Source organism: Daldinia childiae (assembly GCF_008694065.1).
Source record: "Daldinia childiae strain JS-1345 chromosome Unknown Scaffold2, whole genome shotgun sequence".
Taxonomy (NCBI): Eukaryota; Fungi; Ascomycota; class Sordariomycetes; order Xylariales; family Hypoxylaceae; genus Daldinia; species Daldinia childiae.
In genome coordinates, this window is record NW_022984643.1 from 1,070,141 (window position 1) to 1,206,116 (window position 135,976).

At 46.2% G+C, this 135,976-nt stretch overlaps 46 protein-coding genes across 50 annotated transcripts in view; 17 read left to right on the top strand and 29 right to left on the bottom strand.

Annotated features, from left to right (window-relative positions):
* Window positions 1-241: 241 nt before the first annotated feature.
* Window positions 242-940, bottom strand: GL218_01197 (uncharacterized protein; the record flags this gene model as incomplete). The annotated part of the gene is made up of 1 exon (XM_033577653.1): window positions 242-940. One exon carries the CDS (start codon window positions 938-940, stop codon window positions 242-244), a length of 699 nt encoding a protein of 232 aa, XP_033438333.1.
* A 2,054-nt stretch (window positions 941-2,994) lies between these two features.
* GL218_01198 (uncharacterized protein) lies at window positions 2,995-3,744 on the bottom strand (the record flags this gene model as incomplete). Its single annotated transcript, XM_033577654.1, has 3 exons — window positions 2,995-3,143; window positions 3,217-3,383; window positions 3,443-3,744. The coding sequence occupies 3 exons, from the start codon at window positions 3,742-3,744 to the stop codon at window positions 2,995-2,997; spliced, it is 618 nt and encodes a 205-aa protein (XP_033438326.1).
* A 467-nt stretch (window positions 3,745-4,211) lies between these two features.
* On the top strand, window positions 4,212-5,508 carry GL218_01199 (3-beta-hydroxysteroid-Delta(8),Delta(7)-isomerase; the record flags this gene model as incomplete). 2 transcript variants are annotated; one of them, XM_033577656.1, is made up of 5 exons in its annotated part: window positions 4,212-4,620; window positions 4,695-4,721; window positions 4,852-4,988; window positions 5,073-5,307; window positions 5,375-5,508. In XM_033577656.1, the coding sequence occupies 5 exons, from the start codon at window positions 4,212-4,214 to the stop codon at window positions 5,506-5,508; spliced, it is 942 nt and encodes a 313-aa protein (XP_033438325.1). The 2 variants fall into 2 exon arrangements, with proteins under 2 accessions (XP_033438325.1, XP_033438324.1); XM_033577655.1 differs by lacking the exon at window positions 4,695-4,721.
* A 640-nt stretch (window positions 5,509-6,148) lies between these two features.
* GL218_01200 (Pre-mRNA-splicing factor cwc15) lies at window positions 6,149-7,050 on the bottom strand (the record flags this gene model as incomplete). Its single annotated transcript, XM_033577657.1, has 4 exons — window positions 6,149-6,202; window positions 6,257-6,332; window positions 6,394-6,962; window positions 7,018-7,050. The coding sequence occupies 4 exons, from the start codon at window positions 7,048-7,050 to the stop codon at window positions 6,149-6,151; spliced, it is 732 nt and encodes a 243-aa protein (XP_033438266.1).
* Window positions 7,051-7,447: 397 nt separating this feature from the next.
* Window positions 7,448-8,380, top strand: GL218_01201 (Exosome complex component rrp45; the record flags this gene model as incomplete). The annotated part of the gene is made up of 2 exons (XM_033577658.1): window positions 7,448-7,611; window positions 7,669-8,380. 2 exons carry the CDS (start codon window positions 7,448-7,450, stop codon window positions 8,378-8,380), a joined length of 876 nt encoding a protein of 291 aa, XP_033438265.1.
* A 163-nt stretch (window positions 8,381-8,543) lies between these two features.
* GL218_01202 (ADP-ribosylation factor-like protein 3) lies at window positions 8,544-9,182 on the bottom strand (the record flags this gene model as incomplete). The annotated part of the gene is made up of 1 exon (XM_033577659.1): window positions 8,544-9,182. The coding sequence occupies one exon, from the start codon at window positions 9,180-9,182 to the stop codon at window positions 8,544-8,546; it is 639 nt and encodes a 212-aa protein (XP_033438268.1).
* A 4,377-nt stretch (window positions 9,183-13,559) lies between these two features.
* GL218_01203 (uncharacterized protein) lies at window positions 13,560-14,282 on the top strand (the record flags this gene model as incomplete). The annotated part of the gene is made up of 2 exons (XM_033577660.1): window positions 13,560-13,757; window positions 13,857-14,282. The coding sequence occupies 2 exons, from the start codon at window positions 13,560-13,562 to the stop codon at window positions 14,280-14,282; spliced, it is 624 nt and encodes a 207-aa protein (XP_033438267.1).
* A 1,258-nt stretch (window positions 14,283-15,540) lies between these two features.
* On the bottom strand, window positions 15,541-17,866 carry GL218_01204 (putative O-acetyltransferase CAS1; the record flags this gene model as incomplete). The annotated part of the gene is made up of 2 exons (XM_033577661.1): window positions 15,541-17,705; window positions 17,776-17,866. The coding sequence occupies 2 exons, from the start codon at window positions 17,864-17,866 to the stop codon at window positions 15,541-15,543; spliced, it is 2,256 nt and encodes a 751-aa protein (XP_033438270.1).
* A 1,284-nt stretch (window positions 17,867-19,150) lies between these two features.
* On the bottom strand, window positions 19,151-20,820 carry GL218_01205 (Carboxypeptidase Y like protein A; the record flags this gene model as incomplete). The annotated part of the gene is made up of 2 exons (XM_033577662.1): window positions 19,151-20,304; window positions 20,364-20,820. The coding sequence occupies 2 exons, from the start codon at window positions 20,818-20,820 to the stop codon at window positions 19,151-19,153; spliced, it is 1,611 nt and encodes a 536-aa protein (XP_033438269.1).
* Window positions 20,821-21,014: 194 nt separating this feature from the next.
* GL218_01206 (Ribosome maturation protein sdo1) lies at window positions 21,015-22,976 on the top strand (the record flags this gene model as incomplete). Its single annotated transcript, XM_033577663.1, has 2 exons — window positions 21,015-21,032; window positions 22,074-22,976. The coding sequence occupies 2 exons, from the start codon at window positions 21,015-21,017 to the stop codon at window positions 22,974-22,976; spliced, it is 921 nt and encodes a 306-aa protein (XP_033438272.1).
* Window positions 22,977-23,358: 382 nt separating this feature from the next.
* GL218_01207 (40S ribosomal protein S18) lies at window positions 23,359-24,034 on the bottom strand (the record flags this gene model as incomplete). The annotated part of the gene is made up of 3 exons (XM_033577664.1): window positions 23,359-23,659; window positions 23,724-23,854; window positions 23,996-24,034. 3 exons carry the CDS (start codon window positions 24,032-24,034, stop codon window positions 23,359-23,361), a joined length of 471 nt encoding a protein of 156 aa, XP_033438271.1.
* A 960-nt stretch (window positions 24,035-24,994) lies between these two features.
* GL218_01208 (uncharacterized protein) lies at window positions 24,995-25,480 on the bottom strand (the record flags this gene model as incomplete). The annotated part of the gene is made up of 1 exon (XM_033577665.1): window positions 24,995-25,480. One exon carries the CDS (start codon window positions 25,478-25,480, stop codon window positions 24,995-24,997), a length of 486 nt encoding a protein of 161 aa, XP_033438264.1.
* Window positions 25,481-26,499: 1,019 nt separating this feature from the next.
* Window positions 26,500-27,294, bottom strand: GL218_01209 (uncharacterized protein; the record flags this gene model as incomplete). The annotated part of the gene is made up of 1 exon (XM_033577666.1): window positions 26,500-27,294. The coding sequence occupies one exon, from the start codon at window positions 27,292-27,294 to the stop codon at window positions 26,500-26,502; it is 795 nt and encodes a 264-aa protein (XP_033438263.1).
* A 565-nt stretch (window positions 27,295-27,859) lies between these two features.
* GL218_01210 (uncharacterized protein) lies at window positions 27,860-28,838 on the bottom strand (the record flags this gene model as incomplete). Its single annotated transcript, XM_033577667.1, has 3 exons — window positions 27,860-28,405; window positions 28,462-28,727; window positions 28,781-28,838. 3 exons carry the CDS (start codon window positions 28,836-28,838, stop codon window positions 27,860-27,862), a joined length of 870 nt encoding a protein of 289 aa, XP_033439269.1.
* Window positions 28,839-30,110: 1,272 nt separating this feature from the next.
* Window positions 30,111-31,893, bottom strand: GL218_01211 (uncharacterized protein; the record flags this gene model as incomplete). The annotated part of the gene is made up of 2 exons (XM_033577668.1): window positions 30,111-31,402; window positions 31,506-31,893. 2 exons carry the CDS (start codon window positions 31,891-31,893, stop codon window positions 30,111-30,113), a joined length of 1,680 nt encoding a protein of 559 aa, XP_033439270.1.
* A 743-nt stretch (window positions 31,894-32,636) lies between these two features.
* Window positions 32,637-34,109, bottom strand: GL218_01212 (DNA-directed RNA polymerase I subunit rpa49; the record flags this gene model as incomplete). The annotated part of the gene is made up of 3 exons (XM_033577669.1): window positions 32,637-33,509; window positions 33,565-33,890; window positions 33,953-34,109. 3 exons carry the CDS (start codon window positions 34,107-34,109, stop codon window positions 32,637-32,639), a joined length of 1,356 nt encoding a protein of 451 aa, XP_033439267.1.
* Window positions 34,110-36,006: 1,897 nt separating this feature from the next.
* Window positions 36,007-37,847, top strand: GL218_01213 (Meiosis-specific serine/threonine-protein kinase mek1; the record flags this gene model as incomplete). Its single annotated transcript, XM_033577670.1, has 7 exons — window positions 36,007-36,076; window positions 36,399-36,646; window positions 36,701-36,904; window positions 36,969-37,139; window positions 37,327-37,484; window positions 37,534-37,715; window positions 37,771-37,847. The coding sequence occupies 7 exons, from the start codon at window positions 36,007-36,009 to the stop codon at window positions 37,845-37,847; spliced, it is 1,110 nt and encodes a 369-aa protein (XP_033439268.1).
* Window positions 37,848-39,815: 1,968 nt separating this feature from the next.
* GL218_01214 (Acetylcholinesterase) lies at window positions 39,816-41,513 on the bottom strand (the record flags this gene model as incomplete). The annotated part of the gene is made up of 1 exon (XM_033577671.1): window positions 39,816-41,513. The coding sequence occupies one exon, from the start codon at window positions 41,511-41,513 to the stop codon at window positions 39,816-39,818; it is 1,698 nt and encodes a 565-aa protein (XP_033439274.1).
* A 504-nt stretch (window positions 41,514-42,017) lies between these two features.
* GL218_01215 (Versicolorin reductase 1) lies at window positions 42,018-42,833 on the bottom strand (the record flags this gene model as incomplete). The annotated part of the gene is made up of 1 exon (XM_033577672.1): window positions 42,018-42,833. One exon carries the CDS (start codon window positions 42,831-42,833, stop codon window positions 42,018-42,020), a length of 816 nt encoding a protein of 271 aa, XP_033439275.1.
* Window positions 42,834-45,273: 2,440 nt separating this feature from the next.
* Window positions 45,274-46,368, bottom strand: GL218_01216 (Fumarylacetoacetate hydrolase domain-containing protein 2; the record flags this gene model as incomplete). Of its 2 annotated transcripts, none has more annotated exons than XM_033577674.1 (5): window positions 45,274-45,759; window positions 45,818-45,882; window positions 45,953-45,995; window positions 46,049-46,194; window positions 46,245-46,368. In XM_033577674.1, 5 exons carry the CDS (start codon window positions 46,366-46,368, stop codon window positions 45,274-45,276), a joined length of 864 nt encoding a protein of 287 aa, XP_033439272.1. The 2 variants fall into 2 exon arrangements, with proteins under 2 accessions (XP_033439272.1, XP_033439271.1); XM_033577673.1 differs by having other exon boundaries at window positions 46,049-46,126; window positions 46,195-46,368.
* Window positions 46,369-47,214: 846 nt separating this feature from the next.
* GL218_01217 (uncharacterized protein) lies at window positions 47,215-49,233 on the bottom strand (the record flags this gene model as incomplete). Its single annotated transcript, XM_033577675.1, has 7 exons — window positions 47,215-47,352; window positions 47,418-47,917; window positions 47,972-48,382; window positions 48,438-48,543; window positions 48,602-48,790; window positions 48,851-49,113; window positions 49,173-49,233. The coding sequence occupies 7 exons, from the start codon at window positions 49,231-49,233 to the stop codon at window positions 47,215-47,217; spliced, it is 1,668 nt and encodes a 555-aa protein (XP_033439273.1).
* A 1,150-nt stretch (window positions 49,234-50,383) lies between these two features.
* GL218_01218 (uncharacterized protein) lies at window positions 50,384-52,193 on the top strand (the record flags this gene model as incomplete). Its single annotated transcript, XM_033577676.1, has 4 exons — window positions 50,384-50,453; window positions 50,536-50,590; window positions 50,669-50,882; window positions 51,096-52,193. The coding sequence occupies 4 exons, from the start codon at window positions 50,384-50,386 to the stop codon at window positions 52,191-52,193; spliced, it is 1,437 nt and encodes a 478-aa protein (XP_033439265.1).
* A 1,521-nt stretch (window positions 52,194-53,714) lies between these two features.
* GL218_01219 (Para-nitrophenol 4-monooxygenase) lies at window positions 53,715-55,172 on the bottom strand (the record flags this gene model as incomplete). The annotated part of the gene is made up of 1 exon (XM_033577677.1): window positions 53,715-55,172. One exon carries the CDS (start codon window positions 55,170-55,172, stop codon window positions 53,715-53,717), a length of 1,458 nt encoding a protein of 485 aa, XP_033439266.1.
* A 494-nt stretch (window positions 55,173-55,666) lies between these two features.
* GL218_01220 (uncharacterized protein) lies at window positions 55,667-56,599 on the top strand (the record flags this gene model as incomplete). Its single annotated transcript, XM_033577678.1, has 1 exon — window positions 55,667-56,599. One exon carries the CDS (start codon window positions 55,667-55,669, stop codon window positions 56,597-56,599), a length of 933 nt encoding a protein of 310 aa, XP_033438345.1.
* Window positions 56,600-57,073: 474 nt separating this feature from the next.
* Window positions 57,074-57,697, top strand: GL218_01221 (Biphenyl-2,3-diol 1,2-dioxygenase 2; the record flags this gene model as incomplete). The annotated part of the gene is made up of 1 exon (XM_033577679.1): window positions 57,074-57,697. One exon carries the CDS (start codon window positions 57,074-57,076, stop codon window positions 57,695-57,697), a length of 624 nt encoding a protein of 207 aa, XP_033438344.1.
* A 4,915-nt stretch (window positions 57,698-62,612) lies between these two features.
* Window positions 62,613-63,707, top strand: GL218_01222 (putative zeta toxin family protein; the record flags this gene model as incomplete). Its single annotated transcript, XM_033577680.1, has 1 exon — window positions 62,613-63,707. One exon carries the CDS (start codon window positions 62,613-62,615, stop codon window positions 63,705-63,707), a length of 1,095 nt encoding a protein of 364 aa, XP_033438343.1.
* Window positions 63,708-63,929: 222 nt separating this feature from the next.
* On the bottom strand, window positions 63,930-65,848 carry GL218_01223 (the record flags this gene model as incomplete). Of its 2 annotated transcripts, XM_033577682.1 has the most annotated exons (7): window positions 63,930-64,710; window positions 64,769-64,871; window positions 64,964-65,071; window positions 65,157-65,174; window positions 65,229-65,255; window positions 65,308-65,484; window positions 65,545-65,848. In XM_033577682.1, the coding sequence occupies 7 exons, from the start codon at window positions 65,846-65,848 to the stop codon at window positions 63,930-63,932; spliced, it is 1,518 nt and encodes a 505-aa protein (XP_033438342.1). The 2 variants fall into 2 exon arrangements, with proteins under 2 accessions (XP_033438342.1, XP_033438341.1); XM_033577681.1 differs by lacking the exons at window positions 65,157-65,174; window positions 65,229-65,255; window positions 65,308-65,484.
* A 2,971-nt stretch (window positions 65,849-68,819) lies between these two features.
* GL218_01224 (N amino acid transport system protein) lies at window positions 68,820-70,935 on the top strand (the record flags this gene model as incomplete). Its single annotated transcript, XM_033577683.1, has 9 exons — window positions 68,820-69,068; window positions 69,138-69,173; window positions 69,301-69,350; window positions 69,418-69,459; window positions 69,526-69,667; window positions 69,724-70,085; window positions 70,137-70,492; window positions 70,547-70,603; window positions 70,661-70,935. The coding sequence occupies 9 exons, from the start codon at window positions 68,820-68,822 to the stop codon at window positions 70,933-70,935; spliced, it is 1,569 nt and encodes a 522-aa protein (XP_033438340.1).
* Window positions 70,936-72,035: 1,100 nt separating this feature from the next.
* Window positions 72,036-74,135, bottom strand: GL218_01225 (putative duf1941 family protein; the record flags this gene model as incomplete). The annotated part of the gene is made up of 3 exons (XM_033577684.1): window positions 72,036-73,298; window positions 73,352-73,673; window positions 73,726-74,135. 3 exons carry the CDS (start codon window positions 74,133-74,135, stop codon window positions 72,036-72,038), a joined length of 1,995 nt encoding a protein of 664 aa, XP_033438339.1.
* A 488-nt stretch (window positions 74,136-74,623) lies between these two features.
* GL218_01226 (H(+)/Cl(-) exchange transporter 3) lies at window positions 74,624-77,469 on the top strand (the record flags this gene model as incomplete). Its single annotated transcript, XM_033577685.1, has 4 exons — window positions 74,624-75,442; window positions 75,494-75,646; window positions 75,696-75,810; window positions 75,863-77,469. 4 exons carry the CDS (start codon window positions 74,624-74,626, stop codon window positions 77,467-77,469), a joined length of 2,694 nt encoding a protein of 897 aa, XP_033438338.1.
* A 1,333-nt stretch (window positions 77,470-78,802) lies between these two features.
* Window positions 78,803-79,379, bottom strand: GL218_01227 (uncharacterized protein; the record flags this gene model as incomplete). Its single annotated transcript, XM_033577686.1, has 2 exons — window positions 78,803-78,993; window positions 79,061-79,379. 2 exons carry the CDS (start codon window positions 79,377-79,379, stop codon window positions 78,803-78,805), a joined length of 510 nt encoding a protein of 169 aa, XP_033438337.1.
* Window positions 79,380-82,593: 3,214 nt separating this feature from the next.
* Window positions 82,594-84,267, bottom strand: GL218_01228 (uncharacterized protein; the record flags this gene model as incomplete). The annotated part of the gene is made up of 2 exons (XM_033577687.1): window positions 82,594-83,882; window positions 83,946-84,267. 2 exons carry the CDS (start codon window positions 84,265-84,267, stop codon window positions 82,594-82,596), a joined length of 1,611 nt encoding a protein of 536 aa, XP_033438336.1.
* Window positions 84,268-87,074: 2,807 nt separating this feature from the next.
* GL218_01229 (DNA polymerase gamma, mitochondrial) lies at window positions 87,075-90,347 on the top strand (the record flags this gene model as incomplete). Its single annotated transcript, XM_033577688.1, has 1 exon — window positions 87,075-90,347. The coding sequence occupies one exon, from the start codon at window positions 87,075-87,077 to the stop codon at window positions 90,345-90,347; it is 3,273 nt and encodes a 1,090-aa protein (XP_033438335.1).
* A 1,772-nt stretch (window positions 90,348-92,119) lies between these two features.
* Window positions 92,120-101,516, top strand: GL218_01230 (Para-nitrobenzyl esterase; the record flags this gene model as incomplete). The annotated part of the gene is made up of 13 exons (XM_033577689.1): window positions 92,120-92,324; window positions 92,387-92,891; window positions 92,952-92,998; window positions 93,086-93,463; window positions 94,054-94,191; window positions 94,251-94,620; window positions 94,685-94,916; window positions 94,979-96,248; window positions 96,401-96,495; window positions 97,494-98,227; window positions 98,281-98,628; window positions 98,678-98,747; window positions 98,802-101,516. The coding sequence occupies 13 exons, from the start codon at window positions 92,120-92,122 to the stop codon at window positions 101,514-101,516; spliced, it is 7,107 nt and encodes a 2,368-aa protein (XP_033439334.1).
* Window positions 101,517-101,909: 393 nt separating this feature from the next.
* Window positions 101,910-102,990, bottom strand: GL218_01231 (FIT family protein scs3; the record flags this gene model as incomplete). Its single annotated transcript, XM_033577690.1, has 2 exons — window positions 101,910-102,011; window positions 102,118-102,990. 2 exons carry the CDS (start codon window positions 102,988-102,990, stop codon window positions 101,910-101,912), a joined length of 975 nt encoding a protein of 324 aa, XP_033439335.1.
* Window positions 102,991-103,874: 884 nt separating this feature from the next.
* GL218_01232 (Glucan 1,3-beta-glucosidase) lies at window positions 103,875-106,637 on the bottom strand (the record flags this gene model as incomplete). Its single annotated transcript, XM_033577691.1, has 1 exon — window positions 103,875-106,637. One exon carries the CDS (start codon window positions 106,635-106,637, stop codon window positions 103,875-103,877), a length of 2,763 nt encoding a protein of 920 aa, XP_033439336.1.
* Window positions 106,638-110,526: 3,889 nt separating this feature from the next.
* GL218_01233 (Pyrimidine monooxygenase RutA) lies at window positions 110,527-111,609 on the bottom strand (the record flags this gene model as incomplete). Its single annotated transcript, XM_033577692.1, has 1 exon — window positions 110,527-111,609. One exon carries the CDS (start codon window positions 111,607-111,609, stop codon window positions 110,527-110,529), a length of 1,083 nt encoding a protein of 360 aa, XP_033439337.1.
* A 684-nt stretch (window positions 111,610-112,293) lies between these two features.
* Window positions 112,294-113,320, top strand: GL218_01234 (5',5'''-P-1,P-4-tetraphosphate phosphorylase 2; the record flags this gene model as incomplete). Its single annotated transcript, XM_033577693.1, has 2 exons — window positions 112,294-112,431; window positions 112,505-113,320. 2 exons carry the CDS (start codon window positions 112,294-112,296, stop codon window positions 113,318-113,320), a joined length of 954 nt encoding a protein of 317 aa, XP_033439338.1.
* Window positions 113,321-113,632: 312 nt separating this feature from the next.
* GL218_01235 (uncharacterized protein) lies at window positions 113,633-115,355 on the bottom strand (the record flags this gene model as incomplete). Of its 2 annotated transcripts, none has more annotated exons than XM_033577695.1 (3): window positions 113,633-113,818; window positions 113,904-115,028; window positions 115,092-115,355. In XM_033577695.1, the coding sequence occupies 3 exons, from the start codon at window positions 115,353-115,355 to the stop codon at window positions 113,633-113,635; spliced, it is 1,575 nt and encodes a 524-aa protein (XP_033439340.1). The 2 variants fall into 2 exon arrangements, with proteins under 2 accessions (XP_033439340.1, XP_033439339.1); XM_033577694.1 differs by having other exon boundaries at window positions 115,092-115,127.
* Window positions 115,356-119,232: 3,877 nt separating this feature from the next.
* On the top strand, window positions 119,233-120,086 carry GL218_01236 (putative glutamine amidotransferase-like protein C13C5.04; the record flags this gene model as incomplete). The annotated part of the gene is made up of 2 exons (XM_033577696.1): window positions 119,233-119,619; window positions 119,676-120,086. The coding sequence occupies 2 exons, from the start codon at window positions 119,233-119,235 to the stop codon at window positions 120,084-120,086; spliced, it is 798 nt and encodes a 265-aa protein (XP_033439341.1).
* Window positions 120,087-121,717: 1,631 nt separating this feature from the next.
* GL218_01237 (F-box/WD repeat-containing protein 1A) lies at window positions 121,718-123,752 on the bottom strand (the record flags this gene model as incomplete). Its single annotated transcript, XM_033577697.1, has 2 exons — window positions 121,718-122,732; window positions 122,797-123,752. 2 exons carry the CDS (start codon window positions 123,750-123,752, stop codon window positions 121,718-121,720), a joined length of 1,971 nt encoding a protein of 656 aa, XP_033439342.1.
* Window positions 123,753-127,134: 3,382 nt separating this feature from the next.
* Window positions 127,135-128,080, bottom strand: GL218_01238 (uncharacterized protein; the record flags this gene model as incomplete). The annotated part of the gene is made up of 2 exons (XM_033577698.1): window positions 127,135-127,834; window positions 127,890-128,080. The coding sequence occupies 2 exons, from the start codon at window positions 128,078-128,080 to the stop codon at window positions 127,135-127,137; spliced, it is 891 nt and encodes a 296-aa protein (XP_033439343.1).
* A 754-nt stretch (window positions 128,081-128,834) lies between these two features.
* GL218_01239 (uncharacterized protein) lies at window positions 128,835-130,304 on the bottom strand (the record flags this gene model as incomplete). The annotated part of the gene is made up of 2 exons (XM_033577699.1): window positions 128,835-129,788; window positions 129,906-130,304. The coding sequence occupies 2 exons, from the start codon at window positions 130,302-130,304 to the stop codon at window positions 128,835-128,837; spliced, it is 1,353 nt and encodes a 450-aa protein (XP_033439344.1).
* A 1,780-nt stretch (window positions 130,305-132,084) lies between these two features.
* GL218_01240 (uncharacterized protein) lies at window positions 132,085-132,552 on the top strand (the record flags this gene model as incomplete). Its single annotated transcript, XM_033577700.1, has 1 exon — window positions 132,085-132,552. The coding sequence occupies one exon, from the start codon at window positions 132,085-132,087 to the stop codon at window positions 132,550-132,552; it is 468 nt and encodes a 155-aa protein (XP_033438377.1).
* A 654-nt stretch (window positions 132,553-133,206) lies between these two features.
* On the top strand, window positions 133,207-134,361 carry GL218_01241 (NADP-dependent alcohol dehydrogenase 6; the record flags this gene model as incomplete). Its single annotated transcript, XM_033577701.1, has 2 exons — window positions 133,207-133,640; window positions 133,710-134,361. 2 exons carry the CDS (start codon window positions 133,207-133,209, stop codon window positions 134,359-134,361), a joined length of 1,086 nt encoding a protein of 361 aa, XP_033438376.1.
* Window positions 134,362-135,883: 1,522 nt separating this feature from the next.
* Window positions 135,884-135,976, bottom strand: part of GL218_01242 (uncharacterized protein) — a gene marked incomplete at both ends in the record, with an annotated part of 954 nt that continues 861 nt past the window's right edge. Inside the window, one exon of the mRNA XM_033577702.1 lies at window positions 135,884-135,972. Within this exon, the coding sequence (XP_033438379.1) occupies window positions 135,884-135,972 (89 nt within the window). The remainder of the gene's footprint in view (window positions 135,973-135,976) is intronic.

The following is a 135,976-nucleotide window of genomic DNA, read 5'->3' on the forward strand; positions in this document are numbered from 1 at the left end:
TAATATACATGCGTGCATATATGCCAAATTCCTAATTGGCGATTCCTATTCGCCTTCATTTTAATACCCGTGTTCAATCTTCTTTTAGATCGGCATACTTAACAAGTAACCTAGATGCTCACCCTATACACTTGTATAACACCTCACGTACGCCGGTCCCAAAATACGAGCAGTTACGTCTTCTGGTCTGCTTTGTTTTTACATTATCTTCTTCATGTCGCCTATTTCTTGCTTCATGCCCTCACGTCGGTGCCGTCAGCACCGGCATCACAGGCTCAAAGCTCCAATCGAAGTCATCCATGAATGTCCAATCTATATTCTGCAGGGCATCGGCGCTTCCTGCCATAGTAGCCGGCGTTTCACAGCCGTTCGTACCACCAGTAGCACCCGGTGCTGGAGTAGTACCAGAAGTGCCAGAGGCACCAGATGGCTGGCACTTGCAGCGGAGGGCGTTATGGCGCTGATCACTTTTCCAGCGGGTCATGCAGTCGAAAGTTACGCTGGCACTGAGGCGGTGCGAGAACGCCGACACGGGCTCCTCGCTCCACTGTAGTTGTGGGTATTGTTGCGGTTGCGGTTGAGTGGCGGCGGGGTCCCCATGCGCCAGCAGCCAGTCAGACCAGGACTCGAGGAGGTTTCCTAGGCGCATAGGCAAGTCGGATTCCATAATACTAGCACGCCGGGCCGCAGTGATGATGTCGGCTGCCGACCGCTCGGCGGCTTTACGGTCGATGAATGACATATATGATGACCGTAGAACTCGGTATACGATGCATCCTGCAGCCGCGAGCGCCCGGAGATGGAAGTGTGGTATATGCCGTAAGAACTGCACTTTATTGTCTAGTTCGAGGGACTCGTGGATCACAACCTGTGCTGTATTATATGTTCGTAGTATATTGCGTTTTAATGCGTCCGGGTTGTAGCCCGGAAGCGGCATCATATAGTACGTTTGTATTTCTAGCTGTACTAGCAACGCGTTGAATCGATCGAGGTCGCCTATATACAGTTAATTTCTAGAATATAATGATATAGTTGTGTCCTACGCGCACTCTTGGGACTTTGTTGGAGATGAGATACATACCTGCGCGTTCAGAGCATATAAGTCCTCTTACGGCGTTCCACTCGTCTTCGAGCAGCTGAACCAGCTTTGCCGAAACCCCTCGTGCATCTTCTAGGCTGACCGACATAGTTTTACTAACATGATTACAGAATTTCTGGCATTCGAGGAGAATACGAAAGTTGGAAGGAACTTGAAACGGTATCCTGCCATCGATGACATTCTGAATGGTCTGATTGAATAGGCAGCCTAGAGGCGGGAGACCTAAGAATGAAGACACCCTTTGAGAGACTATATTATATCCAGCCCACGTAAACGAGGCTTCTTCGTCTGTGAAGTTGTTCTGGAAGACGCCATGGCTATATTCCGGATGAGCCCCTTTCCCACAATGAATTCCCAGTTGAGCAGTTGCACTCATGCAAATGCTCGAAAATAGTGCGCACGGATCGTTCACGAACCGTACCTCTGGGAAGATCCAGGTGCAAAGCAAGATGAGGGCATTTATTGAAGGTAAGGGGAGGGGCGGATTAGCAATGGCTGAATATGCATCCCGCTTAATAGAATCTATCATGAAGGGAAATATGGTTGAGTTTTTAGCGTAGCGGCGTGTCGCTATGTAGATGATAGTCCAAAAAAGCAACGGACTAGTATCGTAGCATTTATTTGGGTCCTTGTGCCGTACGACTGGCATGTAGGGATGGTAATGTTCAAAATATCTAGGTATCATGTATTAGAGATACACACTTTTTTTTTTACGATCCGTGGTGGCAATGTACTCACTTTTGAAAATAATATTCAACATCTTCACCAGAAAATGGCTGTGATCCAAGAGCTCTAGGAAGTATGGGCTCAGCGGCCGGGCCCTGTATGAGCGGTATACTGGTGGGAGTATGTATTACTGAGGAGGGAGCAATTGTGGTGCTAATTGTTGTAGCTACTATAGCAGGGGCTCTGCCTTCTACGTCTGCAGAGACGCTTATTGGTGATGGAACTCCTAAGCGTGGTGGAACCGACTCTTTAAGAGGTGTGAGGACCTCATTCTGCGGAGAGAATCCTGTCGTTTGGCTTGGCAGCGAAGTTGATTGTCCACTAACACTCTGCTTGATAGATTGTATTTCCTGGACTAGCTCGTCTAACTTACTATTGTTCTATTTAGTAAGCCGATATGGAATAAGGAGAATATGGTTACCTTTTTCGGCTCACTCTCTTATGAGTCTTATCTACGACACACGTCAAGTGAAGCTTGGCACAGCGCTGGCACGGTTGAGCTGGGTTATGGCTGGGGTTGCAGCGGACCTATGAGAAAGATTAACATACCTAAAAAGTTCAAGTCAAGCAAGGGCTAGGACATACCTTCGCATCTCGGCAGCTGGTGCAAGCCGTATTTCGCTTTATTCGACTAGACATCGCATGAAGCGGCTGTGTTTCTTCATTGGTTTCCGGCATTGGCGCGGATGTTTTTACGGCTCCGGTAACACTATGTCACATCTACCGGGCCCGAAAAATTATTAAAATGGCGTCGCTGTCGGACGAGAAAGATCAATGAGGCCACAAGATAGATAGCCGACCGGCTACAGGTTTATACATAAAGAATCCGAAAGACGGATATAAGAGGGCTTAAGATTTAACGCCAATCCACGCTTCGGCAACAATTCGGTGCCGATCCTTGCCATTATTTATAGATGTATCCACCTAATCATCCGTTCTTTCTACACATAACTAGTACGAGAGTACCTACCTCTTATATTATACCTACATGTACCTACCTACATTAGGTATCTAGGCACCTTCCAGTCTTTCTTCTTACATCTTGTCAGCTACATACATCATATTGGAAAGTACCTACTTGAATCTCATATCTTAAGATGACCCATATAAATGAGCTTTAAGTTCATCATAAGGTAATCAATTAAACTGAAAGAGGGAAAATGTCTCCTCTACTCCCATTTTCTTTCCGCGATTCCTACCCACATTCCCCATCCTAGAATCTTCCCTACGATAGCCTTGCCGATCTGCTCTCTCGTCGTTGTCGCAGTTAACAAGCTAGGATCTAGCGGTTCTTTTAATGCTATGATCTCGAAGAAATCTACGAGAAGTTAGTCTTGAAGTTACGTCTAAGAGGTATTTAGATGAGCGGAATGAGAACCCCGGAACCTTACATCTATGTGGTCCGTGATTTAATAGTGGCCGAGGCGCGATGTAAACGCTGCCGTTTCTCGACCGTCCATAATGGAACCCGCCTTTGAGAAGCGCATTGCTAGGATCTTCTACTTCGAAGTCGGCGGGTTCAACACTTGTCTTCGTAGGTGGGATGCCTCCGTAGATGCTGTTATAATTCAGTCTTAGTTTCCTGCTAAGACCATATAGATTTACTTAAACACTCACCCGTGGCAGATAGGCGTTGGCAAAGGCGCATCTGGATCCTCCGAAACTAGTAACCACTCTTTCACTTGGTCTGCAATATGCGAAGGCGCCTCCCACCGCAAAGCAGGGAACTTGCCTATTCCGTCGTGCGTATACTCGACACCGAGCACCGAGTTAGTGGGGCCGCATTCCGGCGCTGTAACGGTGATCTCCTGCTTCTCCTGAAAGTCGGAGAAGGCAGGTCCCTTGAAGAAGCTTTTCGCATCGTGGCCCTTTGCGTTCTTAAAAAGCCATGACAATGAGACTTCAATGAGGGCTGTCATTTCACCTAATTTGTACTTTGTGCTTGTGTAACTGCACGGTGTTATATCTTGGCACGGACCGAATTTAGGCGATGGTATTATTCGTCCTAAAACCTATGGGGATCAACCTTGTTTGTTTTTTTTGTTTTTTTTTTTAGAAAATAAAAAATAAATAAATACTGATTACAAGGTTAGTGAGATATATACCTGCATTCTAGTAGTTAGAGGCTGACAAAATGCGCCAGACATTAGTAGGTAGAAGAAGCTTCATTTTATACATAGAAGACTGAGGATTGAACCCCCCGACTAGCTGGATTTCGGAGCCGATGACGCTTATGGTATGTCATTCCAACGCCAAGCAATATTATCAACAAACATCACCCCTGAAAAAAACAAGGCTTCCATACATAAGCATCTCTAAATTGGTGGTTCCTGCATTCGATCAACCGGATAATTACCTTATATCAATACAGCCAACACTTCCGACCATGGCAGGGGTGCTTTTAAACATCGACTGGCGGTCGTTATTAGGCAGAGATGCCTCCCCCGCGACCGAACCTGAGCTTGAGCCCGTGTTCGAGCCCGTGTTTGAGCCTGTGGAAGAACCCGCGTTGGAACCTGTGTTAGAGGAGCCCGTGTCCGTGCCTACGCCCGAAATCGCCACACCCGAGATTATCGCGCCTGAGGTTGAGGTAAACTTCGAGCCTTTACATCCGTACCATCCCTTGGGTGTGACTATCCCGGGTTACGCGTCTAATGAAGCATCTGTTCCTGTGCTGTTAGCGTCACTGAGTGGCATGGTAGTATTTGCACTCTTAGGGGCTTCCGCGATAGCATTAAGGGTAAACCCAAAATTGACAAAAACCAATTTGATTCGGTTTTGCTGGTTTATTCTGAGTAAGTTGCTTACTGAACCCACGCTCTTGTGTTTAACCGGGTCTCTTGTTTACTGACTTGACTGGAATTTATAGATGGTTGTTTGCACTGCTTTTTTGAAGGTGAGTTTATTACTTTACGTCACTGCACAACGATCTGGTCTCAGTCTATATGCAAACGATAGAAAGAATCCGCGTGCACAACACGATTTTTATATTTTAAGGATCATTTAACTAAGTCTATCTTTACAAGGATATTTCGTCTTCAATCACGCTACCGTTGCGTCGTCACAAAATGTATTCGCCCAGCTATGGAAGGAGTACGCGCTGTCGGACTCACGTTACCTAACGTCCGATTTCTTCATTCTGAGTATTGAGAGTCTTACGATGGTGAGTAGCAACCCAAGCTAGCCTGACCGGGCTTCGGCGTACAAACGTTATGGTATGAAAATGAATGCTCATTATAGGTGACAGTTTATCCTGGGACCTCTCTGCTTCGCCAACGCCGTTGCTATCGTCCGAGGGAGCCCCACTCGACATGCGCTTCGCATTGTCGCGTGTATAGCACACTTATACGGCGTAGCTTTATATTACGTTACAAGCCTCTCCGAGATTTACTTCACGGGCCGTTCCCACAGCCGGCCCGAGGCCTTATACTTTTGGGTTTACTTCGTTGGGTTTAACTTACCATGGGCCATCATCCCGGCAGGTCAGTTCTCAAACCAAAGGCTTCTTTATGAGTCAAATTAAACGTCATGGCTAACCCTATTCGTCAGTTCTCTTATATGATAGCGTTAGAACTATAACTGCGGCGATAGGAGCCTTGGAAAAGGTAGATGTCACTCTAAATGCTTATCATCGTAGACAGGGCGGGGTAAACGGCGTTTCCGAGCCTAAAAAGACGAGGTGAATTGGGTAGTAATTGGGTTAAAAGTGACCAACGAATCGTTTTATAAAGTACCGAGCCTCAGCGTGTAAATTGCTACGTTCTTATAAGGTTTTTTTTTGGGCGGATTTTATGTAGTTTAATGTACTTCTCGTCCAACAAATTAGCATAAAATTAAACCAAATAGATGTGATTGAGTTTTGTTTATGAATATTGATATAGTATGTTGGCGTTTAACTGCGCTAGCCTACTCCAGTTCTAAGGTGCTTCATTGTAGTGAGCTGGGACGTCATGAATACTGTTACTGGATCCCCGTAGTCAATGCTGTGGGTGGATAGAAAATGAGGCAGAAGAAAGAGTACCAAAGTATCACTTCTTATACCCTAGGTAGGTATTCCGATCATCAATAGCTAGATGAGCAACATGCAGAAATCCCCAACGTTGCGTCGCACACTAAACTATTACTATATGCACTAGGAAGGTAGGGCTCCAAGATTATAAATCGCTGAAAGCCGGGGTGCGTAATTTTCTCTCACGATTCTCTTCTTTTATTCATAAAAAAAAAAAAGAAGAAATCTCTTTCAGAATGAATCTCTATTAGTAGTAATAATTTCTTTCGCCATAGTATAAGTTCGTGGGTTGGTATCATCGCGTAATATACATCTCATCTCACGTATTTGTTCATAAACCGCTTGTGGAAATCGGACCGCAGGAGATCCTATATACAATGTCAGTTATCAGCAACGAAATGAAACAAGTTTTTAAGACCTACGTTGATGAACTCCTTTCTCTTGCCTTTGTCCTCCGTTCCTCTCGCTTGGTTCTTGAAGACGACATCATCGTCCCACCTGTAATAGGTCAATTAGCACAATGCTACAATAAATAGGTTCTCGTGGACATTTAATATACCTCCGCTTCATGTTGAAGTTCTTGGGATTTAGCAACGGGTTGCCCAGCGCAATATCCCGCTCTCGTTCGGCTTCTTCAGCTGCAGCCTTTTCGCGTTCCTCCTTCTCGCGTTTCTCAGCTCGCTCGCGTCTAATCTTCTCGAGCTCGCGCTGTAGCTCCGCTTCTTCATCCTCATCGTCGTCGCTGTCCTCTTCGCTATCATCTTCATCTTGTTCTGAATCCGAATCCGCATCTACATCTCGGGACTCTTCTAATATGCGCCGCCGTTTCGCCTCTGGGTCTTCCTCGCCTTCACCATCCCCATTTGATCCCGAATTCAACGCTAACGGTCGCTTCGAAGCATTGTTGGTTGCGGGTGCCGCCTCGTTGGTTTCCCCGGCGACATCGGGAAGCGCGCCGCCGTTTTGCTTCGCGAAGTGGGCGGCTTCGGCGGCGAGAAGCTCGGTTCGTAGGTCGCGGGGCTGGTCGGCATCTCCTCCTTGTCCGGGTTGTCTGAATTTGAGCTGGGTATGAGCAGGTAGGAGCCGTTGGTGGTAGGCCGGTCCTCGAAGAGCCTCCTTTCCACGTGCCTAATATATACAATTAGCAATTATTTAATTATAGCTAAGAAAAAGTTAAATATACCGGGTCGAAAGTAGGTCTATGTGCTGTAGTCATCTTCGATTATATTATGATATCAACCCCGTTACTATTAATGAGAAGTTGTAGATGAAAAAGTACGTGAAGCTTTTAAGTGTTGTTTGTTACAGGTACTTGGAGGTTGAGGCTCCAGTTCCAATGCGCGGTCCCACTAATAAAAGGATTAGCTGCAGAGTCGGCATTTAACTGTCCCAAGACCCGATCTTGCATGGGCTAAGTACATATTTTGTATGATCACCGCCCGGCAGAATTTCTATTGGAATTTTGAAGCTCTCAATCATGAATATGCACAAGAACCAAACACCCCACTATCTCTCTGAAGTTGCTGCTACATTAAGTAGGTATTTAAATCGGTACAAATAATGAGGTGAAACAAGATCAATTATACATTTTACTTATAATCTTCCCTTTCACTATGCCTCGAGAGGCTGAACCTTCACTCAATGAGCGCACTTTCGTCGTGCAGGCGTTACAAGAAGGCCTGCGCATCGACGGCCGCGCCTTCGACCAATATCGAAAGCTCGAGCTTAAGTTTGGTGACCAATACGGAGTTGCAGATGTAACTCTTGGAAAGACAAGGTAGTTTATATACTTTATATACACCTAAATTCTCTATAATAACGCCAACGTAACTAGGATACTTGTCAAGGTCTCGGCCGAAGTCACAACACCTTACACGGACCGACCCTTCGACGGCATCTTCACTATCACGACAGAACTTAGCCCCATGGCATCGCCCGCTTTCGAAGTTAATCGACCGACAGAAACAGAAGTTCTATTATCGAGACTGCTTGAAAAGACCGTCCGCCGATCGAATGCTCTCGATACCGAGTCGTTGTGCCTCGTCGCCGGGCAAAAATGTTGGTCTATAAGAGTTGACCTACATGTGCTCTCACACGATGGTAATCTAATCGACGCCTCATGTTTCGCGGTAGTAGCAGCATTGCGCCACTTCAGGAAACCAGATACAAGCATGGAAGGAGGGAATTTAACTGTATATACTCCCGCCGAACGAGAACCTGTGCCATTGAGCTGGCTGCATTCGCCGTTTTGCGTTACATTTAGCTTTTATGAAGGAGAGATCACATTATTGGACGCAAATCTCCTGGAGGAACAATTGAGGGTGTCTAGCTGCACGATCAGTCTCAACAGACACGGGGAAATATGCCAAATCGCAAAGCTGGGTGGCACCCCTGTAGAGGCGGCCACGCTGCTCCAGTGCACAGCCGTCGCTCTCAACAAGGTCAAGGAGTTCTCGACGTTATTAGATCAGAAGCTAGCCGAGGACTCGAAGCGGAGGAACAAAGGCGGACTCCTGGCAGAATTGTCCGCGGAGAACGAGAGATAGCAGACGGGGGCTACTCCCACAGATGACCCAAAAATAAAGATACCCATGATGAACTCAATGATAACTCCCATCCTAGTACGCCTGTTCCATGACGCTGAATACAAACCAACCAAAGGCCACTTTACCTGAATATCACAACGTTACGTAGAGCCTTTCCCTTCCCTCACCGCATCACTGGCGGTCTTGACTCTTTATTCCATTTAACCCTCGACCTAACCCAATCAATCGCTTCCCTCACACCTGTGCCCGTCAGAGCGCTCACCGGCAGCACCCGGGAATCGCGTATACTCGACGCCTTCTCGCCCTCGAACACCTTCTTCACCAAGCCCTCCTTTATGCGCACGACCTCGACGCAATCCTCGCGATCCTGCTTATTCGCCAATATCAAAAGCGGCACGCCCTCCGTCTCGGAATTCTGCAGCACATCCTCGAGCACGAGGCGACACTCATCAAGGCGGCCGGAACCGTCGTGCTCGAGTGATCCGTCCCCGATATCGGTGCTGTCGATGATGAAGACGATGGCGTGGCAGCTGGCGTAGTAGCTCTGCCACAGCTTGCGAAGGGTCATCTGGCCGCCCACGTCCCAAATCTTGAGGTACATGTCGGGCAGGGTGAGAGTGGACACGTTCTGGCCTACGGTCGGCACGGTCTTGAGCTTGGGGTCTGGGTGCTCGGCTAGGAAGAGCGATTTGGCCTGCTCGTGGAATGTCGTCTTGCCCGCATTGTCCAGCCCCAGGAGGATCACAGAGTATTCCTCCTGCCGCCGCGCGAGCAGATACAGCGACTTGGCGAGATGGTACATGGCGCGGGTGGTTTATTTGAGTCGAGTCGGAATGGGTTAGATTAGATTAAGTGGGAAAGCAAACGTTAGCCCGCGGGGAGAGCTTTGAGGTAATGTTTCAGAAGGGCTGGCCAATGATGCGTCGTGTGATTCGGGTTGGAATGATTGCCTGTAATGTCGAAATTACGAGTACGGAATACCTGAGTACATTAGGTACTGTGATATGACATTTAGGCTAATCCTATATGGGTTAGATAGCTAGGTATAGTCTGAATGAACTAAGCGCGCGGCTGCGGGGTATCATTGGCTGGATAAGTATAGGTAGGTACGCTGTACCTGCAGAATAGAGGCTTGTGATGCATACATTCGGTAGGTTAGGTACCTACATGACATAACATATAGTTACACGGAAAGGTAATATTATAAGTCTTAAAAAATATCAATACTAAATTATTTCAAGATATTCGTTTGCAAAATTAAGTATTATGATAGTTCAAGTAGTTAGAAAATATGCATTCAATGACATGGAATGATATATCTTAGGTATGTGATGAGTTATAAGAGATGAGCTGGTGTTGAGAGAGTATATCAAGCTAAACTATTATTGAAAGTGACACATCAGCACCCAACGAAGGAACAACAACAGCCATCGTCATTAGGCATATACACTTCACAAAAAATTTTCATACAGCAAAGCAGCGCATAAAGATTATAAAAACCTTCATAAACCGACCCATTCTCGCTACGGTTGGTGAAACTATAACGGAATATAACATCTCATAAAATTACTAACCTATAGTTAGTTACCCTGACTTATACCTTTTTCAGTCTTGTTCATTCCATTGATACGGTTTATTCATATACGCTATATTATTCAGCTATACGAACAAAATACTTACGCGGGGTATGTAATGTTGCTTTTCGACTTCCTGCGCAGGATTGTTTCTTGTTGAAACCTCTCGATTTTCTCATCCAATAGCAATAAAAAACATGGCGTCATATTAACTCAATTAATTTCTGCGCGGTTGTTTCCCCGAGCTTCTCTAGCTCCCAGCCACGAAGCGACAACCTATAGAGATGCACAGAGATGCCACTTCAACCCTTGTAAGCTCTCTTACAAGTCCTTCGGCTACGGTTACGGTTACGGTTGCGGTTGCGGTTGCGGTTACGTGTAATTACTTAGCTTCACTCTTCAAGTATTGGCTTCATTATGTCTCCTGTGCCGTTCCAGCATCCGGTGAGGTATGTATAGGTTGTTAAGCCCTGTTTATTTATGAGCCGACTAGTTAATGATGTTGATTTCAGGTATACTCCGCTGGCGGTGGTTGGTACCTATATTACGGCGATAGTTTACTTGACGTATGCAATCGTTGTTGGGCTCTATGCATCGTATAAGTCCTTAGGTCCAGCTCAAGACACACGATCACGTTACGCGCAGCGCAGGAAACTAGTTCCTATCTTTTTAGGACTTGCTGCCGTGGCTTTTTCTTTGGCCACTTATAACTCTGTGGCGTCTGCTGTCTTGTCGTATAAGACATGGGCGCATGAGCATGGTGTCAACCAACGAGAACGGTATTTACTTATTACTCTAATTCTATACGTTATCTCAGTGTCTAATGTACATATAGCTATATCCTCGCTGAGAAACTTGTCCTTACACCTCGGGACTTGAGAAGATCGAACTCCCTTTATATCACCCAGTGGTTGAGTGACACTCCCATCTTCTACGATGCGCTGGAGATTGTCGCCGAGAAAGCCCGTCGCTTTTGGTGGGGGCAACAGATTGATCTCGCAACAGTAGCGTTTAGCATGTTATTATCGATCGAGGGGCGACGACGAAATATCCCCCTGACAGCTTCGTTTCTGATCTTAGCTCACCTTGTCAGCCTGTCGTTTGCGCAGAATCTATTCTACGTTGCTCTTCTCTTAACCCCTTCGCCATTACCTCCAGGAAGCGAGAATTTTGAGATACCAGTCGTACCTGTCCTTTCGACGTTAATTTGGATCCGCGACAAAGTCATTGCTCCAAAACCAAAGAATTGGCATTTGCGCCCTCGCATACTCTTCACAGTATTAGCCTTGAATTATCTTTCAATATTTCTACTTCCTTATGCTGCGGACACACATTCGTTTGTAAATGTGGTCCATCTCGGTCGAGCGTCGACTTTCTTACCCCTTATATTGCCGGCAATTGCGCCGGTAAGCTGGGGTACCGTCTACTTACACCCTCACGACGCTTATGACTCGTTCAAGACAATATTTCGGACCATTTCCGTTGTGTCTTTTGCATTACACGCAAAGTCTAGCATTGAAGGGCTCTGCTACAATATTCCCGACTCCCATCATCATCGCCATAGTATCTTCCTCCCCTGGAATATCGAAGAGCGCACCAATTGGGAACGCAGTACTACGGCATTTGGCAAAGTTTTAGGTTCCCTCTACGACCACCCTGCCGTAAACGCTGTTGGATGCGATGTTCTAGTCTGCACGATTAGCCTTGGTCTGTGGGCTGCTGTACGTGCTATAAGCGTACAAGACATTATCGCATCAGCTGTTCCGACTTTCAAATTCCGTCTCAGAGCTAGGCGCGTCGTCGAGGATAAGATCTTCCGTATGCCTCGTATGCCTTATAGTCCTTATACACCCACTAGAGGGAGTTACGACTATCCCGAATATCGCACATCGGAACATTCGATGACTCTTAGAAGTCAGAGTAGACCGGGCCTACCGGGACTAAGGAGTTCGTCAAGGTTAAGAAATGCGTCAAGACTAAGGAGCGAATCCAATGTAAGAAGTTCATCAAGAATAAGAAATTTGTCGAGGGTGAGAAATGATTCGAGAGTAAGAAATACGTCAAGAGTAAGAGACACTTCAAGAGTAGGAAGCGTGTCTAGAATAGGAAGTGTTGCGAGCTCGTGCACACCTAGTGAGGATGGAACTGTGACTCCCGGGCGAAGACGAGGACGGGCAAGGGTGTCTAAGAAACACGAAGACGAAAAAGCATATCGACCTACCATGTTCTCGCCTAGATCCTCTGTGGAGTCGGACCTCTTACCGGCTACCGAGTCAGATTGGGACTCTGGGGCTGTAGCTTGGGGCATGGTTGCATTTGCTGGGCTCGGTTCGGCGTCCGCGGGTGTGCTTGGAGGGGAATGCATTGCGAGATGAGAGACGAATGAATAGGATAGGTTGGGGGTATTATGAGGAGTTTGGAATGATGATGAGAGTAATGAGGCAAAACAGGGTTTGGGGGGTATATTGGAGGTATTGGGGCGGGTAATGATTGGAAGCGGTTTATGAATTACGAATAACACTCAGCGTAGCGGTCATGGCTGAGTGTTTATATACCTAGGAGGTAGATATTAAAGTTAACAATTCTCATCTATGGTATTGATGCCGTGTACGTATATACTTAAGTACCTAGTTTAGGTACACTGGTACACTTATAACAGTACCAGCCGCCATCTACTAACCATCACGCACCTTGTTGCCGCTGCACCTGACCTCTCAGGTGGCAGAAACCCAGGCAACGAGATACATCTGCCAAAGTACCTACCCATGAAATAAAGGTTATATATCCTAACTGCAAACCAACTTTCAACCGACGCCCCTCGCCTGGGCGACTTGAGGTTAGAGAAAACCCCACTGTGGTGTCTTATGCTGGACCATTCTTCCCAAAAAAAAGAATGTGACTTGACAGCAGATGCCAAACGAAGCCGGTTTTTCGTAGGTCTCTGATTCGAATCCCCTGCCCCTATCCGAGGGGGTTCGAATCTGGGACTGAGCTTTTTTGTAAATTCTTTTTTTTTAATAGAATTCTTTTAGAATTTCCTTTTTCTTTTTAATCAACCCTCCTTCCTTTCCACCTTTGCCCTTGCCTATCTACTTACTATTCTCCAAGTCGTACTATTATTGCATGCATGCACTATTTCTGCCTGACGAAAGAGCCATCCATCATGTCCGCAACTACCTTCTCTATGCTTGATAAGTTCAAGCTTCAAGTACGCCCCGGCATCTCTCGCATTACCTATTGCTTCCTCGAAGCACCCAACTTAACAGAGCTGAAAAGTTACCCAGAACTTCGTCGATATTGTCTATACCAAGAACCTCAACCGCAGAGCCAGACGCTGAGCTATATATAACCAACCCAGTTTGATCTAATCATCGCCACCATGGACATGGACATAGACCTATCACGATTCGTGGAATGTAAGTGGTACTTACAACTACTCCTATTGCTTTCACTCAATACAATACTAATACCGAGAAGCGGCCGAAACCCCAGAGCCCAGGGAATGTAAATTCCAAAGCCTTCATCGAGATATTCGCTGCCGCATCTACTGGTATTACCTATACCAGGAAGGCTCTCGCATTCTTACAGTCCCCCCTCCCGCAAACATGGTCCCCCCTCCCCCAGACATGGACCCCCATTCCGCCGACCTTGGCCGCCGAGGATACTATTATCGTGGCTGTAGCTGCAATGCATTATCCTATGCACAAAGGCTCAGAACTCGGGATACGATTATCGACATTAATCTAGCCTACACTTCCAAGTTCTTCAGCCACGAGGTCCTCACTTGCATGTATAGCAAAATGGTATGCCACAGCTAGCTAGCTTTCTTCCCCCTTCCTCCTTTCTCCTCCCCAAACCGCAAGCCGCAAGCTAGACGCTAACCTCGCACCACACACACACAGACCTTCGTCTTCCAGTGCACCTGCAGCATCCTCTACCACATATCGACCAACAACATACTCTCCGACTCTCTAGAGCGCATCAAATTCTTCTGGGCCGGGCACATGTCTGACGAGGCCTTCGTCGCGCTAAGCCAACTGCCGCTACGGCGTCTAACGGCCGTGATCGGGGACTTCACAACGCGATTCCTCACCAGCCAGGAGACCATATTCCGACGGTATTTCCTGCGGCCGACAATCCACATAACGCAGGCTCTCGGGCTACCCGAGCTGCTCCAGCTGCGCGACCTCGAATCCGTCCGCGTCGTGTGCTACGGCTCCGCGTATATCCTAATGTCCGAGGACGACCGCCTAGGCCTGGAGCATCTCTTACGCGAGTTCCTTACTAGAAGACGAGTGAAAACCGAGGACGAATATGCGAGCGATTGATAGGTAAAGTTGTCTAGAAAGGCTACGAGTGAGCGCCAATGGGTGTTAGAATTAGAAGTCTCGCCTACCTGGATATAAACACCAAGTATGTTGATGGTGCAGCATGGTTGCAATTGGTATCCAGCGCATACAAAAGGTAACGGAGTCACAAAAGCAAGGCAAAATAGGTTATGTTTCCTGTACGGTGGTTCGAGGACGTTTATAGCATGGCATTACGAACAAGGAATGGGGTCTTTTATTTTCGCCCTTTAAGAGCAGAGGTTTAATGTGTCGTTGCGCACGAATCACTCTGCATTGGCTAGGTATTCTAGTAATAAAATTATAACTGGTGTAGTAGCATCCTCCTCTTTTACCCCTTTTATCCCATGTGTACTACTATAAGGTCAGATAATCGCCCAAGAAAAAAAGGGGCTAAAATTATTCAGGTAGGACAGAAAGTATAATAACACCTAAATCACATTAAACATGAATAGAAAAAAAAAAAAAGAAAAAAAAACCATATGAAAAGAACAAAAAAGAAAAAATAATGGCCCAGGCAGGATTCGAACCTACGTCACTCCAGAGTCCATCATCGGCTCTATTTCTAATCCAAGGAACCTGTAAACACCACCCAACCCATTCTATGGTGCCTCAGGAAACCAGAGTGTGTTACCACTACACCACCGGGCCTTGTTTCTTAGTGATAGTTTGGTCGGCAATTACGACCTTTAACGTGCCCGCCGATTAGGACGATTAGTGGGTACGTAGGTACGTGAGTCGCGGTGCGCGTTGTTCTTGCTACGATGCGCGCGAGGAAGGTACCTAACAGGTGCTGCTGGCCCGTCAAAGACATACGGGCATAAAATGTGATTTGTAAGTAAAAAAACCGATAGATAACGGTCAGATAATTAACAATAGAGCACCAAAATTTAATAGGGGAACAACACGAGTATATATATAATACCAAGTACTAAGCCCCTTTATCCATATAGTATCTCCATCTCCTTATAATAATACTTCACCAATCCTTCTAATATGCGCCCATGTTCATCAGACCCAATACCACCAATGCCACCAATGCCACGTATCCGCAACATAACATTCAAGCCCGCGATGTTACTGCTCCGCTGTATAATATGTTTGCAGCCCATAGCCAGGAAAGTATTCCCACAGCCTTCCGTGCATCCAACCCGCGAGCACATATTCTAGTACTTTCCCTTGTAGCTGCCGCAATTAGGATGAATGTAATAGTGAGTACCACCGTTTCGACAAACCGCCCCTAGCGGCCTTCCCAATATCCTATGAAAAGCTTTGCTGTAGCATCCCCGCCAAGCCAAATGTGATACTGTAAGATGTATGTTTCTAGCGAGATACGGCCGAGGAGGTTGGGTAAGTAAAGACACCTATCTCTTAACATGCGATGAGAGTTTCTGAGCACTATAAAAGATAGTATCGGGATCCAGGATATGAACGGGTGAATTTGATTGTATGCCTGCTTCTCTTGCAGATAAGTTTGGGTGACGTAGAAGAATGTTATAGTGCTCCCTACACAGACGATAGCTAGCCATAGTGTGAATCTTAGAGTGAAGATCGCTCCAACCCAGCCGAATTGAAGGAAATTTCGCTCTCTGCGAATAGAGGCGCGATGGGTAAGAGCCGCTACAATAATCCCGATGAATGTAATGTAGCGGTCTAGACGCAGCCTAAAACGCATTTCTTCCACATCTATGGATATGTAGAAGACATCATGTATGAATCCGGTAACAGTTTCAAGAATGCCAGGGGAAAGTATAAAGATATTGGTCAGTCTAATTGTTATCGCTATTTTCAAAAGTAACCAACGCAGATCGCGATTGTAGCTTTTGAAAAAACGAAGCATCGCGTATAAAACAAGATACCAGAACGTGACAACGGGGGCAAAATAATACGACGTATATGTTGTCCTCATTACGTACGATAGGAAGACACTCAGAAAGTTCAAACGGCATAGAATCTCCATGACGCGATTCAAAGAAAAGTCGTTCGTTTCGAGAAGATATAGCGTGTGAGCGTAGCCGGATATGTAGAGGTATCCGGAGATAAATAGTCGGATGATCTTATACACCCAAAGAGCCTGAGATGCATAGTGATAGTGATAGAGCAAGATAATCCCTTGCATTAAGCCTTTGATCTCGTTAGACTGATTCCGCGATAGATATCCTGGACCACGATAGTATCGAGCATCGCGTTTGGACGATGAAAGACCATCTGTCTGCTGGGGGGCTTTCCTTGATGACAATACACTGACCACTAGCCATATAAGACAAGCCGCGACGAAAGCGTTTTGCTCATAATGGCGTTCAGCTCTTATTAAGTAGTAAGTCCCATCGGCGTACCAACACCATAGGAGGGTAGCAAGAACGTTTTTAAGGATTTCGGTGAATTGAACGACTCCTGAGCTACCTGCGGTCTCCAAGTGACGGCGCGCACCAGCGACGAACCCCGCTGAAGTTCCAAATAAAACGAAGACTATCAAAGCAGCATAGTTCGGCGGAGTAACGGCGCAGCATGTGCCTTTGAAAGAGCGTGAGCGGGCGCTTGCTGCTGGGTTGCAAAGTGCGTTAAAAGCAATGTTTAGTTTAAGTGCTGCCATACTGTCTGACGCATGCAAGCCGTCTATATCGAAATCCCTTTTAGACAAGGTGGGAATTCGGTTGTATACCCAAGGAATATACGACAGATTATTCGGGAAGACTTGTGAGAGATAGTTATTCATGGTCTCAATCCGCTCCGGCGTAATGCTCTTAGACCGATTCGGAGCTAGGTTGCTGTAATCTGGGATCCCTACTGGTGTTAGAAAAATCCGGTTTGGAATATCGTCGGGGCCACGAGTCGTTTCCATTGCTAGTGATATGTTGTTATCAAGGCTAGGTGATAAGTACGGCACGACGCCGGTGACCGCGCGCTTAAACAGGTTCAGATAGTCATCTCCGCCGTATCGAGCAGCCCAGAGTCCAGGAGCACCCAAGATAACGAGCATAGGTGACAATTCATCCATCCCCACAATGGCTTCCACATCTAGGGATGTAGATAAAGCGTGAAAGCTCTTGAGTACATCGTGCAGGACGGTAGAGTTTAGCCAGGGATCCCAGATAAATTCCAGTTGGACATTATCAGCCCGAAACGAGATATCGTGATGCTTGCCGTTCGATTGAAGTAGGCGTTTTATCCTGGTTTCGGACTTGCGGTGAGCAACTTGCTTAGTAGCAGCCCAGAAAAGCTGGCGGATTGTAGAATCGCCGATGAAGACAACTTTTCGATCATTGAGGCATCCGTGAAGAAAATCTGCAGTATGCTCAACCATACGACAATCTTTTGGTTCCCATCGTCTCGAGCCGTCCGGAGCCAAAGGCGACCACGTTCCATTATTCAGGAGAGTTAGGCAACGATGGGGATCATTTTTACCTATGAAACTATTAGAATGAATTCCATAAAAGGCCAGAAGCTGTCGACTATCTGAGTACTATGCTCGTACCATATGTAGCGTGGATATTCTGCGTGGTAAAAGTAAGAAATGCGATAAAAAGCAAAGCATAGTTAGCTAGTTTTGACGAAGTGTCCGGCATTATGACCCAAGAAAGCAGCCAAAAAAAGGTAGACTCGTTTTTATTTTTGGTTTGATGAAGTTTTATTTAATAGAGAGGATGAGTTTTGGACAAGGCATAGATCTATGTTATTAACCTAAACCCGAGTGTTCCTTCCAGTCTCTCAACGGAGTTTCTCAATTTGGTAGCTCTTTCTCTAAGTGTAATAACCAAGTAAATGATATTAATAATATCTAAGTAAAGACCTACATTCTCGAGCTTAATCGAAGCTTGATGTAAGACGGGACCTGGTGTAAGTTGAACATCTAATGTACCTAAGGTAGTTACTAAATTACCTATAAAGTAATTAATTATCCTCCCTTTTTCTCCTTTTTCTCTCATATTATGAGCCACAGAGACATATAAAATGGAAACAGTCATCATAAAATAGTGTTGCAATTATTCGATTAGTACCTAACGAAGTACATATCCATCTCCTTGGTGAAGTCGGGAAGCATTCCGCAGGGAATCACTTAGGGGGTGGCTAGTAAGTAGTATGGCTTAGGTACCTGACTTGTGGCTGTGTCTCACCCCCACAAAATTGCTGAGAAATTTCTCTACCGACAAATTCTGTATTTTACCTAAACTTCCTTCAATATAATCATACGGCACACCTTCCGAGTGTCGATAGTCATCATTCTCCAAAGCCTGTTTCCTTTGAGCAAAATGAATAAATAGTGCGAACTCTAATAAATTATAGAAGCAAGGCGCAATCTCAAATAGGTAAGAAGAAGGCACTATTACAGTCTGTTCTATGTAGGTTATCGCATCCTAAAAGGCAGCCATCACGATTATAATCATCTTCGAAAGAGTTATCCAAGAATCATGAAATATAAAATCGTCTTTTGCCAATGCTCGGTCAGGCTTGATTCCACGCCTGATCTCGAGCCGGATACCTCGCTTGAGTGTATGAGACAAGAGTAAAATACAACGATCTTTGAGTACGGAACCTCCCGGCGAAAAGCGTCGAGGCTTTCGTAATTTATCTGTTGCAACATCAAATACATGTTCATCAATATCGTTAACTTGATATTAGGCCTATTACTACCTTATATAGACATTATCATCAATGAGCTTCACATTTCAATTTGAACCATATTACCATCTCAATCCCAAGAAACTTATCGAACCATTATCATGTTACAGTTTGAGGATCTCTAATCAATATTCTGAAAGATATTTGAGACTACCCGTCTGCAATAATCTAGTGACTGCGTTACATAGTACGAACAACAATAATCACACAAGAGCCAATACACTCATTGTTCAAGCATACCACTCTCCTCCGATCCACCTGTTGAATAGGTCTAGGGAGCCCTCAGGCTGGTTGAATGGAACCATGTGGCCAGCCTGGTAGACACGGGCAAATGTGAAGTTGCCACTGCTCTTCACTACACCGTAGTTGTCAGAGCCCTTAGTGAGATCCTCCAACTTAGCAGCGTTGAATCCCTTCTTGCCGTGCCACTCAAGTGCCTCTGACCAGGCCTTGTTGCCGAGCCAGTTGCAGATGTAGTCGGCGTCACCAGCATAGATAAGAACTGGGATCTGCTTGATGATATCGGGAACGAGGCGGTGGAATGGCTTTGACCAATCGCCTTGGAACAAGAAGTTTCTGTTAATATCCGTATTGCAGCTCTCGTAGTCTTGCACTTCGGCACCGACTGCCTTGAGAACCTTGTCCTGGTTCAGGTACTTGCTGATCCAAGCAGTCTCGGTGTAGCAAAGGTTCTCTTGGTCCTTGCACTTCTCACGGATGTCGTAAACATTGTATCCGGTGCGCTGGAAGGGGCCAATCATAGCATTGTTACAGTAGATGGCGCTGGGAACACAGGACCATACGCTCTCGGAATCGTAGCAGCTCGAGATGAGAGACTGGCATCGCGGGAGAGCATTGTCCATCGACTGACATTCGCTCTCGTCGAGAACTGCGTCATAACCACCTTCACCACAGGCCATTGGGCGGTATTGGGCATATTGTGTTAAGGGGTCAGTTAAACCATTACCGATGGCAATGCTTTGCAAGTTAATGTTGCGGTTCTTGTGCGACAGAATCTCAGATGCGAAGACGGGGATGTAATGACCAGCGTAGGATTCTCCAGCAATGTGGAATGGCTGCTCGCTATACTCAGGGAAGTTGTGGAAGAAGAGAGTAAGTAAAGCATAGATGTCCTTGCTTGCGGCGACGGTGTTGTAGACGGGGTTGCTACTGTAGGAGTAGCCGGTGTTTACGGGTTGGTCGATGAAAATGACGGAGGCATTGCTGTTCCACGAGTACTCGTTGTACTTGAGCGAGCCGTCCTTGTTGATACTGGAGGGGCCCAACTCCATGAAGAGTCCCATCATGGAGGAACAGCCGGGGCCGCCGTTCAACCATAGTACTACAGGGTCGGTCTTAGGGTTATTTCGAGATTCAAAGAACCCTGGATATAACGATTAGCGACTATATGAGTCAGGGTACGATGATATGTATACTACTTACAATAGAATAGATGCTTGTCGTTGGCTTCGTCATCAAGGTACCCACTGTACTGTTTGACCTTATCTACGCCGAGTTCGGACGGGTCGACGTTCTTAGCTCGTAGGTTGTAGGCCTCGAGAGAACCGTCAACTTTTCGGTGTTTGACACCGTCTGTCTCGACCCACATGCTTTGTACATCAGCGCCCTTGATAACATGGTCCCATTCGCTATCTGGGCGGCGTCGATGAGCTTTAGGGTAAGAGATAAGGTTGGCGGCCTTTTCGTAGAATCCAGGAACTAGGAGGCTCATTTCATCCCATAGGCCTTTAGCAACATCTGGCATCTCACCAAAAGCTTCGCTAAGGTGATCCAGAGGTTTCCTGACGGCATCGCTGATGCCACCAAGAACCTTCTGTTGGTCTTGTGCGAAGGCAGCCGTGCTGGCGCCCAGCAAAAGGGCCGAGCTAGCTACTCTCATGATGGGTAGCAAGAGAGGATGAATAACGTTACTACCAGAGTTTGATGATGATGATTATGATGGTTGATGATAGTAATGATGAATGGATTAGAGAAGAAAAGGAATAGATAAAAGAGTTAATAATGGATGGAAGATGGGAACGATGATACAAATACTAGAGTCAGAGTTGAGACCGGGGGAGCTCTAAGATATGGATGGACGATGAAACGGGGGTGAGAACGGGAACCCGACTGGTCAGTGATCAGCTACGCTAGGTTATATTTATGTGGTGACCAGCCAACCATTAACCTTCCTGTACCTTAATTAAGTTTCCCCTTATTGCTTACATACCGCTTTTCTCACTTATTGAATGCGGGAAGTTGCCCCACAAATGATAGTAGGTAACATGCTCGCCCTGTCTTAATGCCGGATTCGATTACGACAACTGAGCGGGCTGGCAGGCTGGTTATCAAACTGCGTGTCGCGTGATAGATGGAGGGACCTTTACCGATAAGCGTCATCGGTCATTCTTCTCCTGTGTACCGAGTCCCTATCGATATTGGTTCTCCGCTAAACCGTATGGAGTAGGTATATGTATATTTTCCTTATCATTATGATTCAACATGACCTCTATAAAATTAAATTGAATATTGGGAGTGTAACTGTCGCGTCTGGGAACAGAATCTACCTAATCACCTATTCGATTCGTCAAACCCAATAAATAAATCAATATACCATCTAAGTATGATGCATGTACTTGTATTCACCCAGTCAACTAAGCTGTTCCTGCGTCGCTCCCTTGCCTACATAAGGGACCCGCTATGCGCTGGCCTAAAAACCATGTCTCCTTCAAGTCGGTAAAGCACGAACGCACGGGTAATTGCACGTGCTTCTCCACGCAAAATCTCGATTTAACGAATACTACGCTTATACAAATCTTTCAACTACTCGACATCTGAATATCATTTGCGACGTCAGACTTTGTTCATCTAGCAAAATAACATCAGCATTTTCTGATAACGAAGAGACAACATGTCGCGCATAAACCAACCTGGTATGTAGAGTAATAGTATATTTAAATTTCCTATTATTCACCCTCCAAAGCTATCTCTTTTTAGTTGTTATAATATCTTAGACAAATACTAACATATCACAGTATGTAATTAGACCCCTCTTCCCCTCCATGTCGTCCCCACGTTCTCGGAGGCGCTCGAAATATATTTATACCTTAAGTTAGGTAGGCAAAGAAATACTAATAGACCCGGACGGAACAGTCAAATCAAATAAAGCTTACGAACGTATCGCTCGTCCGCCTAAAAAAGGGAAAGAAGCGCTTCGAAATCGCCTGCTACAAGAACAAAGTATTAGAATGGCGATCCGGCATCGAGACCGACCTCGACGAGGTCCTACAAATCCCCAACGTCTTCCTTAACGTATCGAAGGGACAAACAGCCCCAGCCGCAGATCTTACCAAAGCCTTCGGAAAGGACAAACCTCTAAACGATATCATACTCGAGATTTTAAATAAAGGCGAGCAGCAAGTAGGAGAGAAAGAGCGCTCGGCGCAGCTGGACAGAGTGCATAATGAAGTCATTAGTATAGTCGCAAGCAAACTAGTCGACCCGCGCACGAAGAGAGTCTATACAACCGGTATGATCGAGAAGGCGCTCGATATGTTAAGCTCTCAGGCGCATCAGCAAGGCGACAAGAAAACTCCGGAAGTAGGTAGCGGCGCGGGAACACCGGCCACAGGCGACGATGGGGAAGCGAAGCCAAGGACGAAAGAGCATAACTGGACGGGTGTGGTAACGACGAAGAGCGCAAAGAGCCAGGCCCTTGAGGCCATGAAGGCTCTAATCGCGCACCAGCCAATCCCAGTTACAAGAGCACGGATGCGGCTCAGAATCACTTGCTCGACGAACGTTTTGAAGCAGGCAGTGAAAGCACCCAAGACTGCTGATGCGGAAGGAGAGCAAAAGGCCCCCGGGACTGTGAAGGACAAGATCTTGAGTTACGTTGAACAAGTCGAGACACAAGACGTCATGGGATCGGAGTGGGAGGTTGTCGGGTTTGTGGAGCCGGGCGCTTTCAAGGGTCTATCCGATTTCGTGGGGAATGAAACCAAGGGCCAAGGGCGAGTGGAGGTCTTAGATATGGCAGTCACTCATGAGGATTAGAGTCTTTAGTTCTAGCGCTCATGAATAATGAAGTTGACGAACTTGCGAGATGTCTTGATAGCATGGCATAGGAATAGGCTTGGTAATGGTATAGAAAAAAAATACGATACTCAGGAGGCTTTGATACCATGACAACTTATTCTCGGACATATTACACGTAATAGTTTCACACATTGAAGAATTATAGAGTGTTGGTCACAATGATGTCTCCTTATTCTCTAGAGTACACCTATGACTTGCCGAAACCGATGAGCAAAGTCCCCAATTCGCAAAGTAATTCATAGAAACGTTTTGATGCAGTAATTTCAGTCCAGCCTTCACGCCTGTCCATCCGCAATGAATGACCTGAACCAATGAAACCATGCTGCCACCGCTAAGACCCTTAACCACCCTTCTTCTTGGAGACACCGACAGTCCGGCCGCGACGACCGGTAGTCTTGGTGTGCTGACCGCGGACACGGAGGCCCCAGTAGTGTCGGAGACCACGGTGAGCGCGGATCTTCTTTAGGCGCTCGAGATCTTCACGGAGCTTAGAGTCGACACCGTTCGCCAGGATCTGCGAGCTCTTGCCATCGGTGATATCGCGCTGTCGGTTAAGGAACCAGGCGGGGATCTTGTACTGGGTAGGGTTTTGGAGGATGGTGACAATTCGCTCAAGCTCTTCGGAGGTGAGTTCACCGGCACTGTAATGGGATTCCATTAGTCTCCGATTCGTATTATAGTATCTGGCTCATTCGTTATTCATACCGCTTGTTCAGGTCGACATCGGCCTTCTTGCAGACTAAGTTGGAGTATCGTCGACCAACACCCTTGATTCGGGTCATGGCGTACATAACCTTCTCCTTGCCATCGACGTTCGTGTTGAGGAGACGCAAGATCTATTGAGGTTAAAGTTAGCTAAGACAGGGTCTTGTCATCGCGAAGTTGTGCAAAGGTTGAATTGAGCATTCGCGTAGTTGTCAATCCCAAGTAGAATGACGGGCAGGGCGAGGCGCGTAAATTAAATAGGATTCACTTACGAACTGGAAGTTCGTCTTCTCGCCTGAGACGAGCGACATGATGGGCAAGTGTGTTGTTGGGTTGTTGCCTTGATGTCGTTCAGATGTGTATCTTGAGTTTGATAGAAGAAGGAATCGAAGGTTTGGTTTTTCTGGTAGGCTCGCTTAATTAGGGTACAGGCGAAAAAAAGGATGGGCGGGGCTAGGTGAATTCGATTTGTGGTATTTGGTACCCACCTTTATCGGATTTTTCCAGGGCCGAGTCCTAATATACACAGACCACGTCGATAGAAAGGAATCCACTATGGGCCTTAGCCTTCAAACCATAAAAAAGATTTTACCACGAGACTTTTCTTTCTTGAAATCATTCTACAGAATCGTGACATTCTTCTGATACTCAACTATTTCTGCAATGCGTGTTGATGCTATGCTCTAGGTTGCCGTATATATACGAAACTCGAGATCACTGCTATAGAGCAGACATATATTTACATATTCTTCATTTAGGGTAGGAGACCCGAGGTTCACGACATGTATTCGCACAATCTCGACACCATTTAAGTATCAACTCTAACTTGGACATATACCGTTATGCTCGCACTAAGCAGTGTCGATATTTCCAAACCACCAGAAATAGCTACTTCGAGATTTCTTTAAGACAAGTCAAGATTTGACTTGATATCGAGTTTTTCCCCCTTTTTTTTTAACTGTATAACTATGGCCAATGATGAACAATCTTACACAGTCTATGAGGATATCTCCAATGAGTTATATTTTACACTGAAAATTCTGAGGCCTTATAACTTTTACCACCGAGTATACATATTACCGCATTTGTGTATCATGTACAGAACAATCAAAGATATCCCTCTTTAGCAAATATGCTGATCGATGCCTCCGACCTTTCTTCCTATTGTCTGTTTATCCCTCAACGCCAACCAGTGAACAAATCCCTCTAGGTATCATTACATTCGTCTTATCGTAGCCCATTAAACTGTTTCGCCTATTACCATTAGATGCCTAGTTCCTCTCTGTTGGATATGTCTGTTGCTCCTCTCGCGGGTCCTCCCGAGGCGACTCCTGGATTAAGACACTGTTGAATCGAGGACGTGTCTCTATTGGATCAGAGTCTGGAGGTACGTGGCTGTGGTCGACACTGGTGTTCCGCGAAGCACTTGGACTGATACCGCTCGTACTACTTCGACCACCATGGCTCGACCTTCTCTTCCCAAAGTTCCATTCGAAGGTGTTCAGTATCTTCTGGTGTTCTAAATTCTGCTGAGTGAATGGCTTATTCAGATGAGCAAACTCGTCGCGCTCTTCCGACTTCTTAGGCTTGTGGGATCTGAAGCCTCCGGTCAGGGTTCGTAGTATGCGAGATTGTGATTTTGAGAGATCTTGAGTTTCGTTGTCGGTTGGTGTTGTTGTGCCGTTTGAGCGATTGCCGCCAGAACTAGCAGAAGAAGGCTTCCTACTGTTGGGAAAAGTCCATCTTCCTAGTGCCATAATGATATAAAGACGACGTTGGTTGTTGAGGACTTGATATATGTATATCTGAGGTTTGTGGCGCGTCCGTATTATGACTACCTACTTGAGATTTGATAGCACGGTAGTTTTGAGACGTCTATCGCCTCAAAGGGCAAAAAAAAAAAACAAAAATCAAAAGACAAGTTCATCGACGGAAAGCGAGAGATCTAATAATCAACGAAACTGAGCGGTTTAATATTTCTCGACCTTATTAATGATCAGTTACCTTAGGTAGGTAGCTTTACATAGATGGCGCAACAGTGGTTACACTCACCACCCATCACATTACAATGGGGCTATAGGTATACCGTATGCATCTTTAGTCGATATCGCGGGGTCGCCGGGGTCTAAGATCTCCCAGGCGTGCGCGACCCCATGCTATCGAGACGTCATCCTACAGACAAAGAAAGCCGCCGAGACTACCATACACACCAGCAAATCTGCTAAACAAGTCCTAGGGCCTTTATAGGTCTATCCTCCCTGTATTGGTGTCTACAAATACAGTGTGATGGGTTGGTCTGGAATACCTCGTGAGCCTTAATATCGTCGCATCGATTTCCTTATTAGTTATAAGAGAAGCTAATACGTTCGATCTTTTATTATCTCCAGAATACCCCAAGGATCAGTACGTAATTCCACAACACTCGGTGTTTACAACTATCCAATAGGACTTTCATTCGTTGGTGGCAACATCGACCTCAACTAATGGACCCGACCTTTCTTTGGTCTAAGACATCCCGTCGATTCCTTAGTAGTAATACTTGGAGCTTAGCGTTACGTTATACCTATATGGGTACTTTAATGTCTGCTATATTCGAAAGAGAATTGGTATCTGTACCTATCCTTTGAACTTTAGTCCCTCGAGGCTCGGGAACTTTAGGATCGGTTCTGTGTTTTTGCGAATCACTTCTCAATAGGATTATGCCTCATCTCACAGTACTTACATCGATATGTACACAGGTTCTTGAATACCTCATGGTAGATTTAATATACACCTCTTACAACTTCTCCTTAGTGGAACGGAGATTGGCGAGATTACCATTGTCGTCAACCTCCATAACACAGCAGATGAATGTATCCTTAAGCGCTCCAAGACGATACTTGTGATTGACATCTTGATACTCCTTACTCCCTGCCATGGAACCAAAATGTTGAACGGATGGATAGTGTACGAAAGCAATTTCTTCCCATCCATCTCCATGCGCTTGACCACCTACCACCCTCCCAACAATCTTAACCCGTCCGCCGTGTTTAAAGCCGACCTTGGCCGAGAAATCAGCACCGTATTGCTTATATTGATCCTTCTTCCCGGAATTGAAAGCAAGTAAGTTTAGCATCGAGACCGGATGCTCTTTCAATGGCATCGGTAGCGCTGCAATCCACTCTTCTAACTCGGGGCTCATTTCGAGGTTTTGCGATGTCCTGGATGGTTCAATGGTGTGTTTTTCAGGCGGTTTGACGGAGCCGGGCGGCGGGTGAAGTAGTTCCTCATTCATCGCTTCATAATTTGATATAGCTTTAGATGAGACACCACTCGATGCGCTCCAAGTTGCATCGATCTCTAACTGTGCTTCATGAGGAATAGAATCGGCCTCTCCCAGAATTAGCAGAAGGTCCCAGTGGATATTTCGGCCCAAGAGATGGCCTATTGAAATCTGTGTGGGCAGGATCATCCACCGAATGACTCGGGCCTGTACGACGGGCTTAATGCCGCTTCGACGGAGCTTGGCGAGAAATGAGCCGATCGAAACTCCGTCCTTGAGCGAGATGAGTTGTAAGTTACAAAGAACCATTTTCCCGGACAACTAGTTACTATTCCTCGATATTTCCATACAGCCGTTATTAGTAGTTGTCACAGATAAAATAAGTAAACGGGATATGATGGTAGCTCCCCTGGATTCTATATTTATGTCGATGTTCGTACATGGCTACCTAAATGTACATTTGACCGAGGTTGGCTGGAAATGGTAAATAGCTCTTCTACCCCTCTAGCACTTCCCAGGGTTCTCCAATCATCTCATCCAATTTGTCTCCATTAAAATGGAATACTAGATACCCCTTTGGGGACTTGTAGTGTTGAACAATAACATGCCAGACAGTATTGAAAACAGTGTAAAGGTTTGAAATCTTTATGTTATCCCTTTCTACCTAAAGAAAGGTACGAAAATTTGAGTGTCTCTAGTAAGAGGGCTCGTGCAAAATGCAGTCCTCTTTGGACCTATTCCTATTCACCCCCAAGCTACCGCCTACTCAACCAATAGTCTCCAGACTACAGAGTAATATGCATCAATGCCTTCCACACATGGGTATCTAAATACAAATACATGCCAAATTTCTTTCGATCTTATTCGTTTTAGCCTATGCAATTGGCGCAACGACATTAATCTCCTGTTTCTGCTTCACGATCGAAACATCACCGTTCACGACAGTGATCTGCTCAAACGACGTGAACAGTTGGGAGCCTAAGTTGGCAAAAGCATTGCCGTTAGACTGGTAGAAACCGCAGTCCTGGAGGAAGGTATCCGTGCTCTCAACGAATAGATCCTTTTGATTCGGCAAGATGATGGCAGCTGGATCAACGAAGACGAGATCGATAGCCGGCGCTTTAGCACCGATAGGGAGGATCATGCTCTGATTCGGCTTTCCGTACGGGGCGGCCGGATCGGCGCCTACGAGAGCAGGCACCGCCGTTGGTTTGGTGACGGCGCTGGCTGCTTGGACCCCTGCGAGGCCGACGGTCTTCGATGCGCCGATAGTCATGGTTTGCGCATCTGAGACCATGACCATGATTTGACTTTCAGGCTTGCCGTTATCAACAAGCGCCTGGTTTACCATGTACCTCTTTTGGCTACCCTTCTCAGCTCGGGCATCGACTAAGGTCGATACTGTGACAATCACAATGTTCTACCCACTTGTTAGCAATGAGGTTAATCGAACTTGGTACTGTATAGTTGACTTACCACTTGCGAGAAGCGAGCCTTAAAATGATTGACTCGGATATTATTCTTGATATCTTCCAGTTGAGTTATTAAGGCAACCTCGGCCTGGACAAGCTGGGCAAATTGCTGCTCGGCTAGCTTTTGTAAAGCGTCTAACTCTGCCTTATTGTCTTCAACGATGATGATGTTCGTCTCCTGTACTATCTGCTCGATAGTAAGAGGGGATCGTCGTGGCTTCCACTTCAATCCCCTCCTGGACGCCATCGCATGCGACTCATCAGCTGGTGCTGAACATACTGTTAGTCGAAAGGGATTTCTAAACAGGGGTGGGCTATCTAACCTGACGCAACGAGCGACGAAAGACCCAAGAGGGTCGCACAAGCACGTCCAAAGTACATGATGTAGATTCGGCTTTCCAGAAGCAAGAATGAATGAATAAGAAAAGCCTTTCAAAGGACTGTGATGAATTGGTATTATGTGCAAAGAATGGAATCAAGAAGACAACCTCTAGGGCGTCGCGAAGAAAAGAATGGAAGGGGAAGTAAAGTGAATGATCTACCAGGACACGATCATATGAGTGTTCCTAAGGCGATCATGTTCTATGCGAAGGGGATCATTCTCTATATATACCTTCTACCCAGACGGCGATCTAACAGCATCTACACCGGACGATGATTCTCATGATTCCCTTATCCCTTCGGATGGTCGACTATCCGGTCAATCTTCAAAGCGCCAGGGACGTTAACTAGTCCCATGTCACTAACACAGCAATCTGCAACGTGATTCGTCCGACTCTAGGTGAGGCTCTTACTCTAAGGCGATACCCGGGCTGTCAATCGAGACTTGGCTCTAGGAGCTTATCCGGAATAAGAATCAGGGACTTAGCGCCGGTGCAATACCTACATGTCTACCTCCTTAAGGTAACCATCTAAGGATAATATGTGCAGTTGTCACCACGGAATCTGGCACAACCCTTTAAAAGTGTAGCAGATTATCGAAAGAGATGACAGGTATCGAAGTATTTAACGATTATAATATGCCAAGAGCCAATCAGGGTGCGGTATAATCCCCGATGTACGTGGATGATCCTAGCGCGGCACATGGGGGGCCTATGTTTTCGAGACCTAGACGAAACGTCACTCGTCTTAAGAGGAGCTTATCAGGAGTTCCCGCAGCAACCCAACACGGCAAACGGCACCTTCTACTATTTAATAAAATCTTGGTATATAGAATTAGGGTTTAGAGAATAATACCTAATATCTCATGTTGACTTATGGACTCTACGAAGTAGTTCCCTAAACAAGTTGGAAATGTGGAGTCGCAGATCTAAGAACGTTTTTACACAAGCTGCGATACCATGATGTGCATCAATATTCCGAACATTATCAACACGTCTCGTAGATCCGTATCCATGTATAGGATCATTAAATTATATTTTTATTGTTATTTACAGTAAGTAATATACTGTGTTAGACGCCTCCACAGTATTTACGCCATGTCTAGAAGAGCTGACGGAATAGATAAATTTTAGAATGAGGCTTTCTTCGGGCTCTGCTATAGCCCTGTCAAATTATTGTAGCCATGATCGACTTTACCCACATATACATATACATATACATATACATACCTTATACCCCCGTTTTACGTATACCCAAATCGTTCAGACGGTCTTAGTGAACGAAGCGGAAATCAAGCCTCTGCATCCCCTCGTCTTTCGTCGTCAATATGTAATTCTCCTGCTCCTCCTGCGTCATCGAATTCCACCTCGCATCGCGCAATTTATTGCGCCAAATGTAAAACGCCTTCACGACGTAGAATATCACGATATTGAAGACCGTAATTCCCAGCAAAACCCGGTTACCACGCCGGTACAAGGGCTGGTCGTCATCGCGGTAGATGTTGCTCGCGATAATGTTGCCGCTCTGGACAAACATGTTATAGAGCGCTGCTGAGACTGCGCGTGTTCGCACTGCGTTACTGTTTTTTGCGTTCCAGCCGACGAGGATGGCGTGGCAATAGGGGTAGCTGAGAAGCCCCGTCAGCATGGCGTATCGGACCCATGGAGAGGCGTTCTCCGGTAGGAGGACTAGCGCGAGGATCCATGGGAAGATCCAGATGTTGGAACTGGACGAGATGATGGACCGCTCGTTGAAGTGTCGCGAGACCCACGTTACGATAAGAAGATTGACAGCAAATAGGAACTGCGATGGGATCGCGAGGAGGTTGGCCTCAAAAACTGAGAACCCAATCTGTCGCAAGATATATGACAGGTAGTTGGACGGTGGTGCGGGCGGGATGTATGTTGTGAGGCCAATGATGTACAGCGGCCACATTTCCCAGTCCTTGACAGCCTTGAATAGTAGACTGGGCCCGACGGCTTGCCTATTGTTCATGTCTCCCTTACTCGGGTCATCGCGAAGGAGTCGGTTGACCAATATATGCTCTTCATGATCGCTGAACCACCCATTCTTACCCCGGAACCAATGTCGTGTTTGAGTAGGTCCTGGTGGCATTAGACCCCACGAAAAGATTCCAATGAGCAGCGTTATTAACCCCTCGATGAGGAACAACCACTGCCAACCGCTCCACCCATTAATCCCACGCATCTGAAGAATACCGGCGGCCAGTAACGAACCGACGATATTCACCGTGCTAAGGGCGGTCCAAAACCAAGCCAGGCGAAGGGGGAGCTCTCTACTTTTATAGAAGTATGTGAGCCAGAGAACTATGTCGGGAATAAACCCGCCCATCAACAAGCCTAAAAGAGCTTTGATAGCGTAGAAGCCGGCCCTGTTCTTGAGGAACGCCTGCGACAGCGCAACGATGGACCAGCCCACCATAATCGTAGGGATCCAGACATCAGCGCCGAGCTTCTTGCTAATTAGTCCACTAGGCAATTCCGCAGCCAAGAAACACGCAAGAAAGATAGTTTGTCCGTAGTTGTAGTCGTTCGTGTTCATGCCTACAAGCTCAATTAATCTCACTAATCTTTAAGACAGTTTTGATTTCTGTGTACAATCATCTTATACATGAGAAGTATGCATGCGTAACAGAAGACGACTTACCAATTTCAGCCAGCATGTTATCCGAAATAGCTCTGTTAATATTCCTCCTGTGCATATCCAGCGCGCAGAACATCAGCCAAGCCCAAACCATGATCCTGCCATCGATCTTCCTCACCAACCGGCGCTCCTCCTCCGCCGTCCACTTGTACTCCGGGTCGAACCGATGCCGGTTCTCATAGCTGGCCTTCTCGTACTTGGCGCGCCAGTATTCGGCTACCGACGGGTCTGAAAATACATGATCGTCTGTTGAACCATACTCATCTCCTTCTGATGTTATTTCCTTTGACGCCCGGCCGGGGTCTGCCGTGTCCTGAGTCTTAATCTCTTTGGTTTCCGGGCCCGGGTCGGAATCGGAGACCTCAACTTTTTCTCTTGGTTCGCCTGCCATAGCTCCTATGTACAGTAATCTGCAATTAAGTACATAGAGTGAGCATGGAGTAAAAGCAGCGAGATAAAAGGACTGATGACCGGTCTATGCTAATATGTTCGTAATTAAACCAGCCCTGTAATCTGTACCTACATAAATTAATATTGCCATTTTCTTCGGTCCAGCAAAGTGATTTATATGGCCGAGTGTTCGACTACCGAAAAGTCACCCCGATGTAGTACCTCTGCGATCACGTCATGTAGACGGACGAAGACTGGCTGCTTCGGTCTTATCTATTGCACCATACTAGGGGTAAATTGTGTGAACCTCCATTGCAATTAAATAACTTCAGATTTTCCTTAGAATCCTTGCAACCAAGCCCAGTAGCTTGGAAGACTTTTCTATAATCGCTGCTATTTACAAATTAGTAATGATAGCCGTGCTGCTTCGCATTCCGCTCCGGAATCATAGACCGGCTCCGGTTAGATCATGGCGATGAGCCGGGTCCTTCATGTTAGACCGGTTTAACCAAACTAATTCTCAATTGGCATAGAATTGGCATAGCATACAGTATACTTAATTAATTTTATTATTCTTGGTCTGGAATAATATCATGACAATATTTCAAAAAATTTACTAGTAATACTTAGTATTCGTAAATCTGAAATTACTAAGGTAATAACCCACTATCTACTGCTCAAGGCACTAAAATACGCTAGAAATACGTGGGAGGCGCCGTGACATGTTCCCTGCTAAATAATGCATTAACGCCCTCGTGGGCGTTGATATCTGACCTTCGGGAATTCCAATGGCAAAGCTAATTGCGCCACTTGTACATGCGTGCCTTTTTCTGCACCCTTTGCAGTTTTAACCTTGCCACCAATCTCGCGGAAATACTGTCCGAATTGCTTCTCGTCTAGGCCCAAGTCGTATCTAATAGAGCTTGTATCGAAGCTATAGTTCGACAGTATCGCCGCGAGAGCACAACAATAAGTGTACACCAAATCGACATGGAACTTCCTCATCTCTGCGTTAGATGAGAACTTTCGCCTAATGTTCTCGATAACGGGTTCTGGAGCAGGCTTCATTATCTCCCTGAGCTTGTCTTTCGGCGGGATTCGTTTTGTGCCCCTATCCTTTCCTGGTTTAGTATTCCTGACGAATTTGATAAGGAATTCTAGATATCGAAGAGCTCGAAGTCTATGCACTGGGTTTGGTCCTTCTCCAACGGCCTGAAATCGGTTGGCAATGAACTTGGTCGGTATTGCGGAGTTTTCTCCGTTCTTAAGTTGTTCTTGCCAGTCTCTAATTGGAATGGCATTTAAAATTTCACCTCCGATCAATTCTTCGATAGTATACACATCCTGTATCTCCTGGGCATCAAAATTTCCTGGTGGTACTGGCTTCGCTGCGTCGGCTACTGCTTGAAGATCTTCTTTAGATGCCATTCCCACGGTGACGTCGTTGATAGAATCCATTAGCGCCATGGAGGATGAGCTGAGCTTTTGAGGGTTTCCGCCTGCATCGGCGACAGCTTTTTCTGGAGCAATGGCATTCTCGGTGATTGCAGCAAGCGCCTTCTTTGCTTTCTTAGTTCCAAACGCTTCGCCAAGGTTGTTGCGTAGTTCCATCATCGTCTATGTAATAGTTAGATACCTTTCTCACCAAAACACTAAGATGGAGCTTATATACCTTGGAGGATTTTCTTTCTTCTGCATCTTCCTCTGGAGGTTTCTGTGCTCGAACTGCACCTCTGACAGCCATCTTCTTGGCTTCCACGACTGACAGTTGGCCCGTCTTCGGATCAAAAACTCCGATATAATGCTTAAGATGCGACTCCCGACCACCAGGCCCATCTTCCTTTGCTGTATAATCCAACTTGCTGTGTGAGGATGAATGTAGGAGGAGGCTGGGTGTGTGCGCATCTGTCTTCTTACTGCGCCTGGAACCTGTAGGCTGCGGGGATGTATATGTCTGAAATTTAATTGAATCGGGAACACAGAGACCAGGAGAAGTTGCTATAGCAAGAGGTTAATTATTGTCAAAAAATAAAAATAAGAAATATTAGGGAATGCCGTACCTATTATTGGAGGATAGCTTTTGGCTGTCTGGATGGAGGAGACTTTAACAATATTTGACTGTATAGGTTGTGAAGGAGCTTGGATAGCTACCTTTTTCTTTGGTCGTGAACCGGCATCTTCGCTACGCTTTCTCTTCTTTTCCTTATGCTCTGCCATGGTTAGGCTGCACCAAATTGACTGGATATGATTAACCGCAATCTTCAGACGATGCGCTTTTGTTAGAGCAAATTCGAAAAACTGACTGCAGGGATTGAGTTTGCATAGAAAAAAAAGAATGGACCAGAATACTGCCGATAGATAAGAGATTAGGCAGGCGGTGAACAGACCCCATGGTACGGAGTACATATCATAGCCTCATATTGCCGCAAACGGTTTCAAAAAGGCTGCATAGGTACCCAGGTACCTAGGTAGCCTTTGGGAATTATATGAGATTTTCTTAATGAATATTTAGTCTATATTAATTCTTGACTTTTGTGTTGCTACCTAAAACGTATCAGAGAAGTTTATTAAAAACTTTGTTTAGGTAAGAACTGACAATGTAATGGAAGGAGGGGTATCGGAGGAAACACGACGTCATCATCATCAAAATCTACGTAAAGCTTACGAGACTACCTGGCATATTCATTAACGGGGCATTGGGTAATCAGTTAGTTATAGAGATCGACATTTGCAAATCTATTGACTAGCACATGGATCCTATTTCTTGTGCAATGATCATGAACATCTCTTAGCAATTATGCTTTTTGTTCCGCGATACGTAAACACAACTGTTGGTCCACTCGATGGTGTTTGACCAGCTATCCTCCGGTCCAATTCGTTGTCATCATTCAGCCAAGCATACACAACTACAGCCATTCCCATAGTTCTTCCTTCCTGTCATGTAGACATCGCTTTGAGTTGAGGAATAGTCAAGATAGTCGAGTGTCATGTGCTGAGTTGCGAATGTGTTGATTGTGCATCGTGATTGTCATGACGCGATCCGGTCTGGTGGAGAGGCGCTGAGATCGAGTAGGGTTGATATGTTTACTTGCTGTTACAGAGAGATCAATCAGTATTAAAGTCGTTAATAGCTTAGCTATGAAGAAAGTGTGCGATAACGTACCTGCGAGCTCTCATCTTTCTTCTCTTACGCTTGAGGCGGCGAACTCTCTTCTTTCTCCACTTGGCTCTCATCGTGGCGACTACGACTATTTGTTGTTATTAGTACTTGTCATTCTTTCCAGAAGCTGTGGTGGTGAAAGATTATGATGGTGAGGGGTGGTGGGAGTGGATTTGTGGCGACCGCGGGGAACTTGTGCAAATCGACCGCAAGATCAGGATAATCGAAGCGCTCAGGCAATGCGATGGCAGAGGAATTCCTCAATACCTTTCGCAATTGCCTTGCAATAGAGAACGCTGGGGCAGCTGAGGGATTGAATTGTACTTACAGGTTGCTGTCGATGAGTTGCTTTGTTGATGAAGCTTGGGAGAAGGAAAGGAAATTTCGAGAGTGGGATGAATTGAAGTACGGTTGGAAATTATGTTAGGGTTTGTGACCGGCTTTTCTTCGGGTGCAAATAAAATGGGACACCTGAATTTTTGTTTGTGGTTGCTTAAGTGGTCCGTGCATATATGACGCTAAATTTCAAGCACACAGACGTCACTTACAGGAAGATGCTTCCCCCATCGCCTACACACTAGGGATATTACTCATTTTAGTAGTTTAATCTAGCTGGCGACTGCCTCGAACTCGAATGGCTCTACTGTATAACATAGAATGAGCCTGCCAGGAATATGCTTCAGGCTCGGCTAGTACCTTCCTCCTATTTTGAGGATCAACATAATAGAGTTTCTCAATATTAGGAGGTAGTAGCGAATCAATTTGAGAGGAAATAGTATCTTCAACTCTTACTGTAATTTACCTAACATGTATACCTGCCTAGGTAGATGCTATATAACACTTTAAACATGTTTAAAAGAAAATGAATAGAAGTCAATTGTCGTTACAACCGTAATTATCCATTGATTTTATTTTTTTCATACATCAACTTGTTCAGACCAATTAACGTCCAGTATGATTCATCCAATCGCACAAATATCCTGCTGGATTGTTGAGGACTCTTCGGAAGAATATAAACCTCCAGGTATGCCTTCGGCGTTCCAGATGATATATTTCCCATGTATTGATCTTTTGATCCAATAACTTACGGGTATTTTCACTTTTAGAAGGCTTCTATGTGAACAAGCTGCAAGGCGGAAAAGGCGGAAAACCTAGTCGTCACAACACGGAACTCTTCCTAGACCTCCCCCTACTCCCGGGGCGAGCCATAAATGTTGGACGGGATCATCATGTGAAGTAAGCCGAGCTTCTGACGGTATTTTTTCATACTTCGTACTAAAGACTTGAAAGTGATATTTCTATAAACCATCCTAATGTTTCAAGGAAACATTTCGTTATCTATTCAGTCATATACGACCTTGATGATGTTCAAAAGCAACCCTATCTAGTATATGTACGAGACTGCCAGTCTCTTGAAGGTACATATGTCAACGAAACCTGCATTGGTAATAAAGAGAAAGGTACCGCCCACGGATTTTATATTAGTCGAAATGTTGTAGTTACTGTTAAGCCTTACTGGAAATTTCGCATCTCGCTTTTATATCATACCGAGTTGAAATACCCTTTGAACTCAATTCAACTCAAGGAGTCAACTGTAAGTTTAGCCAAACTGTTGACGGCGTTGAAGCAGATTTCTCATGGGCTACAGCTTTTTCGCGATCGATATATCATTACCGAACGAATTCTAGGCCGTGGGGCCTTCGCGAAAATTCATTTGGCTGTCGACGCGAGAACCGGGAAACAGCTTGCTTGCAAAATCCACGATCTCGATCGTCTTCGTCGACTAGCACCCTCTCATGATTTAATCCGACGTATTAGGGATGAGACTGATATACTCGGAAAGCTGAAGCATGTACGTGCTTTTGGTTTTATATATCTGCCTATAGGTGGTTTTAGCATACTCACAAAGATCTAAGCCTAACCTTCCTATATTCGAATATGCATTCCACTCAGCACACACTTTCTACACCTTTATTGAGCTTGCAACAGGCGGTGACCTCTTTTCCATGCGCCTAACACGAGGAACTTTCGAGGAGCAAGATTGTAAATTCGTCATTCGGCAAGTCGTAAATGCCATTTGTTATCTTGTGCGTATTATCAGCAGATTTCTTCTCCCCCTTTATACGTTTCTTAAATTACAGCTTTCTAGGTATCTAGAAGGTACTTACAATTGTTAGCATGAGTACCGGTAGTTTCTGCGTTTGATATGCGCTTGAGTTCCCTACATACATCAACCAATAGGGGGTTTGCTGACAATAGTTAACATAGCATAAGGGAGGCATTGCACATCGCGACCTAAAGCCCGAAAACATATTCTTTGCTACAGGACCGGATCCTACAGGCCGCGTTATTGTTGGTGACCTCGGATTCGCAAAATCTACTGCATCAGGCCGTATGGCTAGTCGAGTAGGTACTGACCAGTATATGGCACCGTAAGTCAACTCGGCCTACTCTCAGGAGTACCTGCTGACCGTCTATCAGCGAAGTTGAATATGGTGGGACACATGGTCTAGCTGTGGACATCTGGTCCCTTGGTATGATTGTGGTGTTCCTTCTAGCGCCAGATGAGAACGCTGTTCCGAGTAGCGCCATGAAAATAAACCAAGCGGCAATTACCGGATGGCTCGACAGCGTATTCGAAGACCCATCTCAACAGAGGATAAGTAATAGCTGTCAACAATTTATTAGATCTTGTCTTATGTTTGAACCTGAGTGTAGGTTGGAAGCATCCAAAGCGAAACATCATTCTTGGTTTCAGCAGCAACCAGACAAGCAACAATTCAAATTTCGCATGAAGGAAAATATCGAGACATGGAAGCCAGCTCATACTATTGCTCCACCTGTACAAGAGCTTCCGGAAATGGAGCAAATCTACGGCACAGTTCACAAAGGAGAGCAAGTTAGGACATCTTGCCTTTCAACCTCATCAACTAATTTAGGGAAGAGGACCTCCATAGACACAATTCTAGATGGAAGTGATCTCCAAGAATCACCTCACTTCACATTTTCAAGACCAGTAAGGCCTAAGCGATTGAAGATGACTGGATTAGGGGCTGAAATACCTCGGACTACGCCCTCGATAATCAGCAATATCTACGTGGTATCGAGCGAACAGACCCAAGCTAAATCATCGTAAAGGCCTAACTCAGTCATCTAGTACAACAAACCATGGTTATTGGAGTGCTATTGTAATTCATTGTATTCTGAAACAAGGAGGCTTCAAATATACTTTCTAAACATGACAGTGAACTATGGATTTGTACGAGCTTGATCTCCGGCTGTTATAGAAAGTTTATGAATTACAATGCAATTAATTGTAAACAATGCACTTATAATCTAACTAAAATTCCTCCTTTATGTTTCATAATAGCTTTATTACTATTAATCTTTGTCACTATTAGAGAGTACAAATTCAAGGAGTTTCTCTCGTTAATGAACCCAGGGTTTCTTTTCTTCATCGCATCTTCTTTGCAATAATTTAACACAATGTCACCAATCCAGCAGACAGGCAATACAACTGACGTGAAGCAAACAGTAGCTAACGGAGCTTCTTCTAGCAAACCTCGCGAGTTAAAGAATATGTCTGCTGGCAAAAAGTCAGTGAAAACCGGAGATTCGGAGTCTGAGGGAAAGGTCTACATCAGAGACGGCCTCACTGGAAGGCTATTAGCAGATGATGGCGAGTCTTGTCTGAGATGCATAGACAAGGGACTTAAGTGCACCCTCATCTTCCTAGGTTTTGAGAATGAAGCTAAATGCGCTGCTTGCAGAAGATCTAAGTCTCAATATTGTATTCGACAGCGTCGGCCTCAGGATTGTTATATGTTCTATGGACATCCTTGGAACAGCCCAAACTATTTCGCCGTTGGACAAGGTCCCAACTCGAGAGAAATGGAAGAAATCCTTAAAGAGCACTTCGTTGGCAAGATAATAGACTCTCCAGGTGGGTATTCATATATATACATCTATGGTCAGAGACGGAATAGTATAACTCTTCCTGCTTTCAACGGTAGTGACCTGCCGGCGGCTATCCGACCGAAGGATTTTGAATCCAAGACCTGGGAGGACGTGTTACCGATCCCGATGAACAAGAGCGCTCTCTGTCGGTTAAAAGATAAAGAGGAGAAGGGCAAAGCAGCGGAAGAGAGAGCGGAGAAAATGAGAAATGCGATGGTAGCTTTAAATACCCCTGTGACAGCGCTTGGCACTCCTGGATTCGGTACACCGGCTCGCAAAGGCAATTTTCAACAACGTTCTCGGTACTATCCGATTAGAGGTATGCATTTGAGGGAATACATTGCTAATATGGAAGAGGTACCGGGTGCTCAAATAACTGAAATCGAACAAAAAAATCGTAGAAGAAGCGTAGGGCCATAAAGACTAAGTACCTACCTACCTTAGGTACCTATCTAGCTTATAGAAAAGTAGTTTCCATAGTATCCTAGCACTGAGTAAGAAACAATTTAATGAATCATATTAACCACAGACGGAATTCTTGATATATGAATTTACAATTATAAAGTGAAACTCATAAACTTCACATCTTAGTCGCATATGTTATGCGATAGTCTTACTAACTTCTACTTTCTAGTATAGAGGTCAATCCTATGACCCTAATAGGGGTACGAAACTGTATGCTATCGAGCCCCCAGGCAGCAGCGGAGAAGACTGACAGGACCATTCAGTTAATTCACCTATTACATACTAGCATAATAAACCCATAGACATATTCACTTAAATTTTTACCAAGTCTACATTGTGACTTATTTATTCAGCCGTTTCGCCCGGTCCAGATCGTTCCAGAAATCGCACTGGGCAATCCTAACAGAATCTTCCTCTACGGTGGTGTAAGCACCGGGGTTAATAAGAAGTTGTTTCGGCCGAGCCGCCCCGCAAGTCTCCGATACCTGGTACTGTGGCCACTCCGGGGTTCCCTCTAACCGGGCACTATTTGGGTTGCCCGTAGCTACAAAACTAGCTAGGTAGGCGTGGTATATATGGGCGGTTTGCGGAAAGGCCACTCCTGACGAATCGTAGGCGTAAGCTGTATCGGAGGTATGTGGTATTCCGCGCCATGCTTGGTACTCTAACGGATGGTTTGGCGTGTTGAAGTGGAGTCGCCACGTGGGGACGCCGGCTGTCGATGTGCGGAAGGCCGTTTCACGACTGGGACATATATAAGCCATATCTGACCAAGCAGCCGAGAGTCGATTATACTGGGTGCTGTTGGGCGAGTTCGCCCAAGGGGAATCAGGATGCCGTGTTGGGTCTGGGTAGAGCTCATTCAACAAGGCGATATCGGTGTAATTTAGATAGGGGCTCATAGCATATATGAATGATAGGAAATCATCGTTGGTGTGATGGATTGCCGGAGTATAAAACTTCCCTTCGTCGGTGACATAGGAGGTAATAGCGGGGAGATGGTGGAAGGTTCCCTCGGCGCCGGACTGTGATCCCGGTCTTTCTAATAGAGGCCCCCCTAAGGTCGGTTGGAAAGGCCAGCTCAGAGTTTGCTCTGCCTCCCCATACATCTCTGCGCTAATGTGCTGAATATCATGTATCGATGCTTGCCGAAGGCAATCTAAGGCTTGTGCATTACCCCCCTCAGTCTTTTCGGTTGGACAGCCGAGATATCGCATATACCGTTTGAAGTCCTGCTTGTATTGGGGAAAATTCGAATCCGGAAATGCGCGTGCTGTTACTGAGCCGGACTGAAAGATAGCTCGTGCAAATAGTGGTTTACCTTCATCCTCCTCATAATTGTGAAAGTAATGGATACCAGTAGAGTGTCCGCCGGCCGATCGGCCTCCTATAGTAATCTGCTTCGGGTCTGCTCCGAATGACTCTAGGTGGTCCTGGAGAAACTTAAGCATGAAATGTTGATCACGTAGCCCAAGATTGAGAAGGCCCTCCTCTTCGAAAAGCCTACTAGGAAGGAATCCTAGCGAGTTGAGCCGGTAGTTGAATGTAACAACTGCAATAGGTAGCTTAGATGAGGAGACGAACGATGCACCATCCATACTTCTACCTGAACCAAGAACAAAGCTACCTCCATGAATCCAGACTAACGTAGGGAGTTTCTCCGTTATCGGTACGCCTGAGGTTCGATAGACGTTGAAGTTCAGACATGCCTCATCTTGGACCTGACCTGCTGTATAAATAGTGTCTTGTACGCAGACATTCCCATAACTTTCTGCTGGCCTGATTTCATGAAATTCCGACGGGCGATGCTCTACTGGCCGAAAGCGCCGTTGACCGACCGGCTGAAGCGCATAGTCAATGCCAAGCCATGCGTCCACAGAAGCTGGAAGGGGACTCCCGGATAGTTCCTCATTTATCTTCACTCCAGAGAACAAGCCATAACCGCTTAGATTAACTGTAGGTGTTGACGAAACTGGGTCATGGTTAGATAACGGATTCTGAGCCAGGAGGCCGAGCTGTGCGACGGCCGAGAAATGCATGAAGTTGGGCTGAGTGATCTTGCGTATAACATACTATGGAAATCAGGGGTAACACAAGCGCACGAACAAAACACATGAGTCTTCGCTCGTGGGTTTGCTTAAAAACAAGACGAAAAGAAACGAAACTGTCGAAAGGCCGGTTTCGCCATCGATCTGCCCCCGCTTGAGATAAGAAAGCGTTTCCCAACTCGGAAAGAAATACTACTCGTTTCGATATCACTGATCCCCGCAATTGCGTCTCTAGCAGAATTCATGGGTTCATGGCTCCCGGTATAATTGTTAATGCACGGTACATGAGTTTGATTTAAATACCTGGATTACTTCGGTTAATATGTTTATAATAGATTGCAGAATAAAGACTAAGAGTAAACTATGGTCTGAATTGTAATATATCTGAGGGTAATTGGCTTTTCGGAATATATAAATTTTAGATAAATATGGGTGCTGATAATTTAACCTAGCTTCTGCGGATTAGGAAAGGAGGCTTGCGGTCTTGTCCTTCGCTCAAGCCGACGATCCCCCTGAAGCTAAGATAACTTGACCAGTAACCCATTCCGAATCGTCACCAGCTAACCACGAAACCACCTTTCCAATATCACCAGGCACAGCGCATCTACCCATCGGGCACGCGCTCGACATAGCCTGCTCCACTCTCTCGGCAGACCATGTCTTATCGGCTCCCGGGATGTAGTGCGTAGCCATCTCGGCAAACATATCTGACTTGACGCCCCCCGGCGCAATGGCGTTTACCGTGATACCATCTGCCCCGAAATCCGTGGCCAAGGAGCGTACAATGCCTTCGACGGCAGACTTTGACCCAGCGTATAGAGCGTGGTCCTTGATGCCTAGGATTCGGGCGGCAATGCTTGACGTGAGGATGATGCGACGCGCGTACGGCGACGCCGTCTTCTTCATATAGCGGTATCCCGCAACGGCGACGAATAATTGCGAGCGCGTGTTGATGTGGAAGACATGGTCGAAGCGCTCCGGGGTGATGTCAACCGCGGGCTCGAACGACTCCACGCCGCTATTGCTAACGACGATGTCTACGCGGCCCCACTTCTCGACAGTCTTAGCGAAGATCTTGTCAATCTCAGCTAGGCTGGTGACATCTCCCTGGACGGCAATGGCCTCCGAACCTAATGCTTGGATCTCTTTAACAACTTCCTCGGCGGCTGATGATGACTTGGCGTAGTTTATTGTCACTTTGGCGCCGCGGCGAGCTAGTTCGAGGGCGATGCCTCGGCCGATGCCTCTGCTTGAGCCTGTGACGATGGCGACGCGGTCGGCTAGAGTAGGTAGTGGTGCTTGAGAAGCCATGGTTTCGTAAATTAGATATGAAATAGGGTAGTAGAACGGTAATGGAGGAGAGTAAGATGCTATGCTCAGTTACACGCAAACTTAGATGCAACCCATCATCCATTTGTGTGAATTCTTTTCACCATCGGCTCGAGGTCCTCCAACATTAGAAGCGGCACTTCCATAGTGCCGATGCGCCCGAGACGATTCCGACGATGTTTCATGCTTACGAATTGATCTACACTGGAGTTGAAGAGCTCACTCGGGTACCGGGTACCGGAGATCCGGAACCCCATCGGAATGTGTTTGTGTAACCGGAACGGGGCCGCTGGGCCCACTTATACCGCTACGCCGAATATCCATAGTTCATGCAGCGCATTATAGAATAGCCTCACATCACTTCCCACTGCGTAGCAACGTGCGTAATTTGAGTTGCTGATTGCAAGCCATTATTTCTAGGTAATTCATAACAGTATTACCCCGCACAATAGGAAAAAGCAAGAGGCGTACATAAGAGCTGAACGGGACGTATCCGGGCCCGTGACCACATCTAAATTAAGAATGACTTATCGATAATATTCTCTGCAATGCAATGGGATCTACAGGAGACTAACAGCCTGACAAGCGTTTTGATTGCTTTTTAACTCAATGTAACTATTTACTTGTGCTATGTACGTAAACTTGACCTTCGCACCCTTTATAAGGTTGGCGATGTCCTGACTACTGCCCACTTCAACTTGCCACTACCATGAAGCAATTGGTCGCAATTAGCTATCAGCGATGGTCCTCGGCCTACATCACTTAAACTCGAGGCTCTTGAATGCCAAGTCGAGTTTATGCAGACCCAAGTTGCTGATATAAAGAGACAGGCTATTAAGAGAGGTTGTTGAGAACGAACATAGTAAAAAAAACAAGCAATAGTGTTTCCGGTACGCATGCTAGGATCTTCGGAGTGAATCGGTTTCTTTTATTCGTTTAGTTTTAACCGGTAGTGATAGTGGACTGTGACAATCTAACTCGCTCCGTAGAGGCCTAAGTAGCCCCTTTTATTGACACGAAATAGGTACGTTTATTCTGACGACTTCACACAAGTATATTCGGTTGAATACTGATAGGTGTCTTATATGATAAGCTTCTCAAGTCGTCTTGAGCCACTGCAATCCATCATCAAATGCCTGTTGAAACATTTTGGCCGTCAATTCATTCCCCAAGTCCGGCCTGGTCGCAAACCCGTGCTGCGTCCCTCCGTAGACGAGGAACTTCCACGTCGCCCCGCATCCGGGGAGGTGGTTCAACATCGTCTGGATCAGGTCTGGTGTGAATACGTCTGTTTCTGCACAACCTACTAGGACAGGCTTCTTGAGACCCTTGAGGTCCGAAGGCTCAAGGAATGACTATAAAATCAGTCAGACGTGATGTCAAATAGAATAGATATTCGCATGTTTATGGGAAGTTTTTCGGGGCACAGGGGTTATGGCGGTAATATTGTAGAATAGCAAGATCTCGAGGGTTATCTGTTGTTACATAACTCACCGGATGAAAGATAAATATAGAACTGACGTTCTCATGGTCAAGCTGCGCCAGCTTGAAGGCATGCTTGCCACCAAAGCAGTGACCAAGTATATGGATCCTTGCTTTAGGTTCTTGGCCCCCTTCTGCTACGGTGGTACAAAACTCGGGAAAGAATTCGGCTACAAGTGAGGATATGTGTTCTGGGGTGTGCCGCTTTAGCCAACTTGGCATATCAATCTTGCGAATAGTCTCCTTTTGCTGTTTATACCCGAGAACGAATACATTAGCGTACGTCCAATCGCTTGCTACGAATGAGTTTTAGCGGGCTTACTTCTAATGTGAGATTATCGTATGCGTCAAGGTCCGTCCCTGGTGTGTATAGCATGAAGGTATCAGGTAACGCGTCGCCTTCAAAGTAGTCCACAATCACTGTCTCATAACCTAGGATATGTTAATACTGCTCGGATCTGGTAATTATATACACTCGGTGTCAAGATATACCGTGTTGGGCATATTTATCCGCAAGTCTCTGATTGTGTTTGGCTAGGCCAAATCCATCTGGTAGGTAAAGGATGATATCGCGATGGGAGTTTTGGTCCTTGTTCTGAGGCGTTGATCTGTATATAGGCAATCCAGCAAGAGTTGAGAAAGACCCTTTCGGCTCATAAGCGGCTGTAATAACTGTCGCGTAAGTAGCTACCTCATAGTGGACTGGATTTCGCTTAAGAAGACTTACGATCACTAGCTGTTCCTTTGAAACAGTAACATGTAGACATATTGCTTCACTAATGTATGCAGGTGAAACTGTGTAGCGCTTGAGATCTTGTTTGTATCGACATCAAGAAGCAATGGATGAGCTACATAATTAAGCTTAAGTAGAAACGACTGGATTGGGGTACCGGAACCCCACGGCACGGTATTAACAACCTCCATCATGCATACTGGCTAATCATGATTCTTTCTCAAACACAAGCTTGTTCCTCAAAGAACCAATACCACTAATATCAACCTCAACAACGTCACCGTCCTTCAGCCAAGGCTGCCCCGGCCACTTAGCAGCTATCCCAGCTGGAGTTCCAGTCATGATTATCGTTCCCTGCCTTAGCGTCGTTCCTCTGCTCGCATGTGCAATGATTTTCTCAATATTGAAGAGCATATCACTTGTGCTTCCATTTTGCCGAACTTCACCGTTAACTGTTGTCTTGATCTTGAGCGGAGCATTGGAGGTTATTAAAGAACCATTGAGAATCGTAGGTCCAATTGGAGCGAAGTAGTCAAATGACTTGGCGTAGGTGAATTGCCCTCCTGAGTAGGGAGGTCGCTGCCATTTGCGCGAGGAGAGATCATTTCCCGCCGTGACTCCTAGGACGTAGTCGAGGGCTTTGTCCTCGGGAATGTTTTTACCAGTCTTTGAGATGACTATACATAACTCTCCCTAAAATAATACGTTCTTTAGTCAGTATACGACCAATCCCAAGTCGACGAGCACAGACCTCATAATCCATCAACTCTGCTTCAGGGGGGACTGGGACATCTGAATATGGACCTGTCAAAGCATCTATGGTGGCAAGCCACGACATCAGCAACGTCCGAATCTAGTGATAATACAATTATTAACTACTACTTACCCGATGGCTTCGTAAAGATAACGGGATTTGGTGGGATTGCCAGCTATAGCAAGTGTATTAGACTTGACTCTGAACGACATGGTAAACACCACAAACATTGGCTTCTTTCGCATGATCCGCATAATTCAGTCCTATGCAGACAAACAACGGCGTAGAGGGAACTGGAGATAGCAACTTTGAGGTAGTAATATTATTAGCTAATAAAACACTGGGCAACACATGGGCAACGTCGTGCTGCTCACCTTGTGGACTACAGCAGTCTTATCCGTTCGTCGTAAACTAAAAAGGTCACCTTCCAGGAGCTGTACAACTGAGCCAACGATACTATCCAGCGAGCTATTTATGACATCGCCATAATGTTTAACGGACGACTCATCTAGGAATCGGATCAAATTAGTGAACGTTGGTGAAGACATGATTGCTTGGCATTGGCCTTGGATATACGCTATACCCAGTCTTGAGGTTATGCTTATATGCGAATGGCCAAGGCATAGATATACTAACTTCGGTACTTATAAAGGGGGAATGCAATCCTAATGATAGGTAGGCATGCATTTACTTTACGACTCCGATGAGGCCAAGCTCGGCTCTCCACTTCCGAGGAAATAGCCGGACTCCAGAACATCCTGCATAGAGGTAGGTACCTATTTAACTTGCATCATAATAACAATACCCGAGACAACAATTATCACTACTTGGACTATTTGTCATCGTCGCTATTCGGTGTTATAGCTGAGACTTAACGTGATATTTCCTCTAGTTAGTTTGTAGCTTAACATATACTATAGGTACCTTAAGTAGGTAAACTGCCTGTATAGAAGTAAAACAATAGGGTTATACTATTGTTAACTAGGACGCGTTTAGATAAATTTCTCCCATCTAACGTTTATATTTATTAGTCAGATGCTTTTATACTTTATTGTTTGATAGACTTAGTAACTTTGATTCATACAGGGCTGTCCTACAGATTGTACGAATCCGTATATAATTCTGCATATTTTGAGATTATTGGGTCAAGCATTTTATTAATTAATCGAGGTCCTCAGTAATGACCGACTCTCTTTGATATTTAACTACCCACCCCTGAGTTTTGTATCCATCCTGAAGCACGCCGATAGCCTATTTCCCAAACGCTAAGGGTAAAATCCGCTTGCTAACCCCGAAATATTATACCGTCCAATCCGGTGAAATCCAAATGTATACTATTGTTTCTTATTCTAACTGGTATTTAGGAAAGTATGTAGTAGCTTTTAACGACGGGTTTAGTGAATGTGAGCCTTCTCCCAGCTAATTAACCGCCAGTGTGTGGAAGTATGATGGCGGATCTTGGGTCCCCAGAATACCAATGCGATTGCTAGGAGAACAAAAGCCGCGAATATACCCGCAATGGTACCAAAAGCCTATCAGAAAAGTGACTTGTCAGTATAGGACAGAAAAAATAAGTCTTTAGGAGTGATCAACTTACCTTTTCGTAGCCTTGGGATTCGACCCACGGCACAGTGCCTCTAATAAATCCAAATGCGACGATATTTTTGAATCCGTTAATTAATTCTAAGCACTCTGCTGCTACAGGGAAGTAGCTATCACACACATATACCATGGCAATGCTAGCAACGCCCGTAAGGCCGACGCTCATTAAACCATAGGCAACAAAAATGACGGCCCAGTGCATTTGTCTCTCCGCAGCGAAGCCGAAAAGGACAGTTCCTGCAAAAACCAAAGCGCTAGGAATGAATAAGAGAGCTAGTCGTTCCTCAGGAAGAAAGATACCGTTATTGCGACGAGCGCGGTAGGCGGAATACCTGTCAATAAGAACACCGCCGATTATAAAACCGCTTGCTTGGCCGATCATTCCCGGAATGTTTATTAGCCCTACGTTTCCCACATTGAAGTTGTATGGTGGGGGTATTAGAATACTGCCACTCAGAACGTTGACCATGACAGTTGGAGCGAGGCAAATAGAGTCTTTTCCCCAAGTTAGCAACGTTTAGTACGATTCAATAACCATTTTAAACTCACAGATAAACGTAGCCATGAGGCAAGCTGGGTAAACAATTAAGGGCACCGGCCGGAACATTAGGTCGAAGAACGACTCCTCAGGTGTGGTTCCAGACCAAGGATTGAGCAGTGCTAAGTAAGGCTTACGGGGTATGCTAGGGTCCGTCGGGAACAACGTTGAAGGGGTATTGCTAGTTGACTTCTCAAGATGCACGTTATCAGACTTGTCCATACCACTGCTGGCTTCGGCATCTGTTGCCGTCTCGGAAATTTGCATTGGCTCTGATGCCTGTGTTGTCTGATTGGGGGGATTTGACGGTGACGGGTTTATAGTCCGGTTGAATCTTGTTTCTGGAACAAAGAAGATGATCATCAGGAGGTTAACGCCTAGAAATATAGCGCTGAGCCATTTGCCCCATTTCAGACCTCTGCCTATACCACCTTTTGTCAGTTTCTAGCTGGATTATATCGGGGTGCTGGAACGTACTTTCGATAAGATATCCTCCTATAAGAGGTCCCAAGCTGCTGCCGAACGCAAGCATGATCAAATTCCACGCCATTTTACTACCTCTTTCGTGCAGAAAGTAAATATCCTAGGAGGATAATTTAGAAAAAGCAATCTATTGCCAACTGACTGAGGGTGCAACTTACGTTGATGATAGCAGCTCCAAGCGCTTCAGATGCTCCTCCACCAAAACCGCCAACTACACATGCTGCTTGCAAGCTAGCAAAGCTGTCCGTTGACGCTGCCCAGATAGCTGCTGCAAACGTGATAGCACACGCTAAGATGAATACGGGCCTTTTCCCAAAATACAGAGCCGAAGGAACCCAAATGAAGTTCTGTTGAAAACGAAAATGTAAGTGGAGTTAATTCATTGAAGTAGGAGGATAATATCTTACCGACACTCCTAGAGTAAGAATTACCCAGGCGATCAACCCGGAGGCTTCATTGATAGATACATTGAAGTGCTCGGAGATGAGAACGAAGACATCGGAGTAGACGGTTCCGCTAATATTGTTCGTGCAAGCAAAGGCGCAAACAGATGCGTAGGCCATGTTCTTGCGCCATCTCGGCCATCTCAGGGGATCATTGGGATCTGCAGATGGCTGTGGAAAGAGGATAAGGTCATTATTGCCGTGATGCCGTTCACCCTCAAGATTCTCTACCACCGTGACTCGTAGTTAGATACTGTTCCTCAGAGAAAGATTAGTTAATATTTACCTTTGAACAATAGCACGGTGCCTTCAGTTGTATCTAACTCCTTAAGTGTTCTGAAATGCATGATGCCGGTTGGAGTGCTTGTAGGCACTTGTGATATCTATTCCAGATAACGTCGAAGCAGTCCTGGAGTATGTAAAAAGATATATAGCGAGACTGGAAGACATAGATAAGGGTAAGTGACTTAATGCACATCAATGTAAGTGTCCGTCTAATCTTAACTTCCCCGGATTTCCAATTCCATAGAGGATCTACCTATGCGAGATCGTCGCGGGATCTATACGCCTAACTTCCGTACCTTGTACGCGCACACACTTGTAGTATAGTTCGAGCTTGAAATCTCCAATTAAGATCTAAATTAGGAGATAGCTATGGAGATTCAGCTCATCTAGGAAACCTCGATGGTAACGAAGACATGAAGACCGCGTCAACTCACCTTATGGAAAGTACCGCCGGACCGGTGGGGGTCCGATAAGACGCATGCACAGACGGTGGCTTGTCCAATTATTTTCATAGTAAGCTCACGTAACCATCGCATATGATACGTAATGTACATGGTGATGATACAGGAGAAATTGAAGAAAGCCATAATTAGAAGGTTATGATTTATATTATTCTTGGCCAACGAATATCTACCTACGTTTTAATATCTTAGGGTAGTTATAATGGATTAATATCTGAGCATGTTAGTTATCACGTGCCACCACGTGATATTCAGGGGGATCGGTTGAACTTTGAAATATGTTGGGAGTAAAAGCTGTTGGTCGGATTATCATTTCAATTTCATATCTGATTTGGAACTTTTGACCGATATCTCTAATAAAGCCTGAAACATGATTCGACTGCACAAAAACACGTTTTTAGCAGAACAAAGGAGTTCCGGTATTTACTATTTCAAAAGTAACACTAAAGCACCCCGGATTTGCGGTTTGCGGGGAGTATTAGACTAAGAAAAGGCGCTGAACATCTCGGCTCATTCGGAGGCTAGTAACAAAGGCCGAGGTGGGTTACGCGGATTTACCGGACAGGGGCATCCCTATTCTATGCGTCCTATGCATCCATCCGTATAGCGGTTGCAGAAACCTAGCGCCTTTTCTTCAATTTGTGTGACGAGATTATTCAAAAAATTGTCTGTTAGTTTAACTATATCGTTTGCTTATACTATTTACTTATAACTTAGGTATAGCTAAGGAACTAGCTATACCAATTAAGAGATGGCATTTTGCACTTATTGTGGTCAGGAGTTTCAACGAAACGAGCATCTCGAACGCCACTTAGCTACTCGTAAGCCGCCAGTGTTTTAGTATCTTACTTACTATTTGCTATTTGCTGTTTGCCCTACTGATAACAATCTCCCATCTTACAGACGCTAATATTAAGCGATTTAAATGTAATATCTGTCATCTATCTTTTTCTCGGAGGTATGTCAGACATTCCTTTTTTTTTTTTCTTACACTCCCTCGTCCTCTTTTTATCCAATTATAATTAATTGTTCTCAGAGATGTCCTTCAGAGACATGTGGCGGTTCATGGTGAAACCTCCGCCGATGGACAGTCCTCAAATCAACCGATGGCTGGTGTAAGACATCGTACACAAGAAGCTTGTCGTAATTGTGCGAGGACTAAGACAAAATGCGATTCTAACACACCCTGCAATCGTTGTCGCGTTAAACAAATTTCATGCGATCGACGACCAAGAAAGGTACCGGTACCAGTACGTGCATCTTTGTCAGGCGCTAGCCAGGATTCAATAACGCCAGTATCAGAGGTTAATGTTACTCGCGATATTGGATCTATTGGATCTTCTACTAGTATAAACATAGATGTGGAACACGCTAGACCTAATCGGAATATTCAAAGCTCTTCGGAAAATAATAAAGGTCTTGATAATTCAACACATAGCTCTGCCTCATCCCCGACAAAGCAGTTACAAATCCATGATGCCATCATTGAATCTGTCACCAGTGGTGGGTTCGGTACCTTCATGGACAATGTGTCTGAACAAAACATGAATAATGGTGCTGTCCCACCCGGCACCGAATCATTGGTAATTGGGTCGCACATAGAAACCTGGACTGGCCAGAGCCAAGCTCTCATAACAACTCGGAATAGTGAACAGACTGAACATTCTACTGGCGTGCTTGGTCCAAGTCAGTATGGGGTAATCTGCAATACAGGATTGACATCGCACAGTCCTACTGAGCTGCAAACCGACGGGTCAGCTAACTTGTGGAATGAAGACCGACAGGCGTACGACATCCAGTGGCAATATAATACAGACGCTGTGGAACATCAAGTTATCATCCAAGCGTATAATTACTGGTCATCGTTTCGCTGCAACCCGTTCGAGGATATGTCGAAGTGTCCTAGGACGGCCGGAGTGCTCCTTGAGAGCCTCGGTCACATGCCAGAGTTGGATAAGTTATGGGGTTGGCTTGGGCTCGACTTCGCAAGCCCTAATCCGTTCGAACCCCTAGCAAGCTTACAGCTCCGCGAGAGTGTGCGGGATAAACTTGCTGCTATCTCTCAGGCTCTCCTCCAAAAGGCCCTCAGAGTCCATCAGCTCGACCCTGCCACGGCTGCTGCCAGTTACCCTTCCCCATCTCCCGATGGAACCTCCCGCGGGTTCCTTATTCTCCCGCCCTCCGCGACTATGGAACATTTTCTTCGCGAATATATGCGCATATTCGAGCCATTTTATCTTCTCGTTCCTGGAGGCGTTTTGGATGCAAATATGCTGCTGAATGGCTCTAATGATACATCATCCACTCTTCTTATTCTGCTTATGATTGGTCAGGGAGCTATATCAGATCCTACAAATGAGGCACGACGTCTGTCAGGTGGCTTAACAGAAGTTTGTCGTATTTCCTTATTCGACACTATCGAAAAGGATGTTTCTGTCTGCCACCAGCCCTTATTGCTGCATTGTGCACTGGTGTTTATTATCCAAGCTGCATGGAGTGGTGATAAATGGTTGATGGATATTGGCCTCGGACAGCGTGGTATCTATATTGCGGTATGCTAACCCCTATTCCTGACTATATCATTTTTCTGGACTATGTCCGCTCCTAGGATTTGATATCTAACCATCAGTAGATCGTCCGAAACAGTAGATTATTCGATTCTCAAGTTAGCCATATGGAGTCCCTAGAACTTGACGATGATTCAAGGCACGTAGCCTGGCTTGAGCGTGAGAGACTAATTAGGTAGGGCCACTTGTCGCTTCCTCTCGAACTCTTCCTTTTCTCATGATTAAAGGGGTTACTGACATTGTAAATTTCTATTATCTAGGCTTACATATACATGGGTTATTCTTGACCTAGAACTCAGCTTGTTCCTCGATAGCACCCCGCATATACAGATAGCGGACCTTAACTTAGTCCTCCCTAGTCCTGCAGAACTCTATCTAGCTTGTGATACTGACTCGTGGAAACGTGGAATGAACGATACACCGCTGATACAGCCATCTCTCCGCGTGCTATTTGAGTGGTTCCTTACCGATCAAGTTACGGGGGACAGACGTCTTTGTCTAACGCCCTCGGCGTTTCGACTATTGCTTCATCCCCTTTATTCGCTTGTTAATAGTTTCCGCCAAGTCCTCAGTTGCTTTAGCGAGGGGCCGAACTCGCGCCTATTCTCTCCGGTTACGAAAAGATCTACCGATGTTCGAATGGAGGAAATGCAGGTTCTTCTGCACCGCTGGTTTAGCTTATATTGTTCCCGTCTCCGTGAAGTTGAACAGTCAGATGTGTCTTTCAATCAATTTCGGAGCCCATTGATGATAGCGACTCTCATCACTTATCATATTATCTATCTTAACACAGTAACGGGCTTTACCGACATCGAAAGCTTAGCTAGGAGGCGACTGAGCGATTCTCGACTTCAACACCTATCTTCCACTCTTGTTGAACAGTATATCCATTGTCCAGATGAGGCTCTATTACACATCGGTCAAATCCTCTATCTTCTTCGCTCACTTGATAAGAAAGTCCGGCCGCCGTGGTGGCCTGCTGCTCTTTACCGTGTCACACTTACTCTATGGGCGATAAGCGTATTCTGCGGAGCGCGATGGAAGAGGCTATCATCGACTCTCGTCTTGATAGACGTCGAGTCGCGAGGCGACGATGATGCAGTGTATCGTCATTTTTACTCCAGCGTAGGAGCAAGCATTGCCGGATCCAACTCAGCAACGACTTCGGATTCATCTTCCAATCACCAGGTTTGCATTCCAGCAATTACGGACCAAAGGGGTGGTGCTGAGCCGGTAGCATTAGATGATCCAATCCGAACACTGGAGACTTGCTTGTTAGCTTTCGGGGGTGGCATCGCTACGAGATTCTCGGAGGGAGTCCACACTAAGTTGAAGCAGTTTTTGGTTAGTCGATATAACCTGAGAAACGGATGACTTCTTGGGCTACTTGGTGTGCTCTGTCTAAAATCTATTCTACTCAAGCTGGCCTTAGAGGCGATTAAACGACGTCGCCTCATGTACAAACCATTCTTTCACATGTAGCCTCCCATCCTATTGACCTGACCTAGAGGTTCCTCAAGCAGCAACTCCATTGGCCACTTTAGCCCCTTTACTAGCCGTCTCTGCAGGCCAGAACTTCCGCATGTCCGTCCTCCATTGCGCATAAAGTGGCCGATGGATGTTTTCGAGTTCCTTAGGATCCCCCCGAGCCAGTGCCCTAAAATACCAATCCTCCCTCGCCATATCGTCTGCCTTGGCACCATGGAGGCGCGTCTTATTGGCGCTACTGAACGGATGAATGACATTCTGGAAGACCCATCTCCGCTCTGTAGAGTAGCGGTTGAACAAGTCTTCCAGATTTGGATTAGACGATGATGTCGAAAGAGCAATTTGGAGGGTCTGAGCTAATGCGTCACCGTCTAGAAGACCGGTACATAAACCCAACCCGCCAATCGGGTTATTGATATGTGCTGAGTCGCCCGCGAGAAAGCACCGCCCACGATGCATGGTGCTGACAAGTAGCTGATGCATTTTATAGAGGCTCTTGCGCACTACCACATGGTTACTCGGCCTAGGTCCATCAATTTGACGTAAGAGGAGTGAATCGACATAATCCGGCTCAAGAACCTGCTCGTCTGTCAGACGAGCACTATTAGGGTCGTCGTTGGGTTTTGCTGGTACTGCTAAGCTATATCTCCAAAGACCTTTCTTTCCGGCCTCGACGTGTTCCAGCGGCGTCGCTACACCCCAGAATGTCTCGTCAACTGTAAAATGGACGGAAAACTCTGGGACAACTGGTGCGATACGCAGTACATCCGTCGCTAGGAAGCGCTCGGGCCAGGAATGACCCGAGAGGCGAATTCCAAGAAGTTTACGGACTGTAGATCTACCACCGTCGCAGGCGGCGAGATATTGACCTTTAAGAACCTTGTTTCCCTCTCGCGCCGTCTTTACCGTGACTGATACTTGGTTCTCGTCTTGTGACAAGCCCGTGACTTCGTGTTCCCAGAGGACTTTAACAAAACCAGTCTTTTCCGCATTCTCCAAGAAGATTTCTGCGAGCCGACACTGAGCAAGCTGGATGGAATAATGACCTGGCTTGAACTTTCCGTCGGGACCGGCCTTGCTCATCTCATTTTTCCCTATAATTGCGCCCAGTTCCTTGCCTACCACTGTGCCATTCTCATCAACAACATCAGTCGGGAGCTTGCGCCACACATAGCCTCCTGAAGGCATCCCCTCCGTTGAAATTTGGTCGTAAAGTCCGATCTCCTGGAAGACATCATGTACCGGCCCGTGATATCCTATAGCACGCGGCAGTTGACTAAGTGAGGATTCCTTTTCCAAGACTATGGTGTGAATCTGATTCATAGCCAGGCGAAGAGCAAGGAGGAGGCCAACTGGCCCAGCACCTACTATGATGACTGGGACTATATCGGTTCCATTAGAGTCGTTATGTGTTGATGCATTCGTACTCGTCCTGTCTGCCGTGGACGTCTCATGTGATCTATCTGAAGAAGCGTGCGGTGCCATTGCTACTCTATTAATATATTATGTAATGAAATGTCGACAATTTACCGGGCTATGCAAGTTAAGTGTCTGGGTTCATGGGCAAAGACAAGGAGCTATCTTCAAAAGCTATTCAACGTATAAATGCCTGCGTCTAGTGTTATTGTGAGGCGGATAGGTGGGATCTCCGAATACGAAATTCAAATGTATGGTGCGAGAATCGTGCGATTCGTCTTTACAACCGAATTCTCTCCCCAGCCGGGATTTAACAGATTTCCCGAGGGAGGGTCCCGGAGGAGAACCGAGAGATCAACTCGGACCATGCCGTATCCGGAGAGATGTGACCGCTCAGGTGAAGGCCTCTCTCCACACTTTGAAGCATCGTTGGACTAGACGCTGAGATGGGTTCTACTAGCACTGCTACGCTTTCATAAAGAAGCTTGTGCGTAGGAGCAATGTGGTCACTCATCTTCATTCGTGAAAATTACGATACATATTTATGACAAAGGAGGACGCAAATGAATACTCGTATTATTAGAAAGTTTGCATCGTTTACGCCCAGCAAGATGTCTAATCTACACCACCGAATGCCTACCACTTTTGGGCCATTCCCAGGACCGCGTCAATCGTTCGACGGGCGTGCTCGTGACGGTTCTGGGATAAGCAACGTGGAAGCCTTCATCACGTTCAAGGCCCAGCAATCTGATCTTGCCAGTCTACTACCCCCTACTTTTTCTTTCCAGAAACCGGGTCTGGAAGCCTATGTCAGCATCACAGCCAAACGCCTAGATAATCTAGAGTGGCTTGCCGGTCGTGGATATAACCTCCTAAGCGTCTACATCCACGGCGTGCAATACACGACGGAAGAAGGCGGCAGAGTATATCGAGGCACATATCTTCCCGTGCTCTGGGAGGATATGGCAGACCCGATTATCAGTGGGCGGGAGGAGTTAGGTTTTCCGAAACTATACGCGGATCTCAACATCTCGCAAACAGAAAGCACATATTCGATGATAGCGAGTTGGGATGGATCGAAGTTTGCCGAATTGAGCCTTAGAGGCCTCCACACGGAAGAAAATCAGGACGGGATGGGGTCCCGGCGGCTGCTGGCACCCCCCGAAGCTGGGGTCGATGAGGGGATCCTTCTATGGCGCTACATGCCTTCGACGGGGCATCCTGGACAAGCAGATGTGGATTACCCTGTCTTTGTCTCACATGCAGAAGAAGAAAAGAAACAACAAGCTAGGGTGATCAAGAGGTTGGTTGCGGGGGAGGGGGAATTCAAGTGGCACCCTTTGGATTGGCAGGCTTTGCCGACGTTGCACCACATCGTCGCGCGGCTGGAACGGATCCATACATTGGATATTGTGGCCTGCGGTCTCGTGGAGAAGGTCGGCGGAGGTGATCTCTCTTCGGCAAGGAGGGTTGGAAGCGAGCAGCCGAGTTTGTAAGCTACCAGACAAACAAACTAACAAACACCCGTTAGAGATAGCTATTTTTTTTTTAATCCCTATTCACCGAATTCCGAGTCTCAAATGAATTTGTAAATTGGTATGAAAAGTAAACCTCAATTCGTAATAAAGATACAAAGCCAACACCGGCAAACATGGGGATTCCGGCTCTCCATCGGAAGTATAGAAGGTCGTGCACCGTGATCCCAAGCCACTCGACGCCGTGTCCTACCACAAGACTATTTGCATTAAAAATCTGACGTCGAGATTAATAAGGCGACCGATGGTGTATTCTCAAAATAGACCTTCGAACCGGGTTAGCATTTATATCTCATCGCGCTGACTTACTTCCTAGAGTTAAACCCTGCCGGTGCCAATCTTGTGAACTCAGGGTTAAAGACAAAATTGAATTCCTACCTACCTACCTACCTAACCCATATTGAGATAATTCCAAGTAAACCAACCACATCCAACATGGTGACGCAAACCACCACCGTCCAAGCACAAAATGACAACATCCAGCTCTCTCCAGACAAGTCCAAGCGCATCTCGCCCGAAGCCCTATGCCACGTTGTCCTGCGCACGACACCGGACAACTTCGAAGCCATGGTAGAGTTCTACCTGACGATGCTCGGAGGGCGAGTCTCGCACCGATCGCACCGCCTATGCTTCATGACATACGACTACGAGCACCACCGCATCGCCATCGTCAAGGACCCGACAGCGAGCCCGCGCAAGGCAGGTGCCCCGCAGGTCGTCGGCCTGCACCACGTAGCGTTCGGGTTCAAGACGCTGCAGGACCTAGCCGCGTCGTACGAGGAGAAGAAGGCGGCGGGGATCTTCCCGGTCTGGTCCGTCAACCACGGCATGAGCACCAGCATGTACTACGAGGACTTGGACGGCAACCAGCTCGAGTTCCAGGTGGACAACTACGATACGGTGGCCGAGGCCGTCGAGTTCATGGCTTCTCCCGCGTTCGAGGAGAACCCCGTGGGAGTCGACTTCGACCCGGAGGTTTTTGTCAAGAGGGTTAGGAGCGGGGAGGACGATAGGAGTATTAAGGCTAGGCCGAATATTGGGCCGAGGGATAGGAAGTAAAGAGGGTTTTAAAGGCGTTGGGGTTGGTGTGCTGGTCACTGCAATGGTAGATGAGATAATTCTATAATGATAAGGAGTATCCGTGTAATAGGGAAGGGTTCGTGGAAATATATTTCTTCGGAATCATTTTATGTAGTAGAGCATCTATCTCCCTAATGACCGAAAATATCTATGCCATGGTATCATACAATCGATCGTATAAATAAATGGCCTACTCCGTAACACCTCGGGTATCCAATCCTTTGTGTCCTGGTATGAACCTCCCAGCACTTCGTATTTTTGCAAATAGCAGTATCCATAGCGGCGAAGCTATATAGAGGATATGGGGGGGTTGATGTCGGAGCCCGGTATCTTCGTGAACTAAGATGCGTACGAAGAAGTTAGAGATGTCGAATGCCTGTCGTAGTCGTTGCGTGGTGAAGATAGGGAGATAGGGGCCCCCTTTTCTCTTTCCAAATACTAAGAATATCCCCAGCACTGGGAACTCGATTCAATGTCAACCCTTCACCCCCCCCCCCTTTTTTTTTTCCAATCTCCATCTTCATGATCCAATCTAAAAAATATTTTAGTCAATTTCTCAGCAGCGACAGGTGCGATAGATAATACCATCGTGAAGTGTTATCGCCCCTAACACATGTACCTAGGTAGTTGAGGTACGTAGCTCCTAGGAGCATATCATCGACAAGACGCTCAAACATCTCGCTTTACGCTTTTTCCATCCGAAGCGAGGGCTTTTATGAGGATAGTATTGCCGCACGCCAACTGAAGGATAGAATCTGACCCTCTTTTTAGGACGGGGGCCTGGACGGCTAGAGCGAAGAGCACTTCGTCTTGGGATTTTCTGCTTTCTGACCTGTGACGGCCGGACAACGGGCTGGCCTGGATAATCGAGGTATGTATACGTAGCCATTTTGAATGTATAGCTAAGCGAAATTCCTCATAGCCTTTCGTACGGTCGCGTGGTACTTGGTGTGGTGTGCAGTTAGGCTGTTGCGTGGGTTGCGTTAGGTAGGTAGTGATCGATCCTGCAAATCAGAAGTGGCATTTCTCAGGATAGAAATTTCGTACTTGGAAGACATAAGGAATCTTCAGGTATACATAGTCGTTAGAAAATTCTGCCGGGCACACTGACTAAATGTTTGAGCTTTGAAGTAATAAAATATGGCCAAAGCTAAAACTTGGAATTGTTAAGACGCGGCTGAAGTAGAGTGATTGGCCACATACTCTTTATTGGAAAGACGATATTTAAACTTGTTATAGTTCATAGCGTACAGTTATACATCTAGGTAGTTTATTATGTCCGTGCTATTGGTGGTTATAATTCTCTTTTGCGTTTAGTACCTAGGTAGGTAGGCATATTCTACATCTTATAGCGGTTCCCAGATATCCCATGTACTATTCATGTCGTCAAGGTTAAATGAGTGAGCGCCGAGCTAGATTAGAAATTGTAAGTATTGAAAGAAGGCTTCTAGTGTCTCTATACGCACCTCTGGGAAACTATCATCCAACCAGCCCGACACTGGAAATTCCGGCGCCTCGGGAGCGGTTGATTGGTAAGTGTCAACCTGACAGTAGTCAGCATATAGGTATACGCTAGGATTATAGCTATGGTTATTTAATAAGGTCAATATCTCAGCTACTTACGTCAGTATGGTTCGAAAGGTCCGGAGGAGTCAGACACTGCTGGCTGGGAACGGACATCCTCTGTCTTTCTATTTGCCTATAGTGTAGGTCCAAGAACCTTCGTGCGCAAATAGCCTTAGCTGTTTGATGGGATTCCATTCCTAGATGTATCTTTAGTAGCATAAGCGCTGCGTGCATTGTAATAAAGCACCAAAGTTCGCTATAACAGCAGCGCAGATGTCTGTCCTCCATTAAAGGAACACACTGTTCAAGGAGGTCAACTATGGCTTGAGAATCTGTCACGATAATGCTATTTGATACTATATGCAATATTAGATTTACCAAAGCTAGACAGTGAGCAATACTTTGCTAGCTCCCGGGTTAATTTTTTGGGGGGAGAAGGTTAAACTTACGCTTAGGCTGGAGCATGGAAATGCGAACTAGACTCAACGAAGCGAGCAGTAAATCATCCCTGACTGTTATGAGGCTTTGGTAGCCTAATTCCGCTAAGCGGCTATTCAGGAGAAGAATATCTCGCGACGTGTGATAGCATATAGTTTCCGAGAGCCAGTATCTACCGTCATTTTTGTGTATATAAGGTCGGTGAAGGGCAAGAACACATTCTTTCAGCTGAAAAGGGCAGAAGGCATTCGCAACGATTGACAACTTAGGATCGCCTTGTAGTGTCGCGTTTTCTTTGTTCCAGGAAGGAATAGCCTCTATTGCTTGTGTGATTTCATGAGTGTATCGAAGTACTTCGTCATAGCTGAGGTCTTTAGACAACCCTCTACTAAATAAACGTTGGGATATCTCAAGACGCAAAGCCCAGCTTTGGGCGCTATGAACTTGATAGGACGTAAAAGTATAAACATCAAGTGCCTTTGACGTAGGTACTTCCTTCGATGTCTCGTCGAAATCATCATCATCGAGATTCATAGGAGGAGGGGTGTCGGAATTAATGTTATGAAGGAAGGTAGGGAGGCCGTACTCGAACGCATTCTGAAGATCTAATTCTCTAAGGACAGTCCATATTCGTCTTTTCATCTCTTGGGTGTAAAATGTGCCGATATTAGAAGATAGATCGCAATGTAGCCCATCTATAATTGCATCCTGGATCAAAGAGCTGGTTTCCTTCCACCATCTTTTTTTGCCGATCATGGCCACTCGCTTAGCGAGATAGACTAAACAGGATATCTGGTAGTGAACGATTTTGCGATGTTTTGGGCCCTGCTGCCTCAACCACTCCTCGCATGAATAAATCCATCGCGCACACATAGCACGGTATTTTGTTGGTATAGATGTAGCCTCGGCCGAGCGAGTAGTAGCATTGGTCGATATAGATATCATCGCCAAGATGAGAGCCGTCATGGCAGGATACCGAGGCCGTTGGGGTAGCCAAAATTTGGCATATTCTCTCTTGAATGTAGGTATATGAATTATTCGGTGAATTTGCTCCAAACCATCAAGATAGAAAGAAACTAGAGCATCAGTGTCCTCCTTAGGAGGGAGGAGACTCTCTAGAATTACTCCTTTTTGGGGCGAATAGTCCACAGCATAGCCATTTTTGATGGATTTCTTCCTTGTAAGGCTAACACCGAGTGGTTTAAACCATTCATTAGCCGTCTCCCTGATAAAGGGGAAGAGTTCACCGATCTATATAAAATATAAGCACCGTCAACATAAAGAGATATGCATAAAGACAACCTACCTCGCCGAAGAACTGAAATAAATTGTGTCGGCTATAATATCCTTGTGGGCATCTCTCTTTCGGATCACAAAGCTCGGTATTGTTGACGTGAGTTATATCATGGCCAGACCTACTCCCCAACAAGGATACTGAATTTGGTTGAGCATTATTTCTGTCGCAAGCTTTACTAGTCAAGTCTTCAAGTTCTCGGGATTTTCTATTCAATGGCACTGAGCCATCGGATTTAGTATGGCTGTCTACCACACAGGAAGTTTCCGCCACACAATCGGTCTCATCCGTGGGAGATGCCTTCGAGAGTAATGCTTTCAATTCAGCAACCTGAGCCTGAAGCTCTTGGATCTGCTTTTCTTGCGACAGTGCTGTAAGGTTAAACGAAGAGGACTGTTCTGTTTCGTATGAACATTGTGTTGATCTTCCTGTCCTTAGACATCTCCTACAGGGTAAGTTCCGGTCACAGGACAGCTACATGCGAACACTCAGTAAAGACTTTTAGGCTCAGATTCATGATAAGTAGCATACTTTCTTCTTCCGACATTCCATGCAACTCAGTCGCACGCGTTTCTTTCGGCTTTTTCTTTCACCAGCGAGGTTTTTCTGCCTTGTAGATTCCGACCTCTCGGTTGTATCGGCTGTTTCAACGCCGGCATTGGACAGCATTTTCACCGAGATATTGAAATGACTTTAAATATGTATACCATAAGATTAGATACGATCCTATTGTTTTGGGGAGATATATCTGGGAGAACCGGAGTTAAAGAAGAATCGCCGGTAGTAGAAATGATTTCCGATCATCTCCGACTTAGAGCCATTCTCCACTTATTGAGACTTAAGATCGCTTTATTTCAACGAAAACACGCCTGCTGAGCAGCAAAAAGACTTGAATAATTTAGTAGTTGGTTCAAAAGTTTAGGTGTGGATCATTCTCAAGATTCAACTAATTATTCTGACACATAAGATAGGGGAAACAAGAAAGACGAGGGTCATTGTGTGCAAAGCCTTATTCATGGTCCCCCTTTTGTTTATTGCGAGTGATAGAGGTAACATTGCTGAATATGTCCAACAAGCCTAGATAAATTGTTTCAAAGACGAAATGCTGATTTTACTATTACTACGCCCTGAATATTACCTGTTGCTAATATTTTTTTACGTTAGACTTCCGTGTTAAATATAGTGATATACTTAGAAACGGATAATAAAGGGAGAACATTTGAATATAGTGAAGAGATATTTAATGTGATAAGCTATGCTTTTTCTTTCCGAGTTGTAGCCAACCTTATAAGAATAGAGGCGCACATTCGCATGCTATAGTCTTCCTACTGTCAGTTACAAGCTAAAAGGTCCAAGGTCGGCAGTTGTCTTACCCCCACGCATAGTCAGTCTTGGGACTTTAATTCCTTAGTAATAATTACCTACCTACCTCTCTATTACCCAGCGCGATTTATCGAATCAAGTCATGTATCCTTATACCCTTGTAAGATTCCCTCGAATAATTCAGGACGAGTCCGTCCGCTTACCTACTTCGCCGTCGCGCCGCCTTATTCCCGTATAGTAAACATTGTTACGGCTCGGTAGGCGCGGCGCATAATGGATATTAATCCTCAGTCGTATATTCTTTCGGAGGAAGAATCGCGGATTATATTTGAGCGAGATATCCTCCCCTCCGAATTAAGCGGGCTCTCTTTGCGGGAGGCGCATTTCTCAGGTAACGGTGATGGAGCCGCCAGAACGCCGCTCGCGGTTCTGCTCATCGGCCAGACGGGCGCCGGGAAGACGCGCACGGCGCCCGCGATCAAGAATGCCTTGATCCGTCTGCGCGGTGGCGAGCGGCTCGCGCATTTCGTCGCTGACACGTATAAGACGTTCCATCCGGCATATCGCATGATCCTCGCCACGCGCCCTGCTTTAGCCTCGCCGGCAACGAGCCCTGATGCGCGGCGCTGGCTCGCCATGGCTGCATCTTATGCCGCGTCGCAGCGCGCGGACGTGCTTATCGAGTCCGCTGCCCGACATCCGGGCGATTTTGCGGACTTGGCGCGCCTCTTCCGCACAGATGGTTATCGCGTCGAAGTAGCCATCCTGGCGGTCCCTGCAGCGCTTAGCCGTCTTGGCATCCTGACGAGGTTCTATGAGAAGCTGCCGGAGGCCGGGCCGCAAGGTGGATTGCCCCTCCGCCTGACGCCACGTAAAGTCCATGATGAATCTTATGCGGGGTTATTAGAGGCAGCGGCGTTTGTAGACTCATCGGATGCCGTGGACCAGGTTGTGGTGGTGCGGCGGGATAACCTAGTGGCGTATGCTAATGAACGAATCGGAAACATTAGCGATGGCGATAGCTGGAGGTGGGGACCAAACACCGCCGAGGCTGTGCGGATAGAGAGGGAACGGCCGTTGACGTCTGGGGAGAAGATAGGTGCTGAGCTTAGTTTACAGAGGCTTCGAAAGATGAATGTACCCGGCCTCGAAAGCCAGCTAGTAGAAATCGAAGGGATGCTAGAACCCCTTTTAGGTGCTCTTGACGACTTGGCGTATTTACCCTTAAAACTACTTTCTCTCCCCAATTCGGTGCACGATGATCAATTCGACGTTGAGGCGGGCCTTATGCTTGGGACGACGCTACCTGATTGTACTCAGCCCCTTTCCTCGAAGGTGCCGACTAGTATGAATGGAATAAATCCATGAGACTACCGCTTGGCAGCATTATAAAAACTACCTATATATAGCTAAAATCTTAGTGTATACAAGAGTTAGAAGCTTTAAGCTATGTATAAAATATAGCAGTACCGTGTTCATGGTACTCAAGATCCCACATTAACTGAAATATCCCATTTATCCAATCCATTTTTCTATACCTCTGTTCAATCCAATGCACAAAACACGGTTGCTCGCTGGTCCCACTTATAGCTAATACATATATCTGAACTCGGGATTCAGATCTCCCAACTCGCTCTTCTCATAGTCTGATAAACCAACGTCTCTAACAGCCTTCTTTCTCCTTTGGTTTTCGCGGTAGATCGATATAAGATATAAGACTGACGCCAAACCGCTCAAACACGTGAATCCGAGACAGATTGAATAACCGTTCTTGAAGTATGGGGCGTCGGTATTGAGAAAAGCAAACGTGGCTATAATTCCGCCGATGTTGCCAAAGCCAATCTGCCACCCTGTACCTATAGCCCTACGATGATGACCACCAAGATTCATGCTAAACCAGCAGACGGTAATGGGCAGCACGCTGTAAGTGCTCATCGTAACGAAACATAACATTGCGTATTGAACCGGTGTGTTGTCGTGGACCCTGAGTAAAACGCCGAAAGCTGCAAGACCAAGGGTAAGTGGCGCAAGTGCAAAAGCTGCACGATGTTGCATCCAATCGGATAGCACGGCTGTGAGAAGAGAGAAGCCAAAAGATGCAGCCCAAGGAACTACACTGTGGAGCTGCGTCTGGATAGGATCGTAATGATATGTCGAAATGATGGTAGGTGCAAAAAAGGCGTAACCATACGCGGGGACAATCAATCCAAAGTACATAACTCCACCAAGCCAGACACGATGATCCTTCATTACATTTACGACATCGCGAAACGTAGTCTTTCTATCAGCAGCATTATGGCCTTGGTCAGCTTGTAGTCGGGCTTTTATGTAAGTTCGCTCCTCTTCGGTCAACCACTTAGCTTCCTCGGGGCTATCGCAAGTCAGAACCACACACACAAGTCGCACTTAAAGCTAAAAGGATTACTTACAACGAGGGGAAAACAAAGTAAAAGACAACAGCAACTAGGCATGTAAGGATTCCTTCAAGTATGAAAATCCATCGCCAGCCATTATATCCGCGGATACCTTGCACTAATCAATTATTAGTATGTTCCGAGAATTATTTTCCCTCCTCTTCTAGAGGACAATATAAACGCAAAACCTCAATTTGCGGATACACTTACTCTTGCCTATGGCGGACGCCAAGAGACCCCCGAAAGCTCCAGCTAGAGAAGTGGACGTAAAGAATAGAGAGTAACGCTTCTGCGATTCACTCCGCTTATACCACATGCCTAATCAAGACCGAATGTTAGCGACATACGCTCACGAGTTAACATATTATACTATGCTATACTAGACGAGCAGGCAGGCACGTACTAATGAGATAAAAGCATCCTTAAGTCTGCGTTAGCATATTCCGAATTTGTAGTTTAGGGACTTGCTAATTACCAGGAAACATTCCACTCTCGAACAGCCCTAAATAGTGTAAGCATGGCAGTCTTATCCCGATTTAAGTGGAAGACAATACCTAGGAAGAACCGTGTCGCAAGGAGACCAGAGTAGTTCTGTACAAGACCCTGGCATACGGACGCAATGCCAAACCCCAACATACAGGTAGGAAGCCATATGCGAGGTGAGAACCTTTTTAGAAAGATATTGCTAGGAATCTCGGCAATTATATATGGTACAAAAAACATGGTTAATGCTAAGTAGGTTCTCAATATCAGTATAAAGTAGCGCCTTTCATTAGTACCTATTCACTTACCAGTATTGTACTCATTATTCTTGAGGTGCAAATCTTCAACTAGAAGGAAAGATTTCGCATTGGCAATATTGACTCTGTCCAAGAAAGCTAGGAGATAAAGAATACAGAGGAACGGTATCAAGTGCCAGTCGACACGTGTTATGAGCTTCCGCTCCGTTGTGTGAGGAGGACATTGAACATGAAGCCCATCATACTCAGCACCGGCAACACCGGGATGATAACTATTGTTTCCAATGATTTCATCTACGGCCTTGTCCGAATCGCTCGGAGCCGAATCTGCTTGAATATCCGAGTTAGCTATCATTATCAGTTGAGTCTGATGCTGTGCGCTTGAAATATCCCGACACCCGGGTTGAAGACGCGGTATAATACGTGACGGAAATTTGGAGTTGGGATGTGGAATTTGGAGAAAAACGCGACGTACGGGAAACTTTGCCAAAATGCATTTTCAATCGAGGCAATCAAAACTAATTGAGACACTACGTAAAAGATGTCCAATAGGGGAAAAAAGCAATTGACTCGCGCATTCAACAATAAACCGAGCAGCTCACGAGACGGTGTGCCAAGTCTGATTGTTAAATAATAAAATTTTGCGATGAGTCGCGCCGCTGACGGCGGCTGACTATTATGTAGAGTCGGACTCAGCTGTTGACGATCTCCAAACGCAGCAGACCATCGCGCGAATTCGGCCTTGGCTCCCGAGGCTCTTGAGCCTCAAATCCTAATATAAGAATTAGCAATACAAACGTATAATATTATTTAGTGACTCAAATAAATAAAAAATATGTCTCTAAGAATATACTCAAAAACATTTAATTTAGAGCCGATGTCGCTTTATTGGTATGAATTTATACCAGACAAACTGGAGCCGCCACTAGACAGGATCAGCTCAAAGAGGAAAAGACCTAACTGACGGGCCAAGTTTGTGCGGGGAAATTAGAGGTTGCGGAGAAGACAGGAGTTGGACCCCTGGAACGAAAGCTAGCCGACCAGTCAGCTCATCTCTAATTCGGAATATCCTCCCGAATTGTTTGCCGCGGCAGCTCTGTAGCTGGATGTCTTGATGAACCCATTGATGAACCCTTCGACCTGCCTGGGATACAGGCCGACATAGACCCAATCAGAGGCTTACAGATATAGCTGAGTACTCTTCTCTTGATATCGATTGGTCTATATCCTACTGCTGTCTTTGAAGCATATAGATATAGCTTCTCTACCCAAAAGACACGGGTTTCGGCATACGAGGAGCCGTGCTGACTCCGAGCCGATTACATTTCCCGGGATTTGCGACGCTTTGTTCCTACGTGCCATCGATTATATTTTGCTACCATGGTGCCGTTGCGGTCTCATTATATAAGTCTCGACATAGCAATATTTTAGATGCGAAATGGAATTCCTTCTATGCAACAACCAGCCCAATTGCATGCAGTATCATACGCAAGTGTAGCTGGGCGAAAGCAATAGCACTAGTAAATGTTTTCATCAGTATCGGATGGTCAAAGATAAAAATAGCACTTTACCACCCATTTCCCACCTAGCAAGCGAATCAAGATCAGAAATGCGTCATGATGGCAGTCAAATTTAATCTTCGACGTTAAATCGGGTAATGCGAGTCCACTCTGGAGCTACCGAGGCGTTTTCTTCGTGTTCGGGTTCTCACGCAAGAGGGCGCTAGGAAAGAGTCTTTGACGTCTTCAACCGAGTAAAATTCCATAGAACTTGCTGAATGCTAATAATTGAATAGGATTGCGTACTATTATATACGGTATATATTTCATACCTATCGCCCTACACTTAGCTGGTAGCATGTCGTCCAAGATCATAATACCTAGATCATGTACCAAGAAAATGACAACCAAATTGGCATTACTTACACACAGGCTTATCTGACCTATTGAATTTATAATGTGCCGAGTACCGAGCTGATAATTTGATCGCATGTCATAGACTCGTTATCGTCAGGGATGTCATAAATATCCGCCTACTATGTATGTTGACAGCATGATCCAAGAGATGAGAAAAGCTTGTTGTAGATTGTGCCACTTGATCACCCAAGACATTTACCTAGTAGCCACCCAAGAAGCTCCTGCGAACTTGTCCATCCAGGCTAAAGAATTGATTGACGCATGCGATGAGAGATCTAACCCAGCGGGCTGGTTCAAATGATAGACGAGACGGATATATTAAACCATTCGCCGTTAGGGTCGTGATCGATGCTACCCCCACAGCGTACGATATGCGTGCTCAGGGCATAATGAATTTAAGATCATCATGCCATTAGGTCTAACCTTGCTTGATTGAAAGAACATTGAACCTATGATATCACATATAGGTATGATCTTAGCATATTCTTAGCATTGTGAGGTACCAGAGGCCGAGAAAACTAGCCTGAAGAATTCGGTGGACGCTAGCCAGGGAGCAACTGCACACTACGTAGTCGCCATAGCTGAGTGAAGTTGCGTGATTGGCCCGCATTTCCGCTACAGGATTAGTCTCTCTTGGCTATCAGGGAAGGCAATGAGGCGCACTCACTAATTACTCCATAAAGAAACAAGCCTCTACTCTTAACCTCCGCGGAAGGGTAGATGGACCAATAATAACCCCCACGAGGGAAGATTGCCCTGTACGCTTATTTCGGGAACGCCTATTCGGTGTGTCACGTTAAGTCGTAAAAAGCTTATGTAGCGTCTAAGGAGGGAGAAAAAAATTAAGTTGCGAATACTACTATGTACTAGCTGAGAAGGAACCAGGAACAACAGTGGAACTTCTGTGAAAGCAATGCGGCGAAAAGTACTACATATTCGACGTAGGAAGAAGTATTACAGCATACTATGTAACCAGTGTAACGAAGGATTACCCTGCTCGGTCAACCTTCTTGACCACTTTTAGTTAGTTTAGTCAGAAGGGCCGTACCTACCTAACAGGAATAATCCATAGGCGTAGCGTCCTGTTTAACATAGCAAGATAAGTCGCGACTGTAACAATAACAACTTATAAACTTACCTTGTTTCTACTCCCCATCTTCTCGAATTCTAGCTTCCTTGGATTCTAGTTTTTTCTCGTCTCATCAACTCGTTTGTGCTCGAGGTGTATGTTTCCGCTTCCGTGCCTACATGTTGCTCTCGGCCGCATCATAACGTCATACCTTCCCGTTACATGTGCGACCGTTTAAGATTTGACGACTAGTTAAACTCACGCTCACATCCCATTCTACTCAAGTATTCGCTTAGTTCTTCTAATTTATATAGTATCTGCCAATTTTTGAAATTGTCAATATGAAGGCAGAATACTCGGACGAGCCGTTGACCTACGACACTCACGAGACCGCCATACCCACTGGATGGTCAGCTTGGTTTGGTGGCCCCAGTGTTAAGATAGGCCCTCGTATCGCTCCTCAGATAGCGCCAATCAGCAACGATGTTCACGATTCCTCGAGTAATCTCAGTAGCGATGCAATCCTTAATAAACAGCTTGAAGAAGAGGCCGGTCATGCTATCCAGTATCGTACTTGTAGTTGGCAAAAGGTGCGTCTTATATAACATAAGCTCAAATTCAAGACCAAGAATGATACATTTTACTAACATCTAACATAGACGGCCGCATTATTATTCTCCGAATATATATGTCTGGTGAGTTTTTCAATTCTTATATTCTCTCACTCGGCGTTGGGGAAATCATGAGATATATGTCCAATTTGTCTATGCTCTATCTTTATTTTTCAAAGGATGGACATTATTGAGACTAACAGGCCACTAGGCAATTATGAGTTTTCCGTGGTCGTACAGCGTCCTCGGGCTCGTCCCAGGGTAAGCTTTCTTTAGCTTCGGCGCTGCCAGTCTAGTCGAAGCTTAATTTACTAATGTATGAATGCAGGCTTATTCTCACTGTAGTTCAAGCTCTTATAGTATTATATACGTAAGTTTTCCTGAACTTCGCAATTATTGAGTACCTTAGGTACTTATGCTGATAATTTTACTATAGTTCTATTGTCTTATGGGAATTCTGTCTTCGACATCCCGAAGTTAGAGATGTATGTGATATTGGCCAGATGCTCTTCTGGGGCCAAGAATGGGCCTGGTATTTCACAGCTTTCATGTTTATCTTAAACAATACTTTCATTCAAGTAAGCCGGACACCCGCCGCCATCATTTGAATTACAAAAACCTTACTCCTTTACAGGGTCTCCACGTCCTCGTTGGAGCTAAATACCTTAATACTATGGTTGGCCCAAACGCTGGCATATCCTGCCAGACTGTATCTTTCGGCGCCATTGTTACTGTTATTTGCTGGTTATCGTCGCTACCTCGCACCTTTAGCATGCTTTCGAAGCTTGGCACTGCATCGGCGGTGTTCACGTTCGTCTCGGTCATTCTTGCTACAATATTTGCCGGTATTCAGGACCATCCGGCGGGCTTCAATGCAGAGCCGGCTACCAGCCCTGCTACTGGTGCAGCACTGCCCTTCGGCAATCCAATTGTTACAGCTGTTCCTATCCTAGGTACTACTTTTGTCTCCGGCTTAGGGGCTTTTCTTAACATTAGGTAAACCAGACTATTCCCTCTAGACGGCACGCAAAACTGACAGTGATGTAGCTATACCTTCATCGGGCAGATTACACTTCCCAGTTTCATTGCTGAGATGCGTGAGCCGAAAGACTTCCCTAAGGCTCTATGGGCATGCACGATTCTCGAGATTATCGTCTTTAGTGTCGTTGGTGCAGTCACGTATGCGTTTGTAGGCAACCAGTATATGACCTCGCCAGCTTTTGGGTCCTTGATTCCGCTGTACAAGAAGGTCGCTTTCTCATTTATGATCCCTACAATCATATTCTTGGGCGTCCTGTATGCTTCAGTCTCAGCTCGATTCATCTTCTTTCGGATTTTCCAGAACTCGCACCACAAGAATGAACATACTCTCATTGGTTGGGGTACTTGGGCTTTGATTCTACGTATGATCTCCGACCAACCCTAATGTCTATCCTTGCGCTAACTGTATTTCTCAGTCGCCACCTGGGTTGTCGCTTTCGTGATCGCTAACTCTATCCCGTTCTTCAACTCTCGTGAGTCTCCTATGATGTTTCTAAGCCTAAGGAATGTAACTAATTATTAAAATACAGTCCTCGCCCTCATGTCCTCGTTGTTTGATTCATTCTTTGGTTTCATTTTCTGGGGTCTTGCCTATTTCCGCATGCGGAAAGCCGATGGTGCTGTCGCATTGCTCAAGGACCGTTCATTCCGCGGGTGGTTTGAGGGTATCCTTAATATTATTATTATCTTGACAGGTATTTTCTTCTTGTCGGCTGGAACATATGCAAGCGTCCAGGGAATTTTAGACGAGTTTGCTCTTGGTACAGTTGGAACCGCGTTTCAATGCGCGAGTAATGGCATTTGAAAAGGCATTTACATGTTTGCAATTTTTTCAAGAACGGGAGATACCCACGGACGAATATACGGATGAGAACGACGATAGAGAGTAGGAATGTCATCATGGGTTGGAAGGCGATGGGTATATACAGTGATTTGATTAATGTCTGGACTGCTGCGGTCACCCAATTAAGACCTCGCGGTTCGAATAGGATAGGGGTTACAATTATTACAGAGCTATCCGTACGAATGCAGGGGGTATCTAGGTTCCAGCATATTTTGGGGAGCCTTGAAGAGAATAATATACAACTACAACGATGGCCACTCCCTGGCATTTTCCAGTCATGGTTGCAATTCTTAGGCATACACGTTTTATAATCGAGCTAACTTCGCTACAGGTATCTATCCTTACCTACCTAATGTAGCATTGTATGAAGCGCACGTTAATTTACCGGCGGAAAAACTATTGTTAAGGTGAGTTTCAAGATTTTAAAGACCCCATGACCTAATGAATAAGGCAGGTAAAGCCAACGGTAGACTGTTTGTGTGTATTCTCTTTAGTAAAAAGTAACATTTGTTAGACCTATCAACCCATGTATTCCAAGGACGTGAAGAGGTTCAATGGGAAGGGCAATTATAAATCAACCTCTTTAAAGGTGGCGGGTGGTTAGAATGATAGTAAAAGACAAGGCTAGACTGAATACTCGGTGTGATAGGGGATTATCTACATACGTCTCCTTTTTGATAGAGCGTTATAATATCAAATTATTTCCTTCATAAGATAGAATTTACTACCACCTAGGTAGATAATGTAGAAGAAAGGGGGGGGGGGGATAAAGTAGAGGTAAAAATATCATTAGTCTAGATGGGATTTAAACACATGACCTTTCCAACCTCGACATCTCATCCAAGTTCGTTGCTCAGAAGCACGTAATGATGGAATCTGCTCGCTCTTTCGAGTTATGTGTTAGGCATCCTTAATGCGAGGTAGACCCCTATATTGTTTACTCGAAATTATAAGGACGTACCTCCTACTTTGGTGCTGTAATATCTATATGATTTCCTCTCATACGAAATACACAAAAGCCTGTTACACCTATTTTTAGCTGGAGAGAATAATGTATGGAACTATACATGCAATCCATCTAGTAGAGACAACACATCCTCTAACTCCTTTGCCGTATCACTCTCTCCGTTCGTCTTACCCCTTAACTGTTCCGCAACCCCCCGTATAGCATTGGCTGAATGCACATACCGCCTTCTCATGCCCGGATTCGCATTCGACAGCAATGTCGCGACGAGCTGCAATACATCTGCTTGAAAGTCGAGGAGCGGCTCGTCCTTAGAGCTACCCTCTATAATCGATACGTCGTACGCCGCTACAGCCGTCACCACGCCCATCCAGTCCTCAGATGTCGTACCCTCGTTCTCCGCTACTATCTGCAAGACGAGAGTAATGCGGATACCGCGAATGATGTCCGCTTCCTGTAGGGCGGTAGAAGTCGAGCTCTCTTCAAGGATCTTAAGCATATCACTTGAAAGTACTTTCCAGCCGTCGTACGAGTTGAACGCATTAATTCCCTTCGATGTGCGGAGCACGCCTTCGAGCGCCGCAAGGACGGGGAGCCTGTAATCTAGTCCACTTGGTTGGGATGGATTCGAACCACTATTTTGGTACAGTTCCATAAACATGTCCATCAGCCCAGCGCCCTCTTTCCTTAGAACGTCACCGTCATCGTCGCGGACCCAGAGCGCGATTGCGCGTATGGAGGATAGTATGAAGGCATCTGTAGCTGCGCTCTCGTCTTTCGCGTCCCAAGCAAGCGTCTTATGGGAGCCGAAGTCCGTATGCGCGTTGCTGGCTCGTGCCTCCGGGTGCAATCCTTGAGCCCCTGCTACCGAGGCATCCCAGCGGTCCCGTAGATACTCCATTACAACGGACAAGGTTTCGGCGATCGAGCTACTAAGCTTGAGGACCAGATCGGGAGGCATCTTGAGCCAGGAATCTGCTGGTTTTGCGTCTGGCTTGGGGTTGTCCAGTTCCTCCATCCAAGAAATAAGTTGGCCGATGAAGGCTGTCAGAATATCAAGCGCGGATGTGAGACGCTGCGAGATCCGCGGGTATTCTGGGTCGTTGAGCATTTCCAGGAGAGAAGGTAGGGTTGCGCGTAGGTCTACTAGAATGAGATTGATGAACAGATACGAGAACGGCTTTGAGGAGTCCTTCTCGTCAAGGAATAATAGCTGAGGCGTCGACTCCGGATATATAAGCAGCAAGGCGCCCGCGCAGTTTGTATACGCAGAACGACTAGCTGCGGTTGGTCTGTTGGTTGCTAAGTTGCGTATGAGCTTGGTAACGGAACCGAGCCATTTTGGATTTCTAGGGATGAGCTGAATGATGGTTAGAAGCTATTCACAAATTCCACTGGAATAAGGGAACATACATTTTCGTTGATATTTCTTAGAACGTGGGATATGAATTCTAGGAGACTTGTAGCGTCGGTTCCAATAAAGGAGGATACGAAAGATTGGATTCCTTGGTCGATCTTAGTCCTCATCGCTTCCCGAGCGACTTCATCTTCGAAGTTGGTAGGCCCCCTCTCCCAGGCCCAGATGAATATTGTGAGCACATGTGAGTGTTCTGGGGCGATTTCTATTAAAGGGGTCCAGTCGTCGATATCAAGATCGGCGAAGCTTTTGGCACCCCCAGGTACGGCAACAAGAGTTAGTAATGTCTCTATGATTACCTGGGTTGTCTCTTTGGAGCTGACCTTATGTTAGTGTATGCGACTTGTAAGTAAACAGTGACTTTCATTACCTATAAAGGACGGCCTTGGCTAATCTTGGTATTCTACCAAGTAGTTTTGTGTCTTGTTTTGCTTCATCGGGCAACAGCACAGCGAATGTATGAATGACAGCGATTGCTAAGTCAAGCATGTCCTTGGAGCTTTTCTGCTCCGAGCTAGAGTGAGAACCGGTGCGTAATAGCCTGTCTAGGAATTTAGGTGAAATAGAGTCCCATAATGAAACTATAACTTCTTTCTCACTCTGAAGTTCGGGGGAGTTGTCTAAGACGGACTTTAAAAGAGCCAATCCAACGAATCTGGAGGTATCATCTTTGGCCTTGAGGAGTTGCTGGATTTTCTCTATAGATGAAGTTGTAGTGTCGCTCGACCCGCCTTCTTCGCTGTTTTGTACCTGTAGCTTTGAGACATCTGGAATATCCATCTTATCTCACTTATACGGTATCAAAACCTCAAGCCAGGGCTTTTCTTAGGTGTTATGCTCACTTGACATCTGAGGATGAATAATTTGATGAAGACCTCAACTCGCTAGCCTTGATAAAAATAAGAATGTATCATGTATTGTTGATTTCTTTTTTTCTTTTCTCATAGATCATTTCTGGGTTAAATGAAGTTCTTTCGAATTCTACTATGATTTAAGGGCCAATGAGAATTAGTGGTATTTTTGGATAACTCCCAAGTCACAGTTACAGAGGGTCGGGGTCGGTAACAATTAAGCTCTTATCGTTATCGTCTAGGTACATGCATTAGGCATGTTAGCGACAGCTAATTCGGACCCATACCATTAAACCTTCTGGTCGCAAAGCCGCAATGCGATCTTGTAGCCATGAAACCTAGACAATCTCCATATTTCGACTCAGTAAGATAACATAGGTACCGCGTTATGGCAGATCGCATCACCGGGCCTTCGATATGGCAAGCAGGAATTTCATAAATCCACACGAGGAAGAAGGCTCGTCATCTTCTACTAGATCACCAAACGAACCGCGGCTTTCCAACAATGACGAAAGAGACGAGCTTGACTACTTGTTCGACGGAGATGATGAGGACGTACTGGGAAATGACCCCTTGAATCACGAATTAGCAGAGCCTATGAGCTTCAAGCGGAAACAAAAGCAATCCGTCTTCTCGCAGTCGAGTCGGTTACTATCCACATTAACGGGCAATCGCTTGGGATCGGCATCCCCACGATCACCGCATTCCGGTACCGAAACGCCAACGAGGCTAGAAGGTCTAAACCCGGAGCGACTTGATAATACTTCTAATACACCAAACGGTCAGAAAGAGGGAGCGCCACTTGATTGGTATGTTGAGGGGCCGGGCCGGAGAGTTGGGTATGAGGATCTTACAGCTATTGATTGGATTTTCGAATACACAAAAGAGCGACAACGTCTAAGGGTGCTATACTCAAGTGCGACGGGAATAGTTGGATACATACAACAGCTTCTAGACTCTAGCCAGACATGGATTATCCTCGTTCTGACGGGACTTGCTGTCGGTGGATTGGCAGCAGGCATAGACGTAGCCTCGGACTGGCTAGGTGATATAAAGACTGGTTATTGCACTTCAGGGCCCGAAGGTGGCGCATTCTATCTAAACAAGCAATTTTGCTGTTATGGCTACGATCAAGGCGCTAAATGCCTTGGATGGAAGCCCTGGGCCGCGGCATTAGGCATAGGGTCTACTGGTGGAAAGTGGTTTATAGAGTACTTCTTTTTCCTAATATTCTCCGTGAGTTCATCGTTAAGTATTCCTAAGCATAAGTAACTAATGTATTGATAGGTGACATTTGCCTTATGTGCTGGATTCCTAGTTAAGGAGTACGCGATTTATGCTAAGCACAGTGGTATACCTGAGATAAAGACAGTACTAGGTGGTTTCGTTATTCGACGCTTCTTGGGGACTTGGACACTCATCACCAAGTCTCTAGGATTAGTACGTCTCAAAATATCACACATCGAATAAATAAGCTAACTGAGGATAGTGTCTTGCCGTCGCTTCGGGTATGTGGTTAGGCAAGGAGGGTCCTCTAGTACATGTTGCTTGTTGTTGCGCAAATCTATTCATCAAATTATTCCCCAATATCAATACCAATGAAGGTGTGTATCACGAATGGTGATGGCTTTACAAGAGCATGCTAACCCGAAGCAGCACGGAAACGAGAGGTTCTCTCTGCCGCTGCGGCATCGGGAATCTCTGTTGCGTTCGGGTCTCCTATTGGGGGTGTGTTGTTCAGTCTCGAACAATTGTCCTACTACTTCCCCGACAAGACGATGTGGCAGAGTTTCGTGTGCGCCATGACAGCAGCCGTCGTGCTACAGGCCTTCGATCCCTTCCGGTCTGGTAAGCTTGTGTTGTACCAAGTCAAGTTTAGCACGGGTTGGCACGGCTTCGAGGTCATACCCTTTGCCCTTCTCGGCATTTTTGGTGGTCTCTACGGCGGACTCTTCATCAAGGCTAATATGCGTGTGGCACAATGGAAGAAGTCGACACCATGGCTTCCTGGTCCCCTAATACAAGTTGTCATCGTCGCTCTCTTGACGGCCCTGATTAATTACCCTAATTTCTACATGCGAGCCCAATCCTCAGAGCTCGTGTCTTCACTCTTCACTGATTGCGCGTTGGTACTCGATGACCAATTTGGTCTTTGTAAGACGGGCGCTGCGACGGCCGGCACTATCATCTTGTTACTATTTGCCGCCGTCCTCGGCTTTTTCCTCGCATCTATTACCTTCGGACTACAGATCCCCGCTGGTATCATTCTGCCTTCTATGGCTATTGGGGCTCTTTCAGGCCGGGCAGTCGGCATCGTCATGGAGATTTGGCAGCGCAACCATCCCGACTTCTTCGCCTTTAGTAATTGTGATCCTGGTAGACCCTGCGTGACGCCGGGCGTATATGCCATGATCGGCGCAGCTGCTACGCTCGCGGGCGTCACACGCATGACCGTCTCCATCGTTGTCATCATGTTCGAGCTGACAGGTGCGCTGACATACGTGCTCCCGATTATGGTGGCCGTGATGCTATCTAAGTGGGTGGGCGACGCATTCTCGCGGCGTGGCATCTACGAGAGCTGGATTCACTTCAACGAATACCCTTTCCTGGACTCGGGCGACGACGGTAGTGGCGCACAGCACGTGCCAGATATTCCGGCGTCGCAAATCATGACGCGCATTGAGGACTTAGTCGTGCTAACCGCGACGGGCCACACCATCGCCAGCCTACGCGGAGTACTCGAGTCATGCGACTACCGAGGGTTCCCCGTGGTAAGTGATCCGCGCGACGCCGTCCTGCTCGGCTATATCAGTCGCGCCGAGCTCGCGTACAACCTGGCAGCTAGCACGCAACCTCCGCGCAGCCTACCCCCCGAGACAGAGGCATTCTTCTCACACCAGCCGCTCGCAGACCCACACACTACGCTAGACTTGCGCCCCTGGATGGACCAGACGCCCCTGACGCTGCCCAGCCGCAGCACCCTACACCTCGCCGTCGCGTACTTCCAGAAGCTGGGAGTGCGCTATGTGCTATTCAGCGACCGCGGCATCCTGCAAGGCCTGCTCACCAAGAAGGACTGCTGGTATGTACTAAACGGCGCCGAGGAGGGGCGGAGCACCGGGAGGGTTGGCCAGGGAGGGCGCGGAAGCGGAGATGATGATGACGGGGTGCCTGGCGCGGCGGGGGAACGGGGCGGTTTATTGGATCCTGATGATGGCTTGCTAGATTCGCCTGCGGATGATGATAGAAGTGGGATCCTATAGATTTGTTACTGAGCTTGGTGTTATGTTTACCTTAGGTACCTAGGTATAGGACGATACGGGAAGGCGCGTGATATAATAGGCGGGTTAATATTATGAAATATCTTGATTCTACTAGAAATTTCCTTGCAAGGCCGAGGGTGTGTTGATATGTATGAAATATAATAATATCAGCATCCGCACGCTCTCCTAAACTCACACCCGCTCCGTTCGCCGGTCATACGGGCCAATCAGACGAAAGGGGAAAACATACAGATGAGTACAGAAACGGCACGATTGGTGGCCCACCCTTACGGGATGCTTGCTTGTTTGTTGTTTTCTTCCCCTTTCCCCAAGAAAGAAAAAGAAAAAAAAAGCAATGAGGCTCTAGGGTTATTTTAGTGGTGTGATACGTACCGAATACATATAACTAGTAAAATGATATAAGATACGATAAGATACTTTGTTTTATTATAGGACTGGCTGCTATACCTATACCGTAAGAGAAGCGAGATAAACCTCGGCTCGTGATAGGCCGCCTTGTAGCGAGGGTATGAAAATGCGAAGTAGCACGCGGCGGGTATAGTTAATATAATATGTAGGTATGTGTTGGAAGGGCTTACGTGCTGGGTAACCTGTATGCCGATGTGTTAGGTCAGGTACGTGGAGGGAGTGTGGCTATTGGAAATATTCACGGGATTACCTATCGAGTAATTAGGTACTATCAAAATTCAAGCGTGAACTGAGGGCATATGCTTTCTATTATACCACCCTTATAATTACGAGATGCTACCACTTGCATGTAGGTATATCGTAATAGGTAACAATGATAATAATCCATTCGTATTAGAGCTGGACCATGCTGAAAAAAAAAAAACATCGGTCTCTTATCGATCCTATGTGATATGCTTGCTTGCTCTCTATCGTAATATTATTGCTATTCCTGTTACCAGGATCTCAGCTAGATGCAAAAGAAGGCAAGTCATATCCCAGCCCGGTTTGAGACGAGAAAATGATGGGGTATCATGCCGTGGATGTATGAATCCCAACTCCCCTACCATGCAGAAATTCACGCCCGCCTTGTACCCGCCGCGTACCTGTCCGTATGTGCCATGTCCGTTCCCGCTTGGGCCGGCAAAAAAACAAAAAGAAACCCCTCCTCTTAGGAAGCTGCTCAATAATATACTAGAACACCTCTCTCAAAATCGTGCGCGAGGCTGAAATCTCAAGATGTGCTGTCGTCCCATAGAAGACTACCCTGCCTAGCTCTGATTCGTCCCACTTCTTGTCTGAGCTGCGTCTGCACCACGTCAGTCGGACGGTAAAATAACATCTTCCTGTCATACGCTCAACTACGTCATGAAGAAACAGCTGGTCGCTTTCCCTTCTTGTTGGCGGTCATGATCTTTAGTTCGAGATGATAGTATGATTTTTGGTTTTTACCCTTCTTTTCCTTCGGGTCGACTTTCGTTCGGCAGACGGGGCAGGTCTTCTTCATGTTATCGATATGAAGTGCAGAATGCAGACATTCGGAACAGAATAGGTGACCTAATAATATATATGTTAGTAACAAAATTGTAGCAATAATTAAGTAAAGGGTCTAGTTCCAACATACCGCAGTGCGTGACAGTCAAGAAAGAAGTGTCATCCATGCAAATGACACACTGAAATTTACCAATCTTAATGCGGTTGTCAGCCTTGGGAGCCATGAACTCCGGTGGGACTTCAGCAGCATTAGATAGATCAATAGTTTCATGACCGTCGTCGTTGGCGGGTCCACTGCAGCCATCATCGACAAACGGATTTTGGTCATTTGGCTTCCATTTTAATCTTGTTGATCGGCCGGAATTCTGGAGAGAAGATTGAGATGTTCGCCGTCTCTTGGAAGCCGAATCGCTATTTGCGCCGACGGCGGCTCGCTTTCTGGAAGGCATGGCAGGTGTTGTAGGGTCGACTCCCGAGATAGAATCGAAATCCGGCTCCTCCTTAGTCAGATCGACAAGGTGTCCTTTGTTACTTCGGCAACGAGGACCAGTTGTTGGCATTGCTTCTCCGACCTCAAGAGGTTTAGGTAGGTGGGAAAAGTGTGATCGAGTAGGCGCGAGAGGGCTACTGTTGATGGGAGGAAGCGATGGCGATGAAAAACCGCCGTCGGCTAAAGCAGCAAGGTAGTAGTCGTCACCGTATGGGCGAGGAAGTTGCGTGTGAACGTCGTGAGTGTTAGACGATGGGGATCTCTGTCCCTGGGCTCGTGGTGGGGCAACACCGGGGTGGGTTTCGGGGTGGAAATTAAATGCTGAACGAGGCAACCGCCGTAGACTCGAATCGACTCCGGGAAATGCAAATTCTGGCCTAGTAGAAGTCCGACAATGTCTTCCTTGACCCTGACTGTAATGGTTGGTGGGCGACGACGTGTTGTGGTCGTGAGATGAAAGACGAGGTACGTAAGAATCGACTTGCTGGAAGGAATCAAAACCGCCGGAGAATTGGTGCTGGTTCAGTAAAGAGGGCAGAGAGGGTAACTGGTAACTCGAATAGCCCTGCTGATTCGAGTTAAAAGAGGTTGAATTCGCTGGAGTGGGTGGTTGTCCGAAAGGAACTGGACGATTAAAGATACCGTAGTCGGAGAAGTCGTCAGCGTTGGCAAATGCGGTTTGCGCGGGATCTAGATCGGGTTGTGGTACTATTAGGTCGCACGTAACCAAGTTTTAGCCTCCTTTTTCTTAACAGTGCGAGATTTGATTATGAATTATGTGAAGTTCAGTTTGAAGGGGGGGTAGGGGGGGTGAAGTACTTGCAGGTGTGAGGTTTAAAAGTACAATACGTGAGAAGTTTAAAAGACACTGTTTTAAGAAGAAGAAAAAAGATGCTAATAAAGTGGGATAATACCTCTGTATGCCATTATTTCCCTTTTCTTTTTCTTTTTTGCGGCTGAGGAATGTTGAAGGGAAAATGCGAAGTGACTAAAAAAAAGGTTGGACGGTTGATTTCCGTCTAGGTCTGTGGGTTGAGGAGCGCAACAACAATAATAGCAAACTTGAGCTTAAGTGCCTTTTTTTTTCGCGTGATTGTCCTTTGGTACAGCCGGTGGCAATTTGTTATCGGCGATAAAAACGTCGTTCTTCCCGGTTGCACTTGAGGCCTGCGCCAAAGTAGGTACGGCTGGTACGGGTATTCAAGGTATTCACGGACCTGGTGGTAGCCGCTTCCCGGGATGCGCAATCGTCAGGCTGCCAGGTGATTACAATAACAGCAAATTACCTGGCTATCTCGGTAAATTGGTAGAAGACAAATCTCAATGCTTCTTTCCTCGACTAAGTTATTCCCACACCTCGCTGCTCGAACATGCTATATTCGATTCGTTGATAGATGCGAATGGAGTTGCCGGGTAGAAGATTCGTGATTTTTCTGCTGACCTTTCTTTTTTCTTTTTCTTTCTTCGCTCAGTTTGGAGTTTGGTAGAAGAAGAAGAAGAAGAAAAGAATGTAAGCATTCGTAGGAAAACTCGGTACGAAGATGAGGTGAGGTGAGGTTTTTGCACAGGTGGCTACGTGACTACTTAAACTATTTAACTGATTCCCGGCCGGGTACGATCATGCATCCACAACTGCATATCCATACTCCGTGTGGTGGTAACAACCTGTCGGACAATCAATTGGGGCCACCTGGGACACCGTTCGTTCCTCCCCCAAATGAATCTACACTTGTAGAGTTTAAATAACATTACTAATGTAAATGTATGTAGTTCTATAAGATGGAAAGAGCGGGTAGCATGCACGGTTTAAAATACGTAGGTACGTAGGTACCTTAACCAACTTAATGTATGTATATGTGTACATCCTTACAACCCGTGCGCTTACAGCTCAGGTACGGCTGAATCCTACCTACAGGTAATCTGCACATCCATGAAGCTACCCCTGTCATGCCTATCAGATATTTACGACATCCGTTTTTTTCCCTTTTCTCCTTTCGAAACTGTAGTATACAAGAAATACTAGGTTGGCTCTATAGTAAGTAGTTTCGCATTACATAATTAGATTCTGTGTTAAGAGTTTGGCTGGCGGCATTTCAACGCTTCGGAAAAGGATTGACTACACTCTCTTTACTTTCAATGGTATTTTCAACGTTACCATTTAGGGATTTCTGTGAGAGGATCAATATATGACGAGCATAGTTGGTACTATCTAAACGCCTCATCGTAGGGATGTGTCTAAATCTGCCATGAGACATGGTACGGCATAGCTGACTACATCTAGACTGACTGACCTTCGCTTATCATAAGCTTATTTGAGTTTTGCAGCTCATTAAAATTTGTCTATGCACGGAGGTATTGCTGGCCACAGTGGTTAAATATGTGATATATATCTACATCTGCGCGTTGGTCACGCTACACCCGTTCTCGACATCCGTACCTCAGGAGCTAATAGCAAATAGCACGGCTTCCCGAGACAGCGGACAGCAGACATCGGCTTTTACTATGCTCGGGCGGAGGACGGCCCACACCGAGGTACGAAGTAGATGTGAGTGAATACTTTTTAATTGTACAATAGTAGAAAACTTCGTGATCATTCAGATGAATGTCCTGCCATCGTCTTGGTCACCGAGTAGGTAGATACATGCTGGGTCATTCTACTTACTCTTCCGCACCGTCCCGTATGTGCCACTTCCCTCGCTTGAAATGCGAACAGCATCCATTAGCGGTTGGAAGACAAACTATTCGTACTAATACTAATAGGTTTTATTTCCGATTACCTTGAATCGTCAGGATGTCCCTCACGCCATTAAATTACTAATGAAATATAAGTAATTTAACGAGTGAATGCCCTCAGGTCAGTCGGAGCATATTTCGAGAAATAGCATCCCCATCTTATAAACCGATTCCCAAAGTAATGGTGGCGCTTCTCATTAACTTCGAGTCGTCTTCTTCTGGCGGTTCGAGAATTTCCAAGCAAAGATCAAGCACAGGACAAGGCCAACTACACCCAATCCAATGGCCACGCTGTTATTTAATGAGAATTAGTAACTGCTTGAAGTAGGTATAGTAGTTCAAACTATATCTCAAAAACAATAGTTTCGAATCAGACTGATCAAGGAGTCTCAATCTCTCAAAACTGAAAAGGGGGGAACGAAACGACTCCGAGTTACTCACTACCAAGCTCCCCTATATCCCTTCAGAATGTCCTCGGCAGTCACTCCGCCATTATTCACGTGAAGCTCAACGGTTCCAGCAACGCCCAATGCAAGCGCACCACTATAGTTCACCACTGTAGTAACTAAGCTGGCTGCAATGCCTTGGTGCTCGCTGGATACCAAATCCGAAAGCATAAGTGTCGCCGCTGGAAAGCTCAAATCCATTCCCCAGGTGATAATCACATTGCAGAGGAAAGTTTGTGTCCAATACGTCTGGTTAATAGGGGCTGTTGCGATGAGGGTAGTACCAATGGTAAAAGCTAATAGTGCGAGGGCCATCACGACCGCTGGTCCTACACGGTGGATGATCATACCCGTAGTAATAGCTGCTGCAATACCACTGACCAAAATCGGACTGTGCATTGCCGTGGCCAGGAGAGGCGGCGCGCCTCGCAACACCTCGTAAAACCCCCAAATATAATAGATATAAATCCCAAAGCAACCCCAGCCACAAAAGACAGCGCCAAGGACAAAAAATACTCCCGAGTTGACAGCCTCGAGTGGTATCAAAGGTTTACTGGCGTACTTCTCGACAAAGATAAAACCCACGCATAGCAGAGCTCCTGCTATCAGAAGCCCGGGAACACATGGGTTCTGCCAGCCCTTGACGGATGCTTGGTTCCAAGAAACGCTGATGAGAATAAGACCACTAACCCCCGTCAGAGCACCGGGGACATCCAGCTCAGCACATAATGCCTTTAACCCCCCTGGCGATATTCTACTCTTTTCCGGGGACAACTCACTTGGTATCAAAAGTGCACCGGCGATAGTAGTGAATATTAATAGAAGGGATAAGCCAAAAAATGCATATGGCCACCACGCTAGTGCTAGCAGGCTTGTAAATGCCGGTGAGATGATAGCAGAAGCTGGAGCCATGGCCCCAAAGATAGCGAATAACATAGCCTTTCGTTGCCCAGGTACATAAGTGACGCCTAATAGTGCCACGGCGTTTGGGACTATTAGTGCCGGGCCGAGACCTTGCATGATACGCGCAAAAAGAAAAGCAGCATAAGGTCGAGGTGCGTAGATGGATAAGCCGGCGACAAGCGAGAACAGCGCAAACCACATATTGCCGACAAGAAATATGAGCTTATGACCATAGACGTCCCCAAGGCGGCCCGCTAGGAGAATGAACGTCCCCGTTAAGCCATATCCAGCAATAAGCCACACGAGTTGCCCTGGGCTCGTGGCGCCTAGATCAGAACCTATAAGGCGAAGGATGCAGAGAGCTTGATGAAATCCGGAATCTATTTAGTTTCAGTCAGATGGTTCACGAATAACTTAGAGAACGCAATTCGGAGAGCCCTTACGAGGTGTGAAATTGGCCGTTGACACAACGACGAAGAAGGCCAGTTCATGAATAACGGACATAGGTTTGCCAAGGAAGATATGTGCCCTTGGATGCCCTTTGCTCCCCTTCTTCTCTAAGTCGCTGTCAAGGCTTGACTGGTTTTGGCAATCATCCTTTCCCAGACCGGGCGATAAACTTTTGCCATCTGCGTCGTGGATCGGTGATGCTGGTACACTGTCCCTCCGGACTGTGTCTTCGAAATTGTCCGTCCTGTTGTATCCTAAGGATGCGTGCTCGTCCGTATAACACCCAGGAGCTTCCGGTAACACATTCGAATCCATGAGGCCTTTCTACCCTAGATATCGGCGATGGCTGACTGTGATAATGGGGCTTGCCGTCTGATTATCGGATACTAGGCTAGCAAGGACGAGTCCAAAGGTTCATACTTATATACACACGATCCATGGAAGACCTACACCCGGTCCTGAATATACGTCCCTATGTTTAGACACTGGTGAGGGCTATCAAGTCGATTCGTATGGTAAGGTCTTGTCGGACTCCGCCCACGCATTAAGTCTTGACAGACGGTCTCGGAAAGAGCTGAGACTTATGTGAAAGCGTGGTCGAGAGATCTCTGTAGCACGCGACTATCTAACTCTCTCAACTGCCGATACTACGCAATATTCCCTTTTTTGCCTCTTGCTCCTCTGTACTAGGCCATACGGCGGGAATGATGTACACTTCTCCCTCTCTCCCCTTTCCTCTCTTGAGTTTACTCCACCACTTGGTGCAACCATATCGTGCTAGTATCACGAACTGGGCGAGTACCTGGCATACAGGGGATCCTCTGCACAGGAGCTACCTTATCCGCCTTTCTGGATTCCCGTTCGTCTTAGAAATCTAAGCACCTAGTAATATCGTAAGTGTTTAAATGACATCCTCTATACATTTCTTGGCAAAGAAGGCAGAGTGAACGAAACGTTGTCTCGTCTCCCATGGTGCTACGCATGTGCGCACGTACCGTACCTCCTCCCATGCGGATGAAACTATATGAGAGGGGAATTTGGGGGAGAGAAAAGGGAGATTCAAGAGTAGACACTCGAGAAACGAAGTTTGCTACCGCATTTCGCCTCCCCCTTTCCCGTAAGATAAAGTTTCGGGAACGGAAGGCATGTAATCAGCGATGTCTCGAGTTAAGACCCGAATATCACGGTCACCTTCGGCCAGCGAGGAAATTGGTCCGAGACCTTTCGGCAAAGCGTTCGCGGACAAGCTACCTACCCTACCTACCTATCCCATGTGTCTGTGGCGCATAGATCTAATACGCGAGCTCGTGGGATTTGTCTTATTATGATGCGTGGCCGCACGTTGTATATCGTTGCTGTGGGCGGTACCAGCGGTGATTCATTCACCTTGCTTCAGCGAGGCCATGGTCTAGGGCATGGTGTCTGTATGATATTATCGTGATTTCGTCGTGCGAGACCGGATTCGTAATCTGCTACGAGGTAATGTCTCTAGATACCAACTACCAGCTACCAGCTACCGAACTGTTGGAAGTCTGTCCTTCCACTACCGAGTTGGTTTACCGCAGCACGCGCCTGTCTATATGTCTCAGTGCGAGACGTTTAATTAGTCTACCGTAGTATTATAAGAGAGGCCTACCTTACCAGAAGTAAAGCTCGAGACTGAAGACTGCTATGTTCCTCGAATTAACACGCATCTCATATCTTCAACCAAAATCACAAAGTTCCTACTACAGCTACCAGAGTGGTCCACGAATATGCTATCGTTTCACCACTAAACGATTCATAGACAAATCCGGCCCTAGGTTCGCATAATAGCAACTTCTTAAGACCACAAATTTCTAGTAGGTTGATTATCCCGTGACCAGAAGCTCCAATTACGACACTCGCGACACTGAGTCACTTATAAGTCTCCATCGCCTTCCGTGAGGTTTTGAACTTTTCCGACATGCTAATTTAAAGGCACCGGGCGAAACCTCAGTATTCGCTAGCATCGACTTACCTTATTTTTATTTTCTCGGATTAGATACTGATATTTTTTCAACTCTATCTGGCGGTCTGTATTTATCTTACCGAACAACTTCGTCGTTAGTTATCGCCCCGTGTAGCACACGTCTCTTATTAGCTAGCCTTGCTCTCATGCATAGATGCAGCTATCCTATGTCGTGGCCCCTCGATGCGTAATAGGGCGTCTGTGGTTTTTCTTTTCTTGCTAGAGCCTAGAATCTTGTGGTTTTGATTATAAGCCAGATGCATCTAATTTTTAGGTCATGTGGTTGTTAATACCAGCCGCTTTCCGTAGCCGTCTCGGGGCACAGCATAGGTTATTCTTATCAAAACGCATTCATTCACTGACTTTAAATATGAAGAGATTATCAAGGCACAGTAAAGCAATCCCCATCATTTCCTACAAGCTGATAGCACTGGCTATGGGAGACACGAGTTGACATCCGTACGTGATGATTTATGCTGTACATCGATCAATCGTCTAGATTGGTTGCGGTGTTACAAAGATACAGTAGAGCAAGATCTCCATGGGTGCAAATACATATGATGTGCTTTTTATTAATATATTCGCTAAAGCATTTAGATACGGCAATAAGAAGGGTACCTTAGATTGGAAATCAGATCGGGGAGGGGCACGGCGTTTGTGCATTATCACCAATAGACGCCTTCCCTTAATTGGTATAGACGATAAGTGTTGGGGTCCACACAAGGTCACTAAATTTTGGCCGCTAAAAATTGTGGCGGCTTATCAAATCTTCAGCGCTAGGTATCAGAATTATCTTCGTCATGATTCGCACGCAGTCTTGAAACTCAGACAAGAACCTACCAATTCGAAATGATCTTCGATAGACGGAAGTGATGCTTCATCCTGCAAAGGGCCGCATAAGAAGCGCATCGACTTCAAGCTTCGTGCGGTTTGCCAATAGGGTGCATAATCACCCTTGTCGGTCATGGCTTTCCCCATTGCCGTTCCATTTGAGGCGGCAGACCACCGCAACCGCCGCCGCCGCAGCCCAAGCTTCTAAAGCTTCCCAAGCTCCCCATGATCCTCTTTTACAAACACAAACACACATACCAGATCTCGCCAGTTAGTTATAGATCTTTTCGTTTTTAAAATCATGTATAATAGATCTCTAAACAAACCTATAGATCCTTCTGGTGCTCGAATCAACGAAATAGGTGTACAACAAGTCAGTACCCGTATCTATGAACAGATTTTCAAAAATGGTAGCGACCCACCACCACAAGAGCTCATTGATCTATCCATAGATCACTTACGCCGTCATGATCTTTATGGGAAGAATACCGACAATACTAAGCCCATTGCCTTTGATGTACCTGAACTTCAGGGCACAACTCTGGACGAGCACTTCTACAAACTTGGTATGGACTGTGCCCATCCGTTCCTTGGGATGGCGAAGGCGTTTGCAGAAAAATATGCACCCTCGCGACCGAGAGAATGGGTGAGGCAAAGCGGCTGGACGAAATATTATGACGACGATACGCCGCCAGAGAAGGTCGAGTTTCCAGACTCTGATATGCTCTGCTTTGATGTCGAGGTCATGTGGAAGGAGAGCTCATTTGCTGTCATGGCGTGCGCGATGAGCCCGACAAATTGGTATGCTTGGTTATCACCTTGGCTACTTGGTGAATCCGAGTCAGACCGGCATCTGATTCCATTAGGCGATCCAAATATGGACCGCATCATCGTCGGCCATAATATTGGGTATGACCGAGCAAGAATCCTTGAAGAATACGATTTGACACAGTCAAGAAACTCGTTTCTCGATACTATGTCATTACATGTTGCAGTCAATGGCATGTGTTCACGGCAACGGCCAACATGGATGAAGCACCAAAAAAGTAAGGAGCTACGCGATAAAATCTCCAAAGAGACAAATAACATGGAGCTAATAAACCTATTGGCCAACAACCATGAGGACGAAGAAGAACTCTGGGTTGAGAGAAGCTCGATCAATTCCCTTCGCGATGTTGCTAAGTTCCATCTAAATATCGCAATCGACAAAGCAGCTCGAGATCAATTTGGGGAGCTAGACCGGGAAGGCGTTGTTGGGAAGCTGGACGAGCTACTGGATTACTGTGCGGCAGATGTAGTCGTCACCCACAAAGTCTACAAGATCATATTCCCCAACTTCCTCAAAGTCTGCCCCCATCCGGTTAGTTTCGCTGCATTACGACATCTCTCCTCGGTCATCCTCCCTGTAAACAAGTCCTGGGATGCATATGTTCAAAACGCGGAAGCCACCTACCATAAGCTATCCGATAGTGTCCAGGACCGTCTGATCTCCCTTGCGGAGAAGGCAGTAGAAATTAAAGACGATGCAGAGAAATGGGGCAACGACCCATGGCTGAGGCAGTTGGACTGGTCTGGTCAAGAAATTAAGATGGTCAAGGGAAAGAAAAAAGGAGACCCCCCAAGACCTGCTGCTCGCCAGAAGAAACCTGGAATGCCTAAATGGTATAAAGACTTGTTCAAGAAAATCGATGCGGAAATTAGTCTTACGGTTAGGACTCGAATTGCGCCGCTCCTGCTTCGACTTGCGTGGGATAGCTATCCTCTGGTCTGGTCCGACAAATATGGCTGGACATTTAAAGTGCCACTTTCAGACATGTCGAAATATGGTTCAACGCAGCTTGCTAAGTGTGACTTCTCGGACGAGCCTATAGAAGCTTTAAAGAACGACAGGACTGGAATATATTTTAAGCTCCCTCATAAAGATGGTCTAACTACGCGATGCGTGAATCCGTTAGCCAAGGGGTATCTCCCATACTTCGAAAATGGTACTTTATCGTCGGAATATCCGTTAGCGAAAGAGGCGCTCGACATGAACGCATCGTGTTCTTATTGGATTAGCGCTAGGAGTAGAATCATGTCTCAGATGGTGGTTTACGAAAAGAATAAAGTTGAAAATAACGAAGAGGACTGCGCTAAAAAGGATGACTATGACCTTGGATATATACTCCCTCAAATTATCCCTATGGGTACTATTACACGAAGAGCAGTCGAAAATACATGGTTGACCGCAAGCAATGCAAAGAAGAATAGGGTCGGTTCTGAGCTGAAAGCAATGGTCAAAGCACCACCAGGCTATTGCTTTGTCGGTGCTGATGTCGACTCGGAAGAACTCTGGATCGCCAGCGTCGTAGGAGATGCCACCTTTAAACTCCACGGTGGTAACGCTATTGGTTTCATGACCCTGGAAGGCACCAAAGCTGCAGGGACTGATCTTCACTCCCGTACCGCTTCTATCTTAGGGATCACACGTAATAATGCCAAAGTTTTCAACTACGGCCGGATATACGGAGCAGGACTTAAGTTCGCTGCTAGCTTACTCAGACAGTTTAACCCTAGCCTCTCGGAGAAAGAAACGTTGGATATCGCTGGAAAACTGTATACCACGACGAAGGGTACCAAGACAACAAGGAAAACGCTCTCCAAGCGGCCTTTCTGGAGGGGCGGGACGGAGTCGTTCGTCTTCAACAAGCTTGAAGAGTTCGCAGAACAAGATCGCCCACGTACCCCGGTTCTCGGAGCTGGAATCACCGAAGCTCTGTTGAGTAGATATATTAGCAAGGGGGGCTACCTCACGTCTCGTATCAACTGGGCAATCCAGTCGTCGGGTGTGGATTATCTGCATCTTCTAATCGTTTCAATGGACTATCTGACTCGGCGTTTTAACATTGCGGCTCGCCTCGCCATTAGTGTACACGACGAGATACGCTATCTCGTCAAGGATGAAGACAAATATCGAGCAGCCATGGCTCTTCAAGTCGCTAACCTCTGGACCCGAGCGATGTTTGCCCAGCAGGTTGGCATAAATGACCTTCCACAAGCATGCGCTTATTTCTCTGCGATCGATATTGACCACATACTTCGTAAAGAGGTTGACATGAACTGCGTGACACCAAGCCATTTGACGCCTATTCCACCTGGGGAAAGCCTCGATATTATGCAACTACTCGAGAAAGGAGATGAAGCGAAACTCGACCCCGCTACTATCCCGGCAAAGCCTGTTCCAAAGCCAGAGAACATTTCGTATGAGCATAGGGTACCTGTGATGGAGGAGCTGAATGCTTCCCAAGATCCTACAGACCTCAGTTTCCTAAAAGCACAGATCACAGACGACGACCAGGAGCTTCGCCAGATCATCAAAGACCAAAAGAAGAATTCCGGGGCTGGATCGGCCAGTGTAATAGTGAACAAGCCCAGGCAGAAGAAGCTAGTCCCGTATAGCTCGCAGCCGCAACTTATCCCTCACATGTACAAACCGTTCGGGGCAAAGTTCACCTCGAAGCAAGATTATGGTAGCGGGGGGCAGTGGACTTTCGAGCCCATGCCTTCTGCATCGCTGCCTATCCGGAGGGCCTAGAGTCTGAAGTGGTGTGCCATATTATATATTTCCCGATGGACACGGTTTTTTTTTCTTTACATAGTAGGTAGTTACGACATTATTAAAAAGGGGATTATGACTCGGATCTAGCATAGTCTCAAAAGGGTGGCGGCAATGTATTAAAAGGGGCGTTATTGGAGGGAGTACTGTACCGTAGCAAGAGTAGATATACCTACCGTCCGCATTGGATTGTTGATATTCGAATGTTACTGCGACCTAATAGATGGTATTGGATGAATATTTTTGTGATTTTATTGGGCTGATATTTCTTATTCCTTGGGCTTCTACTATTTACTGTTCTGAGTTGTAGGTGCGTGTTATACAGTCTACGAGTAGTTGTCTACATCCTTAGCAGGTAGGTAGGTAAGTAATCGAATAGATAAAAGTTTACTATGTAGTCTTATCAAGATTCTGATATCTTTCACTAAAAGAGAGGTCAAAGAGGCACGGCTCCTAATTCGGCAAATTAGGCATAGTTACCCGCTTCAATCCCGCTTCGTCCCGCTCAGCCCGCTCAGCCCGCTACATGTCGTGCTACTAGGCGCAGCTAAATGCGGAGGTGGCAGACGCAGGGGCCACTACGTACGAGTAAATTTTGAATTGTCACACCTTTGCTACTACTGGCACCCCGAGACCTGAGTGTGTGAGTGATACAAACAGGGAGAGGAATTTGTGCTGTTTGTATTAGTGGCTACGAATACGATTAATTATATGATCTATTTATTTGGTCATTAGTTTGTAAGTATATCTGTTAACTAATTAAAATTTAAACTTTAAAGTATTTGTTCCGGGGGAAAAGGAAAGAATGGAAGTCTTTGGCTTATAATGGTTATAAGCTTACTAACATTTATTTACCTACCTCAATATTAAGGTCCGTAACCATTATACAAAGGTACGTTCGTACCCCTGAGTGCTACCCAACTGCCTTGGTATGTTACAGCGTATGTAGGTACTAATTAACGGTGTCACCAATCGTCCCAGCCATGCCGGATCTCTATTTTTAGCTGTCCTATACTACCTAAGATAGGTACCTAACCTAATATCAAAAAATAATTATTCGCATATGTTTTGTCCAATGTTTTTGGTCTAGGTAATTCGATGCCACGCCACGCGGACTTGTTCAACCTAAGATCGCCATATCTTTCAGCGATCAATATTATAACCTAACACTACCTAGGCACTTTTTGCTATAATATGTATGAAGTACAGAACCCCTTCAAGACACTCTGATAGGCTATGTCGACGTTCCAGCCCTAGCAGAAAATGTAAGCACTAATGACATCACACGCAGTAGCCAGTGTAGCATCTTCAAGGGCTTACATTCCTTTTGCCCTGCCGTTCGATGGTCCAACGCTGCTGTACCCCTTGCCATGGGGAGAGGGGGGGGAACCGAACCCCGGAGACGTCGCATTTATAACTAGATGATAAGCAAGCAACCCTCCTTTTTCACCTAGGGTCTAGGCTTCTACATAAGGTAAAGGATGAGTTAAGTTAGTAAGCCTGCATCCCGATTCCCGATGTCTGGAGTTGTCAGAAAATAGGTATACGCCTGCGAGTCCTTGCCGGTGAGAACTTTACCGGAAATAATTTCGAATCCATCCCATCCATCCATCTTTTCCACATCTTTACTTATCGAATCTATCACACCGCGCCATCTACCCACCGTCTTGGCATCGTAGAAGCAGGCTGGGTTGGGTAGGGCTGAGAACTTACCTTGGGTCTCTCTTATGTCCGTATAAGCTCGCCTCGATATGCCTTTCCTCTCGTCGCTGTTCGAGCGCGCGTCGCCCACGGGATCTTTCAATGGAAACCCGCCCGACCATCTGCCGGCTGAAAATGGGTTGCATATATGGCGTGCTGCGGTCATCATGCCGTTTTTCACATTTGGCTTTGTTGCTTTGAGGTTTTATACCCGGACTTATTTGCTGAGGGCTAGGAAGTATACCATTGACGACTGTACGTTGTTTCTCTGCTGGGAAGGTGGTTGGTGGTAATGTTGTAGTGCTGATTTACTGTAGATATCGTGGCGCTGAGCATGCTCGTCTGCATCGCGCACGCCGTATTGATGGCCATTGCGACGTATAACGGCATGGGCTTGCACGTGTGGCAGTACAACAAGGAGCTCAACGCGCGGTATTATCTCTGGATCGGGATCACGTCCGAATTCTACGTCTTGGGCTTGATGGGCTTCAAGAGCGCGCTCATCCTGCTGTACCTCCAGCTGTTCGGCGTGTACGCCAGGTTCAGGTGGGCGTGCTACAGCACCCTGTTCTTCTGCATGGGATATCTGCTCTGCAACCTCACGACCGAGTTTTTTGGCTGTCATCCCATCAGGAAGAAGTGGGAGCCCGGTTTGCCGGGGCATTGCATTAATAGTATCGCGACGGCTACGTTTTATGGCGCTTGCAATATGGCGAGTGATTTGGTTATCGCTATCTTGCCCCTTACGATGATATGGAAGTTACAAGTAGCGTCGAAGCTGCAGAAGGTCGGGCTGAGTCTTGTCCTGAGTAGCGGGTTTGCGTGAGTACCTATACATACCATCTATCGCATTGTGAATTGTGCTGATGTATGGAATTTCAGTGCTTGGGCAGTAGCTGTCGCTCGATGGGGTATTGCTACGTATGACTGTATGTCCTTGTATTTCAAATTTCCATGCCATATCGCTAGAGACACTTTTGGTAAACAAACGTTGGCTAACTCTCTTCTTTTCGTAGTGGTCGGAACCGATGATAGAACGTGGTGGGCCGGCGTCAGCTTCACCTTGAGTATACTCGAGATCAACACGGGCCTCATCTGCGCTTGCGTTGCTACACTAGGGCCTCTTTGGAAACTGGCATATGCGCAAGTTAAGGGCTGGACTGGCTGGTCTAAGCCCTGCAGCAGCAAAGAAGAAACTTGGCCGTCCTTCGTGCGGAAACCTGCCCACAGCCAATTCTCCGAAGAAACTAGGAGGCCGAGCGAGGCTACAATCGGCGGACACGGACTCCCTGCTGGCCGGGCGAGTCGTTTGGTAACGTACAATGGGTCGACGCTGACCTCTACTTACGAAGACGAGTATGGCCTGTTGGACGCTTCGGGCTGGCATCCCCATGGTATAAGAGAGGACAGGTCTTATAGGAGTAGGGAGGATGTATGAGATACATGTGTATTGAATTGTTCGTGTCATCACGTCTTTGTTTTGATTATGGTTGGCGCATATTATACCCCAAGTAGCGAATGAAAAAACTGATTTAGCATCCACTTCGATCATTGCTTTTCTTTATTCATTCATCGTTTATTACCGAGTAGAATATGACACAAACTACTTGTCGTTATATATTAGTTACATCTCTGTAAAAGTTAAGAGGCTCGGTGACCTATACTGCGATTGCCGGACCGACTTCTACTTTCGATTCAGCCTAAGAATACGACTGCGACTTGAACAGTCGACTCTAGGCTTGTTTAGGACGTTGGGGTGCATAATTCCCACGCGATATCCACATCCACGTTCCCCATCCTACCTCAACTAGTTCTCTTTAGGCCTATACCTGGGATAATATGCTTGCGCAATGAATCGCTGTTGGTAGAGACATACGAAGGGCCGAGGAGACGGTACGTGATGACTCCGGATTCCGGTGGAAACTGCAATATTTACTGCTAATTTGCGCCGTAATGAATAAACATTGGGTTTTCACCTAGGTAGCTCCTCCTAGAGACGTAATTATTTTCATGATGCTGTTGGGATTGCCATTTGCGGTCTTTGCCGTTGGAGCTGTAGCGGTTCCGTCTCCGCAGACCCTAGACTCGAGTCTCACGTTGCTGATCGACAATGATCTACAAGGTAAATCATATCCTACAGGCCAATTATTTGTTATATCTCTCATCCAACTTTAACCCTAGGGGCGAGTAGCCCTGTAGCCAACTCCGGGGTTTTACTACTAGAAGCTCGGTCGTTAGAGGACGCTAGCAAGACATGCGAGGCGGTGGGCGAACAGCTCTGGTCGCTTGAGTCGGGAACGAAAAGCATTCAAGCCAACTTGAATTATCTCAAATATGCAGATTCGGATTTGGGTCTTTCGCAATTCTGGGTTGCGTCTGGGAATCAGTCGGCTCGAGCTATAGACATAGATGGACGCATAGTTCATGCAGAACCAGAGGCCAAGCTCCCGGTTTTATGCTCCCAGTCAGCACCATTTTCCAACGTGACGGCTCAGGATACGGGCGAGAGATGGCAAGTCACTGTGAAATCCAACAATGAATCTCTTACGGGGTAATTATTGTCACCATTATCCAATTACCCCTGAAGGCTTTTATACTGATACGTGTCTACTTAGGTACCGTGACCGCTTGAGTTTTCGCTTCTTAGGCGTTCGATATGCACCGCAACCAAAGCGGTTCACATATTCTGAGCCTTACATCGGCAATGGGAGCGAGGTTTCTGCATTGGAGTATGACTCTCAGTGCGTTCAGGCAGGGAACATCGGGTCTGAAGATTGCTTGTTTCTGAATATTTGGACCACTCACATTCCGGCCAAGCCTACTACTAAAAGTCTGAAGCCAGTCATGGTAAGTGTTGACTTCAGTGCTTAAAGAAGACCGTCTAAAGACTTGATTAACAATTCGGGCAGTTTTGGATACACGGAGGTGCGTTCATAAACGGGGCAGCAAGCGATCCTACGTTCGACGGAGGCAATCTAGCGTCAAGGGGCGATGTCGTCGTGGTTACTGTCAACTATCGGTTGACTACCCTCGGATTCCTAGCCTTGAATGACGGTGTCACTAATGGTAACTTCGGCCTTGCTGACCAGATTAACGCCCTTGAGTGGGTAAGGAGGAATATCAAGGACTTCGGTGGTGACCCTGATAGGATCACCATATTTGGACAGTCCGCCGGCGCGGGGAGTGTCCACGCCCTGATAGCCTCCCCGAAGTCGATCGGCAAGTTTGCAGGGGCTATACCCGTCAGCAATCTTGCTAGTAAAGATCCCAGCACGGGTTATACGAAATATTATACGATCGAGGAGGAAGTCAAGGCACTAGGAAATACCATCTTAGAAGAAACTAGTTGTGCGAATGTTACGTCTCAAGTAGACTGCCTGCGATCTATATCCCCTCATACTCTTGCGGGGGGCCTAAGCACTTATGCTAGGTTCCCGGTTGTTGACGGGACATATCTCACGTCCGACAAACTTCAACTCGAAGGGCCCACGCTCCCGGTTCGTATCATGATGGGAACCACTCGCGACGACGGCGGTCCATTTATCAGTTACCCTACGACGACGAACCAGACAGAGTATCTAACATCACAAGGCTACGACGTGCCACCACCAGACCTCTTCCCAATTCCTAATATAGAGAACAAGACTTTAGCTCTGTTCAACATGGCAACCCGTCTTGTTACAGACAGTATTTTCCGATGCGGTGACCAAGCTACAGTGTTTAACGGTCTCCGGAATAACCGGTTCCACCCCGTCTATTTCTACGAGTTCAACAGGACCTACCAGCTTTCCGACTGGCCAAAGCTCGACGCCTGCGAGCCGCCCAAGACAGCCTCCCACCCCCATGGCGATCCTCACAGCGAGTATCTCAAATGCCATTCAGGCGAGCTATACTACATCTTCGGCAACCTAGCCCGACAAGGCCTACCCATGCGGGACGAATTCGACCTGTCATTTGAGCAATTCGTCCTAGACTCTTTCAGTTCGTTCGCAAGATCGTTCGACCCCAACCCCGACGTCGAGTTTCTCAAGGCCAGGGGCTTCCGCAGCACATTAGCGGAAATCGAACGCTCGGGGAGGTGGCAGCCCTCCACCTCGGAAGGGCAAATGACAAGACGGATCTTGCAATGGCCCGGCGTTCAGGGGCCGTTTACGGAGGCGGAGCAATGCGAGTATATAGGTTTGGCTTGGAACCAGTTAGGTTAGGTACCTAAGGTAGATAGATAGCTCTATCGTACGCGTCACCACATGGAATACACGAATATTATGCCAAAGCGCCCGATATTCTCCAACCTAGAATCTAGAATGAAGACTTATAAGTCTGATTAATAGTAGAGGTCTTTAACAAATGCCAAAAGGTCGTGTTGGTACGGCCTAGCGTATACTTCCACGCCCCTCCTAAGAACTACTTTCTCTATATCCTTAAGGTACTATCCTTATAATATCCTTATGAAGTATTGCTAGGTCCTGAGGTTCGATTCCTTCGACGACCATTCTTTTTTTTTTTCCCTTTTCTTTTTTTCTTTTTTTGAATTTCTAATTTCTAATCTCGGTATCATGTAAGCTAATAGATTATTACTTTAAAAATTACTTGGATTGATTTTAGGTATGTGTAACGTGTTAATAAAAGTTCCTCTGCTATGCATCCCCCCTTGGGACAGTTTATCACTCACAGGGAAATATGTCGTGTTGCGCGAAGCGATTTGCATCGCCAACGTAGGGCATCTACATAACAAAGAGCTTTTAATAGGCGTATTGCACGGGAACTTCGTCGCATCTCGTCCTGATTTATAATACTGAGCTATTTGGGATTATATCCTATCTTTAGAGATTCTCATAATTTTCCGTGGTTCTTTACGTGTTAGGTTTGACACTTCCCATTTTATACCCCTAATCGGTGCATACTAAAGAATAAGAGTGATTTATAAACCCCCTTGAGAAAGGGGGGCTTCATGGCAAGGGGCGCTATGCACCTAGAGATTCTGTCTTCTATGTCTGCTTCCTCTAATACATACACCGAAATAGGGGTAACTATAAATGAACGTGATAGCGATAGAGCGTTACACGAGCGAAGGGAGTTATTAGTATACTGTAAGCTAGGAGACAATCCCATTTTTTGTTACTAACGTGAAAGCAGAAGCAGGCTGGGGCGGCTTACGAACGCTGTTGGTTCATTAAGCATATAAATATATCTTAGCAAGGCTACATTGAACCATGCAAATGCCCCATGCCCCCGCTGTCCCGTCAGCTGGTTCGAAATTTGGGGGCTGCCTCTGAACACTTACTAACTACCCTTTTGCATGTCATATCGACGCTATTCGGAGACAATGGAATCAGAACAGAGGCAGATAAATGTATTCAAACCCATCCATTAACGCATACAATGTTTGTTTCTTCATATAATATGGTCAACATACTGACTTAGTCATACAAGGACGAGACATTGGCCATAGCTTCGACTCAGACTTGGAATACCTTCTTGTCAAGGACGTCGGTATCTAGCCTCAGCTCTGCAGCGTTCTCAAATCCTAGCCAAGCTGGTCAGGTTAATGGCTTTGATGACATCCTTGACACTGTTAAAACGCTTTCTCTACGCCGTATTCCATATGAGGAGATTGAACGCCAGGATGTCGTTGGCGAAGGAGAAACCTTCGTCGTTGAGCGCTGTGTCGTGCGGAATCAGATTCAAGCGATAAAGCATTTAAGAACTAACCTGTCACCCGATGATAGCATATTTCGGCGCCGTATTCGATCGCTCATCCTTGAGCTTCGTATTATGCGACACAAGCCTCTCCGAGGCCATCCTAATATCCTCACAGTGCTTGGTTACGGTTGGAACGTGAGCGTATCCAGGGTTGCGCCGTATCTACTTGTTCAATATGCGCCTTACGGTACGCTTCGTCAATACTTACAACATACCAAGTCCGAAACATCACTGGCACAAAAGGAGATCCTGATAGGCGATGTTGCAGCAGCGACAAGCGCTCTCCACCTCTGCGGTATTATTCACGGGGATATAAAGCTGGATAACGTACTCGTGTTTCACTCGTGGGACCGCCCAGCTAAATCCATAGCTAAGATTTCAGACTTTGGCCATTCCTTAGTTGTCACTGGGAACGAAGATCCCGAACGATACCTGAAGTATGGGGGCACGTTCATGTTAGTACTCCTTTCTCTCCTAGGAGTTTCATCTACCACTGACTTCTCTTCAGATATAATGCTCCTGAAGTTCATAATCAAAAGAGTTGTCCAATAGATCGAGCCGCGCTTATCAAGTGTGACATTTGGGCATTTGGAATTCTAGCATGGGAAGTATTCCTCGACGGCGATGAATATACGAACTACATCGCGAAGGTCGAATTGCCAGCTGTCGAGGATGGGAATGAACCTATTATAACGATTCCGCATCGATTCCTAGATCTAGCGAAGGCATCGATACCTTTTTCAAAATTAAACTTACAAGGCAGCGTCATCCGCTCAGCGTTTAATATGACCCTTCAAGTAGATCCAACGAAACGCATTTCTAATCTTACGAAACTCCCGTTTTTGTCGAAGTGGCAGTAAGTAAATCTCTGGGGTCCGTATCAAGTATATCTAACAACTAGGTAGTTCTGTTGGTGTTCAGGGGCTGCAAGCTGATTTGGCGCTTCATTTTGGCAGTTCTGAATGGTCCTATGAAGTAAAAAGCCAATGCTGCTAACCGAAGTTAATGTATACTAATTTTTTTTTACAGATGTTCCGTCCTGAGAATGGTAGAGAGATCCTATGGGAACATGAGGTGCATATATATCAAGGATTACGTCGAACCTACAACAGCTCGCATAGTCAGAACGGTGATGCTGCCTGGCAACTTGCATTATGCCAGTATCTTGGCTTTGGAGACTCTCCTAATCTCGAAGCAGCTCATCAATTAGCTTTGGCTGCCGAGAGACTTGGACATGCAGTTGCGACAACCTTCGCACCTCTTCTAGCACCACATGGCCCTCCTGAATCTTACCTTACCGAAAAGACTTATGCTGAACGGATAGTAGATTTGCTTCAGCAGAACAATGCTACAACTCCATATTCGCAATTAGTCGAAGCGTGTTGTAAAGGAGATACCGAAACTATCCTTTACTGGCTAGAGGTAATAGTGGCATCCGACGAGACTACTGATGGTAAATGCGATATTCTACGATTCCTATTTGCGCTCGAAAATAATCCCCAACAATTAGAGATCCTAGAACGCCTGAGCTGGGATGGAGAAGAGTTACCGCTAGACCAGCCGACCAAGTCGGTATATATCGTCCATAACCAATATCCGCTACGATTATTCGGAAGTCCGCTGGTATTTGCAATATCAGTCGGCAGTATTGAGACTGTTCGTCGGTTGATCTCACTTGGCGCAAATCCTTGCTCGAGAGCATTCGCTCCGGATCAATTCCCCGAAGCAGACCATCGCTCAAAATGGACGCCTATACACGTAGCCGTACAATACCACTGCCCTGAAATTCTATCGGACCTCCTTAAAATTGCGTCAGCCGCCGGTTATAAGAGCGAAGTACCGTATAGCTGTGCACTGAGCTACTCGTCTTCCCTTGAACGTACCGCAATGCATGGTAATAATCGTTATAAATCGTTAGAAACAACAATTTCAATTCTAAAGGAGTCTGATGATCTGCTCGGCACGACACCGAACGGAATGACAGCTCTAATGCAGGCGATAGATTTCCAGGATGTAGATGTGATTTATGCCCTTTGTATGGCTGAGAAAAGAATAGCTACCTCACCCTTTCGTGACCCTCGAAATTCGATCAACTTCACTTACCCAATTCACTTCGCAGCTCAGCTAGGATCTCGGCGTGACGTTCCTGAGGTATTGCGAATTATAGAGATCATCGCAAAAGACATGGACTTCAACAAACCCCTATACGATAACTTCGGGCGCACACCTCTTCATTTGGCAGTGACCGGTCCCTCCAAACTAGTAGCCTCGTGGTTCTTGGATAAGAATGTTGGTTTACTAAATATGGAGGATAACTTTGGCATGACTGCTCTTCATTACTGTGGTTCAGCCGCTAATGCCAACCTACTCCTCTCTAAAGGAGCAGACGTTAACTACACCAATAAATATGGAATGGCACCCTTACACTGGGCTTGCTATCACGGTAATCTGGATATTGTCCAGTGTCTTCTCGAAAATAACCCGTTACTCAACCTAAAGAATAACTCCTACGGCACCCCTTTACATTGTGCTATCATTCGGGGTTCATTAGACGTTACAATTGTACTGCTCGAAGCCGGAGCCCCTGTCAACGAGGTGGATAAGTTTGGAGTGGCGCCGCTACATCTAGCTTCGTCCTTATGTCGCTACAATATCATTCGAAGCCTCATGCAGCACGGGGCAGATATTAATTTGCTAGATCCAAAAGGTCGCACAGCAGGTACAATAGCCAAGGAATTAGGGACAATGGCGGGTATCATCGCGTCTGATATTCTAGATGATGACAGTACTGTACCGATTGAAGCCTTGTATGCCCGACGTCTAGATACCGGCTTCGAAGACACCATCCTCACCGAATCCCAGGCTACGACAACAAACCCGACGCTTGGGAATAATACTAATGAACTAGAGGCAGCAGTTGGTGGATTCGAACCCCCCGACTATGCCAGACTCTTCGAGATCAACGCCAAGCAGAGCACTTTCAACGAAGAGGATGAAGATGAGCCTGAACTCCAAGAACCGGAAAGGAAGCCCGCAGAACTCATCTACCATCTTGTTGCAGAATATTCCTGTCCCGCTAGCGATGCTAGACATATCGTACATAAGATCATACCAGTTCTAGAAATTACTACGCATATCAACTTTAAGGAGATAAGCAAGTATATCAACGTCGAAACACCTTGGTTAACTATATCAGAAGAGGGAAGTTCCTTTGAAAAGATAGTTGGAGACAAAAGATCAAAGGTGCTGGTGTCTTTAAAAGGGGCTGTAGATGTTGCACGGGCTCTATGTCATGTCCAGGAACCCGCAGATGCTTTTACGAAACTATACAATACCGTTGAGGAAAGGCACAAGTTCGACGACTCCGTAACCTGGTATACATACGACCGATCCATGGCGATTAGTTTAGAGCTAGCGAGACCTATCTGGGACGTATGGAAGTTAGACGGCCCCAAAGTGGACTCACTAATAGCCATCGCCAGAATGGCTAATAAAATCGACCTTGAAGAAACTTGGGTTCACAGCCCTTATTGTCCCTATTACGCACCTCCGGATTACGTATCACGGGAAGGGACACCGTTGCCGCAAAATGAGGATGAAGAGGGGATACTGTTATTATTACCACGGCGAGAAGAAGGCGAAGAGGAGACCTCGTTATCGGATAACCAGGATGAAGAAGGGGATGAAGAGATATTACTGCGAGAAGAGGAGACGGGGAGTGGAAAAGTAATTGTAAAAGTATAAGCGTTAGTTATATGATCTTCTCATACCCTTCTAGCTTCCTAGAAAACCCCAATATACGTATATACGAGGTACTTAGAAGATCGCACGCAAGTGAGGGACGGCGGCGTAGCTTTCATATGAAGTTCATACCGAATAAATTCCTCTGTTGGTTGATTATGTGTAGTATCATCATCAAAACATAACAATTATCTTTAACTTAATCCACGATAATTTATTCTATATTAGTCTATATGTAATCCCAAAATAGCATTAAGCCGTCATGTATACCTAAGGTAATTATTCCGATCTTCAAAATACAATACTCTATTATCTTCAACACGTAATTCATTGCGACGCTATGCGAACCGCCACGCCACATTGTAAACTCCCTAATCCCTCCTCCGCAAGTTAAAGTTATATCCCAGGCAACCCAACGAGCGCCCTCAACCCCGGTATCCACCGCGGGAGTATGTATACAGGGTAGATGCCCATGGCAGCAACCAACAATCCAGTCAACTATCGTAAAGAGTCAGCAAGCACATCCCATAGAACTAGCGTCTGCAAAACAAAACAAAACAAGACAAGACAAAGCAAAACAAAAAAGAACCAGGGCAAAACTGACCTTCTCAAACCACGTATGGAAGTAAATAGCAGTCATAAGCAACATCCACAAACAAGCCACCACAATCCCCAGCGCAAACCTCCCCCCCAACCCCAACACCCCCTCATCCACAACCGGCTCCGCGCTCTCCGCCTCGACGCTCGCGCCCTTCACCGCCCCGTCCGACATAACAACACACCTCTCCTCGCGGCCCCCCGCGCGCCCCGCGCGATACACCACCCAGCCCACCTCCTGCAGCAGGAAGAAGCTGCCCAGCACGAGCAAGAACACATGGCCGCTAATATCGTGGCCGCCGCTCCACCGGCCCCCCGCGGCCTTACACGCCACCGCCGTGAACACGTCCGCCTTATCAGCCGCGCCCTCGGCCACCGCCTCCCGCGCGATCTCGCACCTGCCGCCCGTGAAGCGGAACCCGCGATCGATGATAGCCGGGCCGAAGCACCACTGCGTGACGAGCACCCACCACGCCGTGACGAGCGCCCACCTGCCCGCGGCGTGTATACGTCTTCTCTGCGCCCCGAGCGCCGGGTGCGTTAGCACGAAAGTCGCGAACGCGACGCTGAGCCACGCCCACCCGCGCTTGACGAAAAGCGTGTTGAACACGTTGTCCTTGCGCGCGAAGTAACTCGGTGCCGCGCTGGGCACGTGCGAGTGGCCCGTCGGGTCGTACGGCGAGGCCCTGGTCTGCGGGCTGATGATTGAGAACAGGGTGCCGAACGTGAGGAGCGTCGGGTACACGAGGAGCACCAGGGTTTCGAGAGGCGTCGGTAGGAAAGGCGAGTTACGCTTCGAAGAAGGGGGAGGATATGTCGGTCTACCCGCGGTCTCGTCTGGTAACGATGAAAACCCTGTTGCTTTGCTACCGGCGGCCATGTTGGCTTGTTGTCGTGATCTTAGCAAAGAGGTGATGTTGTTATCGGTCATGATAGTTGGGAGGGTAGCATTGGCCTAAAGCAAAGCTTTGTTGGTACGTGTCAACTATTGAGAAAATGAATGGAAGTAGGTGAAGGGCATGCGCTACTGAGTACAATGAAAGTAAACACAATGAACTTCACAAATTGAAGAGTTCTTTTATGCGATACGTAGGTAATTCGAGGAAATTCTATATTTCCTTGAAGAGTGAAAGAAAGTTACATCCGATGACGTTTACAGGTATTATTCTAACAGGTATGTCGATTAAGAAGTACCCAAGTACCTTAGGTACCTAGGCATAATTCCAAATTCTTACTAGCGTCCTAAGCTCCACAATTAGGTACCGCCATTTGTTTAAGGGGCTCTACATCACTTGCGAGACTGTTATAAAAGTACGTGAACAATAAAATCAATATTTGGTATTCATGAATACAGAGCGATTAGCAACTCAGGGTCCTATTGACCTTCACTTTCCCTCCCCGAGATACTAATAATCTCCCGGGCACCAAGTGCTAAGTGGTATCTCGAAATGGATCCTATCAGTCATCAGAACTCCGGCCAGCCTCATGGACTGGCTACCTTGATATCCTTTCCTGCCTCCGAATCAAGTAAAAAATGTAACTATTTAAATGCCACTAGGGCCACAAGAGAAGCGAACATATAGAACTAGGGACGTTGAATGTAGGTCTTCGTCAAAGAAATTACGCGAATAGACATCCCTGCTCATCTCAAGAATTTTTCACATGCGCCGTCTTGGACGCGCAACCACTTGAAGTTACGGTTGTCGTCCTGGTGGCGGTGCTCGTTGAATAGCTCCGAGTAGTAATACTCCTAGTAACCGCACTTCACGGTGCCTGGGAGCATACTCCCGGCGCTGTCACTGTTTGAGTGACAGTAATCGTGACAGCAGAGTCATCGCCACCAGCACCGCCACTTGGGGTCTCCGACGGGATTGGTAGAGCAGTCGTGGATTCCACTGCTGTTGTCTCGGTACTTGCATCCACACCAGGCTGAACGTAGCTACCTGCAGGTGTGGATACTGGAGTAGCCGTAACCTGGGTCTCGGTGGCGATAGCAGATGAACTGCTACCTGAAGGAACGGAGCCAGTGCTCGGGCCGGAACCAGAGCCTGACGTTGGGAAAAGTGTTTCGGTGCCGGATGGGACTGTTCCTGCGGCTGATGTCGAAGTTTCGGCGGGAGCCGTGGTTGAGCTCTCGCCGGAATCGCTCGGTTCCGGCTGGCTTCCTACGGCATTGACTTCGAACTTGGCGACAGCGGCACAGAAGTTGTTTCTATTGTCCTTGTCAAGAGCAACTGATTTACCGTCGACGGTAATCATGTTTACCGAGGCCTTGGTGCTGATACCAAGGAGATGGACTCCAGTAGAGTCCTCGATACTAATCATGTTATCCTGGCAGTTTTGTTTGTCTACACATTTTTGGTCATAGTTGTCGAAGAAGCTGTACAGACCAGCACCATAGATATATACCGACGACGAGTTTGTGACGCGAAGACCCCAAGTACGAGCACATTTTTTCGAGGAGCCGTCACAGGACTTCGAAAAGTCCGGATCGAAGAAGCCTTCGAGAACTGTGGCGCCGTCCGGAGCCTGGGGGTTACCCTGAAAGTAGGCCGTTTCGGATTGAGCCACTCCAATGAAAACGTTCTGAGCGTTGGAGACCTGATAGTTGTATAGGATGCTGTGTTCCGAAGCGGTACCCCAAAGCCATACAGGCTTTTGTGACTCGATGAGCACACCACGACCATTGAAGATATTGATCTGGTTGTGGTCCTCCAGATCAAGCTCGTGGTCGGCAACCCAAAACCAGCAGTTTTCGATGTAGGCCGAGGCTGTTTGTGTAACATGGAGCATCATAAAAGCGCCCATACATTCAGGGTTGGCAGTCGTCGTGACATTCTCGTTCTTGGTACACTTATCGGACTGCAACTCAGTCCCAGCAGTCCCACCAACACGGAAATGCACATCCCACATGCCGGCAGCGCCGTTTTCGGAACCAGCCAGGTTCCACTGCATGAGAATAGCACCAGGAAGAGATCCCTTTGTTTCTATGATGAGGTCGGACATCTCAACATCACCAATGTCACCAGCCTCGCCAACCTGGAAGACGGGTACCGGCTTGCTCTGGTCGGCGAATTTGGTACCTGTAGCCATCAGAAGGGGCCACATCTCTCCGGTAATCTTGATGTTCTTGGGGATCTTGACCGTGTCTGAAATTAGGTATGCGCCGTGGTCGAAATAGATGATATCTCCTTCCTTAGCACCATCGAAAACCTTTTGAATTACAGCAGTGTCATCGGCTGTGCCATCACCCTTGGCCCCAGCTGACTTTACACTAACGAATTTGCTAGACGAGACAGTCTCATACTGAGGTTTAACACGCGTGAAGATTTTTCCATCCTTATTTAGAAGAGCCTCAGGCTTGCGAACATTTTGTTTGTTGGTCTGAACAGCTTTTCCAGTCGCACCGGTGTACTGGCGACCCTGGGCAAATCCAACAATCTTCTGGTTTCCTTCAAGCACGGTAGTGTTATCTTTTGCGTACTTGATAGCAGTAGGGACAGACTCGGTCATGTCTACGTTGTCTAGGATGAGGGTGTTATTGGTATCCGGAAGATCAGTTTTGTAGAGGGTACTGATACCGACTTCGACGTTCGAGATCTTGCTATCAACAAGGAGCAGTGATCCAACTTTGATGGAGTCAAGACTGTCGCTAGTCATATCAATACCAAGCTTTCCACCGTTGATCGTCACGTCTTGCATTAACCAAAGCCAATTCCAGATCATGTGGATGGCTGTGTTGCAGTTGTTGAACGTCATGTTTCGAGAGGTGTACTGTTGACTGCCGATGTCAGCTCCAATGCCTCCGCCGTTGAATGTAAGATCGGCCATGAAGCCACCAGATCCGTTCTCAATATACAGTCCCTTCTGCGCGTTCTGTTCACTGGTATCAGGGTTCATCTCAAAGACGATATTCTGCAAACTAGTGGCCTGGGCAACTTGCCAATGAATACCAGCACCCTTGTTGAGCGGCATATCCTTGATGTCGATGATGAAGTTGCGGACTTGGCGGAAGAAGTTGTTCTGGTTGATGTACCAATTTGCGGCCGGGTCGACGTTGTAATCGTAAGGGTTGGCGTCGATAACAGCCATGCCGTCAAAGTTCGCAGTTGCCTTAAGTGTTGGGATATCGAGCGCATCGCCGACGAACTGGGTGTAATAAGACTGAATGATTGGTTTGCTCACTGAGTAGACACCAGGGGGGAAGTACAGAAGGGCCGGAGCAGTGGTTCGGGAATCACAGTGCATGATGCATCGATTCTGTCCATCCTGGACAGCCTTGTTGATGGCATCGGTGTCATCAGTTGTGCCATCTCCCTTAGCACCATAATCCTTGACGTTGCGGAAAACCTTGTAGTCGGGTTGCCCGAATGCTGCCACGCCTTGACGTTTGATGTCGGCAACCCAGTAGTTGGAGGCGGCATTGCCTACCTGTAGTTCGGTTGTTGCCGACGGGCCAGCCACCGCAACACCAGAAAATAGGCGAGCAGCCAAGAAAGAAACCGTAAGGAACTTTGAAAGTCCCATGTTGATGGTAGTACCAGCGATACCTATATGGAATTATAGACTCTTTCCACGCTGCTTAAAGGCCAATATCGACAGTTCTATCCAAGATTAGTGATTGCTCCTCTGGGAAGGTTGCTTGCGCGATAGAATAAATAGAAATAAATAAAAGTAATGAAGTTATGAATTTACACGAAGGAAAATCAAGATGATGGTTATGGATATGTACGTAATAGGATAAAATTTGAAGGTCAAAAAAGTGATAGGAAAGTAGGGAGTAAAAGAACGACAGGTTAAGTAGGCAGCCTTGTATCTGCAAACCTAACCTTTGACTCCCGACTTGATTCCTCGGATGGCAAGTAGCTAATGACTGTGTTCTCGTAAATCGAGGGTTGGTGAACAATAGCGATTGTTCATGAATGGGCTGGGGTTGGACAAACAAGAGGACGTGATAGGGTACTCTTTGTGCAGGATAACGAAGAAGTGAATTAAAAGCAATGTGTTTGTGTACCGAACAAAAGGGTACAAAGATGATACTAAATCAAAGACTTACCAGTAATGATAGTTCTTGTTGGTGTTTGTTGATGAGCTCCCTCTGTCTGGTCAATGGGATCAATGACCTGCCTTTGACCTATCCAAGGTCGGGATACTTAGGGTCTTGGACTTATTTAAGAATGAAGGACTGAATGAGTGACTTTGGCGAAAAGGATCCTAGGAAAAAGAAGAAAGGAGTGCCGAAAAAAAGAATCGAGAAATGAAGAATAGAATATGACTGAGATGACTGAGAAGAAAAAAGGGTGATAGGAAATGAAGGGTTGTTGAGAGGGGATTACAAAAGTCACTGACAGACAAGGCACAGGTACTGAGCAACCAAAAAGGGCAAATATTTGACGCACGCATGCATTTATACGTACCTACCTTACCTAGGTGACTAGGTGACTAGGTGACTACCAATGGAGTTGCCATCTGTGTTGTCATGAGGTATGTACCTACCTACAACGTACCTGCCTGCTTGCTTGCCTCTTAAACCTCCTAGCCTCAATCAATCCAAGACCCCCCATGTCGAGGACCCCGGGATGTAGTTACCTCTATGCGCATAATTCTCTTTGAGCTGTGATATTCGATCCAATTGCCGCATGGTCATGATACAACTGGTGTGACCTTGTGGTCCAATGAAATCCAATTTACATTCCCGATTTAGCAAGCACTGGCTAGCAGCTTCTGCATCTCGCATTTTCTTTTTCTACCTTTGTTTTTAGGGACTTTTTTATGTACCTAAACTAGGTACCTAGGCTAGTACCTATTTCTGTGGGTTCCTATAATGGCTTTCAGTTATTCTCATCCAGGTATCCTACAGTGCTTCAATCAAGATCATCATAGGGAAGATAGACCCTTGTCATAGCAATCATGTCGCTTACCAGTGCCCACATCAGACGTTGTTGACCCATTCTATGCCAAGCCAAGGAACACTTCCAAGCATAGGTCCTCAAATTAGACAGTAGAGACCTAGACTAGACTTTGGGATCTTGACAGGGCCTCAGCAACCATAGAAACTGTTGGTGAACCTTGTCCAGTATGACGCCGCGATTGGATAATATAGATCAGTGCCCCAAACGAATTTATGTTGGAATTTAAAAACAACTGGAATCGCTTACGTTGTGGTGAAGGAAACACAAGCTCGGGGAAAGGGATAACTAGTAAATCTAATAGGAGGCTAGATACAGAAGACCCCAATGCTATTGACCTCCGACACGTTAGATCTAGATATTACATATTTTAAGTATCATCTATAGTAGGTAAATCGATATGTAGAATGTTACAGCAGCTAATCTTCAACGTCAGACATCTACAAATCAGATTATCATAATGTCCGCATCACGTCATAGGTAGTAGGTTACGGCTGTTCCTGCATATCAATCCCCTTGGCGATCCGCCCTAGGATTGCTTTGTAGCCTATCATAACTCAATTAAGATATCCAGTTCTTCGGTTAGGTAGACCGGTACGTACCTTTTATAACAATATGGGATTTCCCTATATCCATGTATTTTCCAGTCATAAGGGCCACAGATTTCTTGTTTGTATTTCTATCAGATTCTTTTATCGAATGAAAACATAAAATAATAAAAGCAAGCGATTCGGTTAGCGTAAATAGGTTAGGTACCGTGGCAGATGGAGTACAAAGCCCTTGGCCGTTTCAGACGCGAACCACGGCGGCTATTGCTATCGATAGGACCTTAAAAGCTCTAAAAACTGCAAACCTCCGGCAAACGGGAAGATCGACTGGTCCATAATGTTCTAACTTCAATGTTCTTCCTCCCTTGTCCCTGTACTTACACTACGTCTTATCCATGTCAGCGTACACAACGGCGGTCCTCGAAAACATACATACACAGGACCGTTGGATGAGATCGTTCCTCGAGTCTAAATCTTGGTGGAACGACACGATAACAGCTGTTACTAGATCTACCAGGGATATATCTCATAACTATGTATAAAATTCTTACTTGATTCCATGTTTGTACGTTTGTTAACTAGTGTGTATGTGCATGTACGGCAAGGATCGAACCACTCATTCTAAGCATAGTGCTTACGTATGCCGTGGATGTGTTAAGATTAGGGTCACATAACTCTGTATGTAATATGCTTGACACGCTGAGCTGCTACACATGTTCAACATCGCTTTTATAAATTCATCGTTGAGCAATCTCTATACTACGTTATACACCGTCTAAGCCTATATGTATCTTGCAATAAGATATGTATATACATACATAATAGATTTATACGCATAACTAGTCTATCGTCGGCATCCCTGATGAGATAGGATATCATCCCAGTCCTCAATGTTTGTTCGAGTTAGGGGAGTTAGGGGAAGGGGACGACAAAGAAACTTTCTGATCTGAGCAGCATACCTAACGAATCAATATCATCGTACCAGTGCGGCGTGAAACAACGCCATTGCACAATCAAAATTACAGACCTCATTCGATCAATCGGTTCAGCATATCCGCCTTTCGCTTTTTCTTCTCCACTTGTCCACATGCGGCATTACTTACCTGTCAGCCTAAATTCATCATTCAGCCATTCATGACCAACCATAGGCCAGAATGTTTCGAAACATGTCGATAATGGATCTTTTTAGCAAGCCCCTGAGCCAGGGTTACAAAAAGAATTAGGGGTCTGTGTTTCATCGCCCCTGGGAAGTTCGGATCGCGGGGTCGCCTTTACCTATGAAGTTCGGGCCCCCACCTGCTGCTATTTTAGAGCTCCATCGGAGCCAGAGCGGTTAGACAGATTAAGCTCTTTTCTTCAGCGCCTGAGCGCTTACCTTAAAGTAGGTACCTTAGGTAGGTACTACGTTATTCGGAAAATTCATTATATTTCTACTTTAGGGGCTCAAGTTGACTTGATATAAGCCACAGTTTCATATAACTATACCGACACATTGAAATAGCGACTAGTTAGTTATAAATTCACAAGCTTTTTAGTTTGCTACTCTTTGTTTCGAACAAAGTGAACGATATATACATTACATGAAAAGTGAGTGGTCATCTAGGTAATCAACTTTTAATATATGATACAGTTCCATATATAAATTCCAATATTCCTATAGTTACTATAAAGTATGTTGCGAGTAAAGCAGAGAAGTTTAAGGCAGAGTGTTATATATGAATGCTATATTTATAGTCATTAATATACTGCTTCTTAGCCTCAGATATCAGATGAATGAGCGGTAACTGTTCAACGCCACATAGTTACAGGTCAATAAGCCATCCCTTTCCCACCATATGTGGTACACCTTTGTCTTCAGAGTACAAACTATGAAAAAAGGAGAATATTAAAAACGACATAGTAACATACAGAGCTATTAACCCCTTAGATACTTCATACCTTAGCATCATAATACCATACTTACGCCCTACCCTGTCGGCTCTTCATTAGCGGCTGTATCTTCTGACCGAACGTCTCTATACCTAGCAAAAAGTCGTCGAATGTAAGCATAATCCCCTTCGTTCCCGGGACAGATGCGACTTCATCTAACATGCTCGCAATGTTCTCATAAGAGCCTACCAAGGTGCCCATATTGATATTCACAGCGCCTTCCGGGAGCCTCAAGCTCCTAGCCGTGGAGTGAGCGTCTGCGTTGACATCTTTCGACGACTGCGACCTCATCCATGCCAGCGCATCTGCGTCAGCACCGTCGTTATACAATTTCCACTTGGCCTGGGCCGCCTCGTCGGTTTCGTCGGTAATAACCATGAAGAGAACATATGAGCTGACGTCACGGCCCGTCTTAGCAGCTGCTTCGACGAGACGAGATGTCGCCTGGCCGTATGCCGTTGGGGTGTTGATTCCGGCGCCTATCACGAAGTTGTAATCCGCGTACTTCGAAGCGAACTCGATTCCCCTGCCTGATTGACCGGCGGCGACAATATCCACACCAAGATCCTTTGGTCGAGGTGACAGCTTGCAGTCGTCCATTTGGAAATATTTCCCCTTGAAGTTTGATACGCCTTCTTTCCAGAGCTCTTTCATAATTTGGACGTACTCTGTAGCATAGTCGTATCTATACCCGAAGTACTCGTCGCCGGGCCAAAGACCCATTTGAGTATACTCGGCGGATTGCCAACCAGTAACCATATTGATTCCAAATCTCCCAGGCGCTACAGAGTCAATCGTCGTAGCCATTCGAGCTGTTATGGCTGGAGGCAGGGTAAGTACGGCTACTGACGCAAATAATTTGATCTTTGATGTGACGGCAGCTAGGGCGGACATGAGGGTGAAGCTTTCTAGATTATGATCCCAAAACTCGCTTTTACCTCCGAACCCACGTAGCTTGATCATGGAAAGCGCAAAGTCAAAGCCATAGGCCTCGGCTTTCTGGACAACCTGCTTGTTCAGCTCAAAGGTAGGCATGTACTGAGGCGAGGTCGTCGATATCAACCAGCCATTGTTGCCAATGGGGATAAAGACGCCAATGTCTACAGTCGTCATTCTTGCTTAAATATCTTTTAATCGTAAGGAGCTATATTCAAACGAAGGCAAATCTAAGGTGTGCCCTTCGACAGATATTATCTAAGACGTTTATTTCTTGGAGACTTAGCTAGTGGATACATAGGAAGTCCAGATATTTAAGCTATATGCCCTCACGGCCTTCGGCTTACTCCCCTTTCGACCCCGCTGTTGACTGTAGTATTAGAGATAAGCACTTGGTAAACCGTTACACGCATGAATACACCCTAGGCAAACAAGATATGGACAACCGTCGATGATCACTTGCTCGATTTGTACGGTAGATAAGTACGTAAAAGATACAGGTCTATGATTTATATAAAGGTATATATACACCGTATCATTAGGTTAGAAGAGTACGCGGATAAGGTGCTTAACCAGACTATTATGGCCATCAAAATCATCAGAGTTATTTGACCAAGAGAGGCTACCTAGTACTCAATGTTCCTATATAGTAATATATTAAGGGAAGAGAGAGATGAATAATAGGTAAATGGCATTATTAAAGGCTTCTAGAACGCACGCCGATCCATATCAGCTGGCATACAGCTGGCAAATAATAATGTGCTAATGTTTTTAATGCGATGATGTAACTAACAACTTAAGACTCAAATCTTGAGACCGCCTCATATTCATTCTATCAGATTGCGCTGTCCAGTCGCTGCAATGGCGGAAATGACTCGCCTAGTTGCGCCACAGAATCTCCCAGGACTTGTGAAAGCAGCCTTCGACGCGGCTCGCGTCAATGGCGACTTGACCTACTATCCGACTCAAGTCGCTATCTTGACACCTAATTCCATTCCCGTGAGCATATCCGTACCTTACCTACATTTATATCTTCGCGCATAATACGGCAATAGCTTATCATCCACCTCAGTTCCAACTTCGCTTTTCGCCAGCTTTGGCATTGAAACCCAAAGCCCCAAAGCCCAAAGAGCCTCACGGCAAGCCATTCAATCCCTTCGAAAACCCCTCCCCCGCTATGCTCATTGCCGACCTGCCACCGTCCCATCGACTTGTGCTGAATAAATTCGCAGTCGTACCGGAACACTTCATCCTGATCACTAGGGATTTCAAGCCGCAGACGCATGTCCTAGAGAGTGCAGATATAGCAGCTACATACGCTTGCATCCAAGCCTACCGCACGCACGAACAAGAGTTATTCGCATTCTTCAATTCGGGTCCTCACTCCGGCGCTAGCCAGCCGCATCGCCATCTACAGCTTCTCCCTGTCGAGCGGATGAAAGACGGGCTGGAGAACGTAGATCGGGGTAGCGAGTGGAGCGTACTAGCAGAGAAAACTGCTGGATTTGAAAAGGTACTACCGTTTAATATCTTTACTGCAAGCATCCGTCCGGACATGACTGCCGAAGAGAGACACAGTGCGTATTTGGAACTGTATAGAAGTGCCGTCAAGGCCACATTCCCAGACAAGGAGGTCGCTGATGGCGAAGGTGAGGCTGTAATAAGCTATAATTTCGCAATGACAAGTAATTCCATGGCCCTCTGTCCGAGGACGGCAGAAGGTGCGGTAATCAAAGATAAGTCGGGTCAAGATGTTGGTGTAGTATCACTCAATGGGACGGTTTTGGCTGGCACTACTCTTGTTAAAAACCAGGCCGAATGGGATGTTATAAGAGAAGATCCCGGCCAGTTGCTCAATGTCCTTAAAGGAATTGGTTTACCCCCTTAGAAAATATCAACGGCTAGCCAGCTGAAGAGGGAAAGGGAGGATACTGAATAGAAGCCATATATTTTATTTTCTTGGTGATAGGACCTCCTTTGAAGCCCCGTCGTTGTAAGTACCTACATACATACATACTACCTAACCATCCGGTTTCTACATTACATTAACTACCAGAACTCTAATACACACCTTGAAGGTTCCTATCATACACACTTAAGACCAACACACATAGTTCAGCCAGCATAGACACATGTCCATACCCGTAATACAGGAACCCAAGCCAAACCAAACCAAACCAAGCCAAGCAACCAGCTGAATTCATTTCCATCCCGCCTTACCCTCATCCACCAATTCCTTCCACTTCCTATGGCAAGTAGCGCCGCCGAACTGATACGAGCCGCCATGATCCATAATGTATTCAGCCACCTGGCCCCAGGGGGCCTTGGACGGTATCATATCGTTGCCCTTACCTAGCTTGCGGACGGCTTTCTTCAGTAGACGTATCTGTACCATTCACCACCATTCGTCAGTTTAAACAACTCTTTTATAAAAAAATAATAAATTTTCTGGAATCTAGGAAAAAACTCACATCGTTGTCTTGCCACTCCGGCTTTCTCACACGCGCCTCCTTGTCCTTCGTCAGCGTCCGGAACCGTCCTCGCAGCGTCGACTCCGCCTCGGTGAAGTTCCCCTCGAGCCGGATCTCGCGGTACGTCTTGCCTGCCAGCTTTGACCGGACTAGGAAGTCGTCCTTAGCTGTCCGTACTCTCTCGACGACTCTGGTGGTGCGCCCACGAGCTAGCGAGCCTTCGCTTCCTTGGGCTGCGGCGTCCTGGTGCTCCTGTTTTAGTTGGGTAGTCCGTATTTTGGATGGCGATTGCTCGGGATCGGCAGAGAGTTGGGGCAAAGCTGGCCTCTTGCCTTTTGAAGACGACGGCGACCCGGATGATGATGCTATTGGTCCCAGCCGTGATCTCGCTGGTTTACTTGGAAGTTCTTTCCGTGGCTTCTGGCTCTGCCGCTGCGACTGGAACGGGCTGCGGGGGTGCTGGTGTTCATATGTGGAGGTGCTGAGATCCAAGTCACCGCCAGCAAGCATACTATTGTGGACTGACTCTGATGAGGACGCTGGTGTTGGTGATGGGTTGATTCGCAGCATCTTGGGGGAGATAGTCGAAGGATAGCTCGACGATGTCCAAGCATTTACATGATTTTCCGGGCCGGCAACAGGACTGTTGGCTTGTAGATGTCCAGCTGTGCTGCTATGTACCGCCATGGGATCGAGGGTCATCGCAGCCATAGCTTCAGAAGTTGCCGAGGATGGAGCCGAAGAGGAGAAGCTGCTAGAGCTGACTTGTGTGCCTTCTAAAGGTTCCCCAAAGACGGGGATGTTAGAGGGCCAGTCGGTACTGGGTAGGCCATCTGGGTAGTCGAGATAGTTTGCCGTTTGATGACGGCCAGTCATGTCGCACGTCTGCGCGGAAAATTGCCGCCCGTCGTAGTTGGCCCCGAAGTCTCGAGGGTAAGCGTTTGTCGTGCGGAGGCTTGGTAGATGCATTGGTTCGTTTCCAACGGGTCCTTTGTTGCGTTGGGGATGACTCGGGTCGAACTCTCTTCCGGCATTTACGCCTGAGACACCAGCGGCTGTCGTTTGAGTTCCAGTATATGGAGTACTCGTATCAATGGGTGGAAAATCGCTATAAAGGACCTCGGGCTGAGAACACAAGCATGAGTATATACTCCGATGCCACTCTAATGGGCTGCATGATGATCTTACCATGTAAGAAGCTTCATCCCCACTATCCACGCCCATATTTGGGAACCAGCTTTGTTCATCCATTGCCTGCTTCAATAGTCGTTGGCACACCAGGCGGTTCCAGAGCTTGCCTATCTCGTGGGGACAATTAATAAATTCTAGACGAAGGAACGCTTCCAGGGGTTTCTCTTCACATTGGCAGCGAAAGTGAGACCTAGACGTAAAGACGTCGTCACTCGGTAGAGGATTCCAGACAAGCTGGGGCATCTTCGGGTTGATAACCATCTTGGATATCTGCCTGATATTGACGTAGGCCTCTGTCATGTCTCCTTTTCGCTTCGTCCACCAGCTACGCCCCCTCTTTCTCCCAACTTTCACCGCCGCTTCTATCGGCCTTCTGCGCGAGTCTTAGGCAAAGAGAATACCCTTCGATGTTCCTCTTGATTCTGCTGGTAGGCCGATGTTGGGTATGCTTGCAGCGGACCTTAGCGGTCAAGAACTTGTGTTCTTGGTAGCGATGCAGGTTTTGTGCGGCCTCCCGAATATGAGTCAGGAACCGTTCCCGCAGCTGTCCTTCTAGTTAGAACATATGGGGTAAATTCTGACAGGGAAAGTTGAATAGTAAGTGCTGTATGGAGATATGTTTGGATGTAAGAAGAGGACTCTACGCACTGCAGAAAGGTATTTACCGTACTGGAAAGGTAAGGATACGCAAAGTCAAAAGGTATTAGCCTTGCAAATGAGATACCTAGGTGACGGTAGTTGTTCAGTCTCTAGTTTGTCATTTACTGAGGGTGACAGATTCAACTAATATGCTTAGAACTGCCTGACTTATCCTGCAGGTATAGGCGGAGGATGTCGGGACTAATACTATTCATACGGCGCTCACTTTTTCCAGAAGCTCACCCATTGTTTTCTGGATACTGTCTACGATATGCGTGAGGATATTCTAAAACTTTCCGAGCATTGATGAGGAGCGGATAACAAGGATCGGAAGTGGAGGAGCGGGAAGCAAGTCTCTCAAAAGGATCACTAGATTACCCAAAACGATTATGATGCCGTCTGCTCATTATCATGGGTGACAATGTTCCCCTACCATAAACTCATAACTATGGCCCTGGATGGCGTCGATGAAGGTTGCTAAAGCTGTACAAGGGGTATCCCTGTGTTGTTATAGTTCTGGCTGCGGCTCTACCTGCAGATGTACGTGCTGGAGATTTCGGCACAGGAGAGTATGAGACTATTCTGCAGGGGTGAGTTGTATATGAAAGTCTCTCTACAGAATATACCTGTACTACATGGCAAACTACCTACCTAACTACATTAGAGCCGGTATATACTACTTCTGGTACCAAACGGCACAGGCACTAGCTAACTTCTATATGCAAAACTACGGGCATCTGCGGATAAGTTAAGCTAGTATCTTGTACACCACAACTCCTCATCACGTCTGCATATGAGGGGGGTTATCTCTCAGTTAACTGGAGCCGAGCAATCCCGACGATCAGCCCCTGACTTCATTCGCCTGTTTGGTTCCTCCGTTGGGACCTGACCCTGCGTAGATGTTGACACCTGCGAGCGGGAACGCGGGATCATGCTTCTACCGGTTTTGTAAGTTTGTTCTGGGCCCATCATCCTTTGGTTCTAACGGGTTTTCTTGCGAGACGCTAGGCATCTATTGCTATTCGCTCCCCACCTCGGCTTACGAGGTCCAGGTTCGGGGTAAGCAATGGGCTGCCATATAGGCTAGCAACCGAGACACGATGAGCGAAGTCTGTCTGGGGAAGAGACATAACTGACGAGGTCCCTCATTCCGTATCCCCGCGCTCTACTCGGTCATTCTGTAATTGTAACTGCGATAGTGTTATTAAAGTTATGAGGTTTCTAGCCTATCCTAGCGGTCATCATAAAAAGAAACTGATATGTCATTGCGATCTAAGACCCTTGACCCCGGGATCTTAGTACAAGATCCCGGTAAGGTTGTTAGGTTGTTACCCCCTGAAGACTCACGCATGCAAGCCAGTACGGAATGGATTAGCTCTACATCATTTCTAGCACTAGCAATAACCGGGGAAGAAGCCTGAGAGCGGGGGTTGCAGAGGTTTTGCAGCTTCACCTCAGGACGGCCTATCATCAGCGTGGGGGGATGATCAGCAGAGGGCCATAATCTGCAAACATTACCCACAGGACTAAACAGTTGGGCCGATATCAATCACGGTATCGGATGACTCCGAAATGAGTAACCAATGGGATTCCCAACCAATATATTATCTGCCCCCGCGAGCCATCTTACCAGCTTGTTGGATGAGTGTTTGCCAGATGAGGTGGTGGGTGGTGGGTGGTGGGTGGTGACCAAGCTCCTATATTCCGATTTCCCGGTACTCGGTCTCCCCAACGCCTCTTAGCTTTAGAAAGGCAAAGCCTCCACGATTTTGCTTTAAGTTTTGAGGCCCAAATCTTGACATACCGTTCACCGCGGATCTAGGTACATGCAGATTTTCATGCAATGCAGCCCAAGAACTCACTGACCGTCAGTTCAATATAAGTCCGCAAATATGCATGGCTACGATAGATGTATATGTATATGCGTTGGTATCAACGGGTAATGCTTTGCTCCGTTTGAGACATTTCTGCCAACATTGACAGAAAACGACGGTTTGTGTTTCTGTGCAACCAACCATTCTCTTCTAGGCAATACTTTCCGCATGAATCGATGACCCTCCCGCAGGCCAGCCTCGCAGACTTCGACTTCATCAGATATGATAATCTCAAAGCACAAGTGTACTGCCACTTGTGCCACAAGCCCAACTATCCCCATTGGCTAAAGCTATAGTAACGTATGGTACGTATATCTTTAACGATAATGTACTAAAGAAGTAACTGGCTAGGTAACTATGTGCTGTATGGTGAGGTGGCATAATGTACTCACTCATGGCAAGCGATGATCATTATGATGAGTTGACCGGAGTGGCTGACCCGGTGAGTCGTATACCGGCGGAATAAATATATTTCGTGGCATTCGTATATGTCTTTCTTTGGATTTAATATTTTCATCTCGACGTTCACGCACTGCTTAACTAATGAAGATAGGTACACAACATTTCAAGCGCATATAACTTCGCATTTGCATGATCTAATATGACATGGCATACTGAGGAGTCTAAGCTATTGGTAAATATTTAACGCCCTCGGTAGATTCGGTATGAACCCGGGCATTTGAGATCTGAGATGAAATAGGGAGGTTGGTATATTAGATTGTAGAGGGAAGTAGATTGGTCTGTGTGTTTATGAAGAAGTTGTTTTAAGCCGGTCTACATAGGTAGCTATGACATTTATTAGTTATTTGTTCACTTATTATTGTTACATATTCTTTCGATAAGAAAATGTATAACTACTTCTTTAACAAAAATGATAATTAATATTAACCAACTTGAATAATTTATATATATATTACCTAGACTTAGCCACTTGATATAAGAAACAGACATTAGTTTCAATATTTCCTCATCTTCGTCTAGTAACTTGACGATGGATTAGCTAGATGGTTGTTAGAGAAGCTGCCGAGGCTCTGCGCGTTGTAACGCTCAAAATCCCGTAGGTGGCGTCATGGGCCCCTTGTTCTGAATCTAGCGTCCAAACGGGAACCCCGGCAGCCCGGAAGCTAAGTGCCTAGGTTACCCTGCTTTGCCATGCTTAAGTTACACTAGAAGAAAGTGAATATATGTATGGTATGTACACTAAGAAGTACGCGGCTAAGCTTCCTTGCTGCCCCAGGATTTTGACGTTACACATTGTGCACAGAGCTCCGGTCGGTTTGACCAATCGGCAGCTTTCAAAGATCCACCGAATTTCCTGAAATGGAAAGGCACAGGCAATCGGCCAAGCCTCAATCTCATGCCACGCCGTATTCACTCATTTCCTAGGGCGTGAAATAAATAAAAAACTACAATCCATCTATTTTCTGTTGTTTTTTGTCACTTTGTAACATTGTCATTGCTGAGTAACTCAGAGTCTTCAACGACCCCGAGCATTTAATCGGCATCCACCAAGTCTTCAACAGACATGCCCGAGCCGAGTATTTACTTGTATGACGAATTCTATCCACTTATACCCGCCCTTCTTCTTTTTTCTTCTTCTTCTTATGTCCAGTTAGTGCAGCGCCATGTCCTCCGTGACGACATTTGGCGCTGAATCGCAACCGATCCGCATCGCCATCTTGCTCAACTCATATCGTTCCCGTCTACTTCCCGCCATCAGGGCCTCCTACGAACGAACCATCAGTGCCGTCGCCCCAGATGCTAGGTTGGCCTTCTACGAGCCCGCCAACAAGAGCGGCCAATTTCCCGACCCAGCCTTCTTTGATCTAATAGTATTCGGCGGGTCCAACGTCGACCCGCGCAAATCCCATCAATGGATCCTTGACGTGCATGAATACCTTCGCCGTCTTGTAACCCAGTACCCCGAGAAGAAAGTCTTGGGTATCTGCTGGGGCCACCAGACCATCTCGCGTGTCTTCGGCGGCAAGGTTGTCGATGCCGCGCACCCGGAAGTATATAAATATCCATCTCCTTTCTATACCAAAACCTCATTAACCAGAACTCGCAGATGGGTGTAGCCACCATAAACCTCACGGAGGCGGGAAGACAGTTCTTCCCCGAAGCGGCCTCCCTAGGTTCCTTCAAGCTGCAGCAGCACCACCGGCGCGAGGTCGCCGTGGCGCCGCCAGACTTTGTACAGTTAGCTCACGGTAACCAGTGCCTGCTAAGCGAGAACAACATGATATTAACATTCCAGGGTCATCCTGAAAAGGATGCCGAAACGGCTCGCCTGCGTCTACACGACTCGATGCGGTGGTTCGGATTTGATGCCTCGCTAGATGAGAAGGCTTGGACCAAGCTCCAGGAAATGGTGAATATGGAACATGACGGCCCCGCCGTCTGGAAACGTATTTTCGAATGGCTCAAGGAGCCGCCGGTCCCAGGGACCGGAGTTTCAGATAAAGTAAGCAAGATATAACATTATTCACTAACCTCGCAATCTTTAAGCGGAGCCTCATGTTAATATATTTTCCGTAATCTAAAGTGAAGGGACTTATCTGGTATGCTACTTTTGAAGAGCTTTTGATAATACTAGCAAGGCAGGAGTGAGATTTAATGAAGTCGTACGTGAAGAATAGCATTGTCGTTATATCCTAGAGTGCTAGACGGTGGCGATAGATTTGGGGGTATGGCCAATTAGAAAGGGTGATAGGATAGCACATACTTAATAGGGAAATAGATGCATGTCTTAAGGAAGCCCCTTTGTTAATTGAACCAATCAGGCTTTTTTAGATAAAGATCGTGAGTTATATAATCGACGTAGCTACTCCGCCAACTACTACCTACGAGATATTAGATATATCCCCGTTCTCGAGGAAATGAAATACCGGTTGTTTCTTCACCTTTAGAGTAAAGTAAATACAAAATAGCCACTCGTAAAGTTTGATCGTATTAGTAATACTCCCATGTATAGGTTTAGCAAGTAATACAGGCGAATATGCCAACTTTATCAAACTATATCAGTTAGACCTAGAGGGCTAAGTAAAAATATTTGCTTTACTGGATCTTACCCATTTTATCCCTAAGCGGAACCAGCGCTTACTTAACTCTATAGCATTGACATATTACAAGGCAGTATTTCATTTAACAGTTTTATCAAGAATATGTCTATGCCTTGAGGAATTTGGTCTATGCTTAATATCAACCACAAAAAACGAGCCACTTCCGCCATTTTTCTGGATAAATCAACATGGCTTGTAGCCACGGACTTTAAGACATAACAGCATACCCACGCATGAGCAATATATATTCGGATGAGATGTGGATCTGGCCCAATTCTAGTAAGCTAAAAGTAAACGAGACAGCCTAGATAATCATGAAGTGAAATCTAAGTAATATCGAGATTGACAGGTGCCTACCTTGGTATATGAGGTAGGTACTAAAGATTGAATATGAATCGACTCGTACCTACAACCCTCTTAACTGCGCTGTGTTTATTCTACGTACTTCTGTTACTTGTTAATACCTAATCAAGGACACAATGGAGGCTAATTAAATGGAATCTAATATTTGATTATGTACTCAGCAGACAACGATGCAAACTATATACAATGCAATACATTACGTGTGTGAGTAAGGAAGTAGGACTGCCACAAAATACACCAACAAGAAGCAAAAAACAACTGCTTCTGACATGGGAATGAACACGGGCAAATCCGAACTCCTATTCTAGGTTTTGCTTTTCTCTTTTCCATCCCTTATATTTGAGGGATCTAATATGGTTTAATTGATGATTGGGGAAAAAGAACTGATAAGTCTCCTTTCCCGTGAGGGACTTTAGACGCCGGGCTATGCTTTGCAATGCACAAAAAAAAAGTTAAGAAATAAACACCGCTTCTCTCTGTACCTCTTCCATACCCCCGCAAATAGATCCTGTAGAAACCCCTCGACATAGTAAAACGGTATCGTAACAAGGAAATTCGTGAAGGCCAAAGTCGTCGACTATTGCTTGTTGTAACTGTGAGACATCCGGAGACTAGTAGTTCGCACGTTGATCGTAATTACATATTATCTCCACCAAGTATGCATAGTCTCCGTTGGTCTTACATCTTATATGAAACCGGCATCGCAAATATCGCACGCAACTTCGTGCTTGCGAGCGCTTTCGAGCATCCTAATATCTGATACATCAGCGCCGAAGTCCATAATCAGGATCTTGGCATCCTGTCCAGTGCTGACAATACGTCTATAGTCCGACTTTGCGCTCAGCACCCAACTAGCGTGCCATCCTGGAAAGTCTAACTGTTGTTGGCCCGTTTCCATGTCGAAGACCTTGATATCGGTATCGTAACTACCGCTAATAAGACGCCCGCTAATGCTGTCAATATGCAAGCTGCGCACGAGACTTTGGTGGGCTTGTATTTCTTGAAGACATTCACCCGTGTTGGCGTCCCAGATACGTATAACCTTATCGCTTCCAGCAGACGCAACAAAGCGGCCATCCTCAGAGAACTGACTACAGGCAAGACCCTTAGTATGACCGGCAAGTTCGCGGATCACCTTGCCGCTGTCGATATTCCAAAGCTTCACCGTGAAGTCTCCAGAGCAAGATACTAAGGTGTTCCCACGCAGTTGTACCGCATTGACAGGTCCAGTATGACCATTCAATTGTTTGATTAGAGATCCCGTAGCCCGGTCCCAAACACAGATGCTACAGTCCTTAGAGCATGTTACGATGTACTTATCATCGAATGCCAGGTCAAGAACAGCTGCGGTATGAAATTTAAGGCGTCGAACCGGTCGATATCCTGAGCGCACATTGTAAATGATACAACTTGAATCCGAAGAGCCGGTTACCAATATTTCGTCATCATATTGGAGACAGAGAATAGAAGCACTGTGGTGAATTGGGAATGAAACGGTGACAGGAACCGAAGGGCTAACCGAAGGGCTCACTGATGCTTCATTTGGGAAAAGGGCATAGTGTGTGGGGTGGCCCGTCGGGTCGAATAGAAGTGAAGAATCGTTTACGACTTCCGGCGGTCCAATGATAAGACGGCATTGGAGGGTATGCATATCCCAAATTCGAATTGTCTTGTCTCGAGAACCAGTGATGATCTTGTTTCTATACGACGCGTTAGCAAACGTTTAATTGAATAAATCATTAATATCGGGGGCCGAATTCATACTCATCGAATTGTTGGCAATAAACACTGTCTGTATGACCGTTCAAAAAGACCGCACGTGCTTGTTTTCCCAACTTCCATCGTCCATCTAGTTCTTCTCGCGCTTTGTATATCTTCTGCCAGTCTCTCTGGGAGCGAAGCGAGGGTACGCCAAAGCCGGTTCCAGGTTGAACAGGGCGGCCGGTAGCGTATGTACCCGTCTTTTCCCTAAGGAAGGATTGTCGCCAGATGTGCTGATCATGTGCTATATTATGCCAAAGCTTGGAGACTCTGCTTGCAACCGCCAGCTGGGTAGCATCTAAATGAGCCAAAATTTGCACAGCTAACTCAGGGGGTAGCTCTGCTACGAAATCCTTTCTGATTATCGGCGCGCTCTCTTCCAAATGTATATTAAGTTGAGACATAGACGCAGTGAAAGTAATTCCAATGCCGCTCTCGCGGTCATTTTGCGACTCGGCGAGCGAGACCAATTCTTGGTAGTATCGAGCGTGACCGAGAGACTCGTTCTGCAAAGCTGCTGCCGCCTTAGCTGCTGCACCTGTGTGCCAGGGAATAATAGGGGGCTCAAGGCCGTTGCCAGGCACGGGACGGTTGGGAAACTCGGTTTCGAGAGGGGAGTATATGGTCTCTAGGGTACCGGGGCCGCCATAGGAAGTACGCGAATGTCGAAAACTAGCAGCTTGTCTCAATTTGTGCCAAGTCGAGTGTGAGGTGGTAGGGCGCGTTTCGTTGCTTTCTGCAGCCGACTCAGAGACTCTGCGCTCACGACGGACAATACCTTTAATAGATAGTGATGCACGTCTGATTTTGCCCTTGATTTCTCCGGAAACGCTTCCATTGCGACTTTTACGAAACGGGTTTGCACTTGTCGGAGTGGTTGGTTCTTCCTCAATGCCTGGTTCTATACCAGTATCATGAGAGAATGATCTCGCGTTCAACGGCGTGGGATCGTGGAACATGGCGGCTAAGGGCCCAGGTTGGGCAGGGACTTTAGAAGGAGACATGACCATAGCGACAGTCGGAAGGACTTCGATGCTCGAATTTGAGGAAAACGCGGATAGGTCGTCCCGGTCTAAAGGATGAGGTGGATCAAATATCGGCTCCAGTAAAAGGGATAGTAAAATAACAGCGACAAATAATGCGAAAACGACAGAAAAAGAAAAATTAATATATTTTCAGCTGTCAGTTGAAAAGGAAAAGAGACTGCAGTAGAGAAAGAATGGATGATATGTAAAGTAAACAATGCGCCGGTGAGGCGAAAAGAATGTAAGCCGTATAAAATAGCTGTAAGTAATAAGTAGTAAAGTATTGTTAAGGAAGTTTTAATGTTTTTTGTGGCTGGTCAGCAACAACAACAAAAAAAAAAAAAAAGGTCCAAATGCCAGCACCCGCTTTACGTTATTTAAAAGTACTCCAAAGTTACGCTAATGTAGGTTGTATGTACCTTCCCGATATCCTGGACCGCAGGGTTTTTTTCTCCTTACTACCCCACGCCCCCTTTTTATTGTTTTTCTTTCTTCTTTGTTCGCCTTCCCCTAAGACTCTTGAGTCAGGTGTAGTTTAATAGAAAGACGCAAAAAGGAAAGAACTACTAAAGTCTAGTCACGCTGAATAGCTGCATGGTCTTTCCAGTCTACACGTACCTATGTACCTAACACATGAGTGCATAAGGTTCCATTTGTACCTGGTAGCCAGGAGATAACGTTACGGAGTGGAGGTACCGCATTGGGCATTGGTCTAGGTATTCGGTAAAAGACTGTGGAGTGCGGGAAAAGATTAACCAGAACTGTACCTGACTTGGTACAGTACCTTGAACGATTCCACATATATTTCTTATTCCTGCCTTTTGCAGCATTCGTTATCCTATTTCAAGTTAGGATCGACTTGCATCCATTTGTCTAGAAGCGGTGCAGCATTCGGTACATAGTTCCGTACATTAAAAAAATAGTCACTAGGTACTGTAGGTCCAAGTCACTATCAGCGGAAGGATGATGACGAAGGGAGAAGAAAAAAAAACGATAGGTGGATGCAGCTAGTCAGAGGTATGTAGGCATGTATGTACAGCTGAAGCAAAGGTCGGGGATCCCCGTAATACGCGAACAGGGGGCCTCTAATGGTCAGTATTCACATCTTTCATCTTTAGCTTATCTGACTTGCAGTATAAGAACAACCTATAAAATAGTTAGCTCATAGCCCTAATATCTCTTCGTAATATAATAGGACAGTATAGTTGAATGGGATTTTGGGGTTTAAATGGAAAAGCTGCTGAAGATATACCACCCTTAATGAGTACATAAGGTACATAAGGTACATAACGATCAAAGGGAAAGTGCGACATGTACCTGTACGTAAGAATTAAATTCAGATCAAGTACATATCCGTACCTACGGTTTCAGGTTTCAGGGCAGAACTTTGTCTCTACACGTGGAGGACCCTTTCACTTTGGCCGTTGTACGGTTGACCAGACAGGGTACTGTGCCAAAATGAAAAAAATATGAAAATTAAGCCTAAACGGGTAGTTAAGCACGGGTTTATCCAATTAGCTTGGTACTTTACACCTTAAAGTGGGAAAAGGGCTTATTTTACTTAAGTACATATCTTATTACTTTATACGTAATATATAATTGTATTCAAAAATCCCATACCTATACCTATACCTATATGAATTCAAGGATAGCTTCATAAATACTGGTTTTAGAATGACATGATGTATATCGTTTGATAGCCCAAATTAATGCGAAAATAATAATATCAATTGCAGTATTGTATGATACGAATCAGGTATTATATGACTTATCCAATCAATAATAATATTGTATTAAAAATTGTCTTGTCAAAGGGTATCACGTGCTTGCTTGCGAAACAATACAATTCAATTATATCTTACCTTTGTAAAAGCCTAAATAACATACAACTTAAATTACTAAACAACATGCACCTTAGATTATTATTTTCGCATTAATTATGGCTATCTATTGATAGTAATTATATCATTTAAAATTAGGTAGTGGTAAAGTTATTTAAATTTGTATATGCCTACCTCTTAATAAAGTTGGAAAGATTACGTGTGGTATGTAAAAAGTTGATCTTTTCATTAGTGTTTTGTACTTTGTATATATATTTATATGTAAAGATACTTACTAGCTATACCTAGCTAAACAGCCCCACCTAGCGCTGCGCTACATAATCATCCCTAAGGTAGTCACGTGATACCCTTTGCTGGGACAATTTTCAACATAATATTACTAGGTAAGTCATATACTACCTAATTCGTATCACACAATACTGTAATTGATATCATCACTTTCGCATCAATTCGGGCTATTCAATGATATATATTATGTCATTATAAGACCAGTATTCATGAAGCTATCCTTGAATTCATATAGGTATCGGTATATATACCTAGGTATGGGTATGTGTGGATACGGTTGTTTTTGATTAATTGAATATTGATATTATAAAAATAACCGTATGAGGCTTAAAAGTATATATTAAATTGTAGTCCGTGACCTTTTACCCATCTTAGTCTAGTGCGCGATCTTTTTTTTCATTTTGGCACAGTACCCTGTCTGGTCAACCGTACGTTGCATTACACCCTTGCTTTAAATAACCAAATAAACTTTTTTTTAAATGGCAGGTGCGCTTAGATGGGCTTAGATGGAAATGCCATATTCAATAATTGCATTGTTCCATACGTACCTAGGTAATGTACAAGATGCCATCCTCAACTCATAAACCGCCACATTATTTTTTATGACGTAGTCAACCATTGTAGTACGACATTGTACACTGACTCTATTTTAATCTTCACCGTGGATATATTTTCGCCTTGCTGAGCCCCGTGATAGGATCCCGTCAGATTCCCGTCGAATCCTAAATTTTTGTACGGATTCTCGGTGCCAACTTACGACAGTTAACCTAGATGCTTCCATTTGTATAGTAATGGATTTCTAGCTAGGAATGATTGGAAGTGTATCTATCTAATAACCTATTGGTTGATCACTACCTACCCAAGGTACCACCTAGCAATAATATGAACCCTTTCGAAATACCATCCTATCCATGATTAAAGAAACGGGATGAACACCAAGGTCCTTGTCTCAACTTTAGAACGGTCATAGCAAAAAGTTTCATATCCCTCCTCCAAGCACATCCCTAATCCCCCTAACCCTAACACCGGAAATCATAAAACAGTAAACCAGTAACCCCGTCGTATCGTTCCATAACCCGTATAACTGACTCATACATCTCATAACATCATTCGTGTGTATCGTCGCATCATTTGAAAATGAAGAAACGGGACAGTGGCATCACTCGACCCAGCTCCAAACATCTAACCTAAATTCTCGGCCTGTTTCCCATGTTGAGAACGATAGGATCACGGTTTCCACCGAGCGCCTGGTCGACTCTCTTTACGTGATCGCGATGACTTCTTCGCGCCTCAGAGGTCTCCTGCCCATCAACCCGCCACCAGGGGTTAGAGTGAGGGTTGAACGTCCGCCAGCCGTCCCTCTCTTTCGCCGACTTGACCTCCTCGCCCCGAAGGACGATGAAATATTTAAGTACGGCCGGTTTCTCTTGGCGACGACGGAATAGGCCCTTCTTCTTGCGCTCCGGGAGTAGCTCCGTCATCTGGAACTCGCCCTCCTCGAGAAATACGACTTGCCAGTCACGCCGGCGGAACGGAGTCTTGTTTGTTGACCTGAGCTTGTTGTCTATGACAAACTGGATTTGGTTATACACTCCCGCATTGAGACGGAAGACCCGGTTGGCGAGGTCTTGGGCGTACGATTTTCCTTTCTTAGAGCTTTTGGCACTGTATTCTTGAATAGCGTTCTCGTGCAATTCGGCCAACTCTTCTTGAGCGTAAGATGTCAGGGGTTCGATAGTCAGGAACCCGTCGTTGTAGCTCTTCCATTTGCTACCGAACTTGATACCACAGAACGTCTTCCAGGCAACTCGGTCAATGGTACCTCCGCTATCGAGAACCATCCATGCTTCGTACACCGTCTTCGCTGGCTCGTCGATCGGGACGGTGCTACCCTTGGTCAGAAATTTACTTATCATGGTGTTGCAGGTATCTATAAACGTACAATGTCTTACGCCCGGCGTGGTCTGGACAAGATTCTTTAGATAGGATAGAAAGAGCGTCTTCGTCGAGCTCCCGTCGAGTTCCCGTCATGGTTTCTGCGTCTTCGCTCAATGAGGATATAGTTGGGCTTAGAGGTGGCATTCCCTCCGGATCCACCGCCTGCTTAGCCTCACACTCCAACGACGAAGCCATGACTTATCTATCAGAGGCCGGGATATTTACTTAAAGTAGGTAGAAGGCAGGAAAGCTGTGGACAGGCTGAAGTATACAGAGCAGAAATAGTCGAAATATCAGAAGCTCACAATAACCCTTTATATATCATTAGGTCTTACTTGCTTCTGTATTTGGGTGCTATAGCCCCGGATTTTCTAATGTTACACATGTCCCTCTCACCAAACGTAAATCGGTGTAGGTAGATGCTCTTGGCGACAGAAGCTGCCTGGAATCACGTTCCATCTAGTATATCTCGGCGCCGTGATTGGACGCCATTTGCTGCGAGCTGCCGTCCTAGCATGACTAGATGGGCGACCACCGGGGTTCTGCCTGCATATATTATCACAAATTTTGCGATTGGAGCAGACTAAGGCCGAACACTGCTTTTCTTGTTGACCGGTGGATGAGGTGGGTCAAATTGGTGTTTCTAGACCGATCAGTCGATTTAGGTACTATTGGACTACAGCCGACTTTAGTTGTAACCACTTCATTATGACGATTATTCTATCAAATACTTCCTAGACGGGCACGGCTACACGAGGAACAGTTCTATTTCACCCGGGGTGTGTCATGATGTATTAGTGTCGCAGGGCATAGATATATTTACTACTGCAGGGGAACAATCTTGAAGTCGTAACCTCGTGTTAACCTATCCAACTCATCTCCTAATGTGAAGCCCCAGTATCTCGCCATACTACTAGATTATCGTATAGCTAGAAGCTACATGGAAATATCATAGCTCCGGCAAGAACGTCGATATATCAGTGTCGGCTTCTTCATCTAGGCGCTGTTGGTCGTACTTTTCAAACAGGCCACAAGCTTCCCGTGAAACCTTGAGCTTATTGAGCAATCCCTGGAGGGTCGAAGTTTCGCTAGAAAGATAGATTGCAATATCATTCAACAAGTCTCTGAATTGATCCGGCGACAAGTCGATGCATGGCTGCATGATAGCAGCAGTGACATCGATCCAAGCGGTGACCAATGTCGGGTGAAGCGAGCCCTGCATGTGTCGGAACTCGATCGTGTTCAGTTGGCTCCGGCGAACTTTCCCCGGGAAGTTCGAGGTTGCTGGCAGCAACTCCATGAGACCGATTGATGCTCGACGGGATTTCTTCGGTTCGCCGACTAACATCGCAAGATCTTCTACCGTCTCAGCACGCCATAGCCACTGGACCTTTGGCTTGTTCTGGTGGAGGGATTCTCGAATGCTTGGTGGGACGTTCTGCTCCATCTCATAAACCCAAACCCCCTTTCCAAGGTCATCGATCCAACTCGGGAGCTTTGGAGCATTGTCCATTGCCATGTTCGTCCCCGTCTGTAGTAGTGCGGCATACTTATTGGCAAGCTGTCGCCAGGACGCGTGTAGTCCCATCAGCTTCTCCTCTACAATCCACATCAGGGTGAGGATCCTCTTGATAGTTATCAGATCGTATTCTGCGCCACTGAGACCCCAATGGATATGAGTACCGCAACGGCTCGAAGCAGACCCCGAATCTTTGCCAGCATTCACGCTAATCAGGTAATTTGTGCGTAGGGTTCGACAGATACTATCGAAGTCTGACTTCATGGTGTCGAAATCGCGGTATCGATATGCTTTACTAACGAATTCGAAGCCGAGCCAGAAATGGCCTGGCGGCGTCTGGGGCCTTACAGCCATGCGCTTCCCCTTGGCTGTTGGGTCGGTCCACTGTAAAGGTTATAGTCAGCATTTGCCTCCTTTCAAGTAAAGAGCCTGAAGGCCGTGTTGCGGGCCCTTGAAACAAATAGGTGTAAGTTAATGTAGTTAGGATGAATTCAAGCATACTATCATAGTCTCCTCGGGAACGATACTATTTTCCTTGTAGGAATTATACCGGAAATCATCGAAGTCCCCTAGTCGGGCGTGTGTGTCGTCCGGATCCAATGCCTTGTCGTCTTTTGGATGCCCCTTTTCTCGATAGACTGTCGGTATCCCAATGCTAGCTAGCTTTTTCGCAATCTCGTTTCCAAAGTAGTGGATCCTTTCCATATGAACTTCATGATCATCGGAATTGTTTCCAGTCAAGCCAGATGGCTCCTCTAGTACCTGTTGAGTGGGCGGGCTATGCTTGCCATTCTCAAGTTCCAGGGGGGTTACACCAGCCTCTCTAAAAAGAACTATAAACTCCAGCTCAACGCCAAAGGTTGCTGCGTCAGAAAATATGTCTGTGGCCGAGGGGTTCATGATGAGTGTTTGAATCTAATTCTGGTTGATGCTTCTCTCTTAGAAATATGAGCTCTCTGGCTTCTTACAACTTCCATTTCTAAGGAGTAAACCCTCGTCCTTAAATACAGAACTCAGGGGCTATGCTTACACACGACTCCTAAGAGAGATTTCTACAAAGTACACACGAAATGAATGACAGTCGATCACCTTTCATCTCCTCTCGTCAATATTAAGCTACTATCGGTAGTCGAGCAAGGCCAATAGATGGAATGTATGGGCAACCTCAGTTTTGACAGAAAACTTGGCGAAAACTGACGAGCAATCGCCACGCAGGACGCCAGCGGGCAATCGTACTGTCGTGTATCGACCTATGTAACAAGTACGGAACAGGCTAGACTTCCCCTCAACTGATAATAATGATATGATAGACCAAACATGTTTCCTCTCTGACATGTACGCACACCAAAAAGTCGTATTCCGTAAGCCGAAGAACCAACATCACCATCGACGTCGCCAACAATAGCCTCGTCGACGCTTTACAACGAGTATCTATCACATTTCAGTCTCTATATATCACTTCATGTCGCTTGTGACCAGAACTGATGCCTTCCTAACCGTGCCCAACGCCTATAGAATCTTTTGCAGTCTAAATGTATAGGTTTTAGGATCTAAATCATGTCATATAGTCGTAATATATGTAATATATGGATGGGCTTCGTAATCGCAAAATGAAGTGTCCTACCACCGGTGTCACCATCATCTACTAGCTGGAACTCCGGGTATGCAGTGCGGACCGAACCTCTTATTCAGAAGCCAACGTCGTTGTTCAATGGGCTAAGATCACGACTATGTTGCCGGTGGCTCATAGCGGGCCGTAGTCATAATCCGGGCCTGACTTGATGTAAATCATACGGTACCGACTTATGTCACTGTTAGAGACTTTTGTGTCGTGCATGCATATGCGACATCCCGCATTACTTAGCATATCCGTCTCTACCCTCTAAACTAGCCGGGAATACCGCTGTCTTTTGCGCTCTTGGCATAGGTTACCCTCTGGGAAGTCCACTCCCGGTGTAGACCTATTTCCAACATACGGTTACGCACGCTACCTTCATGACTACTATGACCACTAGCTCACCTAGAGGTGAAGGTGACCTATCTGCACGAATCAGGAGGTGGCATATGTACATCTGACGCGTTTTCTTAGCAAGGTAGGAGGTCTTACCGCCATTCTGGTGGTAGATAGATGCGAGGTGGGATAGAATTGGATATATTACTTTAACAGACTTCCAATCACGATTGTGGTTACTAACTATGATTAATTACAAGTTCCAACATGCATAAAGAAGAAATGAAACCGGGATGAATCCCCAAAACGGGAAGAAACGCCATGTAATAGCGTCGGTACCTGTGTATCGGTAGACTGTAATGGCACATTGGATCCTTAGGAATGAAGCTCAAGACGGGGGACCCGTACATAGATGGGACTGACTGGGACCTGATTGAAGATCCAAAGGGAATAAGGTTGTTCCAAACCGATGGTTTTTTAATGAAATAGGAAAAATAAAAAACAAAGTCAAACTGGGACTTGGGAAAATCCAATTGGTCAATTACAATTAGATTCTCCTCCCCTTTACATGCTGCCCTTGTTTGCCATCAAGGTTCTATGGGGTATTAACATTAACGGAACACGTAGTTATTATTTTCTTAACTCCTCCCTTGCTGATTAGCATTGCTCTTTACATAGCACCCATTACCAATATATAATTTTAAACATTACCAACACCAAGGCGAGCAGATGGCCCCGCGTCAATCCGTCCTCCCGCTCGCCTACCGAGCCTTCTTCCTTATTATCGAACCTATATCCGCCCTCGTAGGTGCCTTCTTTGCGCACTTCCGGCAAGATGAATATCTCTCAATGACAATACATACCGAGGCGTCGGTTTCTCTCGGGACGTCCGTCGTTCTCTCGCAGCTCGCCAACCTTTACTTGCTATTCGCACTTAATGAGGCCCTGGTATTACGGTCTACGGGCGATCTCCGGGTATGGCGAACGGTGTTGTTCGTCTTATTAGTCGCCGACTTCGGTCACCTCTACTCCGTGAGCGGGTTGGGATCCTGGGTCTACTGGGACGTGACGCGTTGGAACGCTATCGATTACGGCAACGTCATGTTCGTATATCTGGGCGCGTCGATGAGGATCGCGTTTCTCACCGGAGTTGGGCTAGCGGTATCATCACCCCCGAAGACGAAAAAGACGGCTTGAAGAATCTCACGGGAATGACCCACGAACTTCAAAGTTGTACTTTTTACTACTATAATCCCAACAGTATCAATCATAAGCCCTATATCTCGGTTCTATGCCCCAACAATCAAGGCCGAATATTTTTCCTCTTCAAAGAGATCTTACAAAACATTTGAAACCCACAATAATATTTTCAAATCACATCACTCGGTACGATGAAATACCGCACTGACGGTTTTTAGGTCGTGGGGTTTAGCTCTATCTCCGATCCATTGTTAATACCATATTCGGTTGGCTCCAATCAGATTGACTAACCAAAGATATTTGAAGTGATACAACTTCTATGACTAGGTTCGGTCCCTGTTTAGCGAAGAAGACATTCATGTTTTTAGCATTACTCCGAAACTGGAGCAAACATACCGCTAACAGTCCCGGTTCTATGCCTATTGTGGATAAAAGGGTGTTTGATTTTGGGGGGGTATACTGGGTATATACTCTCTAGACCGGGGGAATGGAGGGGAATTCATGGAATAGATCATAGGTGGGGGCTGCTTTCATTGCTTCAAATATCAACTTACAAACCCCTCCATCAACCCCTCGTCTATAGTAGGTATTCCTATAATTTTTTTGTATCTACCTACCTACCAACCATATATCCCCTTATTATATCTCAAAATGTCTAAATACGACCAATACGAGGGTTTCCAAGTCGAGTCCCCCGAGACCTGGACCCAGTTTCACTTGAACAAGTTCGACACCAAACCCTTCGGTGATAACGATGTAGAAGTCAAGATCGAATGCTGTGGTGTATGCGCTAGCGATATTCACACCATCACCGGCGGCTGGGGTGCTCAGCGTTTCCCGTTGGCCGTCGGCCACGAGATCGTCGGTAAGGCTTTGAGGGTTGGCCCAAAGGTGACTCTTGTCAAACCCGGCCAGCGTGTTGGTGTTGGCGCCCAATCGTGGTCTTGCTTGAGCTGTCGCCAATGCAAAAACGACAATGAGACATACTGCTCCCAATGGGTAGACACTTATGGTGCTGTTTGGCCGGATACTGGTATCGTGACCCAGGGTGGCTTTTCATCCCACGTGAGGACGCATGAATACTGGTGCGTATTTAAATAGTCAAACGAGCGAATGTCTCTAGTAGATCGAGTGTTCCTAACTGCTATTACTAGGGTATACCCACTTCCAGAATCGATACCAAGCCACCTTGCCGCGCCGATGCTATGTGCCGGTATCACCAGTTATAGCCCGTTAGTGCGAAACGGTGCTGGACCCGGCAAGAAGGTCGGTGTCGTTGGCTTGGGAGGTTTAGGACACTTCGCCGTTCTCTTCAGCAAAGCACTAGGCGCCGAGACGTGGGTCATCTCACGTACACATAGCAAGGAGGCGGACGCGAAGGCGATGGGTGCCGACGGATTCCTGGCCACGCAAGATAAGGACTGGAACAAGGACCACCTATTGTCGTTCGACCTTATCATCAGCACCGCAAATAGCACCGGCGCAGGCTTCGACCTAAGCGGTTATCTTGCCCTTCTTGACGTCCACGCGAAGTGGATCTCGGTTGGCTTACCCGAAGGAGAAGGACTAAACGTAAAGGCTATGGACCTCGTCGCCAATGGCTGCTTAATCGGCTCGTCGCACCTAGGAAGCCGACGTGAGATGCTAGAGATGTTTCAGTTGGCCGCAGACAAGGGGATCAAGTCCTGGGTCGAGTCAGTGCCCCTCAGCGCGGAAAACCTATCCACGACGGTGCAGAAGCTGAAGAAATCCGACGTTCGGTACCGGTTTACCATGACCGACTACGACAAGGTCTTCGGCGCGTAGAGAAATTAGAACCTAGAGGGATGGATTGCCTTGCGTTAGATCATCGACCTTGTGCATCTACGTTGAGTCCTGGGGACTTTGTAATAGAAAGAACTCATCGCATCTCATGAGACGCTTGTAAGCCAGGCGGAGTTGAGTGAAGATGGTACTATACATAGAATAAAATATAGAGACATGAATTAGCACAAACTCGGCATCGATTGATGTAAGCATGGTATTTAAGTGAACAGATCCAGCTTAACCCACCCGAAGATCGTTGTTCTTCGCCTTGACTTAATAGTAAGTTCAAATATTAGGTATTGGAGTGATTGTAGATGAAAGAATTTATGAGTTGACAACCGGATTGGTTCGTACCTATAATCACATAAACTACGGCAATAACTGGGTAGTATGTTAAACTAACTACGAGTCGGACGGAATATGTGTTGTGAAGTGATGTTTAGCCGTACTCGCTACCCCGATATGATATAAGTTTACCTATACAAGAAAGAGAAAAGAGCAGGTTAGAGATCCCAGGACTAACCCATTCACGAAACCCCCTAGAACGGTTTATCAAGCCCTTAGTCAGGGTAACTGAGCTATAGCTATCTCAGCCGCACGCCTTCGGGGCTTCATTCATGAGACATATGACATGAATGTGATCTATATTTCGTATTTGACTTGACGACGTCATCATGTATAGCCTACAATATTAGCGTCGTGTCGTCGTATGACACCCGCGGATATGGTTGGGGATTGTTGGTATGGAAGATGATCCTTCAGTCTCAAGAGAATGAGGTAGTTTATATGCCTTGGGCAATGTATGGCCATAAATGCTTTTACTAGCCTGCCTACCTAGGTAGATAATGGTTGAATAGGTAGAGCATAGCAACGTTATAGCCCTTAGAAAACTGAGAAGCTAAGTAGTTCGTATGTATGAACCACGTGCATGTATAATGTGGACTTCTCCATGTTCTAGGATGAAGTCCTGGGATAACATGCCATGATATTGGGGGCGGGGTGCTCCTGCTCGAGTAATACCGTCCAAGTTTACCCTTGTGATCTTCACTCCTGGTGTCCTTGTACGACTTAGTACTCTCAGTTTATTTTACCAACAACAATAACCAATATAAACACTTCAATAAATGTCGTCCAGAGTCCTAGGATTAAGTAAGCAGACGAGTCGGGGATAGCGAGATAAACGTCAAATGCTGTGTCACGACCCAGATAACCGAACGATGAGGCTCGGCTGGAGATTCTCCAAATCCTAAGCGGCTGGGCTGTATATTAGTGGATTCCTGACGGAAACCCACGCTTAAGGATTCGTCTACCTAACCTATAACGATGGAGATTTACACCGCCGATTTTGGGGTAAACAATATTACGTCGTTCTCTGACCGAGTATTGACATGTGGCGTCGCCTCAACCGGTGCCACTATCTTATATACACTAATTTTAGAATCCATGCCGGAAGTCCCCATACCTAACTCCAATCCAAATACCATTACGATCCATCTATATCGTTCCCATGCCAAGAAAATCATCACCGGTAATTTGCGGGTGGAGGTGTAGGGAGTTCAGCTACTACGGGGCGTTCCGTGTCGCGACCCTCGAGTTCCGTCGGTGGCGGGCCTAG